Source organism: Schistocerca serialis, chromosome 2 (genome assembly GCF_023864345.2).
Source record: "Schistocerca serialis cubense isolate TAMUIC-IGC-003099 chromosome 2, iqSchSeri2.2, whole genome shotgun sequence".
In the NCBI taxonomy this organism is placed as follows: domain Eukaryota; kingdom Metazoa; phylum Arthropoda; class Insecta; order Orthoptera; family Acrididae; genus Schistocerca; species Schistocerca serialis.
Window position 1 is genome coordinate 853,088,480 of NC_064639.1, and position 144,179 is coordinate 853,232,658.

Sequence of the window (144,179 nt, forward strand, 5' to 3'; positions counted from 1 at the left end):
TCTGGGGGAAGAGCATTAAATATCTTTATACCAGAGTACTGTACACCCTTCTGCACAACCTTCAAATTTTTACCTTCAGTGTGTAAAACATGCTTCCTCCTTGTGTTGTATTGATGGTATTCACTGTTACATTAGTATAAATCAGTGTTTTTACTTATGAAACACGTAAGTGAATATATGTATTGAAAAGTAGTTGTAAGAATTCCCAGATTCCAGGATAGCCTTCTGCAACTGCATCTAGGATTTACACCACACATCACTCTTACAACATGCTTCTGAGCAATGAATATTTTCTTTGCAAGAGGTTGATTTCCCCAGAAAATAATTCCATATGCCATCAGAGAATGGAAGTAACCATAGTATGCTGCTTTTTTAATGCTGAAGTTTGCACTGTCAGAGATGATTCGCATTACAAAAACTGAAGAGCTGAGTCTCTTGTAAAGATCTGAAATGTGATGGGACCAGTTTCCTCTACACTCAATCTTCACGTCTAAAAAATTTGTTACTTCCACTCTTTCTATGACCTGTATGGCATATTTAACAGTCATTTCTTCCTCAATTTTGGCAGTTGGGATGAACTGAATATAATTAGTCTTACTAAGGTTTAGTGAAAGACCATTAGCAGTAAACCAATTCATTAAATCTACAACAATAATATTAACAGACTCTTGAACATTTTCCCATTTATGACCATTAACCATTATGTCCGTGTCATCTGCAAAGATGGTAAAATTACGCTGTATCATGATAGAATAAGGTAAATCATTTATATATAACAGGAACAGTAAAGGATCAAGAATAGAGCCCTGTGGCACTCCACATTTTATGTCTCTCCATTCTGAGGAAATCATGCCACCACACAAATTTTCTGACTTATATAAGACTACTTTCTGTTTCCTATCTGTCAGGTATGACTGAAGCCAGTTATTTCCTACACCCCTTATTCCTAGATGATTTGCCTTCAGTGATAGTATTGGGTGGTTCACAGTGTCAAAGGCTTTAGATAAATCACAAAATACCCCTGTTGTCACCATTTTTTCATTTATATATTCCAAAACCTTATCTATAAAGGCATATATCACTTCTTCATTGGACAGACCCTTCCTGAAACCAAACTGATGTTTGCTAAGAATATTGGATTTATGTAGGTGTTCTAAAATTCTACAATACATAAGTTTTTCTAGTACCTTTTAAAACACAGCCAGGAGAGATACTGGTCTGAAATTTATAACATTAGTTTTCTCCCCTTTCTTAAAGAGATGCTTCACGATAGCATAATTTAGTCTATCAGGAACAATTCCTTGTTGCAAAGTGGCATTGAAAATATGATACCATGTACCACTTACAAAAGTACAACATTGTTTTAACAATTTGCTAGAAATATTGTCTACTCCACAGGAGTTCTTGGTTTTCATGGAGGCAATTGTTCTTTCAATTTATGATGCTGTAATAGGTCTAATATGCATTTGAATGATTTTTTTAGGGACAGCATTTTGCAAAAAGGTCAAGGCATCATTCACAGAACCCTTGCAGCCTATTTGCTCAGACACTGACAGGAAGTGTTTATTAAAGATTTCAACTATGATCTAAGGATTTTGTACAAGATTCCATTCGTCTTTGATTTTGAAGCTTTCTACGGGTCTTCTTTTATTTTTCCCTTTCTTCTTGCTAACCATTTGGCAGCCAGTCTTTATTTTATTATTGGAGTAATCAATTTCTTTTACATAATACAGTGTTTTTTTGCCTGAATAACTTTCTTTAGGATTTTACAATACATTTTATAATGGCTGATTGATTCTCTGTCCCTGGACCCTCTGGTTGCAATATAAAGTTCCCTCTTACATTTACATCCACCCTTTGTGAGCCATGGCTTCTTTAAGGATGAGGAAATATTGTTCCTAACAAACTTTTTAGGAAAAGCTTCTTCAAAGTGGGATAGGAAATTATTTATGAATATGTTAAACTTTCTATCAACATCGTCTACTCTGTGCACTGAATTCCAGTCTTCATGCTGCAGCTTATGTTTAAAAATTTCCAGGGCCTCTTTGTTCATAAGTCTGATTGCCTTCCAGGATGCGTCTGTTTTCTCAAGAGGTCTGTAGTCATGTAGAGTTAGGAGCTGTCCTTCATGGTCTGATATTCCATTTAAGATCGTGGTGACAGTGAAGTTCTGGTATAAGCTTATATCTAAAAATATATTGTCTATTAGAAATGGACAGTCAGGTGTGGTCCTAGTAGGAAAGTCAACCACCAATGTAAGATTGTAGAAACTCTGCAAATTCTGGAGCTCTACTTTGTTGTTGCATTCAGTTGCAAAGTTGACATTAAAGTCCCCAAGTAAGATAATGTCATTATTTTTTTAAAATAAGGTTGATAGTAAACAATTCTAACTGCATGATAAAAGCTGTGAAATTGGTTCCTGGTGCCCTGTAGACTGTAACCACTATTAATTTTGAACTGTTTAGCGTTGCTTCTACTGCACATACTTCAAACTGTTGGTCAATGCAATCTACATCTATACCAGTAGAGGTGACACTTTGCAAGATGCAGTTAATGAAACTACTTGTCATTTACAATTGTGGTTTGAAGCAAATAGACTACTCATAAATACTCAAAAAACTGTAAGTATGAACTTCCATAGTAGACAAAATCTAACCCCCTTCAATGCAGTTATAGTTATCGGCAAAGATGACATTACGAACAGGCAGGACACCAAATTTCTTGGACTTACCATCAGTAACACACTAAATTGGAAACCACGTATTGAGGCATTGTCACAAAAGCTTAGTAAAACCTGCTATCTATTACGATCATAAAAAGACACAGCCAGTGTAGATACCTTGAAGCTGGTGTACCATGCCCTTTTTGAGTCTGTCTTGAGCTATGGCCTAATCTTCTGGCGAAAGAGCTCTGATTCTCTCACAATTTTCAAGTTACAAAAACAAGTAGTAAGAATAATGAAATGTAAAAAAAGAACTGAACACTGTAAACCACTATTTCAACAGCTAAAAATCCTGCCACTGCCATGCCTCTATATATTGGAACTAGCTTGTTTTACAGTACAGCACTTGGACGTCCTCGACAGTAATGCAGACCGCCACACACATGACGCCAGAAACAAAACACAGTTACAAATTGTAGCCCACAACACAAAATTATATGTGAATGGGGTTAAATGTATGGGCAGTAAAATATACAGTCACCTCCCAACAGACATAAAAACAAGCAAAAACCCAAAAATAATGAGAATTAAATTAAATGAATTGCTACTAAATCACTGTGTCTATTCCGTACATGAATTTTTTGAAACAAAATTTTAATTACTTGCAATAAGCTGTTTATTCAATTGTAGATGTTTCTACTTAGTAAGATAATTTAATTATTGCATCTTATCTATATTCTGTCTGTATCTCATATATGTATTCTGCTATGTGAACTGTGTACCACAATATTTTAATTACTTGTAATAAGCTGTATATTCACTTGTAAATATTTCTACTTAGTAAGATAATTTAATTATTGTTTGTTACTCATATTTTGTCTGAATCTCTTACATGTATTCTGCTATTTGCAGTATGCCCAACTGTCATCTCTCATCACACACCACCTTTTTTATATTTTGTCGGTATATCCTATATGTATTCTGCTATGTGAGTTATGTGCCACTACTGTCATCTATCGTCATATACCATCTTAACATAATTTTTCAAATTGACTTGTCCTATATCATGATGTGCTTTGTTGTACAAATTGTATGATCCACAGGACCAATAATAAATCAAATCAAATCAAATCTATAGATCTAAAAGTTATTTTTCATGAAACTAGCTACTACACGTTTTCCCATGCTGTCTCTACAGTATTAGGTAGCAACGCTATAGCTGTCTATATGTAACATTTCAATTCCTTCTGTAATATGGTGTTCTGAGAAACGTAAGATCTAAGCATTGTTCATAAAGTTTATGTCATTTTTGTTAACTTTTAATCGATCTAGTCTGCTTCTTATTCCCCTTATGTTTTGATGAAAAATGGAGAAGTTGTTTGGGTTATTACCTATTTGAGTGGTTTCTTCTTTCTCATGCCTGTGATTAAAAAAATCCTTCAGATGAGGAGGACACACAACTTTACATTAACCTGCTGTTCTCAGTGAGGATGTTGATTTTTCTTCAGGAGATGCTGCATTCTTTACTGAAGATGATGAAGCTGTTGACTTGCTTGTTGATTTACCTTGAGCTGATGCTTCCCCTTGAAGATGATGAAGCTATTGTCTTGCTTGTAGGTGGGGTTAGGACTGCTGTTACTGTAGGTTCCAGAGATCTTACTGCTGTTGCAGCTGTCCTTTCTGCTGACGATGATATTTTTGATGAACTGCATGTAGGTGGGTGCACAAGTAGTGTTGCTGTAAGTTCAAAGGGTTGAACTGCTGCCTTTTCTTCTTCAGTTTTGATTTCTTCTGAAGTACATGTAACCATTGAGTTACTCTGTTTGATGATGAAATTGGATCATCTGAGCATTAGCTACTGAAACTTCTGATGCATTCATTTCCTTCATTTTTGTTATTAAGCTTACTGGCAGAGGGATTACAGCATGACTTCCCACTGTGTTGCAGTTAATAGCATTTAACACTTTTTTGAAAATAGCTTCCTTTCCCTGTGTGTTCCTATGCATACCATGCTTTGTAAAGTGACCTCTCTCCATGCTGTTTGCATCAATAAAGGTACCCTGTGGGAAACTGCAACAGATTTTTCATATTCTCCTGTGGACTTCGTTAATTTCTAAGTTAACACACGAGCTACTTATTAAGTCATGCCTATGAGGAGCACTAAGCATGAAAACTTTTATATGTGAGAGTTTTTCCAAAGCTTCTTTGAGTGCACCTGTTGCATGATGGCTTTCATTACGATAAACATCATTTACATCTACATCTACTTATACTCCGCAAGCCACCCAACAGTGTGTGGTGGAAGGCACTTTACATGCCACTGTCATTACCTCCCTTTCCTGTTCCAGTCGCGTGTGGTTCGCGGAAAGAACGACTGTCTGAAAGCCTCTGTGGACGCTCTAATCTCTCTAATTTTACATTTGTGATCTCCTTGGGAGGTATAAGTAGGGGGAAGCAACATATTCGATACCTCATCCAGAAACGCACCCTCTCGAAACCTGGCGAGCAAGCTACACCGCGATGCAGAGCGCCTCTCTTGCAGAGTCTGCCACTTGAGTTTGTTAAACATCTCCGTAACGCTATCACGGTTACCAAATAGCCCTGTGATGAAACGCACTGCTCTTCTTTGGATCTTCTCCATCTCCTCCGTCAACCAGACCTGGTACGGATCCCACACTGATGAGCAATACTCAAGTATAGGTCGAACGAGTGTTTTGTAAGCCACCTCCTTTGTTGATGAACTACATTTTCTAAGGACTCTCCCAATGAATCTCAACCTGGTACCCGCCTTACCAACAATTAATTTTATATGATCATTCCACTTCAAATCGTTCCGCACGCATACTCCCAGATATTTTACAGAAGTAACTGCTACCAGTGTTTGTTCTGCTATCATATAATCATACAATAAAGGATCCTTCTTTCTATGTATTCGCAATACATTACATTTGTCTATGTTAAGGGTCAGTTGCCACTCCCTGCACCAAGTGCCTATCCGCTGCAAATCTTCCTGCATTTCGCTACAATTTTCTAATGCTGCAACTTCTCTGTATACTACAGCATCATCCGCGAAAAGCCACATGGAACTTCCAACACTATCTACTAGGTCATTTATATATATTGTGAAAAGCAATGGTCCCATAACACTCCCCTGTGACACGCCAGAGGTTACTTTTACATCTGTAGACGTCTCTCCATTGATAACAACATGCTGTGTTCTGTTTGCTAAAAACTCTTCAATCCAGCCACACAGCTGGTCTGATATTCCGTAGGCTCTTACTTTGTTTATCAGGCGACAGTGCGGAACTGTATCAAACGCCTTCCGGAAGTCAAGAAAAATAGCATCTACCTGGGAGCCTGTATCTAATATTTTCTTGGTCTCATGAACAAATAAAGCGAGTTGGGTCTCACACGATCGCTGTTTCCGAAATCCATGTTGATTCCTACATAGTAGATTCTGGGTTTCCAAAAACGACATGATACTCGAGCAAAAAACATGTTCTAAAATTCTACAACAGATTGACATCAGAGATATAGGTCTATAGTTTTGCGCATCTGCTCGACGACCCTTCTTGAAGACTGCGACTACCTTTGCTCTTTTCCAATCATTTGGAACCTTCCGTTCCTCTAGAGACTTGCGGTACACGGCTGTTAGAAGGGGGGCAAGTTCTTTCGTGTACTCGGTGTAGAATCGAATTGGTATCCCGTCAGGTCCAGTGGACTTTCCTCTGTTGAGTGATTCCAGTTGCTTTTCTATACCTTGGACACTTATTTCGATGTCAGCCATTTTTTCGTTTGTGCGAGGATTTAGAGAAGGAACTGCAGCGCGGTCTTCCTCTGTGAAAGAGCTTTGGAAAAAGGTGTTTAGTATTTCAGCTTTACGCGTGTCATCCTCTGTTTCAATGCCATCATTATCCCGGAGTGTCTGGATATGCTGTTTTGAGCTAACTTACTGATTTAACGTAAGACCAGAACTTCCTAGGATTTTCTGTCAAGTTGGTACATAGAATTTTACTTTTGAATTCACTGAACGCTTCACGCATAGCCCTCCTTACGCTAACTTTGACATCGTTTAGCTTCTGTTTGTCTGAGAGGTTTTGACTGCGTTTAAACTTGGAGTGAAGCTCTCTTTGCTTTCGCAGTAGTTTCCTAACTTTGTTGTTGCACCACGGTGGGTTTTTCCTGTCCCTCACATTTTTACTCGGCACGTACCTGTCTAAAACGCATTTTACGATTGCCTTGAACTTTTTCCATAAACACTCAACGTTGTCAGTGTTGGAACAGAAATTTTCGTTTTGATCTGTTAGGTAGTCTGAAATCTGCCTTCTATTACTTTTGCTAAACAGATAAACCTTCCTCCCTTTTTTTATATTCCTATTAACTTCCATATTCAGGGATGCTGCAATGGCCTTATGATCACTGATTCCCTGTTCTGCACATACAGAGTCGAAAAGTTTGGGTCTGTTTGTTATCAGTAGGTCCAAGATGTTATCTCCACGAGTCAGTTCTCTGTTTAATTGCTCGAGGTAATTTTCGGATAGTGCACTCAGTATAATGTCACTCGATGCTCTGTCCCTACCACCCATCCTAAACATCTGAGTGTCCCAGTCTATATCTGGTAAATTGAAATCTCCACCTAAGCCTATAACACGGTGAGAAAATTTATGTGAAATGTATTCCAAATTTTCTCTCAGTTGTTCTGCCACTAATGCTGCTGAGTCGGGAGGTCGGTAAAAGGAGCCAATTATTAACCTAGCTCGGTTGTTGAGTGTAACCTCCACCCATAATAATTCACAGGAACTATCCACTTCTACTTCACTACAGGATAAACTACTACTAATAGCGACGAACACTCCACCACCAGTTGTTTGCAATCTATCCTTTCTAAACACCATCTGTACCTTTGTAAAAATCTCGGCAGAATTTATCTCTGGCTTCAGCCAGCTTTCTGTACCTATAACAATTTCAGTTTTGGTGCTTTCTATCAGCGCTTGAAGTTCCGGTACTTTACCAACGCAGCTTCGACAGTTTACAATTACAATACCAATTGCTGCTTGGTCCCCGCATATCCCGACTTTGCCCCGCACTCGTTGAGGCTGTTGCCCTTTCTGTACTTGCCCAAGGCCATCTAACCTAAAAAACCACCCAGCCCACGCCACACAACCCCTGCTACCCATGTAGCCGCTTGTTGCGTGTAGTGGACTCCTGACCTACCCAGCGGAACCCAAAACCCCACCACCCTATGGCGCAAGTCAGGGAATCTGCAGCCCACATGGTCGCAGAACCGTCTCAGCCTCTGATTCAGACCCTCCACTTGGCTCTGTACCAAAGGTCCGGAGTCAGTCCTGTTGACGACGCTGCAGATGGTGAGCTCTGCTTTCATCCCACTAGCGAGACTGGCAGTCTTCACCAAATCAGATAGCCGCGGGAAGCCAGAGAGGATTTCCTCCGATCCATAGTGACACACATCATTGGTGCCGACATGAGCGACCACCTGCAGATGGGTGCACCCTGTACCCTTCATGGCATCCGGAAGGACCCTTTCCACATCTGGAATGACTCCCCCCGGTATGCACATGGCTTGCACATTGGTTTTCTTCCCCTCTCTTGCTGCCATTTCCCTAAGAGCCCCCATTACGCGCCTGACATTGGAGCTCCCAACTACCAGTAAGCCCACCCTCTGCGACCGCCCAGATCTTGCAGACTGAGGGCAACCTCTGGAACAGGACAAGCAGCCATGTCAGGCTGAAGATCAGTATCAGCCTGAGACAGAACCTGAAACCGGTTCATCAGACAAACTGGAGAGGCCTTCTGTTCAGCCCTCCGGAATGTCTTTCGCCCCCTGCTACACCTTGAGACGACCTCCCACTCTACCACAGGTGAGGGATCAGCCTCAATACGGGCAGTATCTCAGGCAACCACAGCCGTAGTCCGATCGGGGGATGCGTGGGACGAGCTGGCCGTCCCCGACAAACCCCCATCCGGACCCCCACAGTGATGCCCATTGGCAACAGCCTCAAGCTGTGTGACTGAAGCCAACACTGCCTGAAGCTGGGAGCGAAGGGATGCCAACTCAGGCTGCATCCGAACACAGCAGTTGCAGTCCCTATCCATGCTAAAAAGTGTTGTGCAAAGAACGTCTGAACTAATCTACAGAGAGCACAAACAAATCGACACAAAATTTAAACGGTTATTAAAATACAAGATTGCCTAGTAAATGCAGTAATGCTGCTACTTGTGCACTGCTGACACACTGCTCGGCGGCGGAAGGAGACTACGCGATTTTACACTATTCAGGTACTAAAACGCAATGCTACAACTCTCAAATACTATAATACGCCCGAAATTTATGAATTAAACAATGCAAGTACCAAAAACACGCAAAGAAATTAAGAATTAAACTATGTAACAAATGAGTGAGCTAGGAGTATACGACTTGCTGCTGCTTATCCAACGGCGGCAGATAGCACACTGACTGTGACCAACCGACACTGGCCGTTCAAAACAAAAACAGAAGACAAACAACTACGCGAATTTACACTATTCAGGTACTAAAACGCAATGCTGCAACTCTCAAATACTATAATACGCCCAAAATTTATGAATTAAACACTGCAAGTACCAAAAACACGCAAAGAAATTAAGAATTAAACTATGTAACAAATGAGTGAGCTAGGAGTATACGACTTGCTGCTGCAGCTGCTTATCCAACGGCGGCAGGGAGCACACTGACTGTGACCAACCGACACTGGCCGTTCGAAACAAAAACAGAAGACAAACGACTATGCGAATTTACACTATTCAGGTACTAAAACGCGATGCTACAACTCTCAAATACTATAATACGCCCGAAATTTATGAATTAAACAATGCAAGTACCAAAAACACGCAAAGAAATTAAGAATTAAACTATGTAACAAATGAGTGGGCTAGGAGTATACGACTTGCTGCTGCAGCTGCTTATCCAATGGCGGCAGGGAGCACACTGACTGTGACCAACCGACACTGGCCGTTCGAAACAAAAACAGAAGACAAACGACTATGCGAATTTACACTATTCAGGTACTAAAACACGATGCTACAACTCTCAAATACTATAATACGCCCGAAATTTATGAATTAAACAATGCAAGTACCAAAAACACGCAAAGAAATTAAGAATTAAACTATGTAACAAATGAGTGAGCTAGGAGTATACGACTTGCTGCTGCAGCTGCTTATCCAACGGCGGCAGGGAGCACACATATTATGACACTGACAGAGGATCTTTTTGTTAACTGTTCACAGTTTTTCACAATATTGCCAAGAGTAGCACCTGATTTTACAACACTTGTAATTTTGTAATGCGATTGCATAGCTATCACTATACTGGCTACTCCTTTGGCGTGGCTATCTCCTAATATACATATTTCACTTTTATGTGGCACTGAATTGACATTAAAATTCTTCACTGTAGGTTTTGTTTTCTTTTCCTCCAGTATTCCTCAAAGAAAGCCTGTTTAAAACTTTCCATGTTGTCTTACTTGTCTACAGCTAAATTTTCCCAAACACGAGCTTCTCCCATAATATTAAATACCACAAAGCCTATTTTCTGTTTGTCCTGCCATAACGTAGGCAACACATTCTCAAAATCACTCCAGAACTCTTTGGGATCACAGTTTTACTGGCATAAAATCTCAAAAACTGTCTGTCATTAACATAGGCAATTTCAGATGATTCTGCAACACTATTTATTATTACATGAGCACTACTGTTACTAATTCTCTATTCTACGTTGGTTAGCCTAATGTCATGCTCTTGTAGGTTCACATTTACTGCTGCTCTAAATTGGAATAAGTTAGTTTCTAAATCAGTTATTTTTGAACACACTTACCCTCCAAACATTTTACAGTTATCGCTTTCCTCCTTAATTTTAGTAGCCAGAGTTTTATGATCCTCATTACACTGTTTTTCACCATGACCTACTTGGCCTGTACTTTGGTCAAATCAGTACTAGCTGTTTAAAATCTTCAGCAACTTGCTTTGTATGAGTAGTTTGTTCACCTTTTACTGTTACAACATCATTCTTGCATTCTTGTTTTACATGGTAAATTTGACCTCTCATGCTTCCGTGAAGCTGGGCTATTGCCTTTTTTAAAGAATCACTTAAGCCTGAAATTCTGTGACCCTTTTCCTTCTGAATTTCCTCTTTAAAAATTTTCAATTTGTTATCAAACTCTTCTGACTGGTTTATAAACCCCTGATTAATCTGAGAAGCTAATCCACTTATTTTACTGTCCATTTCATTGCCCAGTCCACTTATCTTTGTATTCATATTGCTATTCATTTCAGACCAAAGTTAATTTATTTTAATATTAATACCCCCATCTGTATCATAATGTTTTGGAAGATAGTCGCAATGCAAACATTCTGCTCATCAGCCCCCAATGCCGGCTCTATTTTCACTTCAGTGACCATAAATAGTACTAATTTAACATTAGGACCAGCTACCTGATTCCTACTTATTTCTTGAACAGGAGTATTTTTATTTTTCTCATCAACTTCGAAATATGATTCACTTTTTATTTCCTTTATGGCTTCCCCCATGTTAGATACTGAATTTGGATAATCACTGTCATTAATCTGAGACACATCAAAACTAAAATTTCTTCTTATATTATTATCTGCATGTACTGCATCATTAAAATCTACACCCTTCCTCCTTTCACTTATTACAGGCTTATCACTTTTCTCTATATTCACAAGTTTCTTTACACACACACACACACACACACACACACACACACACACACACACACACACACACACACACACACACACACACACCAAATGAAGGAAAACACTACTTAGCTTTTTCTCCACATTGCCAACATGTCAAAATGCTACTGTGAATCCATCCTCCAAAGGCTGTCAACTCCAATCCAGTTTCTGGGACTGCGCGGCACTGTCCATGGCTGCCAACTGCTCCTTGTGCCAATCTGCTACTGACACTGCTCCCTGCTGGTATTGTTGTCATTCCTGAAGTTCTCTGCCCTCTCTGCCTGCTCAGTCCTGAACCTCCGCTAATATTGTTCACAGTTCTGCACTGGATTTAAGCCCTCCTCCTATCACTTTGGTTTCTAAGTTAATTTGAACACACATTGGTTTTCCTAACATGGGTTTTGCACTGCTGCTTTTGAAGTTCATTCAACACTTAACTTTATTTACCTGGCCAATGCACTATATGGGGTGGGGTAGATTGCTCTCTCTTTTTCCTTTAAACAATCTGTCCACCTGCCTGGACTGGTTTCAGGTTGTCTGCCCCTTCACTCTGCGACGGTAGATATTGATTTAGCCAATAAAACAGTGTTGACAAAAAGTCATTTAAACAGCTACCATGCAAAGGCCATGTAACTCCAATCCATGGGCAGCATCTGAAAGTTAGTTATGTTAAATCCAGCCTAGTCATCAAAGATAGGGTGCATAGGACACCTGTTTTCTCGAATCACTAGACAACATTCAAACAAATTGTATTGATGAGTTTTATTATAGAAGGAAAAGATTACAATATTTAACTTTGTGATTACACAGATGTGTTGCAAGCAAAGGGAAACATATGAAATAAACAAGTTTCTTCAGTATAGACAACGCTACATAGTACAAGCGTAATGACTAGGCTTGAAGCCACTCTTGAACTGGGCTGCGATCAGTCGAGCGTGATGCTTATATCCTCTTTGCATTGGGGCCATTGGGTCACGTTGTCATCCTGGAGAGGGCTCGGTCAGCGTGTGATTGGCTGAGAATTTGAGAATTTCCTAAATAGTTTTCTTGGTTTCTTTAAATAAACATTTCCACCTAGACTCTGCAGCAATAAAATAACAAATAAATTAAAGTGGATTACCCAGGGCATAAAAATTTCCTGTGTAAGTAAAAGGCAATTGCAAGAGAACTAAAATACAATAAAGTTATTGATTTCGTTAAATATGTTAGACTCTATAAAACCATATTTAAAAGAGCTGTCAGGGCAGCAAAACGACTGGCAAATAACAGACTGATTTTAAATCACAAAAATAAGACAAAGGCTGTGTGGTCAATCATTAAATCTGAGTTAGGTGTTAAAGCCTGTAACCAATAAATTTCAAATTGACATTGAAAGAACTACTATTTTAAGTCCAACTCAGATACCAGAGTACTTTAATGAATTCTTTATAAATGTAGGAAAGTCTGATGTAGATGTAACAGATTGTCACAACAAAGTAAAGCCCTTTGGCCTAGGTGAAAACTCTGAAAAAAAAATTTCTGTGGAGGATGTAGATAATGCTAGTCTAGCAGTAAGAAATAAAAAGTCTGCAGGTTGGAATGGAACACCCACCAAAGTTATTAAAGTGGTACACAACAGAACTGCAAACCCACGAGGCTCAAATAATAAATCAGTGTTTTGAAGACGGCTGTTTCCCAGAGGTACTGAAATATGCTGAAGTCAAACCACTCTTCAGGAGGGTATCAAGAGAGATCATGGGAATTATCGTCCCATCTTGATTCTCCCAGTCCTATCTAAAATATCTGAAAAACTTGCTGTTGCACAAATCCAAAACTTCATTGCAAAATATTTTGCTGTTCTAAACAATCAGTTTGGTTTTCAGCAGGGGAAAAACACCATATATGCAGTAAACAGTTTCATTGAGAAAATACGTACATCATTAGACAAGAGAAATAAGACAGCATGAATTTTCTGCGACCTCACAAAGGCGTTTGATTCTGTAAATTGTGCATTGCTTGTTTACAAACTTGAAAAGTATGGCATTAGCAGCAGTGCCCTACAATGGCTTAAATCCTACTTATCAGACAGAAAGCAAAGAGTTAGCATCTCTTCAAATGGTGCATATTATTTTTCTGACTGGAAAATAATAATAATAATATTAATAATAATAATAATATCTCAGGGTGTTCCAGAAGGCTCCATATTAGGCCCAGTCCTATTTCTCTTCTATGTTAATGACTTACCATTAAGTATCAGTGCCCCATCAGTTCTGTTCACAGATGATACTTCTGTCTTAGGTGAAGATCAGGATTTGGAGAAAATTCCCAAATCTGTGATCAAAACCCTCAGTACCTTAGAAACTTGGTTTCAGCTAAATGGGTTGAATCTAAGCATGTCTAAGACTCACATGACGCAGTTCAAAACCAAACAGTCAAAATGAGAGCAGATTAAGACTGTACACAACAACCAAGCTATAGAAGAAATTGACTCAGTCAATTTCTTAGGTTTAAATGTAGACAAAAATTTGAGCTGGCAGGCACACATTGGATATCTAGCAAACAAACTGAGCAGCTTTGCATTTGCAATGCATATATTATTAACTGCAACTGACATGGACACACAAAAAGTAGCATCTGCAAGCTACTTTGAATCCATTATTAGGTATGGTATTGTTTTTTGGGTAACTCAACAAACATAGTGCGGATACTAAAAATACAGAAAAAAATAACTCAAAATATGTGCACTGGAAACCACAAAGAACCATGTCGACCATTATTTAGAAAACTTAAAATATGAACTCTGCCATCCTTGTACATACACTCCTGGAAATGGAAAAAAGAACACATTGACACCGGTGTGTCAGACCCACCATACTTGCTCCGGACACTGCGAGAGGGCTGTACAAGCAATGATCACACGCGCGGCACAGCGGACACACCAGGGACCGCGGTGTTGCCCGTCGAATGGCGCTAGCTGCGCAGCATTTGTGCACCGCCGCCGTCAGTGTCAGCCAGTTTGCCGTGGCATATGGAGCTCCATCGCAGTCTTTAACACTGGTAGCATGCCGCGACAGCGTGGACGTGAACCGTATGTGCAGTTGACGGACTTTGAGCGAGGGCGTATAGTGGGCATGCGGGAGGCCGGGTGGAGGTACCGCCGAATTGCTCAACACGTGGGGCATGAGGTCTCCACAGTACATCGATGTTGTCGCCAGTGGTCGGCGGAAGGTGCACGTGCCCGTCGACCTGGGACCGGACCGCAGCGACGCACGGATGCACGCCAAGACCGTAGGATCCTACGCAGTGCCGTAGGGGACCGCACCGCCACTTCCCAGCAAATTAGGGACACTGTTGCTCCTGAGGTATCGGCGAGGACCATTCGCAACCGTCTCCATGAAGCTGGGCTACGGTCCCGCACACCGTTAGGCCGTCTTCCGCTCACGCCCCAACATCGTGCAGCCCGCCTCCAGTGGTGTCGCGACAGGCGTGAATGGAGGGACGAATGGAGACGTGTCATCTTCAGCGATGAGAGTCGCTTCTGCCTTGGTGCCAATGATGGTCGTATGCGTGTTTGGCGCCGTGCAGGTGAGCGCCACAATCAGGACTGCATACGACCGAGGCACACAGGGCCAACACCCGGCATCATGGTGTGGGGAGTGATCTCCTACACTGGCCGTACACCACTGGTGATCGTCGAGGGGACACAGAATAGTGCACGGTACATCCAAACCGTCATCGAACCCATCGTTCTACCATTCCTAGACCGGCAAGAGAATGTGCTGTTCCAACAGGACAATGCACGTGTGCATGTATCCCGTGCCACCCAACGTGCTCTAGAAGGTGTAAGTCAACTACCCTGGCCAGCAAGATCTCCGGATCTGTCCCCCATTGAGCATGTTTGGGACTGGATGAAGCGTCGTCTCACGCGGTCTGCACGTCCAGCACGAACGCTGGTCCAACTGAGGCGCCAGGTGGAAATGGCATGGCAAGCCGTTCCACAGGACTACATCCAGCATCTCTACGATTGTCTCCATGGGAGAATAGCAGCCTGCATTGCTGCGAAAGGTGGATATACACTGTACTAGTGCCGACATTGTGCATGCTCTGTTACCTGTGTCTATGTGCCTGTGGTTCTGTCAGTGTGATCATGTGATGTTTCTGACCCCAGGAATGTGTCAATAAAGTTTCCCCTTCCTGGGACAATGAATTCACGGTGTTCTTATTTCAATTTCCAGGAGTGTATATGATATTATTATGTTTTTGTACACCAGACATGAATTATTTGACTGAAACCATTTTGTCCATTCACATGATACTAGAAACAAAGAAAATTTTATGCTCCCCACCCACCACCTCAGACTGTATGCCCAGGGACCTCAACACATGAGAACGAAAATTTGTATTAAATTATAAGGGAACAAGTTGATGCAGATGAATTTAGGTTCACTTAAACGAAAGCTGTATGAGGTACTGACATTGAGGTGTTATTATTCAGTGGATGAATTCATGCAGGACAAACTGGAAATGTGAGCTGCATACAATGAGTTACATATTCCAAGAAATATCCTTATAGTGTTATTATTTATTGTAGTGCTATTATTTAACAATGTAAAAATCATTGTAACTTTATTATAAATTTTTGACGTGTCTTCCGTATGCAAACCAAAAAGATTGCAAATGTACATCATAAGATGAATAAAACACAGTTCACAAAATTCACATGTCATGTACTAGGAAAAGGAAACGATTTAAAATGGTTAGGACCAACAGAGAGGTAGGACTGATTACACACACCACACCACTCAAAGATTAGGCACTAGGCCTGTACTGACTGAGCATCTGCTGCTTGCAAGGCAATGTGAAGAGCAATCTATGATTTTGAGACATTTAATCAGTATGTCATCAATCCCTCCAACTGTTATTGCCAGTAGATGAACCCTGATGATGCCACTGCTTCTATATTCAAGCAGCTCGTCATTTGGGCTCAAAAGAGGTGAGCGGACTCATAACAAGGCATCCCTCCTCAGAAAAAATCTGAGAGGGTACTGGGAATCAAACCCATGTCATTCTTCACCAAAGTCAGCAATGTTAACCATTTGACTACAGAATTGGTCATTGATTACATATTACAAGTCATACAAAAATCAAAAACTCTCTGTACAATGCCTGAAATCAGATACTGAAATTCAATCTCTATGGCCAATAGTTGAAAGAGAAACATGAAAATCAGTCACAAAATATGTCACTGCAGGAAACAGCCATTTACTAAATGATAACAGGCAGGTAGCCCAATGTATTTAAAAATCATTATCTTGAAGCGGGTCAGAAGATTGTCATGAACATTTCAATGGATAAAGTAATAGAATGTAAGCCAGAAGCAATGCCTCATACATACTGACAAAATACACTCTGCCAAAGACATTAAGAATGTAATTACCTCCATCAAAACAAAACACTCTTACAGAGTTGACAGTATGTCAGCTAAAATACTAAATTCCTCTTCTTCACATACATATATGTATTCAGTCATGTGTGCAACATGTCCCTGTCACAGGGGGTATTTTCAGACTGACTGAGATATGCTATGGTCAGACCACTTTACAACAAAGGCACAATGCAGATATGAAGGACTATTAACCAGCCTCCTGCTTACTTCCTCCTTGAAGGTACTGGAAAAAATATGTATGCATGAACTATAACACACATATTTCAAAAGGGTCTCCCTCCACAGAACGTGTTAATTTTTCAATTCACAAATCAGGTTACACAAAATTTAAATGATGAAATATTGCCAACTGATATTTTCCATGACTTGTTAAAAGCATTTGATTGGGCAGTACATAGTACTCTCATAGGGAAGCTGAAATATTATGTATCAGAAATCTTGCTAGTAAATGGTTTTCATCTATCTAAGTGGAAGGATTCTGCTTGTCACTTTAGAAAATCAGAAATTGTATATGGTGAAACAGAATCTTTAGAAAGTGGGAAATAGAATCTTTAGAATGTACCATAGAATGTCTACAGATGTACCACTTCATGTGTTTTTGTTGTATATTAGTGAAGCAGAAATAGTTCACTTTGTTGACATTCCAGGTACTGTAATCAAGCCCAATTATGACCTGAAAATGTAAATACTATTTCACTGAGAATTAATAATGGTTCTCTGCAAATGGACTGTCACAAAATTTAGGTAAAACACAATATACACAAAGAAGTACTGTACAAGACCTCATGACAGCATTAAAATAATTTATGAGGATGAATCAATAAATGAAATAGAATATTCGAAATTCTTAAGTGTTTATATTGATAAGTATTTGAACTGGAAGTCATGTATTACAGGTCTTAAATGCATGTTCTTTGCAACTTACATGTTACGTTTACATTTTGGAGTTGAAATTGTAAAATAGTACACTTACATTTTCTACTTTCATTTACTAGTATCCTATGATACGGTATTCTGGGGTAACTTGTCACTGAGGAAAAAAAATATTTCTTGCATGGCAGTATTTAATAAAGATAATATGTGTTGCCATTCTAGAATGTCTTGAAGACAGCTCTTTAAACAGCTGTACATACTGCCAATAGCCCCTGAATCTATTTATGTATAAGCCACTATTTCCTTATAAATAAAAATAATAAAAAAACTTTGGAAGTCATGTAAAAAGTCAACATGTTACCATATTTTCCTCTGAATATATGTGCTACAAATTGTAGTGGTCACCCCTTGGGTCAGAATTTTTAGTAGATGTGGATGCTGAGCTGGTAAAGTGGTGGTGTTATTGGTGCAGGAGGCTGAGCTCAGGAGCTGGTGTGAGTGGTTGTCATATGGTATAAGTCATAAGTGAAACACTGGTGTCTGGAATCATATTTACTACTTGTGATTTTATGATAGGTATTGGCTTCTCCAGCATGACAAAAGCATGTTGATTCACACACTCAAGTGTGACAAGGAATGTAGAGACAGCACTTTGTCAGCTGTGGCCATCAGGTAGGTCAGGACCCAACAGCAACGTCATGCTGGTAGCTGGGACAAGAATCTGCAGGAGCAAACTCATTGTGGCTCACTGGCAGCTAGTGCAACCTGCCTCAGCACTCTTAGAAGATGGACATGTGCTTAAATGTGTGCCATCAGCATATCACAGATGGTGGCTGTCACGAAGGTGGAAGCCCAGGACCCAAATAAGCTACACAGAATACAGCCAAGGAGGCAGCCCACAGGTATCTCACCCAACAGGTTGCAGGCAGTAGTTTACAATTACTTGTTATGGCCTTTCACCAGGGGAAAGTCAAGATTCGTCCACATCTTCTTCAATCAAGGCAGTGACCACACAGCAGTGGCAGCTTGCAGCAGCTAACTCCCACTACAGCTGGCTGACTGTGGTGTCGGAGGTGAAGTCTTGTCTTGGCAGCAGGCAGCACATCATGATTCGTCAACCAAGTTATCCTCTAACTAGTGAGACTATCATTTGTCGAAATCAGAGATGCAGACGGGATGACCACACAGTGAAACTGAGGCTTCTGAAACATTCGTATTTAAGCTGGACAGGATTTCATCGAAGCCAGCAAAGCAGTCGTTTTCCCTCATTATCTGGAGGTGTCAGTGGGCTTCTTCCCACTGTTGTGTATCAATTATTGTTGATTCCCTTTGCCTTCACACTTTCTGTGAGTGCTAGGAAGCTGTGAAGAGGTTGAGTGTTGAGGTTACAAGTTACAGCTGCATATTGCAAGGCTTGCAGAATAATGCAATAGGTGCTATCATACTGCATTGTTTGCACTTCTTGATTATGACCCAGCTCAGTGTGGAAATGAATTGTGAGCAGCATTGTATCTTCTACAACAATGCACTCTTTGCATGCTCCAGATACCAGTTATGACACACGGTACGAGCTGGTTCTGATTCTCTGCCATTTGTACCAAATAATAACTTTAAAAAGTTATATGCACATTGTAGAAGTTGGACTTGCTGTTCAACAATTCTGTCTTCTTCAATAAATTCATCTTATATTTTACTGTTATGTTGCCCTAGACAACTTCATTTTACATGTATGGTTTATACTATGCGATCCTCATGAGAGTGAGTTACATTATTTGTCCCCACTTAAATCTCGGTTTTACTCCCTAACATGGTCAATATCTTTCTATTCTACATGTTATAATTTAATTGCAAGTATTGGTACCACTGGTTTCAGTTCATACTTCTTAGCAACGGTGTTAAGCCATTCTATGGGGAACTGGTGCAAAGGTAGGTCTGGAGGATTCGCAGATTTATGCCTCCAATGTAGGTAGAGTGTATAAGTTGATATAAGAAACATGGCTATGCAAGTCACAGGAACACTTATAGTGACAATCGTCTGATGCAGTTTTTCTCAGAAATGTTGGATGCATTTGAATATCTGTTCTGTAGTAATACACCCCTTTTCTGATGCAATAAGTTCATCTGTTGAGTGTAGGATTTCCATATGTAAAGTGTCATTAAGAAATATTAGATTTTGGATAGGTTTGGTATTCAAATGATTTTCTGGCCAGTAAAACATCGTTGTTGATATACTGATCATGGTCTCACCAGTAACGGTTGTTAGAACCAATAGTTCATCCATGCTACAGCACCCATCAAGCCATTAATAAACATACCGCTACCCTGAAGTTCCATCCTTTTCCATGCCCCTAGATTTCCCAACTTCACAACAGTTGATGATTAGTCTGTGGCATAAAAACTGAGTAAAACCAGTGGGTACCTACTTTCTAAAAATGTGTTTGAGGTTCCAACCCCTCTGTATGTCATTGTATTGCATCAAGTTTACCTCTCAGTAGCTATGTTGAAGGGAGATGTTATTTATCTTCTGTAGACATCCTTATGTGGTGAGTGACCTTGGCACTGTACATGCCAACTATAAACTGGAGGTGTGTGTCTTAATCTTATGTTGGCTGTTAACATAATGACCCATCACCTTTGAAATTGTTCTATGAATCCATTCCATTTGCCCGTTTGCTTGCTGTTGGAAGGGACTTGTCCGTAACTTGTGAATGCAAATTATATGGCACAGGTGTTTCTTAAAATCAGACAAGAAGTTCATATCCTGATCAGTCAGTAAAGTTTCTGGTATACCAAATTTAAAAATCCAGTTATTCACTAATGATGAAGCAACAATACTATCCTGCTAGTCATTAACAGCTGTCATCGATATAAAACCCAGAAATCTACATATACTCTGCAAACCACTGTGAGGTATATGGCAGAGGGTGTGTTCCATTGTACTGGTTATTAGGGTTTCTTCCTGTTCCAATCACGTACAGAATGATGAAACAAACCTGTGACCATTCGTGCTGCCCTTTTCTGTATACATGCAATATCCCCTGTTAGTCTTATTTGGTATGGATTCCACACACTTGAGCAATATTCCAGAACCATTCATATGAGTGATTTGAAGCAGTCTCCTTGTAGACTGATTGCACTTCCCCAGTATTTTATCAGTAAGCTGAAGTGTAACACCTGCTTTACCCTTGACTGAGGCTATGTAATCATTTGATTTCATATCAGTACAATGTGTTGTCATCCAGGTACTTGTAGGAGCTGGTCGATTCCAACTGTGACTCATTGGTAGTATAGAATACTAAATTTTTTTATTTTGTGAAGTGCACAATTTTACATTTCTAAATATTTAAAGCAAGTTACCACTCTTTGCACAACTCTGAAATCTTACCAATATCTGGCTAAATATTTATGCAGCTTCTTTCAGGCAGTACTTCATTATAGATAACTGCATCATCTGCATAAAGTCTGAGATTACTATTAATATTATCTGCAATGTCGTTAATATACAACATGAACAGCAAGGATCCCAACACATTTTCCTGGGGCACACCTGAAGTTACTTCTACATCTGATGATGACTCTCCATCCAAGATAAGATGCTGCATCTTCCCTACCAAAAAGTCGTCAACCCAGTAAAAAATTTCACTTGATAACCCATATTATGTACTTTTGAAAATAAGCATAGGTGTGGTACTGAGTCAAATGCTTTTTGGAAATTAAGAAGTACTGCATCTACCTGCCTGCCTCAATACAAAGCTTTCAGTATGTCATGTGAGAAAAGTGCAAGTTGGGTTTTTGGAATAAATGCTAGTTGGCATTGAGCAGATCATTCTGTTCAAGATACCTCATTATGCTTGAGCTCAGCACATGTTCTAAGATTCTAGAACAAATCAATGTCAGCAATATTGGACTCTATTTTTGTGGATAACTTCTACCATCCTTCTTGTAGACAGGTATGACTTGTGCTTTTTTCCAAGAACTGAGCACAGTTTTTTGTTTGAGGAATCTATGATAGATTATAGTTAGAAGGGGAGCAAACTAAGCTGCAAATTCAGTATATAATTTGACAGGGATTCCATTGGGACCTGGAGCTTTGTTCAATTTTAACGACCACAGATGTTTCTCAACACCACTGACACTAATACATATTTCACTTTTCAGTGGCACAGGGACAAAATTGGGGCAGTTCTGAGTTTTCTTTTGCAAAGGAAAATTTGAAAATGTAGTTAAGCATTTCAGCTTTTGATTTGCTACCATCAATTTCAGTTCCTGTCTCATTCACTAGCCACTGGACACTAACTCTGGTGTCACTAACAGCCTTTACATATGACCATAATTTTTTTGGGTTTTGTGAAATGAAAATGAAATTTCATGTGGTGAGGGACTCTCGTCTGGTAGACCAGTCACCTGGTGCAAGTCTTTTTAGATGACACCACTTCAGTGACCTGCATATTGTTGAGGATGATAAGATGATGAAGATAACACAAACCCAGTCCCTAAGTGGAGAACAAACCCAGTCCCCTTGCCTGGCATTCTGCTGTGCTGGCCACTGAGCTATCAAGATGGACAGTTTCATGAAATATCATTTGACAGCATTCTGCTACGGTAGTCATTGTAGGCATCATGCATTTTTCTCTTAACAGTCAGATGTTTTTCATTCAGCATTTCTCTATCTATAGCACTGCAATTTGCTTTACAACTATTATGCAGGAATCTCTGTTTCTTTGCAAGTTTCTTTACAGTGACTGTGTACCATGGAACTGTTGTACTGGGTATATATCTATCCAGTGCATCATCAACTATTCTTTTAAACTTGAGACATAGTTCCTCTGCATGCTGCTGATCTGTGCTGAAAGTTGAAAGTTTCTCATTGATATATGACACTATTGATTTCTAAAAAGGTTTTGACACCTCTGGCAGTCTTTAAGAAATGAAATTTTTTGTAGTTAACATCAGTTCGTTGAACGTACTGCTCCACATCACATTTTCTCATCTGCCTCCAAACTTTTTGGCTACCCTTCTCTCTGTCACTCTTCAACCACCATGACCTGTCGACACACGGTCAGATGCCTGTTGCATTTCTTCATTGCTCAGCAAAAACGGAACCATTAGGCACAGTCTACATTTTGCTAACTAGCATAATAAGCCCTTGTGCATTATAAACTGCACATGCAACCTGAATTCCTTACAGTCTGCGTCACTTATCTGCACTCTCTGCCACTCACTCACGCGTTTCACAAACGCCTATAGCACTATGACCTTGGGGCTAAGAAAAAGTGTTCATGTTTGTATGTTTTTCCCAGTGTTATGAATGATTTCATAGACGAACTCACTCAACTTAAGAGAACATCTTGTCAACCTGCTACAGGGATCCTTCAAACCCAGTAGCCATTTCAGTGAAGCTGGTCTGTTACAACTTTGAATTTCTGCCTGTATATATAACATCGAAAGTAAGTGATCCCATAGATCACTGCCACCATTTCCTTCTCAATGGTAGATAAACTGTGTTCCACTCTGTTTAGCTAATTAGATGTGTATGCTTATAACCTCCCTCTTCCTAATCAGCATACTGGATTGCATTATAAATGACCCTGATCGCATTTGCCTAATGACATTTTAAAGTATGTGAGGCTATTGTTACTGAAGGAAAATAACACCAGTTAGTTGAAGGAAAGTGTTGTGCAAAAGAAAACACTGATTAGCTAAAATGGGGATAATAGGATGGTCGCCAGCCTGCTAGGGCAATGAATCTCCAGAATCTTAAGAAAGGTAATGGCAAAGAAATTTATGCAAATAACCACTAGTGTGGCAACAGAAGGTTGTCAGGCTTCTCCACAGTGCAACAGTTCATGAGAAAATAAATGAATCTGAAAGCACTGTGTTTGCAGTTACTTATTCTGAAATACTAAATTTTGAAAGTAAAGTTAAATGGAGTTACTGATTAAATAAATCCAACTAAAGCTTTGCTATGGAAAAAATTAGTGTCAGTAATCTCAGTGTAACATAACGCAAAATTTAGAGAAGAGCAAACAATTTACTTTTGATTACTGAAAGACTGAACTGAAAGCAAATGAGCAGCTAATTTTACTTGAAATATAAGAATAAGTGAAATTGTGCACTCTTAATTAGTGCTGTATCTTTAGTTATTAGTTTTGCCAGTGAAATTTTATGTTACTTTAAATAAATGAAGTTAATACTCAAAATTGCAAATTAGTTAAGCCTCTGTTATGCAATAAAAGAATGAACAGTTACTGATGCAAAAACTTTAGACTGAAACTGGTAATTAGCAAACACACAGAATTGTCAATAAATAGTTGGTCAATTTTCATAATTTTATGACACTTAGTGATTGCCTGGGAAGGAAACGGACTCCGTTTGGTAATAATGTCAGGACAATGACAACACAGGTGCCCAACAAGTTTAAACTATTACAGGTTATTATTCAAGTTAATGATACTTTGCGAAAGAAATGCCTCTGGGTAATGCCTAAATAAGTTTATAATTTTCCACTTAACAGTCTTACGATGTAGCTGTATGGATGATGAAGAATGTAGCTGACAACAATGCTGAGCTGTCACTGTTGCTGCTCGTTGAGAACCTCGATCCGTCTCCAGAGCCACAGGTAATTATTGGACAGGCACGAGTCAGAACTGCAGCTTCTCCACCTGTCTGCTACTACTGTGCTCTCAATACTTGCGTGTTAACAACTTTGGTAAGCATACATTGGCACGATCATAGCTGCAAACTGCCTCAGTGGGAGTGCCCAACAAACATTTCTGGACTTTCTCATGACTCAAGCTGTTCTGCTTCCTCTTTGCTTGCAACAAGCAGAGACTCTCCAGACCAAAAGATAAACAACAGTAAAGCTACAGCCATTTCATCATTGCTATTGATACATTTAAATAAAGTTCCCTTGGCTATTACCCAGCAATTTACAATATTTTCATTATAATTACAATCGATTACATACTGTCAGAAATAAATATACTATTACATCAATTATGTATTAAATGTAGTTTCTGTAACAAAGCTTACAGGTTCAGAATCAGAAGTACAGTACAAGTTATCAATGGATATTAAACGGAGAAAAGTTTTGGATGGTGCAGAAGATATTTTATCTACATTTTCAGTGTTACATGCTACAGGACACTCTTTACCATCTATTTCCTGACAGAGACCGCAATCAAAACCACTATCGCTAGCATTACAGGAAAGGGTGAATTCTTTGTCGAAATTAGAAAACACCAGTCTGGGTCTTTGTTTCATGCTTTTTTCAAAGTCTGAAAGGCACACCATGTCCCAGTGGCCATTCAGATATAGCAACTCTTTTCAGGAAATGATTTAATGGTTGAGCAGTTTACATAAAGTTTTTGACAATTTTTCAGCAATAGTTACAGAGCCACAGAAAAGACTGTAACTGTTTCATTGTTTGAGAGGTTGGAAATTCAGATTACTGACACTAAATGGGGATCAGTCCATATACCCTCTTCCCTAGTAATGTGGCCTCTCATTGAAATTTACCATGCATTTTCTAGATTTTAGACCACACAAAACCGCATCTATCAATCTCCGAATGTGGTTGGTGCATTGGCACTACCTCCATCAGGTGGTAATTACTCTGCATGCTCATTGTGGAGTAGTATTTGCATTTGCCTATGTCATTGAGCATTTCCTTGATATTTGGTATTGGATAGATGTCAGTGGTAGTTCGAATGTTCAAGTATGTAAAACTAAACTCTGCTTGAACAGGTCACGAAGTCCCAATGGTGCCGACCGGCTACTGCGTCGCCCTCGGCCCACAGACATCACTGGATGCAGATATGGAGGGATATGTGGTCAGTATTCGAGTATCTATAGTTGCAACAAAAACAATATTTCAGGACCAGGACCATGAGTGACTATCATTGTGTTCTACCAGCTGCCAGTCGATGAATTCTTCCATGAGTTGTTGCAGTTGCATAGGAATACACAATAAGGCTTCCTATAAACCACAGCTCTATTTCATGTCAGTAGGCGATGTTGGGTAAGCAGTGTCATGGCTAATGGGCACTGTGCATTAAACAGATTCTTAAACTGTAACAAGAGTGCTTCCACAGCTCTACGATCACTGCCCTCCAGATGACTCATTGTCACATAACGCAGAATCATTGACAGTATGCTTGTTTGTGTGGTCAGTACATGACATATCTCTATCTTCTTCATGCAAAACATCAAATGTGGTGAGCTTTAAGCCCTGTTGTAGAGTGGCATCATCCACACCAAAATTATCTACGTTAACCAGAACCATACATTCACCATTCATGTTACTTATTTGTGCTATGCTTCTGCATACAAAACAGTGTGTTGTATCCAAACTCTCATTATCTTCAAGTGACTCAAACACACATAACTCTCCTACAGTAAGTGTGTACTCACTGAGACCCAAACTACATTCCCTGTATCTGATGGTACGTTAGCAAGGAAACCCACCTTTAGTGCGAGTGTACCCAGTGCAGATAACAACACTACCTTCATTGCGGTGATATCATCCAGCAGAAACAAAGTCCTTCCAAGCCCAACTGTAAGCTGCAAAATATGAATTTTAGCCTGCTGTCTAATAATGAAATCAAGCCCAGAACTGCAGAATACCCTTCACCAGCCAGTGGCAACACCACCATGTGCTCAAAAAAGTCTTAACGCCTGTGCTAAACTTGAACAGTGTTGTTCCAAGTAACTGTAAAGCAGAGACTGTCATCTGTTTCTACCCAAGAGATCTAGTGCAACAACTGATACACACATCCTTGTATCTATTAAAAACCGATATTACTTGGCACCAATAGCAGCACTACATTTTATTGGGAATGATTTCTGATGGCTGATACATTCTCGTTTGTGTTTAATAAATGATTTTGCTGATAGCAATTCTCCCGTTTCTTAGGTACTCCTGTGCTCCAATGCTTTATAACCCATTCGTTCCCACTTGTAGTATTCCAACTGATGACAGTGTTGTTAGATGTGTTACTCATGACCACACCTATGGTATTTTATTACTCAGGCACACCCACGGAGGTCACCATGCCCCCTAACTGCTATATCTCTCTCTTCCAGCTGTGTGGAAATTCTTATAGGTGGGACCAAATTAGATGAATTCTCTCTCTTAACCCCACATGACTTTTCAGTGGAAATATCAAGTACAAATACATCAAGAGCCTGGTTCTTGGCTTCTTAGTGTAGCACTGTATTGGTTTCCAACATACTTGCTATGCTTCTGCGTCAACATATTTAATTTCCCTCTGAAGAAGCAACTGCAGTTTTACTTATGATACCACTGTTGTAACCCTCAGCTAGCTGTTGAATGTCTGCGCATCCTGCAAGGTCTCATGGTAAGTAACATATGCCTTAGCTTCTCCGGTCACCCGCAGTCTGGTCATAAGAAGGCAAATTTCATCAGACCAACAGCTCAACTCAGCTGCAGCTCAGACATCATTGAGAAACATGGTTATGTCCTCTGTTGCCTTGCCAGGAAAAGGTGATCTCACGTCCTCAAGTTTTCCTAGTACTTTTTGCTTCTCAGCATGCATTACCTCTGCCTGTTCTTTGTAATATTCTAATTCCCCAGCTTCCTATTTAAGGACTGCTTGTAACCTAATGATCTTCTCCATGGCAGCAACAGAGTCAGCCAACCTAGTAGTGCACATGTTTCTACCCGGATCTTGTGTATTCTACTACTGCCCAAACAATAAAGAAATACAAAACACAAAATGCAATCATGTCAGGTTTATACTACAGATTACAAAATACACAAGTTACTCTAGTTCTTACAGCATATCATAGCCCACCTACATTCACTACAATCTCAATCCAAATAACCCCATCATTGGCAAGTGAAACACTTGGCTGGTGCAGCCTTCATGCACATAGCTCATGGCCAGAAAGACTGCAAAACACACAACCTGAAGGTGTTAAATACGACTCATGACAGTTACCCTTAAGAGCAGACAAGTCAGGAGGTTAACATGGTTGTATACACGTTGCCTTCAGATTAAAATAAACATTCTTACAAGCCACTATGCCCACTGAATGACATAATGAAAATGGCCATGTCGGCTGCACACTGATTGAAGCTGCTGTGATGACGGCGACATCAGAAACTGATTGTAGCAGTGTCCATTGGTGGTCCACTTCTAACCACCAGTTGTAGCAGTCACCCCTTGGGTCAGGACTTTTAGTGAGTGTGAGTGGGGAGGCTGAGTGGGTGAGATGGTGATGTTATTTGTGCAGGAGGCTGAGATCGGGAGCTGGTGTTGGTGGTTGTCATAAGCTCTAAAATGCCAGTGAAACAATGTCATCTGGAAACATATTTATTACTTGTGATTTTACAGTATGGATTGTCATCTCTGGTACGGCAGAAGACATACTGATTTGCACACTAGAGTGTGAGAAGGAATGCGGAAACAGCGCTTTGTTAGCTGTAGTCACTGTGCATTTCAGGACCCAGTGGCAATGTCGGTCAGGTAGCCAGAAAGAAGTCTGTAGGCACGAACCTGCTGTGGACCACTGGCAGCTCATGTAGCCCACCCCAGCAGTCTCAAAGATGGATATGTACCAACAGCATATCATGGGGCCTGCACTCAGGTGTCTCGCCCAACATATTGTAGGTTTTGCCCAAAAGTGTCTCACCCAACATATTGTAGGCAGTAGTTTGCAGTCACTTGGTATTGTCTAAACCAGGGGAAAGCCCAGATACATTGGTTTCTACTTCAACGATGGCAGTGAACAGACAGCAGTGGCGTCTTGCAGTGGATAAGTTCCACTACAACTGGCTGACTGTAGTCTCAGAGGTGAAGTCTTCTCTTGGCAGCACATCCCAATTCATCAAACAAGTTACCCTGTAACTAGCGAGACTGTCATTTCATTGGAATCAGAAATGCAGACAAGATGATTACACATTTAGACTGAGGCTTCTGAAATGGTTGTATTTAAGATGGACGTAATGTCATCATAGCCAGCGATGCAGTCATTTGCCCTCATTATCCACAGGTATCAGCAAACTTTCCCCCACGATGGTGTATCAATTATTGCCAGTTTTGCTTGCCTTCACAATTTCTGTCGGTGCTAGGATGACATGTAGTGGCTCAGCTTGGAAGTTACATATTACAGTTGCATACTGCAAGGCTTGCAAATGATGCACTTTGTGCTTTCATACTGTGTTGTTTGCAGTTCTTGATAATGGTTTGGCTCCCAATGGAAATATATTATGAGCTGCACCCTGCCTTCTGGAACATTGCTCTCTTTGATTACTCCAGATACTAGTTATGATACAGTGTATGAGCCGAACGTGATTCTCTGCTGTCTGTGCCAAGTAATAACTTATAAAAGTTTATGTGCACAACCCAGGAGTTGGCCCTGCTGTGCAACAAATTATAAAACTGATTTTCTCCATAATATTATGAGAATTTACAATATTATGCTCCATGGAATGTGCAAGTAAGTAACATAAATACTTAAAAATAGATAACAGCACTTCTAGCTTTGGCGATTACAGGATAAGCCCAGTTTTTAAGGCATTTGAACATGATGAACAGCTTCCACCCACCATCACCTACTCCACTGTTACCAAAACAAGTTTTAAAATTAAAGGTAGTACACTTACAAAACAACTTTTGTCATTTATCAAGTGATGTGTTCATTTTATGGTTTTCTACTTGGAGGTGACAAACATCAAATTGGCAAAACATAGGAATGGACTTATACATATTGTTGATCTTTGAGGTAACTACTATCTAGTTGGAGATAATGCTTTCAGTATGGCTTGAAGGATCAAAGTGCCTGCTATGCTACATTGGCCATTTGGACCCTCCAGTTCAACACAAGTTTTCCATAATTCTGGATACATGTGTTTGTGCTCCAAAAAATCCTAAACTTGCTGTAATCTTGGATTTGACCCATGTTAGCCTAACACTCCATTTCTGTTCCTCCTCTGGTATCTGTCAGAATACTATCTTATTTTACTTTTATTTATTCTTCACAGTACGTGGCCCTACTTTTAACAGTTTGTTCTTTACCTATTTATTATAGTTTATTTATATTGTTATTTCCGAGTCACTTATATATATATATATATATATATATATATATATATATATATATATAAATATATATATATATATATATATATATATAAAAATAGCCATCTTAACTTGGGAAATCAGCAGTCACAATTTGTGATTAGTATACTTTTCCGAAATAGCCTCCAGTGGCTGCTTCTGTCAATGTATAAGGGTCATTCCACATCCACAAAAGCTCTCTTACATGATAAGACCTATGGGACACGATGTGTGAATGCATAAATGGATAGATGCTTGAATGAAAGAATGGATAAACTGTAAGTTCCTGATATTTCTCTTTTTGCTCTGTTCATCATTTCTTAAGTGAAGCTGACACAGCACTTACCAATGTATTACCTTTGGCCTTACAGTCTATCTCACATCTTTTCCTTTTTTCCTTCTTTCTTCTTCATACAAGACATGTCCCTATTGGCCAGGTGTTCTGAGTGATAATACTTTAATTCCCTGCCAATTAATTTTTTCCCCATCAAGTCCGTGTTCAGTCTTGATCTTTCTAAAGGATGAGTCTTCAGAGAAAGATCTCAGTTTACAAATAACATGCACAGAACCAAAGTTAGATAAGCAACAGAAATTACACATTGTATTCCAATTCTTATGTAGGATATACATCCATGACCTGTATTCTGTCCGAACTTATTTACTGCCCACTGTATTCAGATCTAATTATTGTAGTGTGGTGTAATGATAGACATGCATCCCCCTCTCTTTCTTTTGACATTGTAGAAGAGAAATTATTAATTGTGAATCATGTTGCAATGTTTACCCAAGTGTCAGTTTCATGTGGTGTCGCACACCCCTAAAGTTTCAATGACATGGATGGCTCTTGTCATGGTATATATCCAGTGTTTCACAAAAAATGCTGCAATCTTTTTTATAAAGACTCTAGTATGGGTTAACAGAACACACGCCAGTAAGTAAGCAAGTGTTACTAAACTGTGTGTGCTGCCTTATTGCTGTTAATGAGGATATGAGTGTCCAAGGGGTACAAGCGACAAAAAGTTAGTTTTGAGATAATCAACTTTAAACTTGAGGTTGCATAATTGATTCCACAACAAATATAGAAAAATTTATAGCAGATCATTTAAAGATATTGTTTAGTATTTTTATGCTTTATATTACTGTAGCAAATATTTTAGTCAGTTGACAATGATCATTGATAATTTTATGATGGGCTTCGCTTGTACCACTTTGCTTCCAAGCGAGAGTTAGGAAGGTATGAACTCAAAGAAATATTAAAAGATTTTTCAAATGTTTTACTTTAATGTGGATCATAATATATAATGCACATTAAATACAATAATACTGAATGTTCGAAACAACCCTAGAAAAAAATTTCTTTTCTAATTATAGATAAACTGTAAGTTCCTGATATTTCTCTTTTGGTTTAAAAAATAAATTAAATGAAGTAATAGAATCAATCCTAAAATTCTTCTTGTATTATTACATTCTTAATCTGAATTGCTGTCAAACATATTGTCATTTTCGTCTTCTGAGATAGACTGTTCTTCATGATGCACTGCACATGCTACTGACAAAGACCGATGGTTGTTTCTCTCTCTTATGGTTTTCCTCCGCAAGCTTAGTTGATTCCTTTCCTCTTGCGGACGGACTTCAGCATTGAGTTCTGTGCAGAATCAGTGATGACCAGGAGGCACAAATGACAGAAGGTTCAGTAAATCTTTGTACGTTTTTGCCGTAATTTTTGGCAGAGTTGTTCAGCAAGTTACGACTTCAGAGTATCTGAACATTTCTTCCAATGTATTTATCTTTATACTGTAGGTGAAGAGTTCAAAATCTTCAAAATATACATTTACAAGACACTGTCCATGGTTCATCTTTTTTGAAGTGCAGACACTGCATTTTTTGAATTCCTTTTACAGATTTTGCACAGAATGGCTCAACCATGTCCAATGTGATAAAATCCTTATCACCCAAAATATCTTTATGTATTGGTGATTACATTACTCCAGTCTCGAGGAATGTAAATACCCCTTTGTGAAATTTTTCTAGCACACTCAATTCTTCCAAAGTCTCTGCTACAATCATTAAACGAGTGGCCAAAACGTAGAAACTTACAGACAATGATCTGAATGTGAGTGTTGTTGACTACATAGAGCCAAAATTTCACTATGTATTGACTTTTGTTTTGTCCTCCTGCAGTGTCATTAAATGCAGTGAGATGCATGATGTTTGGTGGCAAACTGTTAATAAATGTCAGTGCAACAAGACTTTATCTCTTGAAATCCACGGGAAGCCTAACGTTTTTGCCACACAAACATGATGGCTTTTTCCATTCCCAAATCAAGTACACACAAATTGTAAGTTCACAGTTTTTGAGAGTAATAAGCTCATGAACATGTCAGAACTGATGTTAAGAGCATTTTCTGTAAGTCACACGTCAAGACTCTTTAGCAACCAATTTTTTTGCCTCTACTAGTTGTTCCCAAGCACTTCTTGCTTTCTGAAGTTCCTTTTGAACAAGAGCATCACCTTTTTCACCAGGTAATCCATGATCAATGGTATTTTGCACCTTATCACACACAGAAACTGTGTCTGTATATAGCCTGTGGGAGATAAGATTAAAGCATTTGTTCAAAATATGGCAGTAAAAGGTTTCCTGTACTGGCTCGGTTTCCTTTCCTTCACAAAATTCCTTATAAAGCTGGTACATACTCTTGAGGTTTAAGTTTCCTGCAAGATATTTCTCATTTGGTGCTTTCTGGTGTGAATAGTGGCTACTGTACTTTGCTCTAATGTGTTGCTTTAGCAGATATACTTTAGCTTGTTTCCAGGGGTTTTATGGCCTCACTTGTCCTTATGTGAAATATTTGTGGTCAAAGTGTTTTTCTTTTGTGCCACATCTGTTACTCTCTTGTTAGATGCACCTAGGGTCCTCAAAAACAACTCTGCACACCCTTCTGCCCTGGCTAACAGATTTTCTTTTTATAGCATTTCCTTCCCTTCTACTCGGCTCGCTGACAGCAACCAAAGAATTTAAGGAGGAGGTCTGCAGGTCCTAGTTACTAGAACACCAATATTCCTTAAATATTTCCTGTCTTTTTTGTTCACTGTTGTTTGGATTGCACTTGAATTGGCAGTTGTGACTGAACACACTTATCTTATCTCCCTTCACGCAACCTTCCATTGCAATCCATATACACTTTGTCTTCACTGAGTTTTCTAGATGATATTACTCTATTCCATAAATAGGTTCTTTATGTTTTTATTCTTCCCAAATGTTTTACTCTCTCAGAAACTGTGTGCTCTCCATTGTTTCATTCACTTTCATCCAACCCCTCATTTTTGCCGGAAAAGAAGAAGCACAGAGCTATACATTAGTCTGGTTAGTTTTAGTTTCTGAGGTAATTAAAGTTGTTTTGATTTTTCACTCTTTGTTAATTGTTGGTAAACGTAAAGCATGTAAAAATTTTCTGGGCAGTTTCATCAAAAGGAATGCGTGAATAGAAGGAACATGCACTACAATGCCTGCAGGGAAGGGAAGGTGAGGCGAGATATTTCTGTGCAGTGCTGCCAACTTCATACATCATACTGATAATTTGCTATGGTAGAAATGATGCACAGAAGTAATGTGCTGAATGAAAGCATATTATAGAGACGTTCACATTCAAAATAATGCACTTCTTAGTCGTAGTAATGAATTTGTAATTAATGATTAAGGCTTTTGTAGCACTTATGACTATTCAGTTCCTTACTATGGTTGGCAGTGGCTGCAAGCAGAACAGAAATGGCACAACGTCTTCTAACTTCTACCGACAAGTATCAATCGGAAGTAGGGAGCAACTCTGACTTGAAAATTTTTACAAACTACAGCTTTGTTTATTTCTTGTTTCGCATCACTTACTGAAAATCACCTTCATCAATAGGGTTTCCCCTGGAGTTACTATTTACACTATCTATCTCTGATTCGTATGAAGCATCATCATCTGTCTGGTCTGTAGCAAAAAACAACCGAAAACCATATCATTCTAGCAAATAATATCAACAGCCTTTAACTTGAATTTTATATGTATATGTATTTTTAAAGTGTATAATTTAAACACAAGACAATAATATTAATGGAATACTTAATTACTCACCTTCGGAGATGTGTTGCCAAAAAGTCCTCTTCTGGAGATATCATAGTTATTGTTCACTCACATATTTTATGAGCAATTTGGAATAAAAATAATATTAATATTTATTGAACAAAGTAAATGAAGTTGGTTTTATCATTATAAGCACTGAACGAGCAAACTTCACTTCATAACTCAGTAGCACTGCATTTATACTCTGCCGTCCTTGCCATTTCATATATACCTCTTAGCCTTCAAACAATAAGGATGCTTCTGTAAGCAAGATACACTTCCCTCTCTTGGCCACCATAATTTTACAAATATTAGGTACCCATTTCTGCACTTACCTCCTTTTTTCCAAAAATGTCAATTGTACCCCTTGGCTTCTCACCCCGTCATCTGACACTATACATTTGACCACACATTGTGGTTACAGACACAACGGTAACCAGCAATTTGAAATATTTTTACCTCCTAAGAGTCGTAATGTCGTTAAATTAGAAGACACTTTATGAATCTTGAGAGAAACAAATATTTTATTTTGATCCTAGCAACCCACCTAAGCTTTGCACATATATCAGTAAATGTCTGCTTGTAAATTATATACGCAAACCTTCCTCTTGAATCATTCTGTCTATTAATGAAATCCATACCAAAATCCCTTCTGTAGTTCCTGACATCAGCTTTCACATACAGATAGAAAACCTTGTGGGGAAACTTGTTTCATCAGAGTTCAGCCAATTTGCACAAAATATTTGTAAATTATGTACAAAAACCTTCATTGTGAATCAGTCTACCTGTAAGTGAAAACTGTATCAAAATCCAAAAATTAGTCTTTATATAGACAGATAAATGCAGCAGGTGAGTTTATAGCATATAGTGAAGCACTCTCATACACAATATTTCTTGCATTTCAGGGTCTATCAAGAGTAATTTCCCTATATTAGAAATTGCCTGGCCTTGCTCACGGTTAAGGGGGCACAACCCAGACAACGAAAGGGTAATGAAATTCTCTATGGCTTCCCCACAGTGCTTTGTGGAAGTCACAAATGCTCCAATGCTATTCATTTCTCACATCATTCCTTATTTTGTTCTTGTATTACTGAAAGCACACTTTAAACAAATCACCATGCCTTTGATTTCTTTCTATCTTGCAGTCTTATTGCCAGAAGGAATTTACTTTAAATCTACAACAAATACATTTGTTGGTCCTGATATTTTTACATCTGAAAAGAATGACTTTTACAACCTTTCTGTTATATGCGTGGATTTGAACCATAATGGCTTATCACAATCATCAGATACACACAAACCTTTCTCAGCATTATTTATTTATTTGTAGAACTTAACAAGTTGTCAATTGTCTACCAATAAGCTGTAATTTCTGTTGTCCAACCAACTTATAATGCCACTAAGGAAACTACAGATATAAGGATTTTTGCTAGGCGTGAAGTGGACAGAGAACAGTAATAAACTGAGACTTCAGCTACTATGCAGTGTATCATATAAAATGTCTTCCACAGTATTGTTCATATGTGTTTCTAATATGGCAATGGGAAATCCTAGGATACAAGTAATGAGAAGAATGAAGACAACATAACACTTATTTTCTGTTTACATAATGGGAAGTCAAATTTGAAATATCAACAACATTATGAAAAGGCCACAGTGGCCAGAGACAGCAATCTTGCCTGCTTATGTGAATTTGTGTGTGTGTGTGTGTGTGTGTGTGTGTGTGTGTGTGTGTGTGTGTGTGTGTGTGTGTGTGTGTGTGTGTGTTTTCTTTAGTGAAGAATGCTTTGGCTGGAAGTTCAATGTGTAACAGTTGCTTCTCTGCAACTCAATATGTCATCTTTACAATGAGTAGCAGTATGTCCTTTTCATAATAGTTTTGTTATTTTCTCTTTAATTATTTTCAATTCTAAAACAACTACACACTGTAGAGAGGTAGTGGTGATGACTGGGTGGACACAGAAACAAGAAGATGAACATTGTAGCACATCCCTAATAGTCTTCTTTCATCCACTAATGACACAGAAACAGTAACTTTATGAACATTATTTATCATGAAAGATACAACACTTTCAAATGTTTTGGTAGTAATCAGTGACATTTATTTCCTTGAGCATTTTATCCCATAACATTCTCATGTTTCAGATCATCCTCCTTCACTGTTCATTCCAATAACATTTTATACCATGCAAACATGTATGATAAAAAAAATCAATAGCAATTTTTATACTGCCTAATAGGCTTTGTATTTAATCAAAATACCACATATTCAAACAGTCTAAGCCTTTAATATTCAATTAAATCTTACAAGAATGGTTTCCAGAAATATAAAGTACAAAATTTCACCTAGGAATGCTGATAAACAAATTTATATACATGAACATAATAATCAAAGCTATAAACCATGTACACAAAATGTAGCACATTTTTCTAAATATTTTTGGCAAATGATGGCTTCATAACAAACATACTAAATATTCTTAATTCCAAGATATCATTAACACACAAGAGGGTACGTGAAGACTGCTACAATACGAACAATAACATTGTAGAGAATGGTTTTAATGTCAAACAAATATTGCTCCACTTTTTTTCCAAGTTTTACTGTGAGGAACAAGTTAGCATGGCAATTATAATTGTTTGTTTCTTTTCCTCCTCCTGCTCTTAAATGAAGTTAGTTAAACTGCCTTCAGAGCAAGTCTGCAATGTTAACTCTTTCTTTGGCACATTGACTAGAAGTGTTTAGTAACAGTTCTATAGAAATGTGTGAAAATAAACAACTATAACAAAAAATAATGTACATACAAGGATGGTTTGTCAAATGATGAGTATCACTGTAAAAGTATTTCTTTCTTGGATAATTAACATACAACATGTCATTAACTAGTATTGGACATTACACAACACAATCTGCAAATGATACATTTCTGAATACCCAACCTAGCTGTAAATTCTGTAAAAACAGAATTACCAACACAGCTATGTACCAAACAACATATTTTTCATCAAACACAACAGAAAAATTTCATAAATTGTTCATTATTCCTCTTTGTAAATTAATAAAGGAAGGGAAATCTTAATATGCATGGAACAAGATGAAGACTGTATATGTTTATTTAAAATTATTTTTCAGATCATAAGTTAAAAGCAGATGTTAGCTGTATATGATGGAAAATATTACCTTAAAATTTACCTTCAGGAGGCAGATGGGCACATGTACAAATACATGGCACAACCCTAGCTTTTGGAACGAATGGTTATTTCCTTGGGCAGGAGAGAGGGGTAAGTTGGATAACATAACAAAAGGAGGGCAAATCACATACCCCAAGATGAGACCTGACTGTTTTGAGGAAGAGGGGAGACTCCTGACAGTAAGTAACTGGCCTTTAACCCCGTCTCATAATTTTACGGTTTCCTCGTACGAATGTTCCTTTTGATACCAAATATTACCTCACACAGTTCGAAACAAATAGAAGAATGGCCAAAACACAAATGGTAAAAGCTTTACAGCACCTGCCAGTACCAGTGAAATGTTACTTGTAACAAACACTGTAATGCTGAAACATTACTGCCTTACACTCCTGAGTCAGGAGTGCAACATTTTATGCCATATAGTTAACAGCTGATAACAATAACAATCACAATTTTTTAAAAGTTTTTACCAATGTCAAACTGAAACAGAGATATGAAATTCTGGAGTTGTTGCAGCAAAATGTTAAGAGTTCCTGTATTGACAATAAGAAATATATTCGTTGACTCTTGGAACAGTATATAAACCTGTAAGCATGGTTTTGAGAAATAAGATGATGCAAACAACTGGCACACAGACTTATCCTTGAAACACTAGAAATTCAAACGCAAAAGTTTTGTCCCATCAAATGTTCCAAATAAGAGCACAAACAGAACTGTAACCCAAGCACTATCAGAACACCACAACGCCTAACTGTACAGAGGAAACATAAAATTTAGAGAAAATTTCTTTTTCAAAATAAAAATGATTCTATACACAATTACCTTTTGGCTCTGAATGTTTGAAACAATGTGTTTCACTGGTCAACTACTCTGTCACATTTCACTGTCGGACTTCCATCTCTGCTCCCACATCAATAATATCTTTGTGGAACCTTTTTTTCCACCAAACAATTATTTTGAAAAACCCTGCTGCAGGCATTCCTGAAGAGCAGTACAGAGTACAAATACTCTGCAACATGAAGCTACATAAAAAGTAGAATAGCTGTGTAATTTAGTTTGAAATCTTACTAAAAAAAGTGTGCTCATAGGAACATTTACTATTGTCAAATATCCATTGCACATGTTCGCTTAAAAAGTATAAGTATTTGAAAGTCATCAAAGAGAAATGGATAAAATCTAATAATATACCTAGTAACTGAAATAGATGCACACAAATGGTAGAATTCTTATTTGATGACAGATGAATGCAAAACATAGAAACTAGTTACTTATTTCATAATATCACTGAATTCACATGAACCTAGTGGGTTCACCACAGTAATACCTCTGAACCACCAGTTTCGAAACATCTGTGATACACCAAAGCAAGTTTGAAACACATAGATAAAAGCTGTGTGCTGACAGAAACTTCAATCCGAACCTTTGCCTTTCATAACCAATGACCTTTCTAGCAGAGCTTTCTGATAACTTGTGACCCACCTTCACAACTTGAGTTGCTGTGGTACCTCTCTCCTATTTTCCAAACATGACAGCAGTTCACCAGCATATCTGCTCTGGCTGTTCAAGCCCTGTGCATGAGTGTGATACAGAAGCAAGTTTAACAACATAGTACACTCTGCTACAGAGTGAAAAATTCATTTTGGAAAAGAAGAATTTTCCAGAATCAATGTCCTGTCTCTAAATAAAATTTATATTGTGGTCCACAGGCGGAAAAAAAAAGGAGTACCACAATGTCGACCAGCGAAAAAGTATAAGTTTGTTATTTATTTATTTTTGCATGTAACATCCACTTCAGAGTATTTTTAATAAAACTATTTTAATCAGGAACTGACTTGAATTGGAGGAATATGCCACCATGTATATACATTATTTTGTTTCCAAGAAACTGATTTAATAACACAGGAATCAAATAAGAAAGTGACAATTTACTTCAATGAGATCTTGGAATTTTCAGCACCAGAATATTAATCCTCCATCTATTCAGTCTTAAAGTGTTCACGAATTATGCAATACTGTGTTCAAATCCCAGTTGTTAAGTGTAAAGTATGCATTTTGCTAATTGCAATTACTCTCACTCTATATAAAACTGGGCATTACACATGATTATTTAATTATGAGGGTATTTTCCTTCTTCACAGTAATAATACTTTATTGAAACAAAATATGATTTTCAAATGAGAGATAGCAAACACATCGTGCTATGATGCTGGAATATTCCAAACATATATCATCTACAGCTCTATTCAATAGTATACACCAAAATACATGATAAATAATGATTTATATTTATTTACTTATCATTTAAATCTTTACTTTTCTCATTTAGCTACTGACTTTTTTATAGGTAAGCACTATGCTCTTCATACTGAGTAAAGGTGGTGATAATCCAAAGAAAGGCACTGAATCAGGCCTTTTATACACTTAATAAACTATAATGTTGCATCTATATGTTTTAGTTAGCTTCCAACATCATAAATTAAATAAGTACTCCCCCTTTTATCTCTGGGCCTAATAAGCAACAAAATTAAACAGGCATTATATGAGGTCATAAGAATGTAATAGCAACAATTCACTTATAAATACATAAAATATTCTACTAGTAGAATAATAAAATTGTAAAGATACCAAGCTACATCACACAAAGCAAATTTTTTACATGCAACAATACCTTGCCATCTTACATTCTTGTTTCAGAGACTTCTCTTTGGTAATTTCACTTAATTTCACATAACTCTTAATTAAAATTATTCTTTTCAGCTCCCACAATATGCCTTACATCCATTGCAACAACAGGCCCCAGTTGCTTTGGCACAGAAATACTGTGTTGCCAAGAATGCATTTGATCAACAGATAATCATAAGGTAACAATCATAATTGTAAATGACACTGTTTTAATGTAATATGACACAGCCTATTCTGTTATCAAAATAACTCCAAGGAATTTTAAAATAAACCACATTTCATGTTTTTAAAATTTCCAAATTAATGTTTCTGACTTTAAATAAAAAATTTAACAATTACAAAAACATTTTTGATTTCATGGAAAAGATCATGCCAAAAAAAGCCCAAAATAATTTCATTAAGAAATCTTACCATTTTACTATGTAAAAAAAAAAAAAAAAAATCTAGGAACTAAGAAAACATGGGTTGTGAAATGATTCCTCTCGTGAAGGTACACAGTTCATTTTCTAAAAAAAAAAAAACATCAATACAAACATTATGCCCTGTATCCATCATAGATACAACTGGGAATGGTGAAGAGAAACAGCTGAATTAAATTAAATTCAGCAGCATAACAGGCAATTAAATCAGTATTTATGTGAACTTCATCTAGTAAATGAAAATATAAAAATTAAGTGGAAATAGCTATCACACTGAATGTTCAAATTATGACACAATCGATTATTGCCACATTAGCCAAAATTACAGGTCACATACAGGCTGATGCTGGAAAAAACTTGATTTTTACAATGAAAGAAATAATCTCACAATTTGAGTGGGAGAACAATGACAAAACACAAGCCAGTGAAGTGTAAATCACTCCAAGCTCAAGACACAAACACAGAAGGTAACCAAAATACACTACACATATTTACTGCATTATTATTTATCTTACTTCAACCTTTAGTTTCGGGAAATTGGTTCATGCCAACCATCCCAATGTATGTAAACCGGAAAAGAAACACAACATATCACTGTATGACAAGTTAGACAGAATAATTAACAGCTCATAGCCAATACAATAGTGTTCAAAGGCTGCACAAGATATTTTGAGTGGTATAACTGACAACAAAATATACTGAAAAGTCATTATGCTACTACAAGACCTTTTTTTTTTTGGAAAAAAATCTCACAACAATAAAATTGGTATACCACGTGACCCAGCAAGATTATCATTACGTACCTCAAAATGCAAAATTGTTACCCACCAATTCAAGTTGCTGCTGTTTTTAGAATCTTATTGATACTTACAGCCTATCAATTTTCCAGACATGGCACATGCCTGTCCATCACTTTAGTCCAAATAGCATTTTAAAGTTTCCTAATTTTTTGTAAATTTATCTTTACCTTTCTATAGTCACTTTGTTTGTAGCAAGATGAGGTCAGTAGAATTTTGATTATTAAGTTTTGTGCATATCTTGTACAATATCAGACAGCCAAGCATGAATCAAATTATATAGGCTGTATAGAATGACTTAAATTATACAGTAATTCTCTTGTTAGGTGCACCAAACTATTGTCTATAAAACTGTCAAAGATATTGCCAATATATATAAAACCAGAATGGATAGCCCCAATACAACTGAATTTTCAAATAACCTTCACTGTACTTTATTTCATGTACACATTTCTAGGCACTTCATAGCTAAACTTTTGAATAACAATGGACACAGCTGTATAATAAGTGTACTATACCCATATAAGTCTGTAAATAGTTTTTATTTAAAGCAGACAAAACAACACTCAGATTAAATTTCAAGAAATTAGTGCAACGAGAATGTGTTGCATCAATAGATCAGTCAAACATAAAGAGAAGCTTCTCATGCCTGAAGTGAAGTATGTTGACTTTTCTCTGAGATAGTTGAGAGATAACACTAGGTAAAGAGCACAAAATGGGCCACAAAATTTCTAGAGAAACAGTGTACAATATAAGAGACTGATTCCTGACACTACCACCAAAATCATAACAACAATTTTCCAACAGTATTATCTCCCATGTTATATATTTTAGAGAGGTAAAAAGAAAGGAAAACTGTGTTTGCCTGATGTTATTTTCAAGAAATATATTATTATTTAGAATTTAAGAAATTTACTTGCCATTTAATTTACAAAGAAAATATTGCTTAATTTGAATACACACAAACCAAAATCATGGATATTTGCAGCTGACTTTCATAGTGCATCACAGACCTTACTTTTCAAAGTGTATTTGAGAGATGGAGAGAACAGTTTCCACAGACATAAAGAAATTAATATTTTACACGTCTGTCTATCAGCTAGTGAAGGTTAAAGTAACAAAAGGCCATGCATCAAATTTGAGAACAGAGTACTATTTCAAAATATCTCTTGTCATGTACCTCTCCTGATTTAATGATTAACAGCTCACCTGTAACATCTATCAAAAATAAGACATTATACACTAAATCTATTAACATTGATACTAAAGAAATATTCCAGAATTTAGATATATGCATTCAAATGTAAGGACATCTGAATCAATTTTCAACTCTGATCATCCTGAATTGCTGAAAATAAGAATAGAAATGTTTACCAGCAATTGCCCCAAAACTACTAATTTTAATAGGTTTGGCACCTCAAGTAAGAGAATCACTGTTTACATTTTTTTTTTTTTACTTACTACAAAGCCTGCTCTTATTCTGATTAGCTCAGAAGCTTGTAGTCTCTGAACACAGTTTGAACAGGGATATCATTTTCCACTTACAGGTTACAGGTACAGCACTGTACCTAAATTCTCCCTCACTTCATTTTCAATATCTGAAATGCAATAGTAACTGCTATTACAGAAATAATGACACTATTTTTTTTTCAATCCCACTATAAAGGCATTCTCATAGATACCTATGTTATTTTACATTAGTGAAGACAGCAGTATTAAGCACTCTAATGAAGAAAATGCATCCCTCATAAAACTTTTAGATACTTTAAAAACTAATTAACTGTAATATCACCTTCACAGTGTTATGGAAATGACTACTCCAATAGAGAGCTACAGATTTCCAGTTGCCAAATCTTGTGCAGTAAATAAATATTACCATTACTATTACTTCAAAATACTGTAGAAAAAATGTATTCCATCACAGGATATGTTTCCATTGTGTTTAAACACTTGTGGTGCAAAAATACTAGCAAAAATGTCATAAAATGTTTCCAAGTTGAACAGTCGTCTCATTATTGACACCACCTACCCTTGTCTTAAAATCTTTTAAGACACTACAGCACTGATAACCACAACGGCTAACATGGTATGAATAAAAATCTATTCACAATCTTAGTCTGCACCTGCTGCATCACCAGGTTTTTGACTCCTTGAGGTAGACTGAGAGCCTTTCCTCTGGTGCGAACTGGAACTGTAAGAGAAAAATTTCTTATTACATCACAGGAAGTGATCTCAAAACAAAAGACTGCAAGCAATTGTTTTTAAATGAAGAGCTCACAAAATATCCACATAACAGTTAGAAGTATTCCTCACTGGCCAACGTAACTTCTATCTAGCCTGACACAATATATTTTGACAAAGTCTTCTGGCTCTTTTTTATTTCAGTTCAAGTACTGAACCAATGACAGCTAAAATTTGAAAGCCGTGTGTAATTCATGGGTTGTGCAGTAATCACAACTCCCACTAAATTCTAGAAGTCTATGTCAGGGCCAGCAGCAGTCATGGCTGTATTTCTTCACTGGTCACAGATTGGCAACATGTCAGTTTTGCATAGCCAATTTTTTGTTTTTGTTTTTAAATGAGTATGTCACAAACTATGAGGTTGTGGTTAGGTTGGGCCATAACAGCATAGCTTGCATTTAATTTTATCAATTAAATTTATGATCTTCATTGTCATAAATATTTGACATTTTTCCATGTACATCATGAATTATGAGGTGGTTAGGTTGGAATGTGACAGTTTGGTTGTGAGTTGGCAAAGCCACAGAATGTGAAAGATAAAATACCTGGTTGTGGTGACAGACCGACCTACTGCTTACTCCATGGCCTAGTTTTGTTTCTAATATAACTGTTTTACTCACAAAGATTAAATTAATAATCTCCATTGTCAATCATTTTTCTTCCGATTTTGTCACAAATTACAAGGTTGTATCTCGGTCAAAAATAATAGCGCACATTAAATTAAATTAATAACACTGACTGTCAAAATCTGTCATCATTTCATTAGAATGTTTAAAGATTTCAGAGGTTGTGATGTACTGATGTGAGAATGTGACAATGTTCCTTCAAAACATGTCGACTGTCTGTTGCTCCCTCATTGATTGCATTAGAACCAGCAAATGATACACCTTCCCATCATATCTCACATTGAACGCTGACAACACTGCACCATGAAACATGTTAGTGGGCCACTGTCTCTGATCTAGACTTTTACTCACAACTCCTCCTAATAGGGAAAACCTTTCAATAAGTGTAAGGGATTTTCGGAGCTAGTTCCTGGCAGCAAGAATGAAGAAATGTATTCTGTAACACACATTAAAGTTGTACAGGTGATTCTGAATCACTGCCTTCCACCTATACTGTGCCTTGGATATCATCTCATCATGTCAGTGGAAGCCCAAAACTCTTACCTTTCTTCATATATTTGTGCCAAACTTGACTCCAATCTCAGATCCCCTGCTTGTCACGAGCAACTGTCTTCTCCAATTAGGCCATCCAAGCACACATCTAGGGGCCAATTCAAGCTTTCAATGTCACTGATGTTTCCCTCCCATTATACAACTACTGCCAGAGCTTCTCCCAAATGTGAAGTGGGAAAGCAGCACTGTAGGTAGGATTTGACAGAGCGGCTGGGCTGTGCCATAGTCCAGGTGATGTTATATAAAAGAAAACATTCAGTTGCTTTCAATCAATTCACTAAAGCAGCCACTGCAATATTATTTATCTGCCAATCACCTATAATAAGATGCTGAACAGTTGACATGCACATAAAGGAGACTGAATTGCTAATCTCCTGAACAGCAATGTTTGATCCCACAGTATTCTGACCCAAATATCCCATAACCTCTGTCCCACTCCCACATCTATTGTCCTCATGTTACTACCTCCTCCTCCCTCCTTCTCCTTGTTTCCCCCCCCCCCCCCCCCCCCCCCCACCTCGTCTGGCGTATATAATGAGTGGCTACTTTTACTCATTCCATTGGTTTTATTCTACCTAGGTATTTCCAGTATTGGATTATTGTACCAGATGAGTAATTCAGTTCCCTCAATGTCAAAAAGGAGGTTGAATTAGCAAACTGGTTTTTTGGTTTCTAAATTTACACATATATCAACAAAATCAGGCGTATTGCACAGCCATTACACCTTTTGTTCTTGTGTTGGGGGGGGGGGGGGGGGGGAAAGATTAGGGAAACATTCCACGCACTTTTACAAATGTCTGCTTGTGTCTGTGTATGTGCGGATGGATGTGTGTGTGTGTGGGGGGGGGGGGGGGGGGGGGGCGGCGCGCGCGCGTGTGTGTGCGAGCGTATACCTGTCCTTTTTTCCCCCTAAGGTAAGTCTTTCCGCTCCCGGGATTGGAATGACTCCTTACCCTCTCCCTTAAAACCCACATCCTTCCGTCTTTCCCTCTCCTTCCCTCTTTCCTGATGAGGCAACAGTTTGTTGCAAAAGCTTGAATTTTGTGTGTATGTTTGTGTGTCTATTGACGTGCCAGCGCTTTCGTTTGGTAAGTCACATCATCTTTGTTTTTAGGTATATTTTTCCCATGTGGAATGTTTCCCTCTATTAATATATATATGTACTTTCTGTCTCTTATTTGCAAATGTCTTTTATAACACTTTTTTCTGCCATGCAAAATGAACATTATTAATAATCTCAATATGACATTTATCACAATACGAAGAATAGACTACACGCAATAAAACACATTTTCATCCTCATTGGTAGAAGTTACAAAGTAAATGATTACTTACACTAAATTACTGTCCTCGTAAAAAGTATTGTTGTTCCTTTCTGGCAACTATGCACTTTAACAATAACAACGTTTCCCACACCCTAAAAATAGCTGTGAATGTACTCTAAAAACTCAAAGACATAAAAATATTTCTTACTGGTACTGTTAAAAAATATAATCAGTACTTACGTAGTAGGATATTTGGGATCATCAAGCACAACACACAGCTTTTCATCACCCATGAGGAACATTGCTTCCTCATATGTAGGTGGAGGTGCTTCTGTTGAGGTGCTACCACCATGTGATTCAGTAGTGCCCATGAGGGCTTCATATGTTGGTGGCAATGTGACAGTGCTTGGGTTGCGTATTACACAGCCTGATTGTTGACTTCTTGACTGCTGGGCTAACTCCTGTAGTCCCTAGACAGTCCAGTAGAGTTGAAACATCTTAAAATAGCACTATGAGTCAGTAACAACAATATTTTCCACACACCTTTACAAAAAAAAAAAAAAAAAAAAGAGTTGGTTGTACATTAAATGTCAAAATTGTTAAAACTTTATCATATATTCACCTATAAACTCAAAATACCCAAGTAACAATGAAGAATAATATTTGGACAATACTGATACTCCTTGTATTATATATAAAGTTTTGTGATAATCCAACAACTGTTCATTAAATTTTTCGTCACTAAGACAAGCATTTGGACCTAACATATCTGCAATTACCTGTTAAGCATGGTTGTTAAGGAAACACAAATTAACTGCCAGTAAAATAAAAAAAAATAATCACCATAAACTCATTTTGAAAGCTGTGAAAGACCAAGGAATTTTGGTTAGCAGAAACGATATGACTGACATCTTGAGCTTGTGAGATAAAAACGCTTCTCAGCCTAGCACAGTGGCAGTGTCTTTAGTGATCAGCCTGGGAAGCCTAGCGCTCGGCCACTGAAGAAATAGCATATCTATGGAGTAATTTCTCTGCTTGCTGAAGCAGCTGTCTATTAAAAAATTCATTATATTTATGTAAGTTGTATTATTGCACAAAGGGAAGTGACATTGAATTTTTAATTGATATTGCTAGAGTTGGCTTTGTCTGAGGCGCACACATTCTGGTCAGAGGTAACGTGATAACCGATTGGTAATGTATGAACACACTGAACTCCCTTCCTTTCAAAGAATATAGTGAGGAACTAGTGAGTTTATTTTATTATGCTGATATGTAAGTTCTTAGATAGTGGGAGGGAAAAAGACATATTAGGTATTGGCCAAAGAGAAAGGAAAAACTTTTGTGTGTGTGTGATGGTACTAAATTGCGAATATTTTTGTTTTATTCTTCTGCTGATTTGAGTTTAGATTTTGAAAGTAAAGGTTAGATAAAAGTATGTGAACACTGAGTGACTCACTGCACTTTTTCTTGCAACTTTTCAAAGAATTAATGGCATTCCCTAACCAGATTTAAACAAAAATTTGCGTGTTCCTTAGCAGAATGGAATTCACCTAAAAGGTCCCTCTCAGTATTCTTCTAGCAAGCTTAATCAAATTTTGAAAGAGTTCATCAGTCATAGCAAGTGGGAAGTGGGAGTGTTCCAGTCTCCTGAGAACCAATGACCAGATGTTTTCAATGAGAGATCTGCAGAATGTGTTGGCCTGGACAGTAGTCCAACACCTTCTGTACTGAGATATCAGGATAGCAAAGACATGTGGTCTACTGTTACACTACATATACATCTACAATCTGCAAACCACTGTGAAGCGCATGGCAGAGGGTACTTCCCACTGCGCCTGTCAGAGTTTCTTCCCGTTCCATTCACATGTGGAGTAGGGGAAGAATGATTGTTTGAATGCCTTTGTGCATGCTGTAATTTATCTAACCTTTTTTTCATGATCCTCACACAAGCAAAACACAGGAGGTTCTAGTATCTTCCTAGAGTCATCATTTAAAGCCAGTTCTTGAAACTTCATTAGTAGACTTTCTCGGGATAGTTTACATCTATTTTTAAGAGTATTCCAGTGCAGTTTCTTCAGCATATCTGTGACACTCTCCCAAGGGTTAAACAAACCTGTGACCATTTGTGCTGCCCTTCTGTGTACACTTTCAATACCCCCTGCTAGTCCTATTTGGTACGGGTCCCACACACTTGAGTGATATCCTGCAATGGGTCACACTAGTGCTTTGTATGGCATCTACTTTGTAGACTGATTGCATTTCCCTAGTATTCTAGCAATAAAATGAACTCTGCCACCTACTTTACCCATGACTGAGCCAATGTGATTATTCCATTTCATATTCTTACAGAGTATTACATCACAGTATTTTTCAGAGTTGGCTAAATCCAACTGTGACTCACAGACATTATAGTCATAAGATACCACTATTTTTTTTTAATTGTAAAGTGCACAATTTTACATTTCTGAACATTTAAAGCAAGATGCTAACCTCTGCACCACTTTGAAATCTTACAAAGGTGTGACTGAATATTTATGCAGCTTCTTTCAAACTGTATTTCACTACAGATAACTGCATCATCTGCAAAAAAGTCTGAGGTTACTATCAATATTGTCTGCAAGGACATTAATATGTAACAAACAGGGAGGGTCCCAACCCATTTCCCTAGGGACACCCTAAGTTACTTCTACATCTGATGACTCTACCAGAAAAACTCAAGCCTATCACAAATTTGCTTGATTCCCAATATGATCATACTTTTGTTAATTAGCATAGATGTGATACTAAGCCAAATACTTTCTGGAAATCAAGAATTACTGCATCTACCTGACTGTCTTTATCCAAAGCTTTCAGTACAGCATGCAAGAAAAGTGAGAGTTGGATTTCACATGATCAATGTTTTCCGAATCCAAGCTGGTTAGCATGGAGAAGGTCATTCTGTCAGAGATAGCCCTTTATTTTTAAGCTCAGAATATGTTCTACAACAAATCAACGTCAAGGATACTGAACAGCAGTTTTATGGTTCACTTATACTACCCTCCTTGTAAACTGGTGTGTCCTGTGCTTTCTTCCAACTAGTGTTGTTGTTGTTGTTGTTGTGGTGGTGGTGGTGGTGGTTGTTTAAAGGAGGGGGGAAAGGGACCAAACTGCAAGATCATTGGCCCCTTGTTCCCAGTAAAATAATTACATAAGGGAAAGAAGAAAAGAAAGGAGATGTACAGCACAATAACAGGAGAATGGAAGAACCAGAAGAACGACAGAAGGACAAGCAACGCTACTGCTGAGAAAAACAGTAAAAGAAAACCACAGAGAGAAGCAAGAAACAGGTAGAAGGAGTAAAAAAAAGAGAGCAGATGACTGTAACTGGCCGACCATGAGAACAAAAAGGAAAAGCCAGCCACTCTGCAACACATTAAAACATCCAGCCTAAAAGCATTAGAGTGGAGAACACAAGGGGACACAGGACAAGTGCAAAAACTTATATAGAACGATAAAACCCACCATCACATAAAAAACATACAACTAAATTAGCCGATGAGGCGTTGTCAGCTAAAATTAATGACAACACGTCCGGTAACTGAAGACTCCTTCACAGGGCAGTCAAAGGAGGACAGCTCACCAAGATATGGGCCACTGTCAGCCGGGAGCTGCACCGACACTGATGTGGGTCATCACAGCGCAGGAGGTAGCCATATGTCATCCAAGCGCGTCCAATGCAGAGCCAACAGAGAACCACAGAGCCCCTGCGAGAAGCCCTCATGGAGGTATTCCACACATTCGTAGTCTCCTTAATTGCACGCAGCTTGTTGTGCAAACTGAGGTTATGCCATTCCATCTCCCAAAGGCACAAAACCTTGTGGCATAGTACTGAACGCAGGTCAGTTGCAGAAAAGCCAATCTCCATAAGTGGTTTCCGTGTAGCCTGGTTGGTTGGTTGGTTGGTTTAGGGGGATTAAAGGGACCAGACTGCCATGGTCATCGGTCCCTTTTTCCAAAGACAAAGAACACCCACAGAGAATAAAAACAAGGAACAGAAGAGATCACAGACGAGACAGAACAAGAGATACTGAGACAAAGACAAGACAAGACAAAACAAACTAAAACCACACAGAGTGTGACGGTGGTTGGCCGACCATAGACAGAAAAAAGGAAAGGCCAACCACGTAGAAACACATTAAAAAATCAGTGTAAAACCATAGGCCAAAGGCCAGAATCAATACATAACAATAAAATAAAACACAAAGACTCAGAGTAAACTATAAAATCCCCCTGCCCGAATAAAACGTAAAACTAAGTCAGCCATAGTGGAGTCGTCTGTTAAAAGGGCAGGGAGCGTAGCAGGCAGCGCAAATGTCTGCCTGACCACAGCTAAAAGGGGGCAGGCCAGCAAAATGTGGGCCACTGTCAAATCTGCCCCACAGCGACATAGAGGAGGGTCCTCCCGGCGCAGTAAATAACCGTGTGTTAGCCGGGAGTGGCCAATGCGGAGCCGACAAAGGACGACGGAGTCCCTGCGGTTGGCTCGCATGGATGACCGCCACACAGCCGTCGTCTCCTTGACAGCACGGAGTTTATTGGACATTGGCAGTTCGCGCCATTCATCGTCCCATAGCGCCAAGATTTTGCGGCGGAAGACTGCCCGCAAATCAGTTTCTGGGAGGCCAAGGTCCAGAGATGGCTTGCTGGTGGCCTCTTTCGCCAGGCGGTCAACATGTTCGTTACCCGGGATACCGACATGACCGGGGGTCCACACAAAGACCACAGAGCGGCCGCAACAGGCAAGAGTATGCAGAGACTCGTGGATAGCCATCACCAGACGAGAACGAGGGAAACACTGGTCGAGAGCTCGTAAACCGCTCAGGGAATCGCTACAGATAACGAAGGACTCACCTGAGCAGGAGCGGATATACTCGAGGGCACGAAAGATGGCGACCAATTCAGCAGTGTAAACGCTGCAGCCATCCTGCAAGGAACGTTGTTCGGAACGGTCCCCTAGAGTGAGCGCATACCCGACACGACCAGCAACCATCGAACCGTCAGTGTAGACAACACCAGAGCCCTGATACGTGGCCAGGATAGAATAAAAGCGGCGGCGGAAGGCCTCTGGAGGGACTGAGTCCTTCGGGCCCTGTGCCAGGTCCAGCCGAAGGCAAGGGCGACGAACACACCATGGGGGTGTATGCAAAGTAGCCCGGAAAGTAGGTGGAACAGTGAAAACCTGAAGCCCAGAGAGAAGCTCTTTGACGCGGACCGCTATTGTACAACCAGACCGGGGCCGACGATCTGGCAGATGGACGACCGATCGCGGTAACAGGAGACGATAATTTGGATGCCCGGGCGAGCTGAGAACATGGGCAGCATAAGCGGCCAGCAAACGTTGGCGTCGGAACCGCAGGGGAGGGACACCTGCCTCCACGAGTAAGCTGTCCACAGGGCTGGTGCGGAAAGCACCAGTGGCAAGGCGTATCCCGCTGTGGAGAATTGGGTCCAGCACCCGCAACGCAGACGGGGAGGCTGAGCCATATGCCAGGCACCCATAATCCAGACGGGACTGGATTAACGCCTGGTAGAGCCGTAGCAAGGTAGAGCGGTCGGCTCCCCAGCGGGTGTGGCTCAAACACCTGAGTGCATTGAGATGCCGCCAACACGTCTGTTTGAGCTGCCGGATATGAGGCAGCCAAGTCAACCGGGCATCGAAAACCACCCCCAAAAACCTGTGGGTCTCCACCACAGCAAGGAGTTCGTCGGCAAGATAAAGCCGCGGCTCAGGATGGACTGTTCGGCGCCGGCAGAAATGCATAACGCAGGTCTTGGCTGCCGAAAACTGAAACCCATGCGCGACAGCCCAAGACTGCGCCTTACGGATAGCGCCCTGTAGCTGACGTTCAACAGCTGCAATGCCAGTAGAGCTGTAATAAAGGCAGAAGTCGTCAGCATACAGGGAAGCGGAGACAGAATTTCCCACGGCCGCAGCAAGCCCGTTAATGGCTATTAAAAACAGACAGACACTTAAAACAGAGCCCTGTGGCACACCGTTCTCCTGGACGTGGGAGGAACTATACGAGGCCGCGACTTGCACGCGGAAGGTACGACACGACAGAAAATTGCGGATAAAAATCGGCAGAGGACCCCGAAGACCCCATCCATGAAGCGTAGAAAGAATGTGATGGCGCCATGTCGTATCGTACGCCTTCCGCATGTCGAAAAAGACAGCGACCAGGTGCTGACGGCGGGCAAAGGCAGTACGGATGGCAGTCTCCAGGCTCACCAGATTGTCGGTGGCGGAGCGGCCTTTACGGAACCCACCCTGAGACGGAGCCAGAAGGCCCCGAGACTCCAGTACCCAATGCAAGCGCCGGCTCACCATCCGTTCGAGAAGCTTGCACATAACGTTGGTGAGGCTAATGGGACGGTAGCTGTCCACCTCCAGAGGGGTCTTTCCAGGTTTCAAAACGGGGATGACAATGCCTTCCCGCCATTGCGACGGAAACTCCCCCTCGACCCAAAGACGGTTGTAAAGATCGAGAAGGCGCCGCTGGCAGTCCACTGAAAGATGTTTCAGCATTTGACAGTGGATGCCATCTGGCCCAGGAGCGGTATCAGGGCAAGCAGCGAGGGCACTGCGAAATTCCCACTCACTGAATGGAGCATTGTAAGATTCTGGGTGGTTGGTGCGAAACGAAAGGCTCCGACGTTCCATCCGCTCTTTAATGGAGCGGAAGGCCTGGGGGTAATTCGCAGAAGCGGAACTCAAAGCAAAATGCTCTGCTAAGCGATTGGCAATGACGTCGGAGTCAGTACAAACTGCTCCATTCAGTGAGAGCGCAGGGACGCTGACAGGTGGCCGATAGCCGTAGACGCGTCGAATCTTGGCCCAGACCTGCGATGGAGTGACATGGAGGCCAAGTGTGGACACATACCGCTCCCAGCACTCCTTCTTGCCTTGGCGGATAAGGAGGCGGGCCCGCGCACGCAGCCGTTTGAAGGCGATAAGGTGGTCGAGGGAGGGGTGTCGCTTGTGACGCTGGAGCGCCCGCCGGCGATCTTTAATCGCTTCAGCGATCTCAGGCGACCACCAAGGCACAGCCTTCCGCCGAGGGGACCCACAGGAATGGGGAATGGCAGATTCGGCGGCAGTAACGATGCCGGTGGTGACCGATTGAACCACCGCATCAATGTCATCGGTAGAGAGAGGCTCAAAAGCGGCAGTGGAGGAGAACAAGTCCCAGTCAGCCTTATTCATAGCCCATCTGCTAGGGCGCCCAGAAGAGTGGCGCTGTGGTAGTGACAAAAAGATCGGAAAATGGTCACTACCACACAGGTCGTCATGCACACTCCATTGGACAGACGGTAAGAGGCTATGGCTACAGATGGAAAGGTCAATGGCGGAGTAGGTGCCATGCGCCACACTGAAGTGTGTGAAGGCACCATCATTTAACAGCGAGAGATCGAGCTGCGACAATAAATGCTCAACGATGGCGCCTCGACCTGTTGCCACTGACCCACCCCACAGAGGGTTATGAGCGTTGAAGTCGCCCAATAGCAAGAAAGGTGGCGGCAATTGGGCGACCAGTGCAGCCAGGACATGCTGCGAGACATCACCATCCGGTGGAATGTAAAGACTGCAGACGGTAACAGCCTGTGGCGTCCACACGCGTACAGCGACAGCCTCTAAAGGCGTCTGGAGAGGGACAGACTCGCTGTGCAGAGTGTGAAGGACATATATGCAGACGCCACCAGACACCCTTTCATAAGCTGCTCGGTTCTTATAATAACCCCGATAGCCACGGAGGGCGGGGGTTCGCATTGCTGGAAACCAAGTTTCCTGGAGAGCAATGCAGAAGAAAGGGTGAAGGCTGATAAGGTGGCGGAGCTCAGCTAGATGGTGGAAGAAACCGCTGCAGTTCCACTGGAGGATGGTGTTGTCCATGGCTGGGAAAGGCGTGACGGGACTGGGAAGGCAGATTACGCCACTGGGGCACCTGCTGCCGCCGATGGAGCATCCGTGCAAATGCCATCCATTGCGTCCGCGGGACCGGCAAGAGCGAGGTCCTCAGCGGACGCCAGAATCTCCACCTCGTCCTCAGAGGCAGAGCTTGTAGGGAGCGGCGGGATCGGTGCCACCGCATTACCGTTGGTCTTGGAGACTTTCTTCCTTTTCTGCTTATCACGCTGTGCCTTCGGCTCTTCAGGCTGCATGGGCTTCACTGGGTCAGTCTCAGGGACAGACGACGACCGCGAGGCCCGACGACCAGGGACTGGCGGTTGTTTCAACCACTTGCGGGCGTCCGCTTTGCCACTGGTCGGAACTTGCGAAGGGAGGTCCCCAAGGGATCCCTTCCTGGCGAGAGCAGCCGAAGAAGTCTTACGCTTCTCCGGCTGGGAAGGGGGAGCTGATGTCCCCGAAGGTTGGGAGGGTGTTGCTCCTGAAGAAGATGGAGCAGGAGCAACAGGGTGTGAAGTGCCCCCCACAAGCAAGGGGGCCGGTGGATGCTGACCGATCTTAGAGCCGATTCGTGATGACGGGAGAACCGTCGTTGCAGCAGCGGCGTAGGTCGACGGCATTGCCACAGGATGGAGCCTCTCATATTTCCGTCTAGCCTCGGGGTAGGTCAGCCGGTCCAAGGTCTTATATTCCATTATCTTCCGTTCTTTCTGCAATATCCTACAGTCCGGCGAGCAGGGGGAATGGTGTTCTCCGCAGTTAACACAGATAGGAGGCGGGGCACATGGAGTATCGGGATGCGAAGGACGTCCGCAATCCTGACACGTCATGCTGGAAGTACAGCGAGATGACATGTGCCCGAACTTCCAGCATTTAAAACATCGCATCGGAGGAGGGATATATGGTTTCACATCACAACGGTAAACCATCACCTTAACCTTTTCGGGTAAGACATCACCCTCAAAGGCCAAGATGAAGGCACCGGTGGCGACCTGATTATCCCTCGGACCCCGATGGACGCGCCGGACGAAGTGAACACCTCGTCGTTCGAGGTTGGCGCGTAATTCATCGTCGGACTGCAGAAGAAGATCCCGGTGGAATATAATACCCTGGACCATGTTCAGACTCTTATGCGGCGTGATGCTAACGGAAACATCCCCCAACTTGTCACAATTGAGCAACCTCCGTGACTGGGCAGAGGATGCCGTTTTTATCAACACCGATCCAGACCGCATCTTGGACAAGCCCTCCACCTCCCCGAACTTGTCCTCTAAATGCTCTACAAAGAACTGCGGCTTCACGGATAGAAAAGATTCCCCATCAGCTCTGGTACAGACAAGATATCTGGGCGAATACGTCTCAGTGTCACGCAATGCCTGTCGTTCCTCCCATGGTGTGGCGAGGGAGGGGAACGATTTGGGGTCATAAACGTTACCTTTAAAATGGGCTCTCGAATGCTTAGAGACTGCTGACGGCTGGCCGCCAGCGACAGATGATGTACCACGCTTCATTGCGGGTCATCCGCCCTGATGCCACCTACTCCGACCAAGGGCCCTCCCCACGGGCGCCACCCAGCCACAGCAAAGGCCACCTGGCAGGATGGCCATTGCCGGGAGTCCTGATGCCCCAGGGAGATGGGCATCTACTCCTTGGCATACGTGGGGAGTGAACGGCGCAGGCATCAGTAGAGCGATCCCTGTGTTGTCAGGGGGCTACAACCAAGAGGGTACATGGCGACCCCACCACAACGGACTGGCTACCGTGCTGGATCTTAGGTGCAAAAATGGCCAAGGTCGTCGTCACAGTTAAAAGAAACACTGCAGAGTGCAGCGTGGTAATCGCCCAAGAGATCGAAAACGAGCGGGACACCATTGCAACGACGAGAAAGACGGCTATAGGTCTAAATGCACGAAGGATACAGTGCACCATGTAAGGTGCCCTTCCCCAATTGGCTCGCTCTTCGGAATAATTTAGATAGATGGAGGTCAAACCCGAGAGGGGACCATCACATAAGGCCGAAACGTTTGAGACTCCTTTTAGTCGCCTCTTACGACAGGCAGGAATACCGCGGGCCTATTCTAACCCCCGAACCCGCAGGGGGCTCCGTGTAGCCTGTTTGGCCAGCCAGTCAGTAATTTCGATGTCTGGAATTCCAATGTGACCTGGGGTCCAGACAAACACTACTGAATGACTGGACCGTTCCAGGGCATAGATGGACTCCTGGATGGTCACTACCAAAGGATGACGAGGGTAGCACTGGTTCAAGGAGTCACTATACAGAAGAAACAACTCCCCAGGGCACGCGAATGGATGTGCTCAAGAGCACAAGATATAGCCACCAGCAGGGCAGTGAAAACACTGCAGCCATTGGGCAAGGAATGCTAAACAATATGTCCTCCATGGACATACGCAAAGCCGATGTGATCATCAGCCATCGAGCCGTCGGTGTAAACCACTTCATGACCTAGATACATGTCAAGAATCGAGAAGAAATGGTAGCGGAGAGCTGCGGGGTTAACTGAGTCCTTAGGGCCACGTGAGAGGTCCAGGCAGAGCAATGGCCTACGTGTACACCATGGAGGTGTACATGAATGGACCTCAAGTATAGGTGGTAAAGGCAAGGACTCAAGTTCGGAAAGAAGGGATCAGACACAAACTGCAATTGGAAGCCATGACCTGGACCACTGATGCAGGAGATAAACTGCTGTGGGTGGGAAAAGGAGATGGTAATTCGGATGCGCAGGTGAACTACAAACATGTGCAATTTATCTGGCCAGCAGTTGTGCACGCCTAACCTGCAATGGAGGGACTCAAGTCTCAACCACGACACTCGTCACCAGACTCATCCTAAATGCTCCTGTTGCTAGATGAATGCCACAGTGCTGCACTGGGTCGAGTAAACGCAATGCTGAGGGTGCGGCCGAACCATAAACCAGACTCCCATAGTCAAGGTGGGATTGAACAAGGGCTCTGTAGAGCTGCAGCAGCGTAGAGCGATCTGCACTCCATTTGGTGTTGCTCAGGCAGCGGAGGGCATTGAGATGCTGCCAGCACTTCTGCTTAAGCTGATGAAGGTGAGGAAGCCAAATCAATCGGGTGTCATAAACCAGTCCTAAGAATTGATATGTTTCCATTACAGTGAGTGGATCGTCATTAAGGTAAAGTTTTAGTTCCGGATGAACGGTACAACACTGACAGAAGTGCATAGCACACGACTTTGCAGCTTAAAACTGGAAACCGTGGGCTAGAGCCCATGACTGCGCCTTGTGGATGGCTGCCTGTAGGTGCTACTCAGCAACACCAGTACTGAGCCCTGAAGGACCACATTCTTCTGGATATGGGGAGAACTAGGGGAAGCACCAACTTGGGCATGGGAAGTATGAAGCGACAGGAAATTTTGGATAAAAATGGGGAACGGGACTCAGAGACCCAACTCATATAATGTGGCAAGGATATGATGTTGCCAGGTGGTGTCATATGCTTTTTGTAAAACAAAAAAGACGACAACCAGGTGTTTGCGTCTGGAAAAGGTTGTTCGGACAGCAGACTTGAGGGACATAAGATTATCAGTGGTAGAGAGACCCTGGTGGAAGCTGCCCTGACATCGATCCAGTATGCCCTGCGACTCCAGGACCCGACCCAACCCAACCGCCGACACACCATACCTTCCAACAGCTTACACACAACATTGGCGAGGCTAATGGGCCAACAGCTATCCACATCAAGTGGGTTTTTACTGGGTTTGAGCACCAGAATGATGGTGCTCTCCAGCCATTGCGATGGAAAGATGTCATTACACCAGATCCGGTTGAAGATGACTAGAGATGTCGCTTGTGGTCAGATGAGAGATGTTTAATCATCTGACTCATTTGATCTTTGCCCAGACTTGGGAATGTGACGTATGGCACCCAATGGACAAGACTTATCTCTCCCAACACTCCTGCTTCCATCATTTTATAAGTTGGCGAACACAAGCACAGAGCCATTTAAAGGCTATAGGGAAGGGTGCCACTTATGCCGCTGTAGAGCTCACTGATGCTCCTTAATTGCCTCAGCGAATTCCAGCGACCACCAAGGGACTGCCTTTCACCGGGGCACCCTAAAGAGTGAGGGATCGTGTTTTCTGCCAAAGAAAGGATTGTTGTAGTCACATGCTCAACCATCACATCGATGTTCCCTTTTGGTGGAGATTCAATGGTGAGAGCAGAGGTCAAAGTTTCCCAGTCCGCCTTGTTTAAAGCCCATTTGGACAGACATCCATGTGCCTGATGCCGGGGCAGTGACAAGAAGATGGGGAAGTGGTCACTACCACACAGGTCGTCATGTACTTTCCAGTGGATAGATGGGAGAAGTCCTGGACTGTAAATTGATAAATCAATGGCCAAGTAACAACCATGAGCCACACTGAAATGTGTGGTGGTCCCAGTATTTAACAGGCAGAGGTCGAACTGAGACAGGAAAGTTTCAACATCTTAGCCAGTAAGCATGCTGCCACCCCACAAGGGGTTACGGGCATTAAAATCTCCCAAAAGTAGTAAAAGTTTAGGGAGTTGGTCAATCAGTGTAGCTAATACATTCAGGGGTACTGCACCATCTGGAAGAAGATATAAATTGCAGACAGCTATTTTCTGTGTCGTCCTTATTCTGACAGCCACGGCTTCAAGAGGGGTTTGAAGGGGCACAGTTTCACTACAGACTGAGTTTAGGACATAAACGCAAACTCCACCTGACACTCGATTATAGTCACTACAGTTCCTGTAATATGCCTTATAGCCATAAAGGACAGGGGTCCGCATTGCCAGGAACCAGGTTTCCTGAAAGCTTAACTGTTGCCGTAGCTCAGCCAGGCGGTGGAAAGAATCGCCGCAATTACACTAGAGGATGATGTCATTGTGAGACTGGGAACGCATGGAACATACAATGAGGCAGTTTACACCTCAGGGTCACCTGCTGCCACCGACTTATTGCCTGAGCAGTCTATATCCATTGTGTCTGAGGGTCTGGTGAGCTCTAGGTCCTCAGTGGACGCCAGAATCTCCATCTCATCTGCAGACGCAGAGCTTGTAGGTAGCGGTGGTATGGGGGCCACTGCAATTCCCTTGGTCTTGGGGATCTTCTTTTTGGATTTCTCTCGCTGCTCCTTGGGTTTCTCTGGCTGGGAGGACTTCACTGATTCAGTCTCTCGGACTGAGGATGAGTGTGAAGCCCTATGACCAGCTGCTTTTGGGCTCTTCAGCCACTGGTGGGTGTAATCTTTTCCACTAGCACAAACCTGCAAAGGGAGTGACCCAAGGGACCCCTTTTTGGCGAGAGTACCTGAAGGAGACTTTTGCTTCTCCGGCACATAAGTGGGGACTGATATCCCTGATGGTTTGGGGAGGGAGGGGGGGGGGGAGTTGCTCCCGAAGTAGCTGGTGCAGGAGCAACAGGGAGGGAAGCGCCTCCATCATCAAGGGGGGAGGTGTAGTCTGCTGGCTCTGAGAGGTGATGGGGGTTGGCAGAGCTGATGGAGCTAGAACTGTTGTAGTGGCCGCGTAAGACTATGTCATGCGTACAGGATGTAGGTGTTCAAATTTCCTCTTAGCCTCAGTGTAGGTCAATCGGTCCAGGGTCTTGTACTCCATGATTTTCCTTTCTTTCTGGAGAATCCTGCAGTCACACAAACAAGGGGACTGATGCTCTCCGCAGCTGACACACATGGGAGGCGGGGCACATGGAGTATTGGGATGTGATGGGCGTCTGCAATCTCGACATGTGATGCTGGAAGTACTGTGGGAAGACATATGGCCGATCTTCCAGCATTTAAAGCACTGCATTGGGGGAGGGATATAGGGCTTTACATCACAGTGGTAGACCATCACCTTCGAAGGCCAAGATGAAGGCACTGGTAGCAACCTGATTATCCCTAGGACCTTGGTGGACACGCCGAACGAAACGTACACCTCACTGCTCTAAATTGGTGTGCAGCTCATCATCAGACTGCAAAAGAAGGTGCCTGTGAAATATGATACCCTGGACAATATTCAAGCTCTTATGGGCCGTGATGGTTAGCGAAAACATCCCCCAGATAGTCACAAGCCAGTAACGCCCGTGACTGGGCAGAGGATGCTGTTTTGATCAAGACTGACCCAGACCTCATTTTGGACAAGCCCTCCACCTCCCCAAACCCGTCCTCTAAATGCTCATACAAGGTACCAGGGCAAATAAGAGCTGCTGCCATCCTTAGTCTGAAGTTCCTCCCATGGTGTGGCCAGGGAGGGGAACAATTTGTGGCTGTATTTCTGTGCATTGAATTGAGCCCGTAACTGCTTAGGGACTGCTGGTGTTTGACCACCAGCAAGAGATGATGCACTACGCTTCATCGTGTGTCTCCCATCCTGATGCCACCCACTCCGACCAGGGGTCCTTCCCATGGGTGCCACCCAGCCACAGCAAAGGCCACCTGGTCGGTTGGCCATTGCCAGGAGTCCTGATGCCCCAAGGTGACGGGCATCTACTCCTCAGCATACATGGGAAGTTAACGGCACAGGCATCAGCAGAGCGATCCCTGTGTGGTCAGGGGGCTACAGCCAACAGGGTACATGGCGGTCCCACCACAATGGACAGGCTACCGTGCTGGATATCAGGTGCAACCGAGCAAACACGTCCATCATCATCGTCAGCGTAGAAAACGATACTGCACAGTTGATGGAAAAATATGCACCCAGGAGGGTGATCTTGCCCAACAGTTGGAGAATGAGCCAAAGTGCATATCCACATTGATGAAAGATGCAATGGGTCTCAGTGTATGATGGACACAATGCACCACGTAAGGCGCCCTTCCCCAATTAGCTTGCTCTTCGAAAAAATTTGGAAGAACAGAAGCCAAACTCTACAGGGGACCATGACATAAAGGCCGAAACGTGTGAGACTCCTTTTAGTCACCTCTTACGACAGGCAGGAATGCCTCGGGCCTATTCTAACCCCCCGGACCTGTAGGGGGATCCAACTAGTGGGCATGGTTTCTTGTTCCAGGAATATACATTACATTATAGTTAGAAGAGGGGCTAACTCAGCTGTATTTCAGTATAGAATCTGATAGGGTTTCACTGGAGCCTGGAGGCTTGTTTAATTTTAACAATTTCAGCTGTTTCTCAACACCAATGACACTAACACTTATTTCACTCATCTTTTCAGCGGTACAAGGATTAAATTGGGGCAATTCTCCTGGGTTTTCTTCTGTAAAGGAACACTTGAAAATTTAGTTAAGCATTTCAGCTTTTGCTTTGCTACCCTCAATTTCAGTTCCTGTCTCATTCACAAGTGGCTAGAAACTAGCTTTGGTGCCACTAACAGCCTTTACATACAGCCAGAATTTCTTTGGGATTCTTGAGAGATCAATTGACATTATTCTGCTATGGTAATCATTGAAGGCTTCATATATTGCCCTCTACACAGCCAAAATATGTTTCATTCAGTATCTGTCTATAGCTCTATGCTTTAATTTACACTTATTATGCTGTAGTCTCTGTTTCTTAGAAGTTTCAAGCAGCACAGAGGGTATCTCCAATTATGAACTGTTCAGCTGGGCACATATCAATCCAGTGCATGGCCAACTATTCTTTCAAACTTGTGCCATTGTTCCTCTACATGCCCCTCTCCTGTGCTGAAAGTTTCGTGTTCCTCATTTAGGTATGACTCTATTGCTTTTTTATCTAGTTTACTGAACATACATATCTTTCTATTTGTTTTAGCTGTCCTATGCATTTTGGTAATCAGTATTGCCACATCTGTATCGTGATCACTGATATGATGTTCTATGTGCATATCCTGAAAGATGTCACATCTATTTCTTACCAGTAGATCTAATATATTTCCATCAGGAGTGGGGTTACAAACTACCTGTTCTAGGTAGTTTTCAGGTAAGACATTTAGTAATGTTTCACAGTATATCTTCTCATGTCCACCACCAACAAAACTGTAATTTTCCCACTTGACTGTTGGATGATTAAAGTCTCCATTGATGATTACAGTATGACTGGGAAACTTACCTACAAGCAAACTGATGTTGTCTCTTAAGTTTTTTGTTACATCAGGAGGTGAGTCTTGTGGTGACAGAAGGATCCAGTTACCACTATATGCCCACCCTCGACACTGAGTCTTGACCACACAATCTCCCATGCAGCTTCAGTTTTTTTCTTGGTGGGTTAAAGTTCGTCTACTGCAAAAAATACACCACCTCCATTCCCTATTAGCCTTTTCTTTTGCTATACACTTAAATTTCTCACTGCTATAAATTTCAGGTTTCAACCAGTTTTCTGTACATAGTACTGAGTAAGCTTCACTGCTTTTCAGGAGCACCTCAAACTCTAGCAGTTTGTTGTGAATGCTTTGGTAGTTAACTACTGGGATATTAATACTTTCGCCTGTGGGCACACAGGATGCTTGGGTCCATGTGACGATGATGAATGCAACCTGGCAACATTCACTTTTCCCTGGTGTCCCCATGTACGGGTATGTCAGCTGTGTTGTTTATGCAAATCGGGACTTATCTGAAAAAGTGAACATGATGCCAATCCTGTGTGAAGTGTCAATGGGCCCACAACTGCCAGCAGGCCTCTCTCTGCTGATGCATCACGGAAAGTTGTCACCATCTGTGGTGCTTGAGGTGCCATCACAGTGTTTGCATGGATAGGCTTTTTTCTACAAACGAGCCCATTTACTGACTCACATTATGGAACAAAGCTGTACAACCTGTACACCTGAGTGAGCAATACGTATGTCCCCTCAGGAATTAGTTGCACAGGGCCACTGAGGTCCTGCACAAGATTTAGTATGGGTCTCCTGAACTCATCAATTCTGTATTAACAGGACAGTTGTCAGAGTGCGACTGATGAGCTGCAATATTATGCACCCTAGAAGCTGTAGTCTCGATGGGTCGCAACCCTGCCACTGTCAAATTCCAATACGTGATGGTAGATATTTCTCCTTACATAAGATATAAAATGGTGGTCTCACAAACAACCAAAATTTAAATGCAATTTTTGATTGAGAAACCAACTGTACAATCCTTCCTTATTCACACAATGCAGATGGAACTGCTCATACCTACTTTTTGCATATGAAATGAAATGCTAATTATTTGCATAGCCAAGCATGTAGACGCTTCATGCCAGTTTGACATTTGTTTCATGCTGTCTTCGTGGTGTTATAACTTTAATGACTAGCAGCATAATTTAACATTAAAAAATAAGTCTTGCGACATCCCAGACAAAAACTAACAGAGAAATAATCTCACAGCATGCATTACTCAATAAATATTTTTAATTCAGTTGCTGAGAGAAGAACACAGTTGACAACACACACAGATAGCTTTTATTGTAGTCTATAGTATGTGTTTCTGATCATAAAAAATGATAATGCCATAGTAAAAGAAAATAAGTCGCTAAAAGCTTATTATCTTATACAATTGAGCAGTGAAGAGATGATAATAAATAACACTTGGGATAACCAATTAAGAATAAAGAGATATTAGCAAGTCCTCTCATTTTGGCACCCTCTTTTACCTCATTTATTTGGTGTAAAAAGGAGCAGTCTGTAATTATGCCTCATATCTTTAAAACAGCAATGTTTCTGTAACCAGCTACATAAAGTGCTCTTTGCCTTTCCTGGTGGTCATGATGTGGTTCTGATTTAATAAAATTTATATAATAGCAATATGTAATACATCCGAAGTAATGCAATTGGTTGTGAGCTTAACAATGAACTGTGCACGTTTCTATCTACATCTATGCACTATACAATGTGCTGCAGAGGGTACTTTTCAAACCCTTTTTCCCCTTTGCCCGCTCCATGTGAGAAAGTCATATGGTGATAATGGTTGTGGGTTAAACCTCCATATGAGCTCTAATTTCTCTGACTTTTTTCACTGTGCTTATTTCATGAAAAGTGTGTAGGGGGACAAAATTTAATAGTTAAATACCCTGCGCTATTCAGCACCTCTCTTTTAGCATATGTCACTGGAATTTGTTGAGCAGCCCCATAACATTCTCACTTACTAAATAAATCCTTGATGAAACTCACCACTCTTTGTTGGATATTTTGTATCTCTTCTATTAATCTAATCTCATAAAGGTACCAGACTGATAAAGCATATGCAAGCAATGTTTGAATGTATGTTTTGGAAATCATTTCTTTCGAAGACGAGTCCATAGCCTTACAAATTTTCCAGTGAATATTATCCTGGCATCTTTTTCCACAATTATTTTTCATGTGGTCGTTACATTTTAAGTTGCTCCACATAGTTACTCCTACCTATTTTATTGTTGGAACTGTTTGCAGTGATTAATCAGCAATATGAACTGCATAGCAAAAGTATGCAAGTTTCTGTGGCACGTTTGTCAATTAATATCATAATAACTGTTGTTATCACTCACTATAACAATCACTCCACTGAATGTGATGGAAAATTGATAAACAGAGAGGTCCAGAAAAAATGTAGACACTCTGACAGTCAATATCTTTGGAACAAAATGACATTGTTGCAATTGTGTGTGGTAGCGTATTCCATTAGTTTCTCAGGAGATCTTGGTGTGCATTTTCCAGAGTAGGACAGTTAAGCAATGAATGAAGTAAGAGTGTTGTTTGAGCAACACAAGGTCATACTGAAGTAGTACTGGAATTACGAAAACATGCTGGAGATACAACGGCAATAGCTTAATGTGTTCAGAACTCTGCCACCAACATTTATAATAATTTGCCATTGTTGTTGTTGTTGTTGTTGTTGCCGTCTTCATTCGAGAGACTGGTTTGATGCAGCTCTCCATGCTACTCTATCCTGTGCAAACTTCTACCTCTCCAAGTAACTACTACAACCTACATCCTTCTGAATCTGCTTAGTGTATTCATCTCCTGGTCTTCCTCTACGATTTTTAACGTTGCCCTCCAATACTAAACTCACGATCCTACCACCTGATCCCTTCTTCTAGTCAAGTTGTGCCACAAATTCCTCCTCTCCCCAATTCTATTCAGTACCTCCTCATTAGTTATGTGGTCTATCCATACAATCTTCAGCATTCTTCTGAAGCATCATATTTTGAAAGCTTCTACTCTCTTCTTGTATAAATTATTTATCGTCCATGTTTCACTTCCACACATGGCTATACTCTATACAAATACTTTCAGAAAAGACTTCGACACTTAAATCTAGTCAATGTTAACAAATTTCTCTTCTTCAGAAACATTTTCCTTGCCATTGCTAGTCTACATTTTGTATCCTCCCTACTTCGACCATCATCAGTTATTTTGTTCACCAAATAGCAAAACTCATCTACTAGTTAAAAGTGTCTCATTTCCTAATCTATTTCCTCCAGCATCGCCTGATTTAATTTGACTACATTGCATTATACTCATTTTGCTTTTGTTGATGTTCATCAAATATCCTCCTTTCAAGACACTGTCCATTCAGTTCAGCTGCTCTTCCAGGTCCTTCGCTGTCTCAGACAGAATTACAATGTCGTTGGCAAACCTCAAAGTTCTTATTTATTCTCCATGGATTTAAATTCCTACTCCAAATTTCTCTTTTGTTTCCTTAACTGCTTGCTCAATATACAGATTGAATAACATCGGAGATAGGCTACAACCCTCTCTCACTCGCTTCCCAACAACTGCTTCCCTTTAAGGTCCCTCTACTCTTATAACTGCCATCTGGTTTCTGTACAAATTGTAAATAGCCTTTTCCTCCCAGTATTTGACCCCTGCCATCTTCAGAATTTCAAAGAGAGCATTCCAGTCAACATTGTCAAAAGTTTTCTCCAAGTCTACAAATGCTAGAAACGTAGGTTTGCCTTTCCTTAATATATCCTCTAAGATAAGTCGTAGAGTCAGTATTGCCTCACTGGTTCCAACATTTCTACGGAATCCAAATTGATCTTCCCCCAGGTTGGCTTCTACCAGTTTTTCCATTTGTCTGTAAAGAATTCATGTAAGTATTTTGCCGTTGTGACTTATTAAACTGATAGTTCAGTAATTTTCACATCTGTCAACACCCGCTTACTTTGGGATTGGAATTATTATATTCTTCTTGAAGTCTGAGGGTATTTTGCCTGTCTCATACACCTTACTCACCAGATGGTAGGGTTTTGCCAGGGCTGGCTCTCCCAAGGCTGTCAGTAGTTCTAATGGAATATTGTCTACTCCCGGGGCCTTGTTTCGACTTAGATCTTTCAGTGCTCTGTCAAATTCTTCATGCAGTATCATATCTCCCATTCCATCTTCATAAGTCAGGACAGTTGTCAGAGTGCGACTGATGAGCTGCAATATTATGCACCCTAGAAGCTGTAGTCTCTATGGGTCGCAACCCTGCCACTGTCAAATTCCGATACGTGATGGTAGATATTTCCTCTTCCATTTCCATAATATTGTCCTCAAGAACATCGCCCTGTATAGACCCTCTATATACTCCTTCCACCTTTTTGCTTTCCCTTCTTTGCTTAGAACTGGTTTTCCGTCAGCTCTTGATATTCATCCAAGTGGATCTCTTTTCTCCAAAAGCCTCTCTAATTTTCCTGTAGGCAGTATCTAGCTTACCCCTAGTGATATATGCATCTACATCCTTACATTTGTCTTCTAGCCATCCTTGCTTAGCCATTTTGCACTTCTGTCGATCTCATTTTTGAGACTTTTGTATTCCTTTTTGCCTGCTTCATTTAATGCATATTTATAGTTCCTCCTTTCATCAATTACATTCAATATCTCTCTTCTGTTACCCAAGGATTTCTAATAGCCCTTGTCTTTATACCTACTCGATCCTCTGCTGTCTTCACTATTTCATCTCTCAAAGCTACCCAATCTTCTTCTACTATATTTCTTTCCCCCATTCTTGTTAATCGTTCCCTAAAGCTCTCTCTGAAACTCTCTACAACCTCTGGTTCTTTCAGTTTATCCATGTTCCATCTCTTTAAATTCCTACCTTTTTGCAGTTTCTTCAGTTTCAATCTGCAGTTCATAACCAATAGATTGTGGTCAGAGTCCATATCTGCCCCTGGGAATGTCTTACAGTTTAAAACCTGGTTCCTAAATCTCTATCTTACCATTAAATAATCTATCTGAAACCTTCCCATGTCTCCAGGCCTCTTCCATGTATACAACCTTCTTTCAAGATTCTTAGACCAGGTGTTAGCTACGATTATGCTATGCTCCAGGCAGCTTCCTCTTTCATTCCTTAATCCCATTCCATATTCATCTACTGCTTTTCCTTCTCTTCCTTTCCTACTATCGAATTTCAGTACCCCATGACTATTAAATTTTCATCTCCCTTCACTGTCTGAATAATTTCTTTTATCTCACCATACATTTCTTCAATCTCTTTGTCATCTGCGGAGCTAGTTGGCATATAAACTTGTACTACTGTGGTAGTATTTGGGATAAATTTGAAGCCGACATTACTATTCAGGAAGTGCATAGGGAAATGCCTGCCCATCCAAAAACATCAACAGGCCCAGCCAGCTTAGAGTGCTACTGTGTTGCAGCATTTTAATAGATCATCTCAAATATCTGTGAAGCAGGGTGCACATGAAAGCAGGGTAAGCTGATCAAGTGTATGACAAATTCTGAAGACTGCAAAGTGGAAAGAGTATATTCCAAGATCACTGCACACTATGAATGATAATGACCTGGATTGAAGGGCGGAGCACTCAGTGTGGTTTGAAGCCATGCTTCACAAGGATGAATGGTTTGCAAGGATGGTTATCCGGTATGACAAGGTGCAATTCAAATTGAATGGTACTGTAAACCGCTACAACTGCATTATACTGGGCTACAGAAAATCCTCATGTTCACGTGCACAAACATGTTAATCTACTGGGTGTTAATGCATGGTGTGGACTTTATTCATGTGGTTTGATTGCCTCATTCTCCTCTGAAGGTACCGTAACTGTTGAAGTGTATCTTCATATGCTGCAACATCGATTTTACCTGTCATCCGAGAGTTGTTTTGAAATGAAAGATTTTACCTACAACAAGATAGTGCTCTCCTCACTACCACAGAGATGTAAGAGCATACTTGGATGAAAATCTACCTGGAAAATGGGTAGGCAAAGAGAAGCTGTTGAGTACCCACCAGTCTCCAGACCTTACACCTCTTGACTATGGGGGACCTTGAAAAAATGAAGTTTATCCACAGAAGCCAGCTACACTGAATGAGTTACAAGCAACCACTGAGGTGTCCTGTGGGGCTATCACATCGTAGTTCAGTCAACAGTTCAGTGGCATTGACAATGTTTGGCTGCTAATGGGGGTCACTTTGAACACACACAATAGCCTCATCCCCTTCCCCCCCTGCAAGAATTATAACGGTATGCCATTTTGTTTGATTAATATTGACTATCAAAGAGTGTCTACATTCTTATGGATGCCTCTGTACTGATAAACATTATGGTCTGACCATTTACAGGAAAACTAGCACAATTTTGGTGTGGTAATACAATGATAGGGTTTGCTTAATTGGAATGCCAGTTTATTTTGGTACACATCAGTGCCAACAAGACCAAGTATAGTTACAAGGCAAAAGCTGTCAACGGTATAATGGCACTATAAGTACAGGTTATAAAAAGTTATGTGCTTAGAGAAACTACAGTGTATTGAGGAACATGGTGACTGTCCATCTAGCTAAAACGTATGACGACACTTCCTGGCAACGAAAATGAATTATAATACCGTGGAAAACATCTAGATAGCAAGCCTACCAGTGGAAACATATTCTCCAAAGATGGAGTATCCTTAGAAGCACTCAAGGCACTAGTTACTGAGCGATCTAACCAAATGGCAGACCCCCAATCATGTCTCCAAGGACAATGTTAACAAAGTACAAACCAGCTGTGACAGTGGGAGCTATTTTTGTTCCTAGTATTATATTTTTCAGTGCAACTATTATTTTCGAATTGTGCCTGAATCTTCACAACAAACTTGATAAGAGAATTATTTTACTGTGAGGCAGTTACAAGCAAGCCCAATTTTGAAAAGTCTGCCAACATGAAGGTCAAGGATGGATATCAGATTTTTCCTTACAGCAAATTTCTGTGCAATGAATACTGCACATGGAATTCACGGAAAATTATTCCATATGATATCAATGAATCTAAGTGCACAAAGAAAGCTAATTTTCTAATGCTTTCATCACCAAAATCAGCAATTACGCAATGAGGAAATGTTGCTGAACTCAAGCATTTTGGAATATATATAACACCTAACTTCGAATTCAAGTTCTGGTCAATGTGCACACAAGGATATCTGAAAAATCAGTTTTGCATATTTTCTTTCACCAGTTCTGTACTGTTCAGGACTAGCTAATGATATAAAGAATTCAATGAATTGTATTTTTTCCTAAGTTAAGTGGTAGATCATTTACCGAGAATCAAACAATAACACTTTTGAATATTCATTTATTGTTCCTGTTGCTGCAGCTCTATTGGGTTTCATTATGATGTTCGCATCAACAGCAATAACACTATTTCCATCTAACAAGCATAAGATGGGAGGTCATTTTATCTATATCTAGGACAGTAGTGATCCCAGAACTGAACAATTAAATGCATAGCAGTAGTAATTTGTCGCCACTCAAAGACAGCTGCATGATCAATCTAACATGACCTTCCACTTTCTATCAGAAAAATATGAATTGAACTTGTTACTCATTGTACCACGAAATCAATTAACTTTAGATTTCTCCATAAGAATGATGGCATCTTGTAGTGCTTTGATAATTTCCGGGTAAATTCTAGAATCATTCGGCCTTCTACCATCTTGAACAGATGATATTTTAAATACAAGTGTGAGAGAGCTTATCTGCTGCGAGTCGCCTGTCTGTGTGTGCAGGTATGAAGCGTGTAATAAGAAGACCGTAGACATGGCGATCGAATGGCACCGACAAGTGTTTGCCGGTCGCGCCATGGAAGCCGTAGTGAAAGGACAAGGAGTGTTTATGTATTCTGTGCTTTTTTATGATTTTGACTATTGTAGTGGGAAAAAACAGTTGAAATCTTGTTAATTACTGTTCATTTTGGACATGGAGAGGTTAAGACGTGTGTTCAGATACACAATGAGAATGGACTTGGATTTTAAGCCAACCTTTTCTTACGTGTAAATACTCTCTGTTTTTAACCTTTGGAGACATGAAGAGACTTACTTGATAGTGTTTGTTTATGTGGTGAATGAGTCTTGTAAATGTTTGATGTTCAAATATACGTTGTGAAGCTAAGCAAAAGAAACTGCGTGTCTGCTTATTTTTATATGTAGAAAGAGTCTTGAGAAATTCCTGTTCCTAGCAGATATAATTCGGAGAAGAAGAGAAAAGGAGGATGCAGCAGCAAGCTAACCAGCAAGGAAAGTCGGCTCACCATCTCAAGTCAGTCTGTCATTACAGTGAAATGCCTTAAACTGCTCGCAAAGAAACACTGGCTCGCAAAGAAGCACTAGTGAGTGTATCTTGTCACCATGTACATTCAGATATTTTAATATGAGGTTAGCAAAATTCAAGATGGCATGTTCAGTGGAAAAGCTTTTTTGTGATTCAAATTCTGACTGACTCAGAATCTTATATTTGCAGAGAGGTCCAACCATACCTCAATACTCTAGCTTTTTCAAAACATTTCAGAAGTTAATACAGGTCCCAGGCCTTCTTCCCTTGTATCTGTGTGTAGTACAGTTTTGTATTTTTTATTGTAGATTTTTAAAACTGGACTTAATGAAAGGATAACCTTAAGTGTCTCAAACGTTCATCTCTACTCTTCTTGAAACTTGTATTCCTGATTATTCCTCAGTAAATCACTTGGGGTTTTAGCAACCATACAGTAATTCAGCTGCAACAGATATATATGAAAGCAATATACAAGGCGTCACAAGGGTGATGGTCAATATTCAGGGATATGACAGGCACGATAGTTTGAGCCAAAAAAGCCTAGTAAACATAGGCTCTAAAATGCATGTTTTATAAGCTATGAGCACTTCACCTTGGACACTGTGAAACAAATCTCTTCTACTGCATCCTCTTTGCTTTCCATATTTTGGCAGAAGGTAGTATGGGCCAAAATAAGAAAAAATTGTCTCGTAAATATTGCCTCTAAAATGCATATCTTAAGACCTATGAACATTTGTTCGGTAGAAGAGACCTGTCTTGCATTAGCGAAGATGAATAAGTGCTTATAGCTCTTAAGTTATGCATTTTAGAACCCATTTTAATGGTTTTTTTATATTGCTTTGGTCCAACTACCAAAAATAGCTGCTCAAACTGGCAGCACTAATGTGCACTTAGTGCAATAGTTTTAGCATCATGATCAGCCTCATCTTAATGTTGCTATTAGGTGTGTTAACACGGAACACGAGAAGGCACAGACAGCGCAGGGTACGGCTCACATTGGTGCCAGTTGAGTCTATCAATAGATAAGGTATCACTAGGCATGGCCTGCACCTCAATAGGTGTGGGAAGGGGAGGCTGGCAAAGATTATAGGTGATAGTGTAGTGGGCGGTGATGGGATCACACATGGAAAAATTCCTGTAGTAATTGGTGTTAGTGCTGCACCTTTTTTAGACTGAAGTCAGCTGATAGGTATCCCTGCTCAAAGGAAGTCCCTCTAACAAAGGAATCACCTTCAGAGGAGGTCAGGTATCTAAGTAGCGGAGGAATTAGCATATTTCATCAAAATACAAGAGGTATTAAATGTTGACTCAGACATTATTGGTATATGGGTGCACCACTTCAATAATTTGACAATTTGGAGAGTTCCTTTACCAGAGTTCAGATTAGCTGGTTGTTTTTCAAGATCTTTGTGGAGTGGCGGGAGTGGCTATGTACATAAAAAACAGTATTCCATTCGAGTCCATAGATGATCACAGCATTGCACTGAACAGGTTTTTGAACATTGTGCAGGGGCATTCGAATTTAGTGAAACTGAACTTCTAATTGTTTTTGTCTATAGGTCCCCTAACCCTGACTTCAGAGCATTTCTGTTCAAGCTAGAGAGGGTTCTCGGTTCACTTTATAAGAAGTGCCAAAAATTAGTTATATGTGGTGACTTCAATATTAATTTTGTATGTAACTGTGCACAAAAAAAGCATGTTGGAAGATCTAAATTCATATGATCTGATGCAGACTGTGTGTTTTACAACCAGGGTGCAGGGGAACAGTAGCACAGTCATAGACAATATTTTTACTCATTCTTCATTACTAGATCGGCATTCTGTTAGTAAAAGGGTGAATGGCCTTTCAGACCATGATGCACAAATTTTAACTCTAAAAGGTTTTTATACTCGAACAATATAATTACAAACTATATAGAAAAGCTAATCCAATGGCAGTAGAGAGTTTTTTAAACCTCTTTAAGGGACAAGAGTGGCAGGATGTTTATAGTGCGAATAACATACATGATAAATATAATGCTTTCAATTAACACATTCCTCATGTTCTTTAAATGTTGGTTCCATTAGAATGTTCTAAATTGGTAACAGCAGTAAAATGTGTATATATGGCTGACTAGAGGGATAAATATATCCTGTAGAACAAAGCAGGAATTATATCAAAATGTTAGAAGTAGTCACAATCAAGCTGCTATAGTCCACAACAAACAGTATTGTAAGGTGGTTGGTTGGTTTAAAGAGGGGGGAAGAGAGAAAACTACTAGGTCATAGGTCCATTGTTCCGAATAAAACAATGCCACAAGGACAGCACAAAACGGAGAGAAAGGAAAAACCACAAGAATGATGGAAGGGCAACAAGCACTTAAATGGACAAAAGAGGAGAAGAAAACCACAGAAACACAAGAAGCAGATAGAAGAGATTAAAATGACAAAACAGATTACCATGGCTGGCTGACTGTGAGAATAACAAGGAGAAGCCAGCCACTCTGCAACAGATTAAAACCTCCACCCTAAAAGCACTAGAGTGGAGGACACAGAGGGACAAAGGACATGCACTAAACCGTAGGTCAAATGATAGACTTCACCCTCACGAATAAAATGTAAAACTAAATCAGCTGATGAGGGGTTGTCAGATAAAATTAGCGGCAACGAGTCCGGTAACCGAAGATTTTGTCAAAGGACAGTCAAAGTGGGACAGTGCACCAGAATATGAGCCACTGTCAACCAGGTGCCGCACCGTCACTGAATCAGGTCTTCACGGCACAGGAGGTAGCCACGAGTCGCCCAAGCATGGGCATTGCAGAGCCAGCTGAGAACCACAGAGTCCCTGTGAGAGGCCTGCATGGAGGACTGCCACACACGTGTAGTCTCCTTAATGGAACGCAATTGTGCATACTGAGACTACACCATTCCATCTCCCAGAGCCAAAAAACCTAACGGCATAAAAACAAATGCAGGTCAGTTATTGGAAAGCCGATCTCCATTAGCAGTTCCCGTGTAGCCTGTTTGGCCAGCATGTCTGCAAGTTCGTTGCCTGGGTTTCTGACATGTGCTGCGGTCCACACAAACACCACTGAATGACTGGACCATTCCAGAGCACAGATGGACTCCAGGATGGTCACTACCAAAGGATGACGAGGGTAGCACTAGTCAATAGCTTGTAGGCTGCTCAAGGAGTCAGTACACAGAAGAAACAACTCCCCAGGGCACGAACGGATATGTTCAAGAGCACAAGATATAGCCACTAGCTTGGCAGTGAAAACAATGCAGCCATTGAGCAAGGAATGCTGTTCAATATGTCCTACATAGATATACGCAATGCCGACATGACCATCAGCCATCGAAGCATCAGTGTGAACCACTTCATGCCCTTGGTACTTGTCAAGAATCGAGAGGAACTGACAGCGGAGAACTGTGGGGTGAACTGAGTCCTTTGGGTCATGTGAAAGGTCCAGGCAGAACTGCAGCCTAGATGTACACCATGGAGGTGTACGCGAATGGATCTCGAGTATAGGTGGTAAAGGCAAGGACTCCAGTTCAGATAGAAGAGGTCAGACGCAAACTGCAATTGTAAGCCCTGACATGGGACGCTGATGTGGGAGATGAACTGCCGTGGGTGGGAAAATGAGACGATAATTTGGATGCGCATGAGAACTATGAACGTGTGCAATGTAACTGATGAGCACTTGTGCATGTCTGACCTGCAATGGAGGGGCTCCAGCCTCCGCCAGGACGCTGGTCACCAGACCCAACCTAACTGCTCCCGTTGCTAGTCGAACGCCACGATGGTGCACTGGGTCGAGTAAACGCAACACTGAGGGGGCCATGAACCATAAACCAGACTCCCATAGTCAAGGCGGGATTGAACAAGGGCTCTGTGGAGCTGCAGCAGCGTAGAGTGATCTGCACCCCAGTTGGTGTTGCTCAGGCAGCGGAGGACATTGAGGTGGTGCCAGCACTTCTGCTTAAGCTGACAAATGTGAGGAAGCCAAGTCAATCGAGCATCGAAAACCAGTCCTAAAAATCGATAGGTCTTCACTACAGTGAGGGGATCATCAGAAAGGTAAAGTTCTGGTTCTGGATGAACGGTACAACACCGAAAGAAGTGCATAACATATGACTTTGTGGCCGAAAACTGGAAGCCGTGGGCTAGAGCCCATGACTGCGCCTTGTGGATGGCTGTCTGTAGGTGCTACTCAGCAACACCAGTACTGGTGGAGCAGTACGAAATGCAGAAGTTGTCTGCATAAAGAGACGGTGAGACAGACGGACCTACAGTTGCTGCTAGACCTTTAATGGCCACTAAAAATAGAGATACACTCAATACAGAGCCTTGCAGGACATCATTCGCCTGGATATGGGGGGAACTACAGGAGACACCAACTTGGACGTGGAAAGTACGAAGTGACAGGAAATCCTAGAAAAAAATTGGGAGCGGACCTCGGAGATCCCACTCACATAATGTGGCAAGGATATGATGTCGCCAGGTGGTGTCATACGCTTTTCGTAATTAAACAAAGAGGGCAACAGGGTGTTGGCATCTGGAAAAGGCTGTTCAGATGGCAGACTTGAGGGACACAAGATTATCTGTGGTAGAACGACCCAGGTGGAAACCACCCTGGCACAGAGCCAGTATGCCACGTGACTCCAGGGGCCAATAGCTATCCACATCAAGCGGATTTTTGCTGAGTTTGAGCATTTGTATGATGGTGCTCTCCCGCCAGTGCGATGGAAAGATGCCATTGCACCAGATCTGGTTGAAGATCACGAAGAGATGTCATTTTTAGTCAGACGTCAGACGAGAGATGTTTAATCATCAGACTGTGGATCTGATCTGGCCCAAGAGATGTGTCGGGGCTATGTGCAAGGGCACTGGGGAGCTCCCACTTAGTAAATGGGGCGTTAGAGTTCACTGTGGTGTGTAGTGAACGAGAGGACTTTCCCTTCCAACCACTGTTTGAGAGTGCGAAAGGCTGGGGGTAATTCACTGATGCAGAGGCTCAAGCATAGTGCTCAACAAAGTGCTCTCTAATCGTGTTTGCGTCGGTAGATAACACGCCATTTATGTTAACACCAGGAACACCTGTTGGGATCTGGTACCCAAAAACTCATTTGATCTTTGCCCAGACTTTGGAAGGTGACATATGGCGCCCAATGGTTGAGACTTATCTCTCCCAACACTCCTGTTTGTCTTTTAATAAGCTGGCGAACACGGGCGAGGTGCTCCAGGCAAGGGTGCCACTTACGCCGCTGTAGAGCTCGCCGACACTCCTTAATTGCCTCAGTGACTTCCACTGGGGGCACCCTGAAACAATGAGGGATCCCACTTTCTACCACAGAAACGACCGTTGTAGTTACCTGCTCAACCACCACATCGAGATGTTACCATGTGAGGGAGATTCCGGTGACAGCAGAAGTGAAAGCGTCCCAGTCTGCCTGGTTTAAAGCCCATCTGGGCAGGCATCCGTGGGCCTAATACCGGAGCAGTGACAGGAAGATGGGGAAGTGGTCACTCCCAAACAGGTCATCACGTGCTCGTCAGTGGATAGATGGGAGAAGGCCAGGACAGCAAACCGAGAGATCAATGGCCGAATATGTGCCATGGTCCACATTGAAATGTGTGGAGGCACCTGTATTTAAGAGGCAGAGGTCGAGTTGTGCCAGTAAATTGTCGGCATCTCTGCCTCAGCAAGTTAGCACGGTGCCACCCCTCAAGGTGTTATGAGCGTTAAAATCTCCCAAAAGTAGGAAAGATTTAAGGAGTTGATCAATCAGTGCAGTAAATGCATTCAGGGGTACTGCACCATCTGAAGGAAGATATACGTTGCAGACAAGTATTTCCTGTGCCATCCTCATCCTGACAGCCACAGCTTCAAGAGGGGTTTGAAGGGGCACAGGTTAACTGCATACTGAGTTCAGGACATAGACACAAACTCCACATGACACTCTATTATAGTCACTACAGTTCTTGTAATATCTCCTATAGCTGCGGAGGGAAGGGGTCCACATTGCCAGGAAACAGGTTCCCTGGAGAGCAATGCAGAAAGCAGGTGCAAAGCTTAAGAGCTGCCGTAGCTGTGCCAGGTGGTGGAAAAAACTGCCACAATTCCACTGGAGGATGATGATATCATCAGGCTGGGAATGCATGAAGCATGCAAGGAGGCAGGTTATGCCTCAGGGTTACCTGATGCCACAGATTGAGTATTTGTAGCCATTTCCATGGTGGATGAGCCATCAGTGAGATCCAGGTCTCCAGAAGGCGCTAAGATCTCCACTGCATCTTCAGATGCAGAATTGATAGTGAGTGGTGGTGTTGGGGCCACCAGAGGGTCCTGTTGCTTAGCAGACTACTTCTTAGTTTGCTTGCTGTCTCGCTTCTCTTTAGGGGCTTGCTGGGAAGATTTCTCCAAAGCAGCTTCAGGCACAGAGGAAGACTGAAGCTCTTCATCCAGCAGCTTTTGGCTCCTTGAGCCACTGGCAAGTGTCTGCCGTGGCATTAGTGGAAAACTTGGGAGAGAGGGCTCCAAGGGACCCCCTCCACACAAGAGGAGCCGAAAGAGGCTGTTGCTTCTCCGGGGCAGGGGGGAAGGGACTGATGTCCACTGCATTTGGGGGGGGGGGGGGGCAGCTTGGTCATGAAGTAGGTGCTTTGGGTGAAACGGAGGAAGATTTGCCCCCTACCACCAAGGGGGCAGATGTATTCTGGTGGCCCAGAGGGTCCACTGTTCATGGCACAGAGTGAGGAACCACTGGCACTTGGGACAGCAATGGTGACGTAGCAGTAGTATATGTCGACGTCAACCAAATGGGGTATAATCTTTCAAATTTACGTTTAGCCTCTCTACATGTCAACCGGTCCAGGGTCTTTTACTCCATGATTTTCTGCTCCTTTTGGAGTACTGAGCAGTCTGGCGAGCAGGGGTAGTGGTGCTCTCCACAGCTGATGCAAGTGGGAGGAGGTGCACAGGGAGTGTCTGGATGCAGTGGATGTCCGCAGTCCTGACATGTGGCGCTGGAAGTGCACCGGGAAGACCTGTGCCAGAACTTCCAGCACTTAAAGCACTGCATAGGGAGAGGGACGTATGGTTTAACGTCATAGCAGTAAATCCCTCAAGGTGCTCAATGAAAAACTGAGGCTCCGTAGGTAGAAAGGGGTCCCCATTAGTTCTGCTACAGACTAAAAACTGAGGTGAATATAGCTCTCTCCATTCTATAGCCCTACATTCCTCCCATGGTATAATGAGGGAGGGAAATGATATAGGATCATAACTGTCGGCACTGTATTCGATCTCGCCCTACTTATAGGCTGCTGGTAACGTATGGTCACCAGCAAGAGATGACTTAGTCCGCTTCATTGTGGGTCATCCTTCCTGATGGCACCCACTCCGATCAGGGGCTCTCCCCACGGGTGCCACCCAGCCACACCAATGACCAACAGGCATGATGGCCATTGCTGGGAGTCCTGATGAACCAGGAAGACAGGGCATACATGGGGAGTTTACTGATCAGGCATCAGCAGTGCAATCCCTGTGTTGTCAGGGGGCTACCACCAAATGGGTACATGACAGCCCCACCACAACAGACTGGCTACCATGCTGGATATTGGGCACAGAGACATCCAATATTGTCATGGGGGCGAAAGACGACAGGAGACAACGGAAGAAGATGACATAACCCAGAAAGTGTCCTCGCTCAAATAGTTGAATCGCAGGTGGCGATGCAAAGCCACAAGAGATTCAGGAGATCGAATTTAAGGTCACTATGGATAACTCATGCACCACATAAGGCATCCTTCCCCATATGGCCCGCACTTCTGTAGAATTTTGAATATGGCAGGTCAAACCATAGACTGGGATTTACTCATAGGGCCGAAAAGTGTGAGACTCCTTTTAGTCGCCTCTTACAACAGGCGGGAATACCTCAGATCTATACTAACCCCCAGACCTGCAGTGGAGTATTGTAATGTGCTTAAAATGTTATTAGGAAGGCAAAGACTATGTGGTACACAGATAGGATAGCTAATTCACAGGACAATATTAAAACCAAAGGTCAGTCGTGAAGGAAGTGTCTGGTCAGCAGCACAAGGTAAATATCATAAAGTCAGTTCATAGTAAAAATATTTCTGTTACTGATAAGTCAAATATATGTACAGTATTTAAGAATCACTTTCTGAGCATTGCTGGTGAATTAAATAAAAACTTAGTTTCTACAGGGAATCATATAGCTCAATTGGAAAATTGCCTTTCCAAGACTGATATCTGAAATATTCCTCTGTGATATTGACACAGGGGAGATTGAGTCAATAATTAAATCAAAGAAAACTAACAACTCTCATGGATATAATGGAGTACCTAGCAGACTATTACAGTATAGCGCTGCACATGTTAGCCCTGTTCTTAGCCATGTTTGTAATTTTTCCTTTAAGTGTGATTAATTTACCAAACGATTGAAGTACTCAGTAGTAAAGCCGCTTTATAAAAATGGAGAAAGTGTTAATGTAGACAATTTTAGACCCATTTCTGTGCCATCAGTGTTTGCTAAAGTATTGAAAAGGCCGTGTATGTAAGGATAATTTATCATTTTACTTCACATAATTTGCTGTCAAATGTACAGTTCGGTTGTAGAAGTGGTTTGACAACTGAAAATGCTATACTCTTGTTTCTCTGAGAGGTACTGGATGCATTAAACAAAAGGTTTCGAACCCTAGGCATCTTTTTTGATTAAATTAAAGTGTTTGATTGTGTTGATCACAAAATATTGCTCCAGAACTTGAACCATTATGGAATGCGGGGAGTAGTTCACAATTGGTTCAACCCTTACTTTAACAACAGACAGTAACAGGTCGTATCCAGTGTTGAGAATGGCTATGATGTGGGGCCTGAGTGGGGTATAATCAAATGGGGGATGCCACTTCTATTCCTTATTTATATAAATTATATGCCCTCTAACATTACAGGTGATTCTAAAATATTTCTGTTTGCTGATGACACTAGCTTGGTAGTAAAGGATGTGTGCAACATTGACACTGTTTCAAATAGTGCAGTTCATGGTTTGCAGAAAATACACTAAATCTCAAGATTCAGTTTTTACAGTTTCTAACACACAATTCAACAAACCTCGATTTTTTAATTTCACAGAATGGGCATGTGATTAGTGAAACTGAACAGTTACAATTTCTAGGTTTTCAGATAGGTAGTAAATTGTCGTGGAAAGCCCACGTTCAGGATCTTGTTCAAAGACTTAATGTGAGATTTAACAGTCCACTGAAACCCATTTAAAACACATATTTTTCGATCCAATTTGAAATAAACAGGAATCAATTATGTAAAAAAACGGGTAGTGGTATGGGAAAACCTATACTTATAAAATCGTTACAATGAAACTGGTTACTAAATAATAATTGTATTGAAGCATATAGGTACTGTAATTGGTAGGAATATTTAGGATTAATGTAATTAGGTGAAATCTGGAACAAATGATCGAGTACAATGGTCAAAGTCATTTATTTGAAACTGAGATGGATTTGTGTTAAAACAGTATTTAAATTAAAATCTGTGGTATTTAAAGGAAAAACCAACTGAGAGAATCAAAACTGATTAGAAAATTAAAATGTAATTAGCAAAAATGTTATAAATGTTATTAGTGGCATGTAAACATAGGCAGTTCTTTAGGGGTTTTGTCAATAATAAATAAAAGACCTATTTTGCCACATTCAATGGGAGACTTGGAAACATATACATTGGTAGGAACATTTTCCGAACCATATATCTTTTGTACTTAATAAAAATAGTAAAAATATTGTTAATACTTCATATTTTGAGCATTTGTACACTCTTAAAATGTTATATGCTTGAAAATTCATCTATGTATCTGCTCTATAAGAGCTAGTGCAACTGTTGAAATGAGTCATTAATTTTGAGGTAATACCGAGGATTGTTCGGAATTGTATACAAAAGGGGCAGCCATGTAAGCACAAGAAGGTCAGTACTTTATGATTATTCGATGAAGTAAGGTGTACGTCAGTGTCTTATGAAATTTTGTACATGAAGCATGTAATTGCTTAATGCGAACTTTGTGTAAATTCATGCAGTAAGCATGTCAGACTTGGCAAATTGTATGAAATATGTAAGAAGACTGATCTGTTATTACACTAGTCTACATAAAATGGTTAAAAACTAGGTGATATAATAAAAAGAAAGTCTGAAACATAATGTTCAATTTAGTCATTCTTGGCATAAAACACCAAGTTACAGTGGACATACAGTAACTCAGTGACTGTTGCAGCAGCGGACCTAAAAAAAGGAATGGATGAGTCAACTCCACAATATTATATGAATTTTAATATTTAATTTTGCAGTATTTGGTTTGACAATTCTTTTTGAGATGTACTGAAGTTGCATTATTAGCAAATAGTAGTCTACTTCGCTTATTTTCATTCATTTATGACATATGGGATTATTTTTTGGAGAAAATCTTCCCATTCTCAAAGAATATTTTTGGCTTGGAAATGGGCGGTTCGGTCAATAAGTGGTGTAAAGTTGCGAACCTCTTGTCAACCTCTGTTCACTAGTCTGCATTTTCTGACATTGGCCTCTCAATATCTGTCGTTTCTTGTTAACAACATCATCGTATTACCAAGAATTAGCAGCTTTCATTCAGTTAATACTGAGCAGAAATCCTTTGTGCATTTGGATTGCACTTCATTGACTCTTGTGCAGAAAGGTGTGCAGTATACTGTTGCATCCCTTTTGAAGAAGCTACCTCAAGAATAAAAAGAACTTAGCAGTAATCCATATGCTTTTCAAATCAAAACTGAAGAGTTTCCTCATAAGTCACTCCTACTATTCTGTCAAGGAGTTCCTTGAAAAATTAAGGTGATTCCTGCATTATATTGTTGATTGCATCTACATAAACTTATACTTACTTACTTACTTATTTACTTACTCATTGGTCATACCGGACTCGAGAGTCCATTACCGCAGCAACGTATTTTCGCCATCTGTCCCTGTCTTGGGCTATTTCCTTCCATTCACCTTCAATACCTAGGCTCCTCAAATCAGCCTTCACATTGTCCTCCCATCTACGCCTCAGTCTCCCCACAGAACGTTTTCCTTCTAGGTGCCCTACCAGTACTCTGCGCGCTGCCCTACTCTCATCCATTTGAGCTACGTGACCCGCCCATCGCAGCCTACGTGATTTAATAATACTGATTATGTCAGGGCTTGAATAGAGTTCGTGAACCTCTTTGTTATGCAGTTTTCGCCACTCTCCGCTAATGTCATCCCTTTTTGCTCTGAAAATTTTCCTCAAAATTTTGTTTTCAAATACTCGAAACGGCTTTTCATTTTGCACAACGAGAGCCCAAGTCTCACACCCATACAGCATAACTGGTAGAATAACAGTTCTGTATATTCTAATCTTTAAATTCCTAGACCATATCCGTGATGAAAGTAATCTATTCAGTGAGAAGTAGCACGCATTTCCCGCCCGTAATCTCTTCTTCAGTTCAGATTCAATCTCATTTCTCGAAGTGATGTCCACACCTAGATACTTAAATGTGTTCACTTTTTCAAACTGCATGTCTCCAACTTTTAACATTTCCTGATCTACTGCTGTTGGCATTCTAGTAGTAACCAGGTATTTAGTTTTGTCTTCACTTATCCTTAGACCTACATCTTCACTAGACTTGATTAACGCATTTGCATTTGCTGTTACAGATTCTTTCCTATCGCTAATGATGTTTAGATCATCTGCACACCCTAATATCTTAATATTTCCATTTAACTCCACACCCTCTGAATTATCTGCTGCCGTTCGTATAATATATTCTAGGACTAAATTAAAAAGTAGCGGAGACAGGGCATCTCCCTGCTTAAGTCCGTTCTTTATTACAAATTCTTCCGACTCCAATTTCTCCACGCATACTCTACCTTTTGTGTTTTTCAAACTCGCTTCTATAAGTCTAACATACTTCTTTGGTATTCCAAGTTCCAAAAGAATTCTGTACAATTCTGATTGCAATACTGAATCATCTACTTTTGTAAAATCTATGAAAAGATTATGAACTGGTTTATTGTATTCCCATTTCTTTTCCAAAATTTGACGCAGGGTGAATATTTGGTCTATAGTTGATCTGTTCCTCCGAAAGCCGGCTTGGTAATCCCCCACAATTTCATCTACTGAGCAGAATATTCGAGAAAATTTTGGAACATACTGGTAATAGCGATATCCCTCTATAATTGCTACAATCCATTTTGTCACCTTTCTCAAAAATTGGAATCAGAATCGACTCCTGCCACTCTTCAGGTATCATCTCTGAGTTCCATACTTTAGTTATCACTTTGTGAACTACTTCCACCAATTTCTGTCCCCCATTTTAACTAATTCTGCAGTTATGCAATCTGATCCTTGTGCTTTATGGTTTTTCAATTTGTTGATTGCATCTCTTACTTCCTTTAAAGTTGGCTCAGGTATCTGGGGTTCTGCTTTATGTATTTCGTACGCCTGCTCATTCCTGCTTCCTGATGTACATTTAATGGATGCTCAAAATACGCCCTCCATTTACTTAATATAGCACTGGGGTCTGTCAGTATTCCCCCAGCATCCCCTCGAAGTGCATTTGTCCTAGCCTTGAAGCCCTTCCTAGACCCATTTATGTCTAGGTAAAGTTCCTTAATGTTTTTTTTGTATTACTGTTTGTTTCCATTTTTGTAATTTTATTATTCAAATAATCCCTCTTCTTAGCCCGTAGCCTACGACCAACTTCCCTTCTCAAGTTCAAGAACTTCTCTTGTTTTCTGTCTCCCATTCTATCCCAATCTAATCACGCTTTTCTCCTTTCCTCTACCAATTTCTTGCATTCCTCATCAAACCATGGTTTCCTCCTGTTCTTCTTAATTGTACCTATTGTGACCTTCGCTGCCTCTTTGATATTATTCCTCACAGTGATCCACTGTTTATTTACATCCTCGTCTTGATCTTCATGTGTACTGAGAGTATCAACCCTATTTGAAATTTCTATCATGTACCTTCTTCTAAAGCTTTCATCATTTAGCTTGTCAGTGTCGAACCTAAGAAGTTCTGCATTGTGGCACATTGATGTTGCTGTAGATAGTCGTTGGTGAACTTTGGCAACTACAAGAAAATGATCAGAATCGCAGTCTGCTCCCCTGAAAGTCCTAACATTTTCTATACTAGTGTGCCATCTTCAATCTACAAGAACATCATCAATTTGGTTTCGGGTGTGTCCATCCGGAGAGACCCAAGTTGCTTTATGAATGTCCTTCCTTTTGAAATATGTGCTCAACAATCATGTCTTTTAAAACAGCAAAATTAACCACCCTTGTGCCATTATCATTCGAAATGTTATGCAAACTTTCTTTCCCAATTGTAGGCCGGAATGCTTCCTCCTTCCCTATCTTCGCATTAAAATCACCTATGATTAATTTTGTATCATACGAGGAGTACTCGTCTCATAGTTGATATAGTTCTTCATAAAAGCCATCTTTAACAACCTCTTCAGTGTCCTCAGTTGGTGCGTGTACATTAATTACTACTAGTCTATGTGCTACAGAAGAATGCTGAAGATTAGATGGGTAGATCACATAACTAATGAGGAAGTATTGAATAGGATTGGGGAGAAGAGAAGTTTGTGGCACAACTTGACCAAAAGACGGGATCGGTTGATAGGACATGTTCTGAGGCATCAAGGGATCACCAATTTAGTATTGGAGGGCAGCGTGGAGGGTAAAAATCGTAGAGGGAGACCAAGAGATGAATACACTAAGCAGATTCAGAAGGACGTAGATTGCAGTAGGTACTGGGAGATGAAGAAGCTTGCACAGGATAGAGTAGCATGGAGAACTGCATCAAACCAGTCTCAGGACTGAAGACCACAACAACAACAGTCTATTCCACCTGCCGGACAACACTATAACTGATAGTCGGTCACTAATGAACCTTATATCTCTGATTGCATGAAGCACTTTTCTCTGTACTGCGAAACCTGTTTCGAAACTGTGAGCTTCTGCACCTCCATAGAAAAATGTATAGTTACCCCTCTTTATGCTACCCTCCCCCTGCCATCGAGTTTCTTGAATAGCTATAATGTCTACATCGTATCTGTTTAATTCGTCTAATTATGTCTGGAACATTCCTGGCCTGTTCAAACTTTTAACATTCCATGTTCCCAACCTGAAAGTTCCTTTCGGCCTGAATCTCTTCAAAGTAGGTTCCGCCCGGAGATCCGAATGGGAACCTAGTTTACCTTCGGAATATTTTACTTCAAAGGGACCTATTCCCATTAATGTTGCTGATTCTTGATGAATAGATTTGATAGTAAGAGAAGAAGCAACAGGGATGGTTCATCACGCCATCGCCTGCTCCCCACCGGCTGTCCGCGACTGCTTATTTTTTGTATTCGCAGCTACCCTTCATATCTGAAGGCCGTATCCCCTATCCGCAACCTGGGGACGCGCTGTGCCGTGGTGGTAGGGGCCCACGAGACAGACAAACTTATGGCTTGTCTTTTTTTGGTTTCATAAACATTTTATTTTATCAGTTATTACTTTTATGTTGTAATTTCATGTAATGACATGTTCCATGACCTTGGAGATTTGCTCATCAATTTGGTCCTACAGAACTAGACATGTACAATAAAAAATAAATAAAAAACAAAGAGCTTGCAGAAGAAGAGACTTTTTTTCACAGTATCAAAGATGAAGACTTCCTCAAAGCTCTTTAGGTGTGCAGTTTAAGGCTCATGTTTACTACACTTTATTGCATCGAATGATCATTCCTATCATGTCCCTGAATACTGTCTATTCCTCCTGGGACATTCTATATATACAAGCAAAGAATTAGGATGAGGCACTTCAACAACACTGAAAACTGCAGCACAACACAGATTAGGAATTAATTTTGCAAAATTCCAGTTCTTGATGAAAACTGCTGATTTTCTTGGACTTGTTACACAGTGTGGACAAATGTGATATGTTCTAAACTCTTCTGAATCAAAAACTATTGCAGCAATATGGAGTTTCCTGGGATACTTTAGAATGTTTACCTCATACTGCTTACATCTGATAAAGCTGGCTGTAGAAATTTAAAAATTTACAACCAAAAGTACATAAGTGCACTACACGGAGATTAAAGGAAAGAAGGCCTGAGAGCTGTGTTATTGCAAAAATCTCCTGATGATGACAAATTCCACCTAGTCCCTTACATAAGAAAAACACTGCATGTTCTTCGTGTCAGACAATATATAGGGTGTTACAAAAAGGTACGGCCAAACTTTCAGGAAACATTCCTCACACACAAAGAAAGAAAATATGTTATGTGGACATGTGTCCGGAAACGCTTACTTTCCATGTTAGAGCTCATTTTATTACTTCTCTTCAAATCACATTAATCATGTAATGGAAACACACAGCAACAGAACGTACCAGCGTGATTTCAAACACTTTGTTACAAGAAATGTTCAAAATGTCCTCCGTTAGCGAGGATACATGCATCCACCCTCCGTCGCATGGAATCCCTGATGCGCTGATGCAGCCCTGGACAATGGCGTATTGTATCACAGCCGTCCACAATACGAGCACGAAGAGTTTCTACATTTGGTACCGGGGTTGCGTAGACAAGAGCTTTCAAATGCCCCCATAAATGAAAGTCAAGAGGGTTGAGGTCAGGAGAGTGTGGAGGCCATGGAATTGGTCCGCCTCTACCAATCCATCGGTCACCGAATCTGTTGTTGAGACTGAAATGTGCAGGAGCTCCATCGTGCATGAACCACATGTTGTGTCGTACTTGTAAAGGCACATGTTCTAGCAGCACAGGTAGAGTATCCCGTATGAAATCATGATAACGTGCTCCATTGAGTGTAGGTGGAAGAACATGGGGCCCAATCAAGACATCACCAACAATGCCTGTCCAAACATTCACAGAAAATCTGTGTTGCGTGCGGATTCTCGTCAGCCCACACATGTTGATTGTGAAAATTTACAATTTGATCACGTTGGAGTGAAGCCTCATCTGTAAAGAGAACATTTGCACTGAAATGAGGATTGACACATTGTTGGATGAACCATTCGCAGAAGTGTACCTGTGGAGGCCAATCAGCTGCTGATAGTGCCTGCACACGCTGTACATGGTACGGAAACAACTGCTTGTCCCGTAGCACTCTCCATACAGTGACGTGGTCAACGTTACCTTGTACAGCAGCAACTTCTCTGACGCTGACATTAGGGTTATCGTCAACTGCACGAAGAATTGTCTCGTCCATTGCAGGTGTCCTCGTCGTTCTAGGTGTTCCCCAGTCGCGAGTCATAGGCTGAAATGTTCCGTGCTCCGTAAGATGCCGATCAATTGCTTCGAACGTCTTCCTGTTGGGACACCTTCGTTCTGGAAATCTGTCTCAATACAAGCATACCGCACCACGGCTATTGCCCCGTGCTAATCCATACATCAAATGGGCATCTGCCAACTCCGCATTTGTAAACATTGCACTGACTGCAAAACCACGTTCGTGATTAACACTAACCTGTTGATGCTACGTACTGTAGAGCAATGAATCGCATGTCAACACAAGCGCCAAAGTCAACATTACCTTCCTTCAATTGGGCCAACTGGCGGTGAATCGAGGAAGTACAGTACATACTGACGAAACTAAAATGAGCTCTAACATAAAAATTAAGCGTTTCCGGACACATGTCCACATAATATCTTTTCTTTATTTGTGTGTGAGGAATGTTTCCTGAAAGTTTGGCCGTACATTTTTGCAACACCCTGTATGTCCATCTTACTATACTTTCAGCAGACTAGTTGAAGTAATGTAAGCGTGTCTGTTGACTTGAAGTGGAATACTGTAGAGCTCAGTGGGGTTTTGTTCTTCATGGAGCTTACAATTACAGTCACAACCACCACCGATGATGCCAAATTAACATGAGATGATGATAAAGCCCTTAATGGAACTGATAAGACGTGGTAATACTCCCTTAAGCTCAACTTCCGTGATATATTTCCAAAATGAACAAAAAAGAAATATCACTAGATGTCCGGGCCATGTTGTCAATGGATGTATTGTCCACTAAGAAGCCACTGGCAGATAGTGATGAAGTGAACATGGTGTACCTCTTGGTATGCAGTACTCCATCGTATGTTCACAGGCATGATGGGCATTGCATAATTCTTGTCAGGCTGGATAATCTCAGATAAGCTGAGGCTAAATTAACTTGGAGAACACTGACTGCAAGCTTGAAGAATTAGCTGAAGAAGACTTGGAAAATGACAAAAGTTTACATGGGCCACAGCCAAGGAAAGATGTTGACAAAATTGCACTATGAGGAAAAGTGGCATTTTGCCAAAAGATAGATGGAAAAAATGGCTGTGCTTCTTGAAGCGGATGCCAAATTATTCAGTCTTGATGTAACACTTCCAGCAACATTTGCTACCCAGCACTGGGTTCCCACCAGGAACTTGCAACTGATGTACAGAAAACCTTATCACATTCCATATTTCTTTAAACCCATAGTGGAGGTACTGGTAAACCAGTAGTTCTAAGACAGAATTATAGAGGAACGAGTGAGTCTGAGGGAAGCACCAACAGTGCTCATACTTAAGAAATGAGTCTATGGGGACAAGTGTATCATTTCTGATGTGACTATAGGTAGCTGAATTAATTTACAGTATTTGATGTATCTCCATTACCAAATATTACAGACAGCCTGAACAACATTGGATGATGCAAGTATTTTACTACCAAGGATCAATGTTGCAACATGGCCTTTGGATTAAAAAATGCCCCAGAGTGATTCCATTGTCTGCTAGATAGTGAGTCATGAGGACTCTAAGCTCGGGGAATGTCTGGCTATTTAGATGACATTATTATTTTCTCTGGGGGAAACTGCCCAACATGTTGCAAAGATTGCATAGCTTGATAGATCAATGAGGATGATAAAAGAAGGTAATATGGGCTCAATAGCCTTACAACTAACAAATCCTTATAATCAGCGATCAAGCAGTAAATTCTTACACGTAATATAGGATAGAGGCAGTTCAATGACTGTGCCACATGATATTACTTCTAAAATACAATGAACTAAGAGTTATGGTAAAGGAATACGAGGGACCTCTCCACATAAAGGTAGAGCATCACGAAGCATGCAGGGTAGGGCACCCAGGCTCCCCTGGGACACAAATTGTGATGTAAAATGTGCCCTCACCCCTTGTACATGCACTAGTGTGCGTCATATTAAAAAATGAAAAAGTCATTCAACATAGGATGGGTGATACAGATTGATTTCAAGTATAGGAAGATAGTATGAAGATTGGTCACATGCTGGTCACCCACTAGTCTTCACATTTTTGTAAGATATGGTGTCTGAGAAGCATCCACTCTTAAGCTTCCATAAACAGTGGTGGTAGCAGGTCCCTGTTGAGGCTTCCTTATTTTCCATGACGCTTATGAGGCTCAATGTCCAGACAAAAACCATGGTGGCATGTCTATTGTGGAGGTCATATAAAAGTTCATGAATGGGTAAGACTAATTGGATGAATTGGAGAGTAATTATCAATCATCTTACAACTACTGAGGGAATAATTACACAACAGCATATTGTTGGTCGGTTGAGGTTTTAAATGTGTGAGAGTTATCCATATTGCTACTACATCTACAATGTAGATACTGCACATAAAGGGTTGCAAGAGATTAGATTAGATTAGTACTTGTTCCATAGATCATGAATACAAAACTTCGTAATGATGTGGAACGTGTCAGGTTAATAAAAGGTGTCTATACAAGATGTTACATTACACAAAATATTACATGACACTCAATATTTTTTTTTTTTTGTGAGGGTTGGGAAATTACCCACTTACTATATCCAAAAATTCATCTAATGATTAGAAGGAGTTGCCATTAAGAAATTCTTTTAATTTCCTTTTAAATGCTATATGGCTATCTGTCAGGCTTTTGATGCTATTAGGTAAGTGATCAAAGACTTTTGTGGCAGCATAATTTACCCCCTTCTGAGCCAAAGTTAGATTTAACCTTGAGCATTGTTCGTACAAATTTCATTCAATAAAAGGTACAGCCAATTGCTCATTGTACTTGTAGTCATCAGTATGTATTGGACTCAACACTGTATGTCCACAGAGGAGCAAATATAACCTACAGTGAATAATAGCGTCTGTGTGATCCTTGGCGACATTTCTGAGGCACATTCGTACAGTGGGCTGGAGAACACAGAAAAGGAGAAGTTGTGACTGTGAGGTAGGCAGGCGTGTGGTCATGCAGAAGTAGAACTATTAATGCATTTTTTTCTAGTCCAATCAGAACTGTTCTCAGTGTTTTCAAATGATTCATAAGCTGGCAGATGTCAGGATTCTGGAAAAGTATGTAAGATAACTAGCCTACAACCAGTCTCAAGCACATATGGGATGATCCCAAAAATAAGGTCTCTATTTTAAAAAAAAAAAAAATAGAGAAACGTTTATTTACAATAAATTTCATATAGTTTTGAAGATTGAACATTTTTCTATTTTTCCACAAAATTGCCATTTCGATCGATGCACTTTTGTAAATGCTATAACAGTTTTTGTATGCCCTTATCGTAGCATCCCGACACCATGCTATTGAAGAAGCACTGGACCTCATTTTTCAATTGTCGTCATCACTGAAGTGCCTTCCAGCCAAGAGTTCTTTCAACTTGGGAAACAAGGAAACAAGTGGTAGTCATTGTGTGCTAAGTCCAGACTATATTGTGGATCGTTCATGGTGCCCCATCGAAATTGTTGCAGAAGGTTCACAGTTTGATTGGTGATGTGGGGGCGAGCATTGCTGAAGAGAAGGCTTATGCCCTTGGCCAGCATTCCTCTTCTTTGGTTCTCAATTGTCCATATGGACCTTTTTTTTTTTTAGCACCTGACGATACCTGTTGGCATTTATTGTTGCCCCAGGAAACAAAGTCAACCAACAATATAACCTTTCGATCCATAAGTTCAGCTGCCATGACTTTACTGGCAGACTGTGTTCTTTTGGATTTTTGCGGCACGAGTGAATCAGAATGGCACCACTCACATGACTGTTGTTTGGTCCCATGTGCAAAGTGGAAATCTCAGGTTTCATCAACCGTGACTTAGCAATCTGCTTAGCATTGAAGAAACTGCCAGAAGTTTCAAGGTGTTGCCATTTGTAATCTACTGTCAGCTTTATTTGGACCCGTCTGAAATTTTGACACTTCAGTTGAAAGTCCAGTGAATGGTGCTTCGAGAAACCTCAGGAACAACATTGCAGAGATTTCAGAGCTCATCAGGACTGATCCGCTGATCTCAAAGGACAAGCAACAAGATTTCCATTACATTTGGCTGCCAAGCCAAGACTGAAAGCTCCAGTGGATCTGCAGTGGTTTCTGCAGAGAGTGAAGAAACAAGGAAAAAACAGTGTGGCCAACTGCCACACAAACTGTTTTCCTGTGGCCCCAGTACTTTGCACACCTTAGTTTTGGGATTAACCTCATAATTAGTCCACTGTTCTTGAAGGCATACCTTCATTGGTGGAATGCCTGCTTCTGAAAGTCTTCAACATGGCTTGTGCAGAAAGCTCCAGTTGCAAGGTGGACTCCATTGTGCTGCATGGAGCCCAGCAGGCCTAAAATGGAAGCTGCTACTGACCCATATGGGACACATCCATTGGCGGATTGAGTTAAAATAAGCGACTTGTAATCTTTTACTTGAAACTGTTAATCTGCTCTCCAAGATATCTTTCCAAGAAAGCTAATGGAATCTGATATTGATATACAAGTTGTCTTGAGCTGCTTTATGTGTAGTAACCATGTCAGTCTGTTTTCAAACTACAGTCTTACAAAGCAAAAGTCGTACAGAATTTCCAGCCGTAGGTTATCCAGATATAATTCTGGATGTGTGTGGGTGGGATACATTCTGCTTAAGGGCATAGCATAGGATTTTGTAGGACAAAAACAGTAACCATGATTTTGCACACATACCATGTCTTACACATGGGCAGTTGCAGATGATGATCTGCTGAGTGTCGTGTCATAGAACTACAGAATAAACAGAAGTTATGAACGTACAAGGCCGACGATACATTTGGTCCCACAATAGTGGTAATTGGTAGCTTTTGATTATAAGAGGTGATCTTCCAATAACCATGATTGTTGCAGTATAACACACAAGGTGAAGAAGAGGAACACCAGTGAGTTCAGCTATATAGCAGGAATATTTATTACAATTACATTGTATTAGTGCTAAAAGAGGGGAGGGGAGTTGGGGCAATAAAAGTGAAAGCCAGTTCGGTTGTATCACTGTTTCTTCCGTAGTTTCCCACAGGACTGGTGTGATACCCATACTATTCTAATATAGGGAACAAGGTCAAATGACACAACAAAATGTGTATTTCATTTATATAATTTTTTTTCTTTCTCTTTGATGGATTTTAATTTTTGTTACAATTTGATGGGCCACATAGCTGGGTATCAGAATGCCTGGATCTTTCTATGGTGCAGTACTTCTACCCCTTTCTCCCATTAACTGTTATTTGTGTGAGAGTCACTTAAAATACAGGAGGAAGACATCTCAGGGGGGGGTTGTTCTCCTCTTCAGCAAGACCAGTGACGGATGGGGGGGATGGGGGGGGGGGGCTGTTCTCCAGTTGCATAAGCAGGCTGGTATGGGTGGTGTTCATGCGAGGACATAATTTCTGGCTACAATGGTTTCCAAAACAGTATTGGCTAATTTACCAAGTATAACTTTTGGGTCATTCCATGTCAATTCAACCAATTTGAGAAAATGTTCCAGCTGATAGTCTCAGATTTGGCTGAAATTTAGCACACCAATGCTACCAAGTGTGGAACACTCATGTACAAAATTTTAAGTTCCCCTGTCAATTAGTTCCAGAATTATGACTTGTGAAAGAAGGTGGCATTACCCAGAAATAGCAACCCGCATCTGGCACTCTATCTTCAGACCCAACTTCAGGTCTTAATAACTTTGGAACTATACCGCAAAGTCCAGTGAAATTTTTACAACCCAGTAACATCCACTTAGAGAAGACATTCTATGAATCCAAACACCAACAACATTTTTCTGAGGGAAAATAAAAAATTCCAAAATGTGATTAAAAAAATGTAATATGTTAAAAGGTACATATTGTAGGTGCCCTCTATGCCAAATATAATTCACTCAAAAAGGGTATAAATTTTTTGTGGTAAGCTTAATGTGGCCTAAACACACACAGAACTCATCTTGCCCATATCAGTCACACAAATAGAGTTACATACACACGAAAATACAAAAATTTGAAAAATTACCTGAAAAACATGGATTTTCTAAGCGTGGTAGCACAAAAGTGACAAGTGATATCCAAGCCAAATTTCAAACACCGCATAAGTAGACCATAATATAATATGTGGCAAAATTTCAACTTGTTATTGCAAGGCATTTGTGTGCAATAAAAGTTGACAATTATATTTGGTTACGTTTCTTTAACATGATTTAGCAAGTAATAGTGATGATGCAGACAGCTTGTTTCAGATAAAGCTGCAGCAATTGTTGGGAACCATTAGGCAAAAGAAAGTTAAACAATGGTAGTTTTCAGGGACAGAATGAGTCATTGTTAGGCAGGAACAATAAAGGAAACAAGCAACAATTACAGGTTACTCATGTTTTTAAGGTTCTACTTCTGACTGGTCAGTACTGTTGTGGAAAGTCAGTATGGAGGCAGAAGAGTGTACTAGTGGTGCTTTTGTTCAAACAAGTTGCAGTATCTGAATGTCATAAAACAACATATGGAACAAAATGTGGCATTCGCTTTGTACTGTATGATCTGGATGAATCAGACCAAGATTTGTTGCTATGGAGATCCTGGATACAACATGTGGGCACAAGAAGTACAGTTCCAGGAAACTTTAGTGTTTGTTATCATCATATGAAAGTGTTTCTGGATAAGTATTCTTTCCTACAAAGAAGTTGTTTTGATCCATTTCGGATTCATAAGAAGACAGTGAAGTGTAGCCTCAGAGAAATTGATATAAAATCAGTGTTGGAAGTGAATCAGTGCATGGGACTTAACATGAAACTAGGACAAAAGTTATGTTCCAGGTGTGTTACACTGCTAAAAAATTAAGAATATTCTGATAATTTACATGACAGTGACGAAGAGTATCAGCCACCTACCACCACAGTGGATGAGCAACTAAATACTTCAGGGACTGCTCTTGGTTTGTCTCCCATGAAGTTGGGAAAAGAGACAGGCCCAGCTATGGTAGAAGAAAACTACAAGAAGCTCAAATGGAATTAAAACACAAAATAGCTGACACACTAATGGTAGAAGAGGAAGAACTATCTGCTCCAACGGAACAGAAATCATGCCATAAATGCTCTGATTTGGACAAAATTGTGCATGATTTGAAAGAAAAATGTGCCGTATCCACACGGCAGAAAAAAGTAGCTATTCTTACCCTTGCACCTTCCAGCTGGTCTATTGACTAAACTGCAAAGGAATTCAATGTTTCTACATATATGGTAAAGCAAGCTAGGAAAATAAAAGCAACCCAAGGAGTGCTTCCACAACTGGCTCAGGGTAAGCAAACGAGTTCAGAAATAAAGGTGCTAGTGTCAGAGTTTTATGAAAATAATGACTACAGCCGAATAATGCCTGGAAAAAAAAGACTATGTAATGGTGAAAATGGGAAATGTACATGTACAGACTGTTGCTATGCAACATATCAGAACTATATGTAGAATTCAAGGAAAAGTATCCCAATACCAAAGTAGGTTTATCATCATTTTTCAGTCTTCGGCCAAAATGGGTTGTGCCTGTAAGTGCAAGGGGTACACCCAATGTTTGTGTATGTGAGACCCATCAAAATGCTAAGCTGATGTTTGCTGCTATAAAGGATTCTGGTCTGGTCGACCACTACCTCCATGGCCGTCGTCAGAGCTAAAACTGCCTGTTGTAAACTAGCGAGGCTCCCACTTTTTATATGCAAAGGCCGGCTTCTGATTGGTTGGAGTACGTCATAGCAACGGTGATATGGCACATAGTGAAGTGGTGCCCTCTGCTTCCATAGATGTAGTTTCTATCCAGCATTGCTTGCAGTGCCATCCCTTGAATCAGGAGGTAAAGTGCGGGAAGTTATCCTCTGCAATTTTTCTTTATCCACTGCACTCTTCCAGGTGTTGCTAAGTGCATAGACGTTGTCTCTGTTAAAGTTATTATCACTAAGTCTAGTTTCGACAGCTTCCCGGATCCGACAAGGACCACCTCAGTCCCGAGATTAACCATTTGACGACTGTTTTCAAGAGGAATAGTTACTCTGCCGGTGAAATTAAATCAGTATTGTCCAAGAAAGTAAGACACGATGCCGTCCATAAACAAGAAGAGGACCAACACATAGCGCGGCTTCCATTTTGCAGTGCTACAACAAGCAAGATAGGCAGAGTCCTAAAGAGGCAAGGAATTAAACCAGTTTTCCGCCCACCTAGGAAAATTAAGGAAATGTTGAGACCAGTGAAAGATAGTCCTGGCTTAAGGGTGCTGGGAATTTATAGTATTCCTTGTGAATGCGGCAAGAATAACATGGGCCAGTCGGTAAGAACTGTTGCCGACCGTTGCACCGAGCACCAGCGCCACCTGAAATACAGGTATTTGGAAAAATCAGCGGTGGCTGAGCATAGCCTGCTTAACAAGCATAAAATCTTTATTTGAAGAAACCAGTGTAATAGCCCACGCATCGAATTACTGGGAGTTGTGTGATCTGGGAAGAATTAAAATTAGACTTAGCGATAATAACTTTAACAGAGACAACGTCTATGCACTTAGCAACACCTGGAAGAGTGCACTGGATAAAGAAAAATCGCAGACGATAACTTCCCGCACTTGACCTCCTGATTCAAGGGATGACGCTGCAAGCAATGCTGGATAGAAACTACATCTATGGAAGCAGAGGGCACCACTTCACTACGTGCCATATCGCCGTTGCTAAGGCGTACTCCAACCAATCAGAAGCTGTCCTTTGCATATAAAAAGTGGGAGCCTCGCTAGTTTACGACAGTCAGTTTTAGCCCTGACGACGACCATGGAGGTAGTGGTCGAAAGCTTGGAGTTTTATCCTGAATTGACGTGGCATGTACACCGAGAGATTTTTATTCAAGAAATACATCACAAAAGACTTCATAGCCACCACCTACATTGGGCAAGGAGGCATATCTCACTCGCTTATGAGTCATACAAACAAGTTCCGTCAATAAGAGATTCCTATCATATGAGACACATACTGTCGCTAATGTCATACATGAAACATCAAATGCGTTTTCCTATGGAAGATTTGGATGACTTGTTGCCTTGTCATCAAATGCTTGTGGTTCCTATTCAAAAGTCACTTTCTTTTGGCTGCTAATAAGAGTAGTCATGCAGAATCAACTGTCGTCATAGGTCCCTCCCATATACCACACTGCTGCAAGCACACGTTACACCACAACACAGACACATATATGGCACTTGGAAGCTTTGAACACAGTTCACTCGCTTGACAGTCCAACACTAACTATTTCACCATGGCCCCATTTCTCTTCCTGGCTTCTCTATATTGCACTTCTTGTTTCTGGACCATTCATCTTGACCTGAACCATTATGTTTCTATTTTTTTTTTTTTTTCCCCACAGTTCAGTACACCTTCTTACTGTTTTTATGTTTGTTCCCTCCACTTGTTCTTAACAACAGATACATTTCTCTTTTCTTTCACAAGATACTTCAATCCCCCTAATGATCCATGGTTGTTTACATAGTTGTACAATTCCTTTTCTGATTAGCTTATGCAGACAGCTGTTCAAATAATAATATGAATTTATCGTGGAACAGATTAGAGTTTATGTTAGCATTTAGTTCATTATAAATTTCATCTCAGGTCGTCCTTGTGAAGTGTGCTCAGACACATTTGTCCTGGAGTCTTTAATTATTCCAACTGATTTCCACTGAGGAGTATCCATACTGTAAGGCCCTATCTTATTTATGCTAACTAACTGTGCATCACGATCAGTGGAAGCATTTGTTACAGTGTAAACAGTTATTTTCTTGCCCTGAGTTTCGACAATGAAAACACTGTCAATTAGGGTTCTATTGCCTTTAACCACCAATGTTGGGAAGTTAATTTAAGAGATCAAATTGTAGGGTGAAAATAAGGTTTCTAGGTCATTTTTCTGGGCAGAATACTTTAGAAAATCTATACTGAAGTCCTCAAAGATTATTAACTGTTTGCTGCTGTCTGACAGACAGCATAGTAAGGAATCAAACAGTTCCAGATTTCCCACTGAGGATGTACATAGAGTTACAATTAAAAGTGAACCATTTTTCAGTATTAATCCTTAAGGACATGTTCTATGTGCTGATCACTACAAAATCTGCTTGTGTGTATGGGAGCACAGAGAAAAGTGCTATATATGACAGGAAAATGACTTCACCTCTTGAATTACGAAAACCACTGACAGGAGGAAACCTATCTTTTATAGGCACTTTTGACAGGAGACTGAGGGCCATCTGGAAGCAGATAAATGGTAGCAACATGAAGTCTCTTCAATGCCTAAAATCAAGCCTTTGAAGTACCATACTGGGTCAAAGCCGACGCTTGGGATTGGACGCTTCTGTCGACCCAAGGATGGTACTAAACAACCATTATATCACTAAGGGTAAAATGAAGTATTCAACATAATTTCAGATGCCCCGTCTAAGACACTGAGTTATCACAAGTCAACATTTAACTACTACTACTACTACCTACTACTACTACCCAACACAACTACCTTTCTTTCTGTGGATGAAGTCCAATCCTCACAGAGGGGCCCCAGAAAGGCTGTGTTTGTGACCTACAATGCCAGGACCCATAATGGTAACAAACACTGATATGAAGAGTTCCCAAATAAAAGAAGTATCAGGGAAATAGGGTTCCATCAATACCCATACATAAACTTATGTACATACATACATACACACATACATACTGTGATCTCTGACTATACTTGGGGAGCTGCATGGTAGCCATGACATGTTGTGAGCCACTGGCATATTATTTTAAGAGTGATTGCAATGTTATGCACCTGCCATCTGTAATGTTTTTGTTTCTGCACTCTAGATTTAATAGCTAGTGTGTTCTCTAACAACATGTCATTTAAGTATTCTGGACGGTACTGTAGATGATATTGTGTGCTAGACCTACATTGGTCTAGTGGAGATGATTTGTGTATTGAAGATGCAATTCTGTTTTAGACTTTTTTCAAATGACAGTTGTGGTGATGAGATGGATGTCTAACATAGCCTGAGGTCCACGTTATGTTGCAAGGTGATAGTTCAGTTGAGAGCTAACAAAGCTAATGAATATGTTATGACAAAAAGATTTTTTTATGAAAACAGTGATCTGTGCCGTAATATAAAATTTTCAGTATGTACATACTGCTATGGAATTGTAGTGATGATCAATATGAATTCTTTCACGAAAAGTTGAAAATAGCATTTAATACTGTGTTGTCACCTATCTTGAACACTTGCACATATTAGCTCCCTTGTATTTCACCTCCTCCTCCTAAGTACGAATTAAGAAACTAACGGTGAGATTGCCAAAACTTTCGTTAATCACAATTCAAAAAAATCAACCCTTCAAAGTCAATAACACTATTTCTAAGATGTTTCTCTCAAATAAAGAACCAGGACTGCAGAATTTGTTCATATTAACACATCAGACTTCAGGAACATAAATCGTCGACAGGCTGAAAACTTTATTTTATTACTGGTGCGAATCTGCAAAACCTCAACACACAGAAATAGAACATACCCTTAACAGCGCTCGCTGCCGCAGTAACATCTGGATGACACTTTTTCTTCTGAGATATAAAATACTTTTCACTGCAATCATGAGTCCAGAGCAAATAAAAATTGGCCCGACGAGCCACATGTGACCTAAGTTAGAAAATAGGTACCCGTCGGCGTCTCCGAGAGCAAGCACGGTTATTACGGCCCCCATCACAAACAGGACTAAAGAGAGAGCAAAGTAAGAATATGATGTGCAGTCACAGTGCCCAAATGTTGAAGGTTCCGGATACAGCTGATCCATTTGTCTCAGCCTATGCCGCAAATAGGCATTTTCGAGTACTGATGACATGTCCAACGAACGATATAATACACCTCAAACAAATACACTCTGACAGCTGTGAGTGGCAAACGCATAAAATAACGTCAAACTTGACAAACGTTTCAAGGCCATTAATGTTTTGACGACTGTGTTGACATCTTGCGACACTGGCACACTGCAAATTTAAGCAGAGATAACTGCTCGTACACCAGACTTCTTCAGCAGATTACACTCTGGTTAAAGGAGAACTACCACTATAGAACTACCGAGAACGAAATCCTTTAATAGTGCTTGCTCAAAATTCAATGATTTTCATGACTGTGTCAGTAGTCCTAGAAATGTAACAACGCACAGAAAAATGGGTTGATATTTTTGACTGTTTATTGAAATAGTAAACACACTTCGTCAGCCAACAAAATTTCAACATGCGGTTAGAACACAAGAACAAAAAGAGTTTCCATTGTAGTGGAAATTTCTGATACCTTACACAAATGTACTTCAAATATCAGTGGACTGTTAATTAATGGACCCAAATAATACACTAATATTACGCACGTATTACAAAGATCTTCAACTTCTATTTTTTTCTTATTCCAGGTAATTTAATGCCCAATAATTTTGTGGGCATATGAAGCATCCTAGATTACATTATGCCCATGAAGAACTCGGGTGACGGTATTACGAAATCGCTGATCCCTCTGTGCAACAGTTAACTGTCAACTGAAACTTTCCTCAGTTGTTTAAAGTTCAAATCGCTTTTAACGCATGGGGAAACATAAGTCGTGCACAAATAACAACAATATTGTATGGTTTAAAAAATTTCCCGCAAGAAGTTCTGAGATGCCCTGTATTGACGCCAACCTCTACAGTACGACATGACTTCCATACTTGATGAGTCAGACAAGGAGGAGTGTATAACTTTATAAATGCTCAAATGGCTCTCAGCACTATGGGACTTAGATGAGATCGTCAGTCCCCTAACTAATTAAATGCCTCGGTCTTTGACATCACTCAGCACAAATCACTAAGCAGGGTTGTTAAGTGTAAGATAAAGATAATACGAATACCGTAATTTCAAGTCCTGTATGACTTAAGAGATTAAGTGGATGATTATACATTAAAATATGATAATTTTGGGAGTTACACTTTCTGACAGAGGCACTGTTGCGAAACCAATCAACTTTGCATATATTATTAGATTACTATGAAATGATTACGAAGCACAAGCCCAGCAACTAACTACGCTCACATTAAGATTATTTTGCTGAGTGTAAGCTCGTCTTCCGATACATGCGCCACGCAGGGACCTTGTTTAGCAGTAAGGTTTGTTTTAGCTCAGTGCGTACATTACAGTTCGGCTTAATACTTAAGTATTTAACTAACAATGGATTTCTAATAGGTGCTTCATGTAATATATTATTTCTCATTAAACGTGGTTATACCGGAGCTGCTGTGCTATGAGCTATTTAACAATCATTCTCAGATTAGATTAGATTCAGTTTTCGTTCCTTAGACCCAAAAAATGAGATGATTCTCGTGGGTGTGGAACATGTCAGAGAGTATAACATAAAAACATAAAACAGTTAAGTATAATACTTACTACCCTGATCATTTGTCCATAAATTGTCGAAATAGGTGAATACAATGTGGTAAACTGGAACAGCTAACATTTACAGAAGTAGCACGTTGTCAGAATGAAACACTGTTACGCATTATTAATACATTTATCATACACAAAATACCTAATCCTGACTGTTGTGACAAAGTGCTATCAAAACTGAAATCTAACAAACATTTTTACTTAAGCTGGCTTAACAATCTCTGTTAGATATTCATCTATGGAGTAGGAGTTGCCTATCAAAAAGTCTTTCAAACTCTGTTTAAACCGTGCTTTATCTAAAACCATGTTTTTAATGGTTGCTGGTAATTTGCTGATAATTTGTGTTCCTGAATATTGGACCCCTTTTTGGACCAAGTTAAGTGATTTTAGATCCTAGTACTGATACTATGTATTGAGCGATTGGTTGGGAACAGAAATGTATTACTTGCAACAAATTTAACTGAGAAGCAGTGGTTAGAATACAAAGTTCGTTCAACAGGTTCTACAGGATTTTCTTGAATTTACACTACAAATGATTCTTATCACACGCTTTTGCACCTTAAAAACTTTTGCTTGGTTTGATGCGTTGCCCCAGAATATGATCTCATATGACATAATAGAATGAAAGAATGCAAATTTTTTTATATTTATATCTCCTACATCTGACATAATTCTTATGGCAAATACAGACCTGTTTAGGGCCTTAACCAACTGTGTGGTCTGCCCTTCCCAACGGAATTTATTATCGATTTGTAATCCCAGAAATTTAACACTGTCAACCTCTTCGATCTGCATGTCTGCATATGTTATGCACATGCTGGAAGGAAATCTCCTTCAGGTTCTGAACTGCATATAGTGAGTATTATCAAACTTTAATGACAGTGAATTAGCTTTAAGCTACTTATTAATGTCAGTGAAAATTTGATTAGCAGCTATTTCTAAATCTGGACTTGACTTGCTACTTATTGGAATGTTTGTATCATCTGCAAACAAAACAAACGTAGCATCTGGCAATGTAACAGATGAGAGGTCATTAATGTATACAAGCAAAAGCAATGGGCCCAAGTTGGAACCTTGAGGAACACCACATGTAATTAATGCCCAGTCAGTTGAAACCTGACTACTTACTGCACAGGTATTTCTCAATGACACCCTTTGTCCACTGTTCGATATGTAACACGCCCTGTCAAACAACATACATTTTGTGTGATTTATTAAGCAGGTGTAATGTCAAGTAGTGATGAAGCGATGTGCAGTGTTTCTATGGAAAAGAAAAAGAAGGCACGAAGAGGTCAGTTGCCAAAAAGCGAGAAACGTCATCACAGGCTTCAGCAGTATCGTATTGCATGGTAGGAGGATACAGTATTTCATTCATGGATAACAAAGCATTCTAATAATTGCTACAAGGCAAGATGTAAACACTATAATGATTCTATAGTAGCTACTCTAACTGCATTAAAGAACAATAAGCATTCAAAAAAGCACATTGATATAGTGAGTGGTATCACCAGTGGCGGATTGTGAGTAACTATACATTCCTGCTGTCCACAAATTTTTAGATTCAGATAAATTTGAGAGTGTGAAATTAATAGCGCCTGCTGTATAACAGTTATGCATACCAATTTATTTACACAACTACAGCCACTGCCAAAAATAATATTATGCATAAGTTGCAGAAAACCGGAAGAATTGTTTTGTGGGATTTTCTTGTTTTGTACATAATAAGTACAGTTTAGGCAAGAATGAAATGATGTTTAAGCTTTCACTAGTCTACATCCCATATTTCTTTGTAAGTGGGAGTTTCGTGGATTTTTATTTTTCCAGACAAATGTACAAGATCCCTAACATATGTATTAGTTAATGGATTAACTTCTCATCTGAAAATCCGACATTACTACATTTCACCCAGACAACTTATGCTTATTATACCCAGTGTGCGATTTGCAGGGGGGGTTGGGGGGGGGGGATTTCCCCCCCCCTCTGCATCAGACCATCCCCTCCTCTGGCTGTAGTTTATGCATCCCAACCTGGGATGTTTATTTCCCACGTACTGGAGTAAAACTTTACATATAATTTAAATTTGTGGAGCCGAACACTGAAAGTTTTTAATACAGTCTTACTATTAATACTATTAATATGTTTGCTTATTAATTTTGAAAAAAGTTTTATGTAGTAGTTAAGCATTTCAAAACATTTAGAACTAAATCATCATCATCATGTTGTCATTGTTGCTTACGTCTAAGGTGTGTCATCCGTTTACTTGCGAGCTTGCGAGGGAAGCAGTGTGGCAGTCATACCGCGGCAGTCGTACCGCAGAGTTGGGTGAGCTGGGGGCTGAAAGTCCCACCCACAGGGTGGTGACCGGCCCGGTACCTGTGCGAACATTTACCGTTAGGCCACCTTTTGGCAACGGTATGGCGCGGACTGCCGCGCCTGGGACGAAAGCACACATTACTAAATAACGTACCATCGTCTGCTTCTAGTTCCTATGATACTATTTCGTGGACCTTCTTTAAATACTCTTCTCTTCCACCATCGTTTACTTTTCCTTTGGTTTTCATTTCCGTTGTTAGCTGCATGTGCAAGTACCAAGTAGGCTGCCTCTGCGATACTTTATCATCCTTTATGCTGCAAGACCGACACACGTGTGTCACAAATTCTGCTGCTTTGGTATAAATTAACCTGCCGCATGCAACGTACGCCGCAAGATGTTGCCTGTTGTAGCATGCTACAAGACGACGCACGCCACATTTCCGTAGCATGCCACAATGTTGCAAGACGTCGCCCCAGCGTAAACGAGGCTTTAGAGCCAGGTCTGTATTGTATGATGGATGTGATGTGTTGCGTACGAAACTAAAACCTGCAATCAGATCCAAACGTCGTGGAAAACTGTGAAGAGGTGTCATCCTGTAGCAAGATAACGCTCGCCCATATTCTGCCAAACGGACAGCCGACGCAATAAAGGAGTTGAGATTCGAGGTGCTGAAACATCCACCATACAGTACAGACCTGGCTCCAAGTAATTTTCACATGTTTGGACCCTTAACGGAAGCACTACAGGGAAGAAGCTTTGAAAGTGATGAAAACGTCATTGCTGCGGCGCAAAATTGGTTACAGATGCAACCGAAAAACGTATTTTCTGATGAAATAAAAACAAAATTGTAAAACGTGGGGAAAACTGCATTGAAGTCCAGGGATGTTATGTAGAAAAATAACGCATGTTTCAGTTTTCTATCATCAGAATAAGTACAGCTTTTCACAAATGTGCCTTTACTTTTTGAATTCCCGTCGTATACCTGTATGAAGATGATTTTTGTAAATAAGCTTTACCTATAATGTACTTTTAAAGATATAACAAGGGATGGCTTTTTTGATAGTGCATACGCGTGAATAGTGAGTTTCGGCATTAACATCTATTTATAAATAACTGTTTAACCATGGATAACGCCACGGTCCAAACTAGTAACATTTGTAATTATACTAACCCCCTAAGACATCCGCCCCCCCCCCCCCACTGGTAAAAGCACAAATCGCACACTGATTATACGTTCCTTTTCAAATGGTCGCTTGAGACTCAGTTATTTGATTTCGTCACTTTCTCAGTCAACGGATCTGGTCTGGGAGGCTCTAGTTCCTTTGTGACTAAATCTTCCTGGTAATTTTCTTTTCTGTTAGCACTTAAAATAGATTCAATGGAGTTCATCTTAATACTGCATACGACGGCCGATTCCTGCACAGTAAACAAGCAACTCCAAACTGCCATTTGTGGAAATGATTAAATTCAAGTAGCACTGTGTAAAAACAAGGTCACTTCACTAGAATACAAATGAAGCGCCGAGAACCATAATGCCCAACAGCACACTGTCTTTGATCCCACGTTTATGTGAATACCAGAGAAACCAGTGAGACAGTCTTTCATGAATGTTCATATATCCATTGTGGGCCTACAGCATGTAGTAGTAGTAGTAGTAGTAGTAGCTTTAATCATCCGTAGATCTCTTTGTACAAGGATATAGAACATGTCAAAGTATTTACAAATTTAGATCAATTTAAAATAATGTAACTTGTATACATAAATATTTACAGACTTCTAATTAGAGACAATCATTAGATTTACTCCTGGTATACAATACGTTTTTTACAAATTACTTATTAAATAATGTAATCGCACATTGTTCACTCATATCTCACTATCAGTCACTGCACACACTATACATACATTGTTCCATAACACTTCACTCACTACACACACACACACACACACACACACACACACACACACACACTCACTGGTGATCTCTGGGCCATTTTCTGCACCACAACTTTCCATTTGCTATCCTCTTAAACTGAGTCAGCATCCCTCCATAATGAGTGAGATGTTGAGCTCAGAAAGAGGAAGAGGTGTTAGTATTGTGCCATGCATAGCTCGGGGGTAAGAATTTCTAGAAAGGAAAAAAAAGAAGGAAAAAACGATAAAGTGAAGATGTTATGTGGACTGATGGGTGTTTTATAATAATTATTATTTCTCTTTTCTGTCTCAGACGTTATGTCTGGTTAAAAATGGAAAGTGATACGGACCTTGATCAAGTGTGACTTCCTTTTAACTGTACGGTATATGTTACATTTCATTTATGAACTTTCGGGTAATTGAACATGTATCAATAATTACAGATTTCTGTAGTTGTATGTATACGTTTGGATGTAGCTGTATTGCATTGATGTACTGGTGGATATTGTGTGGTATGACTCCTGTAGTTTATAGTATAATTGGTATGATGTCAACTTTATCCTGATGCCAAATTTCTTTGAATTCCTCAGCCAGTTGGATGTATTTTTCAATTTTTTCTCCTGTTTTCTTTTGTATATTTGTTGTATTGGGTATGGATATTTCGATTAGTTGTGTTAATTTCTTCTTTTTATTGGTGAGTATGATGTCAGGTTTGTTATGTGGTGTTATTTTATCTGTTATAATGGTTCTGTTCCAGTATAATTTGTATTCATCATTCTCCCGTACATTTTGTGGTGCATACTTGTATGTGGGAACGTGTTGTTTTATTAGTTTATATTGTATGGCAAGTTGTTGATCTATTATTTTTGCTACATTGTCATGTCTTCTGGGATATTCTGTATTTGCTGGTATTGTACATCCGCTTGTGATGTGATCTACTGTTTCTATTTGTTGTTTGCAAAGTCTGCATTTATCTGTTGTGGTATTTAGATCTTTAATAATATGCTTGCTATAATATCTGGTGTTTATTGTTTGATCCTGTATTGCAATCATGAATCCTTCCGTCTCACTGTATATATTGCCTTTTCTTAGCAATGTGTTGGATGCGTCTTGATCGATGTGTGGCTGTGTTAGATGATACGGGTGCTTGCCATGCAGTGTTTTCTTTTTGCAATTTACTTTCTTCATATCTGTTGATGATATGTTATCTAAAGGATTTAGAAGTGGTTATGAAATTGCAATGGTGTAGCCAGTGTATTTATATGAGTGATTGCTTTGTGTATTTTGCTAGTTTCTGCTCGTTCTATAAAGAATTTTCTTAAATTGTCTACCTGTCCATAATGTAGGTTTTTTTATGTCGATAAATCCCCTTCCTCCTTCCTTTCTGCTTAATGTGAATCTTTCTGTTGCTGAATCTATGTGATGTATTCTATATTTGTGCCATTGTGATCGTGTAAGTGTATTGAGTGCTTCTAGGTCTGTGTTACTCCATTCCAGTACTCCAAATGAGTAGGTCAATATTGGTATAGCGTAAGTATTTATAGCTTTTGTCTTGTTTCTTGCTGTCAATTCTGTTTTCAGTATTTTTGTTAGTCTTTGTCTATATTTTTCTTTTAGTTCTTCTTTAATATTTGTATTATCTATTCCTATTTTTTGTCTGTATCCTAGATATTTATAGGCATCTGTTTTTTCCATCACTTCTATGCAGTCGCTGTGATTATCCAATATGTAATCTTCTTGTTTAGTGTGTTTTCCCTTGACTATGCTATTTTTCTTACATTTGTCTGTTCCAAAAGCCATATTTATATCATTGCTGAATACTTCTGTTATCTTTAGTAATTGGTTGAGTTGTTGATTTGTTGCTGCCAGTAGTTTTAGATCATCCATGTATAGCAAATGTGTGATTTTGTGTGGGTATTTTCCAGTAATATTATATCCATAATTTGTATTGTTTAGAATGTTGGATAGTGGGTTCAGAGCAAGGCAAAACCAGAAAGGACTTGATGAGTCTCCTTGGTATATTCCACGCTTAATCTGTATTGGCTGTGATGTGATATTATTTGAATTTGTTTGGATATTAAGTGTGGTTTTCCAATTTTTCATTACTATGTTTAGGAACTGTATTAATTTAGGATCTACTTAGTATATTTCCAATATCTGTAGTAACCATGAGTGGGGTACACTATCAAAAGCTTTTTGGTAATCAATGTGTGCGTAGTGCAGCGACCTTTGTCTAGTTTTAGCTTGATATGTCACTTCTGTATCTATTATCAGTTGCTCTTTACATCCTCGTGCTCCTTTGCAGCAGGCTTTTTGTTCTTCATTTATAATTTTGTTCTGTGTTGTATGTGTCATTAATTTCTGTGTAATGACTGAAGTTAATATTTTGTATATTGTTGGTAGGCATGTTATGGGGCGATATTTTGTTGGGTTTGCTGTGTCTACTTGATCTTTAGGTTTCAGATAAGTTATTCCACGTGTAAGTGTATCAGGGACTGTGTATGGGTCTGCAGTGTAATTGTTAAATAATTTAGTTAGATGTGAATGTGTTGAGGGGAACTTCTTTAGCCAAAAATTTACTATTTTATCATTTCCCAGGGCTTTCCAATTGTGCGTAGAATTAATTGTTTGGGTGACTTCATGTTGCAAAATTATCACTTCAGGCATTTGTGGTACCATCTTGTATGAGTCTGTTTCTGCTTGTATCTACCATGTGTGTTTGTTATGTTGTACCGGGTTTGACCATATGTTGCACCAGAAGTGTTCCATGTCTGTTATGTTTGGTGGATTGTCTATTTTAATGTGTGTGTTATCTATTGTCTGGTAAAATTTCTTTTCGTTTGTGTTGAATGTTTGGTTTTGTTTCCTTCTATTTTCACTTTTTTTGTATCTTCTAAGTCGTTTGGCCAATGCTTGTAATTTCTGCTTCTTTTCATCTAATTGCTCTATCGCTTCTTGTTGTGAGATTTTACCTAACCTTTTTCGTTTTTTGTCTGATATTTCATTTCTTATAAATTGTGTTAGCTGTCCAATGTCTTTTCTCAGTTTTTCTATTCTGATCTGTAGCCTGTGTTGCCATGCTGGTTTTGTGGGTTTCTTCTGTGTGTTGGTTGGTTCTGATCTCTGCCTAGTGTGTATATTTAGTGTAGTGAGTGCTTCTACATAAACCAGTAGTTGTAACTCTTCCATAGTTATATTTTCATTTATTTTGTTGTGTATGATTGTGTTCATGGTTGTTATTGTTGTTTCGACTTGTGGGTTATTTTGTGGTCTATGCAAGAATGGTCTGATGCCTGTATTTGTGTCTTTGTATTCTATATATGTCAACTGAAATTTTTCTTCTATATCTAACATGTGTGTCACTTCATGTTCTATTTGTGCTTGTTCTCGTGGCTGTCCTAAGATTTTGTTTTCCTCTGATTGTTTAATTGATGCGTGTTGTTCTTTGTTTGTTTGCTCTGGGATGTTTGATTCCATTACTGTATTTTCCTCTTCTTCTGATTGCACATTATTTTGTTCCAGTATTTCTTGTACTTGTTGTTTGATGTTTTCTAATTCTGACTGGGGTATCCTGTTATTTTTTATTATTACATGAATTTGATCAGCTAGTCGTTGATCTGTTAAAATTTTTAATTCTGGGTATCTGGTATTAAATGTTGTGTATACTTGTGATCTGTATCCAGTTGTGTTGGTTTCTAAGTTTGTTGTTTGGTAATAACAGAACATAAGGTGTCGGTTAACTTCATCGGACCATTTCATCCTCTGTCTTTGTTTTCCTTCTAGAGTGGTTGCAGGAAGCATGTCCTGCAAAACACCTCTATTTGGATTTAAATCATTTTCTGTGTCGTTACCATTGTGGACGAGCATAGGGTTCAAGCGTCGTCCCCGACCATGACAGCGCTTGTCCGAGGCTTCATTAGTTCTGTCCTGAACCAACTAATCACACTAAAAGGGGCGTTAGCCCTATTAGTGGTTTGTTCTTTTCGTCGCCTTTTATGACTGGCAGAACATACCGAAGGCCTATTCTTTTCCGAGCCTCCACGGGGCTCATTACTATTATTATTATTAATTGTTATTATTATTTATATAACATTTTTTATCAAACACCGACTCTGTTTTAGCTAAGTAAACCTTCAATGTATAAAATGTATTGCATAGAAACCCTGGTGCACCATCAGATCAACACATGTCAGAAATATGAATAAATGTTACAGTTTCACAGTCGAAGATGATGTGCTTTATGGTTCTCAACGACTCAAATGAATTACTGCATGATAAAATCCAAAACTTAATATAGTATATCTCATTCAGAATCCCACAAACTAGGCATTACTATGAGTATAACTATAACACATACTGATGTCTGATCTAATTTTACTATATAATGAGTGAACTGGCATATCTGAGGAGTGTGCTACAGTCTAGCGTGATTTACGCCAGGTGAACAGGGATAACAGTTTGCTGCATTGTGCTACCATCTGATGGCACTGACATAAACTTATAGTTGAGTGGTAAGGGCCATCTGTGCACGCCATGAACCGTACACATTGTATATCAATCCCATATGTATTAGGCTTGAAAAGCAATTACATCAAGCCATCTGTGCATGAGTAAAAGCTCCTTACAGCATGCACAACTAAAGGAGGTCTAATGATTTTGATGCCAAGTTTCACGGATTCTAGAGAAGTAGCGGTGTAGTATGATGTGTTAGATTTATCGCTGTGTACTTCAGATTACTGCATCTACATTATGTTGAAGGACATTTAAAGAAAAATAACAAGTAAATCTGCAAGATGTCAAAAGCTAGGATGTTCACCCACTTTTGTGTTCTTTCAAAACAGCCGCCACTGGGTATCATAGAAAATTAATGCTTAACTTCTGCAAAGTTTCTGTCTAAAGGCAGAACAATGCTCGACAAACAAACAATGGAATCCAAGCTTAATATTGCCGCAGGTCTAGCAGCTAATGGCATCCCTGATCAAATGATCATTTGACACCTACGTTAAAAAGTTTGTTTCCTCTTTCTAAGATACTGGCAGCACAAAATGTCGTTATGAAAAGGAACAAAAGCATGGCTATTATAATAAATGCTATCGCACCTTCTCATAAAAATGATATTATTTCCAAGTTTCAAGAAATAAAATTCTCCACTTTGACAGATGAAAGTACCGATATTGCTACAGTCAATTCTGCTTACGTTGTTGCATGCTGTTATTACAGGATGGAAGGGTAAATATTTAGCAAACTCTTCAATTTGACTGGCATAATGACAAGCCACTTACGCCTTAGTATAACATAATATTCCGTTAGAGAACATCATTGGTTTTGTCTCAGATGGCGCAAATGCTATGGTAGGGGAACACAATTCGGTATCCAGTCAACCGAAAGTTTCTTTGTGGAATTATGTTAACAAAATGCATTTGTCATTCAGTTCACTTGTGTGATAGCAATGGTTTCAAGGGACTTCCTAATTGAAACTTCCTGGCAGATTAAAACTGTGTGCCCGACCGAGACTCGAACTCGGGACCTTTGCCTTTCGCGGGCAAGTGCTCTACCAACTGAGCTACCGAAGCACGACTCACGCCCGGTACTCACAGCTTTACTTCTGCCAGTACCTCGTCTCCTACCTTCCAAACTTTACAGAAGCTCGCAGGAGAGCTTCTGTAAAGTTTGGAAGGTAGGAGACGAGGTACTGGCAGAAGTAAAGCTGTGAGTACCGGGCGTGAGTCGTGCTTCGGTAGCTCAGTTGGTAGAGCACTTGCCCGCGAAAGGCAAAGGTCCCGAGTTCGAGTCTCGGTCGGGCACACAGTTTTAATCTGCCAGGAAGTTTCATATCAGCGCACACTCCGCTGCAGAGTGAAAATCTCATTCTGGAGACTTCCTAATTGTTAAGAGGAACTTTCAAGAGATGTACATAATTAATTAAAACTAAATTCCAAATGGCAATTTGAGCTAGTTCACTTTCAACAATGTATGCAGCTTAAAGTACATAAAATACTACATCCAGCACAGACTCGTTGGCTTTCATTTCTTTCCATTGTGGAACAACTTTTGGAATAGTGGGATGCACTAATTGTATCTTTTATTGATCAGTAAGCAACACTAAAGGTTAGTAAGCCCAAAGGGATCATAACTTGTTCCGTGATACATTTATTACAGTGTATTTCCAATTTCTAAAGAGTATGTTGCCCGAATTTAATACTATGAACGCTTACTTCCAATTTTCAAAAGTTCTAGTACTAAACTTAAGGAAAAAAAGGGAAAAAACCTATAATGACATTTTTCTAATCTAAATGAAACAGGATTTTGTTCACAAAGAGTCTCTGTATACAATCATTGTGGATCCTGTAGAGACTGCAATGAGACCAATTTTTTGGACATTAACAGCAGGTATTATTTGTAGAACTTATGGAAGCAATGATGTTGAAGGGTGTTTTGGCTCTGTCTCATAAGTGAATTTATCGAGAAATGCCACAACTTCTTAATTTGTGGATGTAAAGGAATTCAGATGTGACTTAATATTAATAACCCTCTGCTAGAACATTTATATGTATTATGTCCAAAAGGAGCCTTGCCTCATACAGAGAGAGAAGTTCACCTACTTTACAACACTAGTAGATCTTTTACTGTCTGCTAAGCTACCTGAAATGCAGAAAGTGGAGATGAATGGCGCTCTTTAGCCTTGGATGAGATTCCAGTGGATGTTTCTTCAGAATCTGAAACTGATTTTGGCACAAGCTTTTCATAATAATTATACTATATACGAATTTTTATAAAATAATTTATGTGAAAGGGGAGCTGGAATGCCCTACCCTGTCAGTGTTAAATATAGTGACTGGCTTCCCCGTATGTCAGGAACCACTGTAGTCATTGACATGAAACTTTTACAGGACATTAAACTGTATTTTCTGCGTTTACTGAACTACAATAATTGCATTTCAGCCACTGCTTTCGGAAATACATTTTTTAATTATACAGTTAAAATCTTGTGTACTAAATAATTTTATTATACATGCACATTATGTTCTTCTTTTAGTTCAGTAGACTCAGGATATCACCCTCTTGATTTTTTTACAAGTTTTTTCTTCCTTTCTTCTTTCTGGACTCCTTAGTGGCCAACTGTGCTGCATTCTCTGCTTTATCAATGCAAACCTTGTCCATCCATTCAAGTTCTCTGATGCAGTTTCCTCCAGGATTAATTCCCATATGCTGTAGCACCTTCACCCTACCAATGTTGCCATCATTAAAAGCAATAACAGCATCACTAAACCCCTCCCCCCCCCCCCCCCCCCCACTTCAGAGTCTGCATTCCAACAAAAACATTTTTTGGTAAGCCAGTCCATATAAGATTATCGAATGACTCATTGGGATTTTGAGTCTGACCATTCAGACACTTCTTCAGTAATTCAGGATTTGCCAGGTCTCAGTAAATAGGTTTTATGATATCCATGACTGCTGCTGGGATGGAATGCTTATGGCTGTGTGAACTTTTTGAGTACTGGGCATTGCAGTAATTGCACCATGAATCAGGTCCAGGAGGGCAAAGATGGTGAACTGGTTTTTCATCAGTTGACAGTCTGTGGACGAAGGTAGCCCATACTGCGTGCTTCATTTTCAACAAATCCTCACTATTATTTCTAGTAGCCATTCCATAATACTGCTGTAGTTCATCAATAATTTTGCCTGTCAGCCTGCCTCTTAATGTTTTATCAACAGAAAGTTTCTTGTCTCTCAAACTTTATTTCAGCTTTCTCAACCTGGTGTACATCGTTTTCTGGATGTGACGAACACATTCTAGTCTTGTGATAATCTTCTCATCATAAGGCTGAGCAGCTACTACAATGTTATTTGCTTTTGAGTCTCCATCACCTAAGAACTTGGTGTAACACACTCCCCTTTCGTTCACAGATCAACTAAAGATTTCAATAGCTGCAGAGGACTCCATACCACCACTTGTTCCTTTATAATTTCTGTCACAGATATGTCCTTCTTCATTCCATGATTTACACTTATAAAAATGTTTGGCTAAAATCTGAAAATTATTACCCTTCCAGTATCCACACTGATCACTGTTGGAACAGAATTCTTCGGACTGCAGCCACACTTCTGCCAAGTGCCATCAAAAGCTACTGATATGTCAGTCATACCATCTTTTATTTCAACAGCTTCGTTTGCAGCTCCCCTCATTGACTCACATTCAACAGATTCCACAGCAGCTCCAATAAATCCTGCACACTTGTCCATTTTACAACGTGGGTGTGGAATATTCATCACAGCACACATTGCGTCTCCTGTAGTGTGTCCTTTGCCAATAGCTCTCAATCCACAAAACCACCTAACATTTACTTCAAAATAGTTATCTCTAGACTTATTAGAATTCCAAAGTGAATGAGTATATTTACAACTGCCACAATTAAAGGTAAGTTTCCTGGCTGCTCCATTTGATACCTCACTGTCTTCATGTAAACTAACTGGCCCTCCACATATTTTACAACATACACATTCATCTAACACCCTTTTTAGTGTGTGTAAATCTATCAGAATATAACCTACTGTAGCGGGACTTTGAATTTCGCCGCGGTACACTCGTTCCCTCAGACATAAATTATACCGTCGCAGCGGTATGAGCGCTCGACGGCAGAGAAAATTCTAAAATTGTAACTCTTTTTTTTCGATCCGTTTCTTTATTGTCTCTCGAGAGCGGAAGCTTAATGCAGACGTGATCTGATTAAGACGAAAAAACTTATTAATGTGTAGACATTGTGGAAGTTGTTATGAAATTCGAAGGATGGAGAGAAACAACTATAACAAATTGCATTTAATATCAAGACGGTTTTGTATACATTAGAAATTCCTGGACAATGAAACTTATTGCAAGATTTCGGAGCAGACTTTTCACGCAGAAATGAAGTAGGAGATTTTTGAAGACCTGGAAGCCGCACGAAAGAAGACATGTTAACATGGTAAAGGATGAACTCTTATATACGCCGTTTCCCCCTGTCAGTTACATTTTTCAATAATTTTTGTAGTGGAAATTGGTTTAACTTTTGCTCAAAAACGCCACAAGGACCACCCCAACAATAGCTTTTCCGAATCAAGAAGTCCGATAGCTTTTCTGTAATACGAAGTCCGATTTGCATTTCATTCTTTCCCTTTTTCACGGTCATTTACGATTTTAAAACCCCCTTTTTATTCACCATTCCTTCCCACCATTTTCAACCTTTTATTTTATTTTATTTTTCTTTTTTATTAACCACTACACTACTCCGCCATTTACACCACTTTCGTTTTGAGAAAACTATGTATCACAACGTTTTATTTTCATCTTCGAAGCACCAATGGGTGTTTCTCTAGAGACTGACGAGTTTTCCTGTATTTCATTGTCTGTAACTTCACACGCCACATGTTGAACACAATGTTTCCCTTTCTTGTAAACCCTATTACCAAGAAACCCACGTTTCTTAAAAACACTTGGTTTTGGCGTCATACTTTACTTTTTAAGAGATTTTCAATGTATTTGTCAGTTTTCCTTGGAAAAACATTAGCACTTCGACATATAACGCGTGTTTATACTATGAAACGATATGGTACTGTTTTTGACAGTGCTACGAATACAAGCACGTAATTTAACCTTTATAACACAGCAGACGATTTGTGGATGGGTGACACGTTCTGGGGGTTACTAGCACCAAAACAGTGATCACGTACATGAGTGCAATATGAGGAATCAGTCAAAAGGGAACGCAGAGCCATCATCTATTCTGTAACTGTGACAGATGAGTTTAAAAGTAGAGGTCGTTAATCACTTTCGGACATCAGTCTGGAAACTCTCCAAAATGCAGCCAAACTCTTCTAGTTTCCTTATGTTGTAACTGTCTTTTATTTAAAATCATCCACCGTGTGTCATGTGTTATGATAGCTGCAGTAACAAAATGGTTTACACCGTGCGATGTCTAGTTTTCTGTGAGAGGCCGTGCATCAGAGTGTCTTAATGTCAGTTTAGGACCTGACACAGACATTCGAAGCAAGGACAGAAAAAGAAAATGTATGTGTACAAAGCATGTTAGAAAACAATGTTTCAACCAACGACACAGGGCCACAGTGAGCGTCTCTTGGGACTTACAGTATAGTCTGTGGGATACGGTCATCATCCTACAGTATGGGTGATGAAACCTTAAACTGGTCTGTGCAGTTGATCAATACCACTATATTTAATAGAATCGTCACATGTGCTCGATGCCTGCACGCATGTGGTATTTGGTTTCGATATATGGGTGGAGAGAGATGTGTTAGAAATCTAATCTTGTTCTCTATCGGATGAAGTTAGTTGAATTTTTATAGTTCATAATTTTTCTCTGGCTGATGGAATAGAATAACGATGACAGAATGTTGAAGTGATAGGCGTGAATGAACCTTGAGGGACGCGGATCTGTAGTACCTGCTTGTAGTTTGGAGAAGCACCACAATGCAGTAGCAAAATCCACATCCTTCCCCCAGCTCTCCTACTGTCTTTTATACTACCTGGTGTTGCAGAATCAGGCTTCATTTCCATCAAACGATCCAAACACAGTTCTGTCACAGTAGCTCAGCTTCACCTGTTTCTACATGGGTTGACGACGGTGATAGATGTAGCTTTCTCCGACTTCTACTCAGTTTTGACTTACATTGGAACAATCACATGCGCAAATCTGTAGGGACGGTAGCGCTGAGTCTGAGGGATAGTTGCAAGATACAAAGGGGCTACCTAAAACGACGTTGGAATTTTACTCTAGCAGATAGGTTCGAGAAATGTGGCTCGTTTTCGAGATATGTGAGTGCCAGAAATGTGATATGGCATCGAGACAGAATGCGTTACAAATACTGGAGAAATAGTTAGCTGGGGCGGCGTGAGGGAGTTGCAAATAGCGCTTGCATACCACGTTCCTTAGCCGAATCACTTTCAAAATTCAGCGATTTTATTACGAGGTTGCACCGTCGGCGACGTGTAACTGTTGTGCTGGTCTGATAATACACATTTCTACAATCACCGTCTCGGTATTTGTCTGGAAGAACCACCTCATTCAGAGGTAATGTTGTACCTCAATTTATAAAGCCTATATAGCTTTTAACATGGATACTTGTGTGCACCTGTAGAACCAAGACCACATGTGACAGTAACATACAGTAGTTGTCGCGATCGGGTTTTTTAACATATGAGACGATTACAGCTCTCTTTATAAGACACAGTGGTATCACTCACAAGAAAAACTTATATGAGACATGTCCACCCATCGCGATTTCCTCTCAGTATCACAGGTAATCAGCTATTGACGAAGTATTATACTAAGTAGTAGGGGGTGTGTGATAGGTCCGCCTTGAGCATCAGGCAAAGTATATGTTTGTGTTCCGACATATACAAAGGAAATAACTATGTCCATTCGTAAGTAATGTATGGATTTGATGTCTAGTACTGTGATAGCAAAGGAAGAGTATGTCAAGTCATAAGAATGGTACTGATATTTCTATTTCCAGAGCCACAGCTTCGCTCATTGTCGAATGTCGTTCAACTGACACTGCGATCGTAACATTTAGTTGTAAGTACAGGGATAAAATATATATGTGAGCAATTTCTTAGGATGCTCGGCCTGCAGCGCCAGTGATCTGTGCAGTGGTGATTCACGTTTCCCGTTAACAGTAGGAGCTGTCAGAGCAGAGGGGCCTGTTGGAGTGTAGGAATGTAGATGAATTAACGTGTTGTCCTCTAGACTACCGAATAGCGAACTATTACTTAGTATGTGTTGGATAGATTTCGTGATCACGTGGAAAGTTGAAATTGAATATGGAGTTGCGTTTGTGCTGGACCGTTATTCCCTCCCAAGTAAATTGTTCGGTTGACTGCTTCTGCACATTTCGCGATTTTATTTAGTTGAGAAAAGATCGATTGTGGTGTGTGCATCTAGCATGTGGGAGACACATTTGCCAGTTCTCTATATATGAGAAACACCTTAGTTGACCTTGTAAATTATAAGGATGATTTGGAATCTGTTACAACACCGACATCGGTATTAGCGAGTGGAAATATCAGTTTCCTCTATGTTTTTTTTTCGAGTTTCCGTGTAAATGTCTTAGCAGACGTGACATACTTCCAGTTAGTCAGTGGTTTACAGGATGCCCCACCTAGCTAAAGTTTGAGGTTTGTAGACAAATAATTTCCAGTCTATATTTTGGGAATTATGTTGCACAAGCGATCGGTAGGGTGCTGCCGTGTGCTTGATATCGAGAAGTACTGCGAAAATAGTATGACATTCCAGCAAACTATGCGAAATTAGATATGTTCTTGTAATCCTAGAGTCTGGAGGTGGGTGTAGAAAAGCGAGCAAGCAAACAGGCATGTCTGGACCAGAAACAGTAATGCACCTGTGCTGAGGTGGGAAACGAGACCGAATTTGCAGAATAGTTCTGAGAGTGACTTCGATCCACTGAGGGTGCTCTGGTCACACAATGGGGGTGGATGCCCACCCAACCTTGTGATAAATATCTACTGGTGTGAGTATACGTACTGTGCTGTCTGTCATCACGGTATATGTACAAATGACATAAAAGGGCTGATTTTGTATGGCATAGGATACGAATTGTAAATTTACTAGATCGAGATGGTAGGCGGTGATACATTGCTGGGTTGGATATTGGTTTCACGCTCTAATATTCAAGCTCCGGTCCTCGGTGGGAAAGTAGTGTAATTGAGTAGGTGTCTTTCCATATTTGATGATATGTAGGGTATACAGTGATATATTGATGGGTCGCAGGTCGGTTTCACATTCTAATATTCAACCTCCTGTCGTCGGTAGGAGATCAGTGTAATTGAGTAGGAGTCCTTCTGTATTTGACAATATGTAGGGGCACTTTACAGGGTTTAATTGTCGCTGCAATATGGCGATCTGTGTAAAATAGTTTTTACCTCTGAAAGTCTCATCTCCAGAAAGAAGCATCAGTAATTCGGCAGGTAAACTCGATAAGAGCCAATCATAATGTTCGATTCATTCACAAGACATCCTTTGTGCTGGGATATAGGAGTCTCTGCATAGTGGTGGGAACGTTTGTGTGTGTTGAAAGCAGGAAGGGTAACACGTGATGGACTGGGTATCACGTTAGGACCGCTAGTAAGAGTGCATTCGATGTTATTATGCGCTATTTTCTTAAACAGGTTCTGTTAGGGTAATAACTTCCTTGCATACAAGGTAAGACATCATGAAAACTCCTACAAAAGCGTACATTATGTATTTCTGTGACACCATGTAATTTACTAGAGTTCGATTTGGTTATTATTTAGATAGCCACATGGCTTCAGTATAACATTGAGAACATTGCTGGATGCACTTGTGATAGTATGTAGCTACATGCGGCAATGCGTCAACCACAAGTCACGCATGGTCCGTTAGAATCACTAGGGACAAAGCTTCTTGTGCTACTCTGGAATGAATTTCAGCACTGTCGCTTGGCAATAAGCTCTTCGCCAGAGCGAAGGTAGAGGGAGGGTCCATGCTAGCAGTGGCGAACTCACACATGTGCAGCCCACCTTGGAGTGTCTGTACTTTCCACATAGGTCTTCTTTCTAGTCCAGTCGCGTCATCAATGGCGCCTAAGTGATCACGTATTTTGAGAGGAATTTCTCAGGTGTTGAGTATGAAAGGGATTCCACCACCTCATGCGTGCAAGATCTGAACAGGCGCCTGTGTGTGGTTTGACAGATGACGGCCAAGTCACTTCTTGTGGCTGTTGGTAGCCTCCTGTGCAGTTTAGTGGACAGGAGATGGTGGGCAGTGTCTGCACGTGTCTGTTGCATTATTTTGTGAGCGGGTCTGTAGACTGTGTTATGAAGTATTTGGACAGTTTACGAGTACTGAGCATGTCTACACATTATTGTGCTGTATTATTTAGGAGCAGTTTGCAGGTCTGTACTGAAATTATTTCGGTAAGTTAGGAGTTGTTTGCATGTCTGCAGAGTGTTATTTAGGATTAGTTTACAGATCCATGGGCTGTGTGGTGTGACCCCAAGCATGTGTTTTGTATCTGTGTGATAAATATACTATCTCTCAAAATGATTCCCTAAATAAATTGTTCCAAAATAAATAAAGTACACTCCTTCCTTACTCTCTGCAGCAGCCCAGCGCAGGCTGAGTCATTTTAGCGCCAATATCCCCCTCCAGACTACCATCTTGGATTATGTCACATGAAGGAAGACAGCACCCTCTGGTGGCAGTATTATGTACTAGGTCAGTTGGACTCTAGATCTCATGGTGGAAACACTGCCTGCAAAATAAAAACTTATGTCCAGCTCAGGCAGAGTCGTTTTCCCACCATTTCTCCCCACCATCTTTGATTACATCACGGAATGGACGACAGCGCTCTCTGGTGGTAGTACTGTGTATTAGGTCCAGGCCTCGTGGTGGACACACTATTTGCCGCCAACTTGGATAACGATACTTGCGTCATCAGCTGATGTCATGGCTGCCATCTTTGATTATGTCACAGAATGGACGACAGTGCCCTCTGGTGGTGGTTCTGTGTACTAGGTCAGTTGGAGTCCAGACCTCATGGCGAACACACTGGATGGTGGTGCTGCCTCTAGTTGTTTAGATAAAGACTGTTTGCAGAGTCTTTTAGATGGATTATTATTTTGACAATTTATGGGTTGTTTGGCTCTCTAGACATAAAGGTATTTATGAGTAGTTTGCAGGTCTGTAGGCTGTGCAATGCGTTATTTTGACAGTTTACAATTAGCAAGAGTGTGTGCAGAGCATTATACATGAGTAACTTAGGAGTAGTTTGCAGGTCTGTATGCTGTGAGGCATGTCAGAGTGTGTGTTCTGTATCACTGTGATAAATATACTGCATCTCTAAATAAATTGTTCCAACACTCCTTCCTCTCTCCAGCAGCCCAGTGCAGGCTGCTTCCTTTTCCCACCAATCCCTAGGAAGAGGTGGCGGTCGGGTTACTTAGGTTAGTTCAAATGCCCCTTCTTTCCCGCCATTTCCTTAGGTTAGTAGAGTTAGCCCAAGTGACCTTTCTTTACCGGCAAAACTCAAACTTGGCGCCAGTTCATAGGATGAGGTTGCGGTCAGATGACTTCGATTGGTGGGGGTAGCCCTATTGACCTATTTTCCCGCCATTTTCTTAGGTTAGTAGAGGTAACCACAGTGTGTTGCATTTTCCTAATGGAATTTGAACGTCCCACCATTTCTCTGGGTGGGGGTTAGGTTAGTGGATGTAGCCCAATTGACCTATCTTCCCGCCAAAATCCGACATCTTGGATGGCGTCATCTTGGATGACATCATTGGCGCCATCTTGGATAATGGTACTTGGGGTTACATGAACATAGCCCCCCTACTGCGGCTGTCTGTAGTATTGAAAATGCTTGAACCTCTCATCATTGCATGAAAAATAGTGTATCTACAGCACGCTCAGCCAGCCACATTATGGTGTCTGACGGAGGGTACGTTTTGTACCACTAACTGAGCCCTCCAACTCTCTTCCACTTGCGAATAGCACATGGGAAGAATGATTGTCGGTAGAACCTCTGTATTGTCACTAATCTCCAGAAATTTCTTCTCATTGTCATTATGAGAGACATATGTGAGGGGAAGTAAGGTGTTGCCTGACTCTTCTAGGAAAGTGCACTCTCGAAATTTCAGTAGTAAATCTCTCCGTGATGCACAACATCTCTCTTGTAACGCCTGCCAGTGGAGTCTCTTGAGCATTTCCATAACGCTCTCGCGCCAGCTAAACGATGCTGTGACGAAACGTCCCGCTCTACATAGTATCTCCTCTTTCTCTTCTATTAGTTCTACTTGGTAGAGATCCTAGATAGATGAACAATAACCAAGAATCGGTCTAAAAAGCGCCTTATAAGGCACTTCCTTTGCGAATGAGTTACATTTCCTTAGGATCCTTCTTATGAATCTGAGTCTGGCATCTGCTTTTCCCATTATTTGTTTTATGTGGTCATTCCTCTTAAGGCCACTCTGGATAGTTAGTCCTAAATATTTTATGGCAGAAATTGCTTCCACCGTTTTGTCATCAATAGTGTAGCTGTACAATAACGGATTTTTTCCTAAAGGTGTGGATAGTGGTGTGGAGTCTAAATGTAGATAGTAATGATCCTGGTAACAAGGAATACCATCGCATTGTGTTCCTGATTACGACTTCTTGTGTGTAACGTACCTTTTGAATTGCATTGTGAATATGTTGCTGGTCTTCAGGTATATTTTTGCATGCATCTACAATAATGTGAGGGGGGCAGAGTAAATGATTCCATTTTTATATTTGTTTCGTATAAAACAAAAGTTGGTTTCGTGCATAGTGTTCTGTGGACATTTGTTCCTGGCTACAAATTCGTATGTGAACTGTTCGATTTAAATGTGTTGTCAGTATAGACTGTGGGAAAACCGGAACAGAAGATAATTGAAGTATTTGAGAAGCAGTACTACAGGAGAATGTTGAAAATTAGATGGACAGGTAAGACAGGGAATGAGGAGGAAAGGAACATATGGAAGACTGACAAGAAGATGGGACAGGATGGTAGGGCATCTGTTCGGACACCAGGGAATAATTTATATTGCGCTAGAGGGAGCTGTAGAGGCTAGATACTGTACAGGAAGACAGGTATTGTAATAGTCTAGTAATGTAGATTGCAATTGCTACTCTGAGCTGATAAAGTTGGCTCAGGTGAGGAATTCATGGTTGGCCGCATCAAACCGGACAGAAGACCGATTACTAAAAAAAAAAAAAATCCCTCGATTTAGCAAGAAGCCGCCCCTGCACAAACAGATTTATGAGTGGCACTAAATTCTCGGTAGTTGGTTGCATATACATAGGGAAGAGCGCTGGTCGACCACACATGTCTGCTGAAAATGTCGAGCGTGTCTGAGATGTGTTCACCTGAAGTCCTTAGAAGCCACAAGATGGGCAGGCCAGGAACTTAAATGTCCTCAAACAAAGGTTCGGCGTGTTTTGAAACGACGCCTGCATATGTAGATTTACATGTGGCAGTTAGTACAGCAATTGTATCCTGGCGACCGTAAGAGAAGACATGAACCTTGCATTTCAATTCACCACCATATGACAGAGGACACTTTTTCCGAACGACTCATCTTTCTGGACGAAACGACGTATCATCCGTCTGGTAAAGTAAACCGCCATAATCTAAGAATTTGGGGCTGATAAAATTCTGGCTTCGTGGCCGAACATGAAAAAGAGTCACTGAAACTAAAAATGTTTCAAATGATTTCTGTTACCAAAGTTTATGTACGTTTCCTTTTTTCGGACTTCCTCAAATTCACAAAGATTCCAGTGATTTCATTTTTATGCTTAACGGCGCCACGTCTCACTTTCACCATGCAAAGCAGCGTTATCTTAACAGAACTATCCCACAATGTTGTATTAGAAGATGTGGACAACAAGATCTTGTGGATTGCTTTTGGCCTCCCAGGTCACAAGACCTCACATCTTGCGATTTTTTTCTGTGAAGATACCTTTGGCAGCTACTCTTCAAGAGCTGGGAAATTGAATTTTTGAAGCTGTCGATTCAATAAAGAAAGACCTTTAGATTTGTGTGTGGAATGCAGTGTACTACGTCTTCTATGTTTCTCAAGCAACGAATGTTGCTCATGTTGAGTGTACAATATAATGCCTGTGTGAACATAAAATTTTGAACCCTCCTCTATCCAGTGATATGTGCAATGTGCTTCTGTATTTCATGGTTTGTAATAAACAATTGAAATCTTTTCTTCCTTTTGAATCACCCTGTATCCTGCCTCCATTTTTCGTACTTTCTCTCTTTTTGTGGAGAACCATGAACCATGGACCTTGCTGTCAGTGGGGTGGCTTACACACCTCAACGACACAGATAGCCATACCACAGATTTAGCTACACTGAAGGCATGAAAAATATGTGATTCCCGAAGAGGACCAGCAACCTCTTCAAATAGTTTGTAGGGGCAACATTCTGGATCATTTGACTGATTTGCCCTTGTAACATCAAACAAAATGGCCCTGCTGTGCTGGTATTGCGACCAGCTGAACACAAGGGGAAAATGCAGCTCTGTTGTATAGTTAAATAATGAGGTAGTCCTCTTGGATAAAATATTCCGATGGTAAAATAGTCCCCCATTCAGATCTCCAGGTGGGGACTACTCACAAAGATGTCGTCATCAAGAGAAACAAAATGACATTCTATGGACCAGAGAATAGAATGTTAGATCCCTTAATCTGGCAGGTAGGTTAGCAAATTTAAAAAGAGAAATGGATAGGTGGGAATTACTGAAGTTTGGTGCCAGGTAGAACAGGACTTCTCGTCAGGTGAGTACAGAGCTATAAATACAAGATCTAATAGGGGTAATGCAGGAGTGGTTTTAAAAACGAATAAGAAAACAGGAATGTAGGTAAGCTAGTGAACACATTATTGTAGCCAAGATAGACACAAAGCTCACATCTGCCACAATAGTACAAGTTCACATGCCAACTAGGTCTGCAAATGATGAGGAGATTGAAGAAATGTGTGATGAGATAGAAGAAATCATTCACATAGTTAAAGGAGACGAAAATTTTGTTGTGATGGAGGACTGGAATTCGATAGTAGGAGAAGGAAGAGAAGACAAAATAGTAAGTGAATATGGTCTGTGGGAAAGGAATGAAAGAGGAATCGCCTGATAGAATTTTGCACAGAGCATAATTTAATCATCACTAACACTTGGCTTAAGAATCATGAAAGAAGGTTGTATACATGTAAGAGACCTGGAGACACTGGAAAGTTTCAGATTGATCATATAATGGTTAGGCAGTGATTTAGGAACCCGATTTTAAATTGTAGGATGTTCCCAGGCACAGATGTGGACTCTGACCACAATTCATTGGTTATGAACTGTAGATTAAAATTGAAGAAATTGGAAAAAGGTAGGTAATTAAGGAGATGGGACCTGGATAAGTTGAAAGAACTAGAGGTTGTTGAGAGTTTCAGAAGGGGCATTAAGCAACAGTTGCCTAGAACAGGGAAGGGATACATTAGAAGACAAATGGGTAGCTTTAATAGATGAAATAGTGAGGACAGCAGACGATCAAGTAGGTAAAAAGAGAAGGCCTAGTAGAAATCCTAGGATAGCACAAGATGTATTAATTTTAAATTATGAAAGGAGGAAATTTAAAAATGTAGCAGGAGAAAGGGAATACAAATTTAAAAAATGAGGTTGACAGGAAGTGTAAAACTGCTAAGCAGGAATGGCTGGAGGACAAATATAAGGACTTAGAAGCATATTTTACTGGTAAAAAATTGATACTGCCTATAGGAAAATTAGAGAAGCCTTTGGGCAAAAGAGAAGCAGCTGTACGAAAATGAAGAGCTCAGATGGTAATCCAGTCCTAGGCAAAGAAGGAAAAGCTGAAAGCTCGAAGGAGTATATAGAGTGTCTACACAAGGGAGATGTAATTTTATTATCTATTATAGAAAGGGATGTGAGTGTAGATGAAGATAAAATCGGAGATATAGTACTGCAAGAAGGATTTGACAAAGCTCTGAAAGTTTTAACTGAAAACAAGGTCCTGGGGGTAGCAATATTCCGTCAGAACTACTGATAGTCTTGGAAGAGTCTCCCATGATAAAACTCTTCCACCTGGTATGCAAGATGTATGAGACAGACGAAACACCCTAACACTTCAAGAAGATTCGAGTAATTCCAATTCCAAAGAAATCAGTTGCTGACAGGTGTGAAAATTATCGAACTATCATTTTAATTAGTCATGTTTGCGAAATATAAAACACGATTTCTTTACAAAAGAATGGAAAAGCTGGTAGAAGTTGACTTTGGGGAAGATCAGTTTGGATTCCAGAGGAATGTAGGAACACAAGAGTCAGTACTGGCCCTATGACTTACCTTAGAAGATAGGCTAAGGAAACGCAATCCTACATTTATACCATTTGTAGACTTAGAGAAAGCATTTGACAATATTGACTCTCTTCGAAATTCTGAAGGTAACAGGGGTAAAATGCAGGGAGCAAAAGGCTATCTACAACTTGCACAGAATCCATACAGCAGTTATAAGTGTCGAGTAGCATGAAGGGGAGACAGTGGTTGAAAAGGGAGTGAGATAGAGTTGTAGCTCATCCCTGATGTTACTCAATATGCAGAGTGAACAAGCAGTAAAGGAAACCAAAGAAAATTTGGAGTAGAAATTAAAGTTCAGGGAGAAGAATTAAAACTTTGAGGTTTGCCAGTGACACTGTAATTCTGTCAGAGACAACAAAGGACTCGGAAGAGCAGCCGAACGGAATGGACAGTGTCTTGAAAGAAGAATGTGAGATGAACATCAACAAAAACAAAACAAGGATAATGGAATGTAGTCGAATAACATCAGGTGATTCTAAGGAAATCAAATTAGGAAATTAGACACTTAAAGTAGTAGATGAGTTTTGCTATTTGGGCAGAAAAATAACTGATGACGGCTGAGGTGGAGAGGATGTAAAATCTAGACAGACAATGAAAAGAAAAGCATGTTTGAAGAACAAAATTTGTTAACATCGAATATAGATTTAAGTGTTAGAAAGTCTTTTCTGAAGGTGTTTTTCTGGAGTGTAGCCATGTATGGAAGTGAAACATGGACGATAAATTTAAATTAAATAGAATAGAAGCTTTCGAAATGTGGTGTTACAGAAGACTGTTGAAGATTACATGGGTCGATCATGTAACTAATGAGGACGTGCTGAATGGAACTGGGAAGACAAGAAATTTATGGCACAACTTGATCAAAAAACGGAATCTGTTGATAGGAAACATTCTGAGACATCAAGGGATCACCAATTAAGTATTGGAAAGAAGTGTTGGAGGTAAAAATCGTAGAGAGAGACCAAGAGATGATACAAAAAGCAGATTCAGAAAGATGTAGGTTTAGTATTTATTTGTAGATGAAGAGGCTTGCATAGGAGAGAGTAGCATGGAGAGCTGCATCAAACTAGTCTTCAGACTGAAGACCACAACAACAACAACAACAATGGAGAATTCCATGTTAGCAGGTTTTGTCATAATTGGTATTCAGTTTTATTACACTGTGCCATGGAATTAGTATACATTTTTGCTTCCAATGGTGTTGCTCCTCACAACTAAGTATGCTTTGTAGGTAAATGTCAGAGTATCAGAGTACATAGTTACTGTGCTACTGCATTTAGCAGATTACAGTTATACAAAGTTCGCTAGTAACTCCAATGACGCGCGTGTACTATTTGCTTTTAAATTTTCATTGCAATGGCAGGATGATTGGAGTACATCCATTTACTGCTTAAATATATTATTAGTTGTACCTACTAATAATATGGATAGGTTGTTTTCTTTGTATAGTGGATAGGAATGTAACAGTAGTGGAAAGGAATGTAATGGTAATACACAAAAAATACACTCCAACATAAAACTTTCATTAGAAACTGCATTATACAAAAGTATCCATCACACAGCATCACTCAGCACATACTGCCAGTCCAAAGCAAAGACACACCACAGCTTCAATTGGGTGCATTGGTCAGTGATGTTATTTGACTCAGTGACCCTACAGTGCCTCCCATGAAAGGACTTCTGTCCTTGCACCTCCATGACACATGAGTCCTGTCTTCATTGTGCAATGCCATCCTGTCACCAGGCCATAGCTCTGGGGATGATATGTTGTGCTGCATTGGCAGTATATACCACAGAAGTTGAAGAGAGCTGCAAACAGTGCAGATTCAAATTGGCACCCCTGATCCATGGTGATGGTATTCAGGTAACAAAAACGTGATATCCAAGTCTCTATGAAAGCTCTGGCCAGAGATTCTGCCATGATGTCTGCGACTGGAACAGCTTCCACTCAGTGTGGAACATAGTTGATCATAGAGGGAAGGTAGTTTTACATTCTGGCTCCTGTAGAGGTCCCACAAGGTCGAAGTGTACATGACGGAAGTATCTGCATTGTATGTCGTAAATGCCAAAACATGCCCAACTCGCTCAGTTTGATTCATTGGCAATCGAGGTACATCTGCGTCCATTAATGGCAGTCGCACCTTACTCCTAGCCAAACGAACTGCGCAATGACAAGTAACATCATCGATCGAACTCCTGGATGCATGAGGTTGTATAGACAGTTCAAGATTGTCTATCACACTAGTGTGGGTAGGATCAGTGAAATCCTGTGCTATGATTCACCGCGAAGGACGCTGGACTCTCAACCTGGAACTGAGCAGCGTTCGATTTTTGAGGTTGGAGACTATGTCGTCAAACAAGCCCAAAACTGTTGGGTCCCGCTCTTGTTTGTCTGCTGTAGTCGAGAGTGAGGGAGATTGTCTGCACTCATGAAAAGGTATCAGCGACGATGTTATCTGCCCCTTGTTGGTGGCAGATATCACAAGAGGACTGGATAGTAGGTTGATGTGACAGAATTGTCTTAGCTTGACTGCTATTGATGTTTGTCATATGGTGTCTGCTAGCATTTTGTGGTCAGTTGATCATGACATGGCATCTGTCTATATCTTCTCAAAAGTAGAGTATGGTCTTGTATATGACTAGCAGCTCATGGTCTAATGCTGACCATTTTGTTTGGGGTGCTATTAGTTTCCTGTTAAAAATCTGAGGGGCTGCATGTCACATGACATCTCTTGCCATACGACTACCCTGATAGCTGAGTCACAGGTGTATGTGATGATAGTAATCTGATCATCTCGTGTAGGGAATGCCAGAGAAACTGCCATTGCTAGACATTCTTTGAGCAGTCAAATACCGTTTGCATATCTGTATTCCATATCGGTTTTGGTAGAAATTTAGGGCTTGGGGAACCGGCAAATGTCGTGATAGATTCGAGGCAGTGGCAACTGGCGAACGAGTTCGGCACAGTTTTGTATTGGTGTGATATCCACATCGTTAAGGCTGTCCAAGGAATGTAACCTCCTGCTTCCACGATTTCGATTTGTCGTCATTAATGGTCATTCCTCTATCATAGTGGGCAGTGAGAAAAGGTTCGAAGTGTCAGTCGTGACTTTTGGGATCAAGGGAGAAAATAAAAATGTCACCAAGATAAAGGTAAAAGTAACAGAGCTTCCAAAGTACCCTGTCAATAAAACGCTGTCATGTCTGCCCCGCATTTTTCAGTCCATAGGGCGTTACTAGAACCCAAACAAGCCAAAGGGCGTAATTATTGCCATCTTGGCAACAATGTCTGGATGCACGAGGAGTTTCGGCAATCATTACACTAAAATTCGCAGCTCCTGTAAGCAAATGTGTGAAATCTTGTATATTTGGCTTGGGGTAGATGACACAAATGGAGAGGGATTTAAGAGCTGTGTAGTTCCCACAGAGTCATACAGAACCGTCTTTTTTAGACACTACATTTATCGGCGATGTCCAAGCACTGTCTGAATGTCGACAGATGCCTGCTTTCAACATTTCGTCCACTGCTGCCTTAACAGCGTTGAGAAAAACAGGCAAAGCACTGTACTTTGTGCTGAATGGATGAGCTCTTAGTTATCTTGCTGCTGTGCATCATAGCATTCCTGATGCACACTGATAGAGTCTAACTTGTGATGTGTCATGCGAACAACAAGAATGAATTTGCTGAAATGGGAGGGGTGAGACGGAAAGTGCTGTGCTCACTTGAGTTGTTTGTTGGTACAGAGGGTTGTGTGTTGCGATTTCATCAGGTCATGATGAAGGGACATGGCCACCTGATAGTTGCTTGGTCGCTCCATCCAAGGCCACTGAGGCATGTGATAGTCCAGAGTTGCTCATGTGCTTTGCGAGCACTGTCTGTGCAATGAGTCATTCCCAGAGAGTGGCAGCTGTGTGTCATCATGACGAGATGTTCATGCACTATGGTGATAGCTTGTATTGTTGTGACACACTCATGAAGACCTGAACCACAGTCAGCAGCGATAGCGACGTAGGTTGTGGGTGGACAGAAGCATTGGTTCACTGCTCATGGCAGAGCTGGGGTGAAAAGCCGTGGGAACTGCTGCGTCACATGGTGAAATGGGTAGCACCGCCGATGTCGGGGGAGAGATGGAATTAGTGGAGAAAGTCGATTCCTGGTACAGGCTTATTTAAGTCGGTGATGTAGAAGGTCCAAAGGCAGCATAACGCATCTATAAGTTGTACATCATCATTCATAGTGCCATGCATGCGGATACTGGCGTCATTAGCTGCGTGGAACTGCAAAGTGAACACTTCGGAGTGCAGTTCAGACATCTCTCAAGGCACTAATATACGTTTGAGCCCATGCCGATAAGGAAGAATGGGTTCATGGAGTAATTGCAGATATACAGACGTCTTTGGCGGGATGTTGATGCTGTGAAAGAGAGGTGCCTCAATGTTATGGCACAAGCCGGTGCAGCTACTGTGGTCCATGTTTCTCATTAGAGTAAGAGCTCGGCTGCTGGCATACCGCCATTTTGCACATGATACCAACATTGGTGTAGGTGTGACATGGCATAATCAGCTGGTGCAGCATTGTCTGCTGTTGGTGTGTTCCATCTGGTCTGCAGATTGGCACAGTATTATAACAGGGCTAGTTCTTGGGCAGTGTGTCGTCGACGACATCATCTTTGATGTCATCAATGAGTCATGAGATTACCCCACTCATGATTGAGACAGACCAACTGCCCTATATACAGAATGGTGGGTATCAAATTTTGGTGAGTAATTCAAGTTTTGAGGTAAATTCAAAGAACAGCCCAATTGTGGCAGTGTGGAAGTTGAACTGCGGTCCTAAGTGCGAATTGGTGAGAAATTTAAAATGGTACATTGTGATGCTGGCTGACTTCGATTACTGGGACAGGGTCTATGATGTCACAACCCAAGACTTGGAATACTGGGACAGGCTCTGTGACGTCAGAACACAAGATGGACGACCTGGAATACTTGGGCGGGAAATCTAAGATTATGAATAATGAGAAAGGCTGTATGACATAAGAAACCAAGTTTCGAAATACTGGCACCATGACATCTGAGACAAGGGATGTTTGCACAGGTCCAGCCATGCTTGCTATCTTACCTGACGTGTTTACCTCAGCTTCCATTCACTTAGAGATGAGTGGCCACTGCTTCTCCTAACTCTAAGTTTAGTTCTTTCCACTTCATATCTCTAATACCACAACAAGATCGAAAGGCTCACACTCAGAGGTGTATAGTTACTTACAGAATTTCTGCATACTGCTTCTCTTAATTCCAGTTCCTCTAACTCGACCAGGAATCGCACCAGTGACAGTTCTGTCCACAAAACACGCATAGCGTTGATTCAACTACCTCACGAAAAATGGAGGCTATTGCTGCAGCCACACCACTTGTCCTAAGTTTAGCTCCGTATGTCCTATGTTTAAAACATCTGCAGGTAGTAGGATAGTAACAATTCATCTTTGTTTAAACAAACAAATACCAGACTGGGGAGAAGCACCCTTTCTGCAATCACGAAGTTTGTGATCGAGAAATTCACCCAGGGCCACTAAGAGCTGTGCCACCACGCATCACTGTCAAAGGCTAGGGCTGCAGGGCTCGCCGTGTTGCATAAACCATGAGGGGTCCCAAGTTAAAATGACGGAAAACATGAAAACAGTTGTACTTCAACACAAGTGACAGGTAAGGGGTAACAGCAGTGAGAATGAGAGAGGAATACTGGGATTGAGAAGCACTAGAAGTTGCTGCAGCCAAGTCTGCTCAATAGAGAATGAGTGAGGAACGCTAGGACAGCTAGTGAGAAACACAAACAATCTATAGCCCACACATACATGCATACATACATACACTCTGGATGTAAACTGTCCACAGCTCGTGGTCTAGTGGCTAGCATTGCTGCCTCTGGATCATGGGGTCCCAGGCTCGATTCCGGGCCAGGTTGGGGATTTTTCTCTGCCCGGGGACTGGATGTTTGTGTTGTACTCATCGTTTCATCACCATTATCATTCGTGACAGTGGTTAGATTTGGCTGTGTAAAAATTGGGACTTTGTACACCCACTGACGACCGCGCAGTTGAGCGCCTCAAAAACCAAACATCATCATCATCATCTGGATAGAAACTAAAAATCAAGAGACACTCGTTGATCCTCATGAGACTGGACACTTGTGCGCAGGCTCTGAAGCTGAAAAAAATGTTCGGTTACTATGGTTGTAAAATTCGCCACAAAAATAAATTGTTTATACAATGGACTGTGGCTATTTACTGACAGTAACATAACCAATATTACAATGCCATCTTTTTTTTTCCTTTATTGATTTTCGATTCCCCTCTCCACCTGGGGAGGGGTGGGCTGACAGCAGCTTAATACGATGCTCTACAGCCGAGAGAAAAGTTAAAACAAACAATGGTGAAAGACCAAACAATATAAAAAGGCGATAAAAGGGTGACTTTGTTAATAACAGTAAAATGGCGGAAAGTTGCTGAACTTAAAATACAAAAACACAGCATTGACGATGCGGATGAAGACACACAGGAAGGAGACATGCACAATTAAAAAACATAGCGACAGTCTGGTTTCTGTTCGCACAAGATAAAAACACAAGTATGGACATTATGGTGACTGTTCGCAACACTGACAGGGAACGCACAACACTGAAAACTTTCTTAAAACAGCACTGTAGAGGCAACATGGCGGAAGATGGGAGGGGGGGGGGGGGAGGGGAAGGACCCATACTGATGAAGGGAAAGAAAAGAAAGGGGAAAGTCGATGGAGGGAGAGGACATAGAAAATAAGGGGGCTGGGCAGACACGAGAGGGAGTGGGAAAGGCAGTGGAGTGGAGAGCAAAAGGACTCAGAGGAGAGAAGGGAGGCAGAGAGAGGGTAGATGAGGAAAAAGCGGGATGGACGGGAGAAGAGGGAGCCTGGGAAAAGGACAGAGGAAGGGAGGGGCAGATGAGTATCAGAGTTGATAGGAGGGATAAATGGAGGGAGAGAGGGCATCTTTCGGGAGGGGGAGTCGACGGAAGCCACCTTGGGAAAGGAGATGATGGGTGTCGAGGTGGAGGGTAGAGGGAACACAACTGTGAAGGCGCAGCAGATGTCAGGGGTTGGAGAGGAGAGGAGCAACCAGGGGATGAAGGTGATCAAGGTGGCGGGAGGTGTAGAGGATGCGGATATGTTCGAGGAATACGAGCAGATGGGGGAAAGGAATCAGGTTGTAGAGGATCTACGTGGGGGATGGGAGGCGTTTATGGAAGGCGAGGCGGAGTCCATGGCACTCGAGGATCTGGAGGGACTTATAGAATTTGGGGGGGGGGGGGGGTGAGGATATCCAGGTGGGACTGGCATAACAGAGGATGTGACGAATTAAGGATTTGTAGGTATGAAGGATGGTAGAGGGGTTCAATCCCCATGTCCGGACAGAGAGGAGTTTGGGGAGTCGGAGGCGGCTGTGGACAGAGCCATCAAACATGGAAACATAAATGCTGAAGCCAACTAGCATCAAAAATTGAGAATGAAACATGCCTATACTTGCAACTCGAATCGAACCCATCAAAAACGCAGTAAATATAAACGATAAGAAAAGACATCTTACGAGAGTAACAGTCAAGACCATATTCATACATCACATTTCAAGATGAAAAACTGAACTGCTGCCAAGAAAAGAGTGCAGTGTACAGCGACACAGTAGAGGTTGATAGCTCCATCTGAAGGGGGGGGGGGGAATATGAACACAATAACACGTTATTTCTCCGCTGCTCCATATGCAAGTGGAACAGAAAAAGTTGCCGACTAGCAGTCACATAAGTAATTCGCCGCAATGTGTTGTATGCATGGTTACTAGCCATCAAAAATGTATTGAAGCAAGACAGCGTCAGAGTCTTTAACTCTACACGCAACACACCCCAGGAACCACACATCGTACCTCCTATTTCTAATGAATTGTAAGATGTATCCATCTACTTCTCCAGTGTCGCTGGTTGACGAGAGAAACGCGTGGAATGTCAGATGAGAATAACATGTTATATATTTAAAGCAGAGACTTCATACTTGGGTCGCTTTTCTAAGGATTGTAACTTAGCAGAAGCAGTGTGAAAGTCTATAGTTTTGAATAACACGATAATTTCACATGTTCCTTGTATATAATGTTTTTTTGCTCTAGATCAGATCATGTGGGGTACTGGAACATGTGATGTATGACAAAATAATCGAAGAGCAGTTATGGTTTGTCTATCATTGAGTGTTTCTCCATAGTGATCCGTATTGCAAAGTTAAAGTCCCACAGGTTCACCACAATTTAACACTTGCAGTTACCTGTCAGAGGCACATATTCCTTCTCCCATTGCTCCATACGCAAATGGAATATAAAAAAGGACTGACCAGCAGTGATATAACATATTTTCCACAATGTGTTGTACGCAGACTTACTACCCACCAAGAATGTATTGGAGGAAGACAGCATAAAAGTCTTTGACACCACATACAACACACACTAGAAACCGCACATCTCACCTCTCATTTCTTATGAATCATAAAATTAATCATACAGAAAAATATACAACAGTAGTTCTTACAGACATGTAGGTTGCTTTGATTCAGTTGGTATACTACCATACTAGCATTTCTAGTAGTACATTCAACAGATTGGTACGCTAGACCTCACAGTGAATACAGATTACAATAAGTTCCCAACTAACTGTAGAATTCTCAGCCAGCTGTACCATAGCGACCCACAGACTCTTTTGATGGGTGACAGTATAACTTTTTAACTAACATCGATTTTCGCTGTGGACACGCCTTGGTGTGGTCGAAATTTGATACCGATGTCGATGATACATAACATTCCAACCATCCTTCCTATAAGCAGAATGTTAATTAATGTTCACACTACATTTTTAAGTGAACCCTAACATAATTTTTATATATTTTACATTGTACCTAGGACATCTAAGATCTCCAGTAGATTTCTATCCACTACTCACCTGTTGCGTCCAGCAATACTACCCATTAAAAAAGAGGTCGCTGCATGAATGTCTAGCATGTTATTCATATCTGACATTCCAGCATAGTAAACCGCAAAGGAGGTAACGCTATTTCTATGACATCATTCTGCAGGTTCTAACCCATTTGGTTCTAAGTTTAGAATCCATGATGTCTTCAGTGACACTACAACGAAAGATGGCTGACCTGGGGTATGAAGAAAGTTCAAAATAGTATTTCCAGTTCCCATGACACTCCGGTCACTTACCCCCACCTCTCAGCATCAGCACAGACCTACTAGCCATGAAGTGAACCCACTACTTGTGCTCTGTAGTCTATAGTGAAAGGCTGATCATCATCATCATCATCATCATGAAGCATCATCAGAGATCTACCAACTACAGATGGAAGAAACTGATTTGCAAACTAGATTTTAAGTATTAAAGCATTTCTCTCAAATGTTTATTATTCCTTATATGTATGTGTGTCTGTGCATGTGTATGTATGTATGTGTGTTTTTTTATAGTCCTGTTTTGTTTCCTTCTCAGTTCAACAGCTCCCTGATGCACATGATGCAGTGCCTGATACATTTGAGGAGGAGCAGTAAGAGCAGATATCAAGCCAGCATGCCACTCCCAAGACATTGGAGTGGAAATCAAGTGCATCTGAGCAGCAGCAGAAGCAGAAATCAAGTCAGCATGCAGACAAACCCCCTGATGCAGCACCCAACATGCTGGAGTGGAAATCAAGTCATCATGCAGAGATACATATCCATCACTTGCACCACTGAGTCAGCATGCAGCCTGACTCCATGATACAGCGCCTGATATATCAGAGTATGACACAGAATTGTTTCCAGACTTCAAGTTACCAACATATCCACCGATCCTCGAGCTGCCACCATTGCATAGTCCACATGATGCAAAGGAGCAGAAATCAATTCAGTGTGCAGAATTGTTTCCAGACTCATCGACGACGTTATCGGTGACACACTATGTTCTTGAGCTGGCCCTGTTATACTACTTAATACTATGTGACAGGCCAATTGACATCAGCTTCACGTGAGGTCGGGTGGTGCTGAACTTGTTTGAGGTGTGCTGGTCGACCAGATTGTGTGGGAATGTGATATGAAACTAATATAATGCGCAATCACTGTGAACTGTAACTGAGGTGGGAGTTGGAAAATGCACAGAGTCCGGAGTGTCCAGACTGTCTTCAGAGTGGAGTCAACCAGAGAACATAATCCGCGATACAACTGAAAAGGAGTCCTCCCAGTGAGCTGCTCATTGTAAATCACGTGTCGCATCTGTTGCTTCGGAGTGCAAGGAGTCTGTTGTAGTAACACAGCCTTTGCAGCACTGTACTCATTGTGTCTCGGTGGGGCGAGAATAACGTCACTGATTATGGCTTTTTCTTCAAGATGGAAGACTGATATTACGAACTTTGAATTGTCATTCAGTACGCCCATCACGGCCAGCGCTGGCATCCACAGAGCAGTCGTAGCATCAAACAAGGCGTCGACGTCGCATAACGGTTGTGCTTATAAAGTGATTGCATCGAATTACAGCGATTGTGGTACATAAGATGTGGATGATACCATATCCCTTCACACGAACTCAGAACACGAATTATAACTGAAACCTGCTGAAGTAGGTTCCGTCTGCAAGTTTACTAATGACGTTTCCATTGCCGACCATTGTTGTGTCACAGTCACCGTGTCCTGTGAATCAATATTTTCATGACAATTCTGTTTAGTTTTCCATACTGTTTGTTGCTGAAGGTAATGAGAACACTGAACGGTGGCCTATATTGATTAATTCATAGCAGTGTCTAATGGCTGCATTGTCACGGTCAATAAGGTGACTCAAGAAGAAATTTCGTGACTCATGTGGCGTTCACTGCAGTCAGGATAATCAATGTAGGTGGTAGTTTCGTTCATATAGTCGAAAGGAGTGTACCACTAATAAGTGAACATAGATGTTCCAGTATAAACGTTATTTGAGACAGTGCAATACAAAAGCGTTCATCACATAGAATCAATCAGTATGAACTGCCAGTCCAAAGCACAGATGTTCCACATCTTTACTCGGCTATGTTGGTCAGTGATATTGTTTGACCCAATGTCACCACACATGTGACTACATTTGCAAAACTACTGTTGCATTTTTATCATTTGCAAATGAGAATGCTTTAGTATCTAAGAGTATACAGCATACTCAGGTGCCAGAACCAGCATCTTTAAAGCAGAAATACATACTTGTTCCATAACAATATGTAGTAAAGTTGAATAATAATTCTTTCAAAAGCTGCTAACTTGAAGTACTCCATTAAGTGCTGAAAGTACAAAAAATGGATGCAAACTAAAGGAAAGTATAATATCAACAATGTACTTACAGTGCATAATAAAGCATGATATGAATAATATACTTATAGCATATTTAAATTAGTCACTTCACTTGTGGATTCCTAGACAGACACTGTGCAAAGAAAGCAATCTCTGTAATATACGAAAGAAAAACAAATATGGATTCATTTACTCCACCCAATGTTACCAATGTGTGCCAAAATCAAGCAGAATACGAGCAACATATTCACAAAGCAATTCAAAAAGTGCTTTCCACACGCAAATTTGTAATCTAGAACACAAACCTATAAAATCAGCTTTTGTTTTCAACAAAACCAAAACAAATATGGAAGAATTTAAACCACCCAATAAGAAAGTAGGATGATAAAGGTTAGAGCACTCCTAGTGAAATGGTAGTGAACAAAGGTTGTGTTACCGAAAATCCCTATACAAGATTCACTCCCGTTGTATGGGCTATGTGGCAGGTCAAAGGTCTCGTCATAGTAGATTTTTTCCACCTTCACCTATTGTTTCAGTAGCTGGATTTACTATGACATGGGTAAATGTTAGTCGTTTATTATTATGACTGCTACTCATACACACTTGTTTAAAAAAATGCTGTAGAAGCAATGACAAGTTTACATATTACAACTGTCAGAAATCTTACCTACATTGATGGTGGACAGCCTCAGCAGTTCAAGCAGCAAAGATACCACAGTAGTAGCAGCGACGAGAAGAAAAATCGACGGCCACTTAAAGTAATTACTTATTTGTTATGGGTAATATACTGGTGTATGTTTATTTGTGTAAATGGTTGCAAAATGATTTAACATATATCTTATGGTTACTTCAACAATAGAGTTATCATGGAGAAGTTGCGCTAGACTGTTGAGTTCGCACTGGGACAGTCTCAGTGTAAGTGATCTACTGACACTTACAGGAAGATGTAGTACAAACAGTCACAACAGAATACTAACAGCAGAGTTTGTTTACTTAAAGATCAGAGAAATTAATGGCTCAAGATACTTGATTTGTGTAGCTTTGCGACTTCTTCCTGTGAAATATTATCAAGTGCTTTCCACTGTGAATCACTGTGTTGCTAGTGAGGGAGATCTGGCTTTGTGATGGTAATGAGTTGGCTTAAATAATCGCTGGAACTTTGGAATATTTCATAGGGAGGATTGTACTGAGACTAGGAATTTATTGTTGATTCAAGATTGTATTTAAAGCCAAATAATAATTTGTATTGTACCATATTTTCTAACTAGTGTTCCTATGCAGCAAACACAGGAGAAATTGAGTATTGCTCTGTTCTTATGTATGTAGTTAGCACACTCTGAGAGAATAAACTGTTTTTCATGTTGATTTGGAGGTTGTGCACATACTAAGAGGATAGTCTGGTACCTAATTGGTATACAGGAGTGGATGGTTACTTAGCACTGAGCATGAGTGACTCATGTTGCCCTGTTTTGGTTTGAACAATCACTAGATAATTTCGGAACGAAACTATTTATTGATCATACAGTGGTGATTGGCAGTAAATTGTCAACATCTTTACTGTAACTCTAGATAGTAACCCATTAGAACCATTTATACAGGCATAGCACTTCATTACCATTGCTTTCATTTCCTTAAGTGATGAGTGATCATTCAGTTAGGTACCGACAGTGGGTAATGATTTTCCAACAACCGAAGAAGCTCAAATGTAGTTTTTTATTGTATAACTTCAGTGCCTCAAGTGGTGGTGGCACATAGGTTTATTGTTTCTATTTTTTGTGAATTTTATAATGTTATATTGGGACAATTGCTGGCACTCTCCCTCTGCTATGGAATTCTTATGTATGAGGAAAAATCTAAATAAAGCTTTGGTGTATTAAAAAAATAAACTTCAAACGTTATTTGAAGTTCATTGAATTTTCCATAAAATAAAGTTAAGTTCCAAAAGAAGAGTAGTATTGAGACTCGTGTAAAAGCCACACTTTCATAATTTCGTGAAAGTAATTCGAATACAAAGATATTATTGGTTTTGTATTATTTAAGGAAATGAAATAAACAAAGTTCAGAGACGCAATATGTTAGCATTACATCTGTCTTGATGATATTATCTGAGTAAAATTTTATACAAAAAAAAATAATTAAGGAAAAAATATTTACCCCATATACTGAAAGAGACACACGTAGGTGGCGTACAGCGAACTGGAGCCCATTGCTAACACTATATGAAAAAAGAATCTCTTTTTTGTCACATTATGAGGAAATCAGAAACAAGATTATGAAGTAAAATTGTAGAGAAACTTTGGAACATAAGCAACAAGTAGGATATATAAAGGAAATCTGGGAGCACACGAAAGAGATAGAACTAACGTTGGGCGATTTGCGAAACAAAACAAAAAATTTAAAGATGCTGAAAGACTTAAAAATACGATTTAAACCGAAAACAGGAAACATCAAATCATAAAAAGCAATTTCAGCATATGCCTTAATGTAGGTTAATTCTTACAAAGAAGAAAACAGCGACCAGCCACTATTCACACTGCTATTTATTCAGGTAAATAGCGCCGTTACCGGTTTCGAACTGGTAAGTTCATCATCGGACGGCTGTTCACATGATTTTCAAGATACACTTTACATTATCGTCCGTTTCCGATGTTTATTATTCCACTGTGGCGAAATATTTTTGGTGTGTTGTTGCCGTCGAAAATTCCGCGCGATTTTGTTGCGAAGTTGCAGGATTGTATTTTTCGCATATTCCAAAATATATGCAGCACTTACATAACTTGTATATCACCATATTGTGCAAAGCAGCACACACACACACACACTAAAAAGAATTTGCCACATGTGAAGTTATCACAGAGATTGCAGATTTACAAACACAAAAAACCTTAAATTCATTTCCTGCACATTACTGCTTCAGTTCACTTCATTTGTTTATTTCCGTTACAACACTGGCATCCACAGATTAAAGAGCATAGAACATTAATGCAAAACATCACAGCTAACTTCTTGAGGTGTATCATATTGTTCAATTAGCATATATTTCATATAAGGACAAGTATTACGGGTTCATGTAAGTTATTTCCTCACTCCCCCCCCCCTCTCTCCCTCTCTCTCTCTCTCTGTGTGTGTGTGTGTGTGTGTGTGTGTGTGTGTGTGTGTGTGTGTGTGTGTGCGGTTGAGTGAGTGTGTGGGTGCTTGCATACGCATTCATCCCTACCCTGCTAAGTGAAATATGTCACATATACTTTTGATATTCGTACTATATTTATTCATCTGTTTGATTTTTCTCACTTGTTACTTATTCTACCAAGTAATGGGAGCCTGTAAATAGAATGCGCTAAACATATAGGTCAGACTGTTAGCGGTAACAATTAATGAACAAGCAGGATATATCATCGCCAATCTGTGACAAATTTGGTGTTTTTCGAGACACTTTTATATGCACTCGCTTACTATTAAGTTATTTTGCAATGCCATCGCAGAAAAATATGTTCAAACAAACCCAGCGAAAGGATGAAATTCCAACAAAATCCAAAGCTAGTTGGAACTGATCCGTGATATGTCGCAAAAAACGAAACGGCTATTCATTTTGCTCTTCAAAGCTAAAAATCCAGTTTATTCTAGGTATGAGTCGCAAATTGTTATGGTGTTTACAAAACGGCTGTACCAAATCCACAGCACCTTCGAAGGGAATCTGTCTGTATTAGCGATATAATGACGTTCAAAATTTATAGGACGCTTAAATTGGCTTTTGTAAATCCGTTTCTCGGTGCGCACTTCTTGATTGTAAGCCAGTAAGAGCACTGTTTGCTGTAAGGGATATGTGGGCCTGCACAGGAAAGGGAGGTGAATTCCGATAGTAAATCCCTTTATATGTACTAGTCGTCCCCAGGCACTCAACCCAATCAACAAATCCAGTACTCAGGAGTTCATGACTTGGGATTGAAGTTCTCGAATTCTCTGTGCTTGTGAGTTCAGTATTTGTCGTTTTACTATTTCCAGCACCAATGTCCACGTACTGTTATTATCATAGTACCGTAACTAATTTCTGGATATGTGATACCGTCAAATGCGTTCAAAAATAGTGAATAATGTCTTTCAAAACTGATCATGGCTTCAAGAAGGTAGACTTCTGACGTGTGGGAAGTGTTTGTGCAGAAGAAAGAGCAGTATGGACTCATTTCAGTATCTTGCAACTTATGCCACATAGAATTAAAATCTTTTGGATACCCCACATACAAATTCAATGGAGAAACTGTTCCATTTACGAGGACACAAGCATTCTCAGGTAGGGCAAGATACCTTGGAATTTTTCAAGGAAACAATGTTGGCAATTTGGGGTGAAACAACAACAACAGATGGTCAAGAACTTTTAATAAGCCAGAAGTCTCCGCAGCTGAAACTTAGTACAGGCAGCGCCGTTTGAAGCCTTCAAGAAAAGAATGACATTGATTGTGCACTGATAAAAATGGCTGCAATAGATTAATGCATGTAGTTGTGGTGAGTTCATACTGTATTTGGAGACAGGTCACTGTTGTGACCAGAGCACTGTAATGGATTTCCAGTAGTGAGCCCATTGTAGAATGTAGGCGCTTTAGTTTTTATGACCCTTACAAATGTGACAGCTGTGGAAGCAACAGCAGCCTCTGTGGTAAATTGCCATGTGTGCCCTACCTATAATAGGTTCTGCACAGACAAGCCTTCAAGGTTAATAATGAATTCTTTTAACTTTTATTTTGTGATTTATTCTAGAAACAAGTTCTTTATCACTCATATTACGCCAACCTATAATCAGTTTGTTCACCACCCTACAACAAATACTTATTGGGATATGTCTTCCTCCTGCAGCTGGTAATTGGGTTTCTCCCAGACGAATTTTTATAAATACTGGTATCCTATAATGTGCCACACAGCCAGTCACATATTTACAATTAGCTACTGGCTACTGGTGTTTCGAAAGAAACTTCTCCTTCTTTGAGGTTTGTATTCTACGCTGCTTCATTCTTTTGATCTGTGGTCCTTTCCACATAAAATGATGATTTAGTAGTGTGTTCTCATCTAACTGTCTTCTGCTATCATTGGGTGTAAAAAAAATTTACATCAATATTACATTCAATGAATCAATCATCTTTATACAAGAAAATTTAGTGGAATACAGCCGACTTACATTAGACGAAACCAATGAAATTTGTTCTATCACTTCACAATTGAAGGCTTATTATTACTTTTCATTTAATGACAAATGCTATAAGCAACTCGATGGCTTGGCTACAAGTAGCTCCTTAGCAGATTTAATTCCTGATGTTTTTGTTAATAATCTTGAATGTATGTAGTTTAATAGTAACAAATAGAATCCCAAAGAACGCTTTTTCTTGTCGATATGCCAATGATACTTTTGTTATCTTCAATGGACCAAGGGAGGAGTTTTAAGAGTTAGTAGAAGACTTCAATACACTGCATCTCAAAATGGAATTTACCTTCAAACTGATGAGTAAATACAACGTACCTAAGTTTTTAGATTTGCAGATGCAACTCAATGGAAGTAGTACACAGCTTGATATTTAATGAAAACCTGCTATGCTTGACATGGTGATATATGCTTCCTCGTGTCAACCATTCTGTTACAAACTTGCTTCCTTTAAGACTTGATCCACTGTATTTATGAACTGCCATTATCTCCAGCCTCCATAGAGAAAGAGGTTTCTAATCTTGGGTACACTACCATTCGTAATGGCTGTAACCTGCAGATAGTTGACAATTTGCACAGAAACAAGACTATGTCAAAAGAGATCATCCCCCTTACCTCCCCAACCACCACCTCCAAAGTCGTCAGAATCTCCTTCATAAAGTATTATTCGTACAACTTACCTAAATCCTTTCAAAAATACGAAATTAATATCGTATATTCATCAGAATTGCAAAATTGTTATATTCATAATGAAAAGCTGTTCAGATACAAATTTAACGGTTCTGGAGTATACATGATTAACTGCAGTGAATGTGATACATCATAGTGTCCACGAACATTTATTGTGCAAAAAAGATGAAGTCATACACCACTCAATATTTCATGAACATTTGAGAGCTAGACGTCACTATACTCTGACTCTAAATAATTTAAGATTATTTCAGTTTGAAAAAAATGGGGAAAAATTGAGCATACATGAAGAGACAGAAATTTTTCTGCATTCGACTGGTAATAATGGTGTACTTCTGAATGATCAGTTGATCAGGAAGAACCAGAATTTTTGCGACATTATGATAACTGTTATAAAATCTGTCTACTTTTCCCCCAATTTTTCCCATATTTTGAGCAATATACTATTATTATCCCAACCCTCTGATTACTTTCATTCATATAGTTATTTTGGTTATATTTTATTTAAATCCATTTGTAACCTCTTGGGATCCATTATTGTTTTATGGGAACATTTGTTTTATTACATTTCCTAATTTTCAAGTATTTTGAACTTTTGTCCTGTTTGCTATCATACATTTCCAGTTAAGGTGCTATTCAGTGACTTTTACTTATTGCCTGTAACCACTTTCTTCTTTAGCCTTACATCTAGTTTAGTTAACTGTTACTGACACTAGAGCCTTCTGTTGTTGCACTGCTATACTATTGGAGACGAGTTTTCCTCTGCACTCTAGCTTAAATGTGGCCTTCTAATAGACTGTCTAGCCACCTGACATGTAGCTTCATGCGATGAGTTTGTGTGTGTGCGCACGCATGTGTTTGTGTTTCTGTGTGTGTGTGTGTGTGTGTGTGTGTGTATGTGTGTGTGTATGTATGTGTGTGCGTGTGTGCAAGTGTCTATCCTGCACTTTGCCTGACAGCTCTGATTACTCTAAGGGAACCAGGAAGTGAAACTCTGTTGAAATAACGTTTTTTTAAATTGTGTTAAATTACACCCCAGTCCTCCTGAATCAGAATATGTACGATTTTTGTATGTTTGGTGCAAATTAATAGGAAGTAAAGAGTATTTTCTAAACAATGACATGCCCACGTCTGTCTGCTAACAACTGAGATGTGTTTATCCCAGCTGCAGCAGATTTTCTCTGTCAGTCTTTATCTATTTGTTCTTTGACCACTGCTTTGCAATTTAGTCAATCTGGTGCTTAGCGAGTAGCGTTTCATTTTTATTATCACAGTGAGCTGAATTAGTACTTGATCTTAGAAGGTAATCTTATTGTGTTTATAGTTACATTTTATCAGTGTGTATCATGATATGGGCTGAATAAAGAAATTTAACAGCAGGATAAAGTTTAAAGGTAACAGAGGATCTATAATTTCCTCAGTTCAAAGGGCCCCTAAGTCAAAGTGTAAGTATCAGAGAGCTAGTGTAACTGGTGATTAATATAGACACAACCATTCCTTACCAATGTCAATAGCACATGTTATGAAACATTTCTATAGCTTAGCTAACAAAAATTTGTTTGCTAAATGCATCCATGCGAGAACTTAAAATTCCAACGAAAGTTTCAATAACTATTTGTGGAAACACTTCTCTAAGGAAGTATTTATTACCCTCAAACCCATAAAAACTGGTGTAATAGATGCAGTGCTGCGTTTCAGTGATGGGTCAGCCAGCAGGCTGAAAGTTTTCAGTGATATGGGCACAGATCATGTGAAGATAACGTATCAGTGATATTACCGATTGTTGTTATATCATCCAAAACTGTACGCCTTTGAATGTTGATTGAACTGGAACCGTGTTCAACTATTCTGACAATATGCTGATCGCAGTATTTGTCCAGCAAGAGGATGAGAGTTGGTGGCATAGAGTTCCCAATCACCAGAATTTGCGCCCATGTCCTGGTTTAAATACCAAACCCCTCTGCAGTGTCCAATGAAGTGAGGGCATGTGACACTGTTGATGGTGATCTGTCTGTCAGATGGGGACATTAAGGTTGGGAACCCCCTTGGTGCTATTCTCAAGGAGTAGGTGGTTTCATCCTCTCCCTTCTATCATTATCATGCAACACAAACATGACACTACACACACACACACACACAAACACACACACACACACACACACACACATACACACATGCACATGGAATACATACATGTAGTATTACAAATATTGTAAGGGAACATGTTGTAAAAAATTAGCAAAAAAATCTAATTTGTCTTCTCTAAATTCACTGCACTGAGAAATTTTAAGATAACAGAAATCAGGAATACTCTACATTCACATATAGAAGTAATTACCCAAAAACTATAGCATTACAAATGATAAACGATTAGCCCAAATCAGACAGATTATCACAGTAAAAATATTCTTCTAAACAAACTGTACAACTTGTAGCATGCTTCTGCTTGCTAATGTAAAGGTGGATAATACACAATGTACAGACTTCACTAGCACAGCACAATAAATTGAAAGCAAATGAAAAGAAACAAACCTGTTTCATTTTTATCCCATTAGTATTGATAGCAATTGTTTGCAATAATAAGGACTGTGTCATAGGTTAATCAGTTTACCAAATTATTATGATTATCAAAAGAAATAATTCAGTGAACAGAACAAAATTTGGGTCAATTTCAATGTTCGATTCCACTCGTCAGGTTTGAGCAATGACGTCATATCTAAGGCAGAGATGCTACATATAGGCAATCTTGGAAAGCAACTGATCATATTTGTAAACAAACGAACATAGCATATGATCAAATTACAATCACAGCTAATGTGATTAATTACTTAGCCACAAATTATTTCGAAAAGAACTGAAGTTAACGAAAATAAACAAGAACAGAAAAAGGGAAGTATATATGTCGAGAAATAAATTAGTATTGTGATTTATGCGAGCAGAAAAGCACACAGAACCTTTAAATTCATTACAGTATAGTATGTGATGAAATCATAATATTGTGAAATAGCATTAATTTTTAACAATAATTATGAAATGTAATAGGACCAGCACAGACATTACGTA

General features: G+C 40.4%; 1 protein-coding gene across 4 annotated transcripts; it reads right to left on the minus strand.

Annotated features, from left to right (window-relative positions):
• Positions 1-12,340: 12,340 nt before the first annotated feature.
• Positions 12,341-98,309, minus strand: LOC126458145 (uncharacterized). 4 transcript variants are annotated; one of them, XM_050094999.1, is made up of 3 exons: positions 97,855-98,309; positions 45,924-46,153; positions 12,341-12,437 (listed from the first exon to the last, which is right to left on the minus strand). In XM_050094999.1, exons 1-3 carry the CDS (start codon positions 98,179-98,181, stop codon positions 12,395-12,397), a joined length of 600 nt encoding a protein of 199 aa, XP_049950956.1. In that variant the 5' UTR covers positions 98,182-98,309; the 3' UTR covers positions 12,341-12,394. The 4 variants fall into 4 exon arrangements, with proteins under 4 accessions (XP_049950956.1, XP_049950957.1, XP_049950955.1 ...); XM_050095000.1 differs by having other exon boundaries at positions 12,398-12,503; XM_050094998.1 differs by lacking the exon at positions 12,341-12,437 and adding an exon at positions 36,178-43,190 and having other exon boundaries at positions 45,924-46,144.
• Positions 98,310-144,179: the final 45,870 nt, after the last annotated feature.

Coding starts and splice junctions, on each gene's coding strand:
- LOC126458145 (XM_050094997.1), bottom strand. CDS start 98,181: ATGTCATCAGTACTCGAAAATGCCTATTTGCGGCATAGGCTGAGACAA. Junction 46,154..97,854: donor GGCAGCGAGCGCTGTTAAGG/GTATGTTCTATT, acceptor TGGACTGTCTAG/GGACTACAGGAGTTAGCCCA. Junction 43,191..45,923: donor GATCCCAAATATCCTACTAC/GTAAGTACTGAT, acceptor TTTCTCTTACAG/TTCCAGTTCGCACCAGAGGA.